This window comes from Cornus florida, unplaced genomic scaffold (assembly GCF_030987335.1).
Source record: "Cornus florida cultivar Cherokee Brave unplaced genomic scaffold, ASM3098733v1 CherokeeBrave_3.0.0_Hap2_Chr01, whole genome shotgun sequence".
In the NCBI taxonomy this organism is placed as follows: domain Eukaryota; kingdom Viridiplantae; phylum Streptophyta; class Magnoliopsida; order Cornales; family Cornaceae; genus Cornus; species Cornus florida.
In genome coordinates this window covers 57,852,619-57,996,797 of record NW_026775571.1, presented here as the reverse complement: position 1 = coordinate 57,996,797, position 144,179 = coordinate 57,852,619, and the positions used below count along the sequence as shown (strand labels likewise).

The 144,179-nt window shown below is 36.1% G+C and overlaps 3 protein-coding genes, 1 long non-coding RNA gene and 2 pseudogenes across 5 annotated transcripts; 2 read left to right on the top strand and 4 right to left on the bottom strand.

Annotated features, from left to right (window-relative positions):
* Nucleotides 1-25,788: 25,788 nt before the first annotated feature.
* Nucleotides 25,789-26,439, top strand: LOC132272915 (F-box protein At3g07870-like). Its single transcript, XM_059773982.1, has one exon. It carries the CDS (start codon nucleotides 25,789-25,791, stop codon nucleotides 26,437-26,439), a length of 651 nt encoding a protein of 216 aa, XP_059629965.1.
* A 10,136-nt stretch (nucleotides 26,440-36,575) lies between these two features.
* Nucleotides 36,576-54,406, bottom strand: LOC132272907 (uncharacterized; annotated as a pseudogene).
* A 12,125-nt stretch (nucleotides 54,407-66,531) lies between these two features.
* LOC132298054 (F-box/kelch-repeat protein At3g23880-like) lies at nucleotides 66,532-73,162 on the bottom strand. Of its 2 annotated transcripts, XM_059794952.1 has the most exons (4): nucleotides 71,587-73,162; nucleotides 71,357-71,389; nucleotides 70,276-70,320; nucleotides 66,532-67,995 (listed from the first exon to the last, which is right to left on the bottom strand). In XM_059794952.1, the coding sequence occupies exons 1-3, from the start codon at nucleotides 72,736-72,738 to the stop codon at nucleotides 70,309-70,311; spliced, it is 1,197 nt and encodes a 398-aa protein (XP_059650935.1). In that variant the 5' UTR covers nucleotides 72,739-73,162; the 3' UTR covers nucleotides 66,532-67,995; nucleotides 70,276-70,308. The 2 variants fall into 2 exon arrangements, with proteins under 2 accessions (XP_059650935.1, XP_059650934.1); XM_059794951.1 differs by lacking the exons at nucleotides 66,532-67,995; nucleotides 70,276-70,320 and having other exon boundaries at nucleotides 70,335-71,389.
* On the bottom strand, nucleotides 67,940-69,030 carry LOC132272901 (F-box/kelch-repeat protein At3g06240-like). Its single transcript, XM_059773970.1, has 2 exons — nucleotides 68,343-69,030; nucleotides 67,940-67,995 (listed from the first exon to the last, which is right to left on the bottom strand). The coding sequence occupies exons 1-2, from the start codon at nucleotides 69,028-69,030 to the stop codon at nucleotides 67,940-67,942; spliced, it is 744 nt and encodes a 247-aa protein (XP_059629953.1).
* Nucleotides 73,163-79,734: 6,572 nt separating the features above from the next.
* Nucleotides 79,735-127,649, bottom strand: LOC132272895 (uncharacterized; annotated as a pseudogene).
* Nucleotides 127,650-133,654: 6,005 nt separating this feature from the next.
* LOC132298043 (uncharacterized) lies at nucleotides 133,655-135,927 on the top strand. Its single transcript, XR_009479501.1, has 2 exons — nucleotides 133,655-134,306; nucleotides 134,751-135,927. It is a non-coding gene; the product is annotated as an uncharacterized LOC132298043 (long non-coding RNA).
* The last annotated feature ends 8,252 nt before the right edge of the window (nucleotides 135,928-144,179 follow it).

The window sequence follows — 144,179 nt, the reverse complement described above, 5'->3', positions numbered from 1 at the left end:
GGTCCGGAAAAGTGAAATTTGAGCAGACGCACTCAAACGGTAAAACTCCATGAATAAAAAAGATTCAAAATGAGAAAATATAAATAACGGAAGAAACAGCATTGAAAATTATGTCCCGAGTAGAGAGATATGCCCCGAACAAGTTCGGCAGTAATTGGGGTCAGAAACTCAGAAACTGGAGAAAAACAACCAGAAGAAAATTCTAAGAGTATACGACTCAAAGAAATATGAAAATGAATCTCGTACGAGGCTCAAAACGAGGTATTTTGCAATAACTTTCGTTAATTGCATAATGGCCCCTCCAAAAAGGGTTAACTGCACAAATGACCCAAAATGAAAATATCTTCCAAAAATATTTTCTTAAAAACCCACTGAAATAAAATATCTTCAAAAGATATTTATGAAAAACACCCTAAGAAAAGAAAAAGATTTTGAAGAACTGTGCATTCATGCCCCTATGGACACCGGGAGTAACCAGAATACTTTCTTACAAAAGTAAAGATACGTATTTCGTGGAAACCACTAAGGATGAAGGCACGTGAAGTAAAAAATCATATCCGAGCGCGAAAAGTGAGGTTGTGCCAAAAAGTAACAAACGGGAAAAAGATGAAATAGGGAAAAGGACGAAAAGTGAATAGTGTCGAAAAAATGAAAATATGGAAACGACTCGGTCCTTAAAGGAAGTTGTCAATCCGAACGAAAGAGTCTCAGAAATCATTTCTGAGCACTCAAGATGACACTATGAGATGAGAAACTGAACTCAGAAAAGAAAATTAAACGAAAAAAATTTATCCGTAAAATTTCAGAAAAAAGAAAAAGAAAGCAAATGACCTGGTCGTTACAGTTAATTACACAAATAACTCCAAAATGTAAAAATGTTTTTCAAAAAAATTATGCATTCATACCCCTACGGAAATGAAATTAAGCTAGCTTTCTTTTCTATGTAATTAAATCATGCATAGACATTAAAATAAAATAACGCGAGTGCATGCGATGCCGAAAAACGTTTCCGAACACAAAACCTTAAGGTAATAAATAAAGAAATGAACAAATAATTAATTAAATAAATAATAAAATAAATTAAAATAAATATCTCGAGAAAAGAAAATATGATATGGTCCTCGCAGGTTAGGAATTCACAAGCTGCCCTAGAAAAAACATTCATTCATACCTGATTGATTAAAACCTTATCTAATTTCCTTGAGATGTTGGCACACCCCAAATTACTATTTGTCCAAGTGAAGAAAATTCCAAAATACCTCATGTCCTCCAATTCATTTTTATGCATGCAATTCTTGAAGTCCTCCATCCCTTGTGTCCATCTAAGAGCTCCCCGCCCCAAAGGTCTCATTAACAAACAAAAGCACATTAAAATCACCCATAAATATCCATGGTACCCCAAGATCACCATGTATGTTTAAACTTCTCTATAAAGGTAATCTTTCTATAGTTGTATTAGCAACATAAATAAATGAGGCTAAACATCTAATATTCACATCAATAATCCTAATAAAACAGTTAATCAATTGACTATTTTGAAACACAACAAGAAGTGAGACTTTCAATGGATTTCAAAGGATCCAAACTATGCCCAATACAGAGAAAGAGTAGTTACATGTGATGTGCCAAGTTAGAGCAATAACCATATGAGTTATATCCACATTTGACTTTTTATCTCATTCCTCATGTCGATGCACTCGTCTGTAGTGTTACCATGGTCTCTACGAAACCTGCAGTACTTATCCCTTGCTTTCATTGTTGGATCTGATTTTAACTTGGAGGGCCACCTTATGGTGGGATTATCCTGGATTTGTAAAAAGATTTGATTGATTGGAGTGTTCAAGGGAGTAAAGTTGGTGTAGTTATCTTTCCCTATGTGCCTATCGCTGGTTGGTTTCTTGAACTTGGTGTCTCACTCATCTTTGGAGCTGACGGTCATCCTCTTCTTGTCTCCTTTCTTATCGTCATATTCTTTATTCTTCAAGGAATTCATGGTATCTTCAGCATTCACATGTTTTTGTTCCTTGATCAATAATTCTACCATAGTACCTAGTGGATCCTTTGACAGAAACAAGTTTTTGGAGGAATGTAGTCCTCCCATGAAGTCCATAAGGGCTATCTTGTCATCCACTCCATCAGCTTGCAACATCTCACAATAGCTCCCCTTTATCTTACTTAACATTCAACAGATAAGTTGGTGGTTTCTTGTGTCTCCTTCCTGGAATAAAATGCCTAATAAACTTCTTACTGAGCTCATCGAAATCATGGATAGATCTCAGTTTCATCTTATTAAACCAAACTTGGGCTTCCCCTTTTAGTGTGGTAGGGAAAGCCCTACACATGATCTCATCTGGGATGGTTTCCAAATTCATGAGTGACTTGAAAGTTTCCATGTGGTTAAGGGGATCTCAAGTTAAGTCGAAGCTATTGAGATGAGGCATCTTGAATTTCTTATGCAGTGGGAGAGCCATAATTTGAGGGGTGAAAGGCATGTTAGTCTTTAGTTCATCGACTACCACGGGCCCCTTTCCTTTTAAGGTTTGGGTTATCCCTTCCACTTTCAACTTCAGATCATGGATTTGTTGGTCCACATAAGTAGTCTCGGTGCACTCACCAACATTTGACACATCTTCTTGGTGTTGGGGAGTGGGAGTACGTGACTCCCTCCGTCGATCTCCTATTCGACTATGCACTGCTCTATCAGCATCCTCGTTGCCTTCAACACATACAACAAGGATTGCTAGGTGTTGTATAATAGCTGCATTTTGTTCGACCAGCTGATTCATGCCTTGACTAAGGTTATGAACATGTTGTTATAATATTGTGACATGTTCCCTGTCTTATGGAACACGCCTAGGCACATTCTCATGATGAGAAACATACACCAAACGATTCCCCCTGGTACGGGATTGGGACTAGGTACCGCGTGACCGGTTTCTCCCACGATGGGATTGGCTATAGCAACCCCCATCATGGTGTGAGTTGTAACCAGAGTCATTGTGATATTGGTGACCTACCATCTGACTAGTGATCTCCATTATGGTGAGATTGGTGACCACCGTCTGATGTGACTGGTGACCACTATGTAACTAGTGATCACCATCATAGTGGGGTTGAGGTTGACTTCTTACTTGAGTTCCGAATCGTAACTAAAAAACCATTGCAAAGGTTCCCATAGACGGTGGCAACTGTTAATGTAAGATTTTGTGGAGACCCGGAATGATGTTATACCTGAAAAAGAAAGAGAAAGGTGATCGAAAGGGCACCAGTGTGGTACTGGCCTAAAAGCCTCCGACGATCAAGTCAGTCCTAGATCAGAACGATAAAAGAAAGGTGAGAGAACTCACTTAGGGATTTGTCTCGTACCTTTTGAGTTACCCGATCTCTCATTTTATAGGAGAGTTAATGGTACTGTTCACCTAGGGAACTTGTTCCGTTGACTTTTTCATCACATAGTGAAAGGGTCATCTGAAAGAATAATTGTCTTAATCTTTGCCACTTATAGTTTATCCAATCTCTTGGACTCCCATGTTGTTTCTAACCGGTTGAATACTCCCTATCAGAACCTTAACTAGCTAATTTGCTCACAAAAGTTTGTTTTCAACAAAGTTGAGCTGGTTAGTAAAACGAAAACAAAAATAAATAATTAATAAATATAGGTTCTGAATTGTGAAGCAATAATTTCTAAAGCAAAGAAGAATCACTAAGAGGCTATTTGACATGTGTTTTGTTTTGTTGTAGGCTTGCTACAGTAGCCCATTTCAAGCCCAAAACACGTTTGGTTGAGTTTGTTATGTTTTAAACAATTGCAAAACAATTTCAGAAAAGGGCCCAAAATATGAAACACCATTTTGGTCTTTTTTGTTGTTTCGGTACTGTTTGGGCCAAATTTATTGTAACGACCCGGGTTTTTATTCAACTTGGTGGGTTAGTGATGAACCGAAGATTGACCCATTAATGGATCCAGATGCGGAAGCAAGAAATAAAACAATGGTGTCCTAAGGCCCTACGCGCCTCTAAGACACTTTGATGACCTTCCACGAGGTCAAGGAACTCAATGAGAACAGACGCGGAAGCAAAAGGTTAGAATTATGACAAGTAAACCCCCAGGGCAAAATAGTTATTTCAGAAACTATGGATTCAGGTGCCACCGAGCACACCACTAGAAAGGCAACGAAAAACTAATCAAAATAGACTCAAGAATCGCATGATTCGGAGTCCGTACGAAGGAGAAATGACAAGATGAAGAAGGACGAGCAAAACCCGTTAATCAAGGGCAAAATGGTCAATTTACAATTGAGAAGGGAGATTTGACTCTAAACAAGTCAGATGAGGTCCACACAACCTAAACTAATCATTTCAAAACATTCTAAGAGGTTCTAAGAACATTGGACAAGAATCCCACAAAATGGCCCTTTCCGGTTTAAGCAAAAACTGACACCCTCTCACTAAAACCTGAATAACATCCACTGCGATTTGAATCTGAGAATGGCGTTGATACCATTAGAAAGCTAACTCAAAATCCATTAATTTAGGCTCAAGAATCACCCTTTGGGTTAGAAATGAAGAAGTTATAACTGTTTAAAGTTAGAACTTTAGTGCTGAAGCATAACAGAGAGATTGTATGCAAGCAAGCTATTTCGGTCGACCAAAATAGAGTTTCGGTTGACCGAACTGGGCAGAAACTTTTCTAAAAACATGATTTTGAGTGTTGGTCGGTTCGGTAGACAGAATTATACCATCGGTCGACCTAAATAAGCCATCAGTCGACCGAAATGGCCCTGTATGGCGATTTTGGCTACGGGAATAAGTGTTTTTGATGTTCAAACAAATACCAAAACCCATCGGTCGATCGAAATGGAGTTTCGGTCGACTGAAACAGCTCGAAAAGCTACTGTAATGCTAGGAAAAAGGTCCTCGGTCCAATCCTAAGGTTGTGCAAGCATCCCATATGATCCGAACATGCTTAAAAACATTCCTTAGCCTCAAAAGAGCATCCCTAACATGCTAAAACAAAAGGGAGCTTAAAACTTACTCCAATGCATGAACTTTTTTTATAAAAGTTCATAATTTATCCATAATTAGTTCAAAAGTCAAAACTTAAGAGTTTTGTGAGATGTGAGCATGCGCGCAAACGTAAAATGATGTAGTAGACGCACTACAATGGCTTACGGCCTCATTACATTCCATTTACAAAATTTGACATGCCAAACCCCTAAAGTTAAAAAAGTTACATTTCAAAGGCAAAACTTGAAGTTTAAATGCATACACTTGGACTTTAAGGTTTGTAGCCCTTGGCCTCATGTCATACATATCAAATAGGTCCCGAATAGTGTATCCATGTACACTTTACACATCATAAGGAAAAAAAGATATAATTGAACCTAACTACGTATTACAACTTTAAAAGTTAAAATTAAACATGCTAACACTTGTATGTGAACAAGAATGCATTAAAAGAACTTTAAATCCCCAAACCACCCAAGGCAAGTGCAAATCTCCAAATCTTAAATCCTGTACCTGAACAAATCCCCCAGTAACTTCGGGGTGAGTAAACAAGTTTACTCGTAGAGAATGAGCATGCATCGACTCGATTTCTTTCAGATTTTTAGACTAGCATGAAACAATTCAAAACGGTCATGCCACCTAACGTCTATGTCAAAGGTTCGACTCAGGGAGCATCCTAAGCTACCATAGAGCAATGTCAACATGAATCACGATATACATACATATATGAAACGAATCAAGTTTGGGATAATCCAAAGAACGCGATAGGAAAGATACTTGAATATAGATCAACATGAATTGCATTATCAATACAATTAAGTAAGATTTGGAACTATTCATACAACACGACAAGAAGATACTAGGATACAAGAATCACATTATCAATGCAATTTACATGATTGGGACATTAACACGATATGAGTTATACAAGAAATCAAGAACAAGGCATAATATCTATGCAAGTAAACAAGATTGGAGCATTTCAAATAACACAAGAGGTTCTTAAGTCTTCAAGGAATGGACACTTGAAACTTAAGGAGTGAAATCCATGATAAAGCATAATGTCTATGCAATTAAACGAGATTGGAACATTTCAATTAACACGATAAGAAGAACACTTAAAATCAAGGACAAGACATAATATCTATGCAGTGAAACAAGGATAAAACATTCCATGAAACGCAAGAAGAGTTATACATGAAATCAAGAACAAGGCATAATATCTATGCAAGTAAACAAGTCTGGAACACTCCGATTAACACGAAAAGGTTATATATGGAATCACGAATGAAGTATAAAATCTATGCAATGAAACAAGATTGGAGTATTTCACAAACACGATAAGTTTAAATCTTCAAGGAATAGCAACTTGAAACTTAAAGAGTGAAATCAACCAATGTGGAAAACTCGGATATCGTCCGGATTAAAACCGTACTCTTGAGATCACTTTAGGGCTACTAACCCATGGGTACCTTTTCCCTAGTGCGCATTATAGTTGTAGAGGGACAATCCCCCGTACTAGAACCATGTCCTAGCCATGTCAATTCTTGATTGATATCCCAAGTTCCAAAATCAACATGTAACGACCCGGTCATTTGCCTTCCTTTCATTTTTCCTGAAATTTTACGAATGAATTTTTTTCGTTTAATTTTCTTTTTTGAGCTCTATTTCATGTAGCTTAGTGTCATCTCAAGTGCTCGGAATTGGTTCCTAAAACTCTTTTTCGTGGATTGACAACTTTTTTTGAGGACCGAGTCATTTTCCCATTTTTCATTTTTCGACACTATGCGTTATTTCGTCCTTTTCCCTATTCTGTCTTATCTCCGTTTGTTAGTTTTTGGCACAACCTCACTTCTCATGCTCGGAGTTGGTTTTTGACTTCATGTACCTTCATCTTGAGTGGTTTCCACGAAATACGTATCTTTACTTTTGCAAGAAAGTACTCTGGTTGCTCCCGGTGTCCATATGGGCATGGATGCAAAGTTCTTTAAAATTATTTCCTTTTCATGGGGTGTTTTTCGTAAATATCTTTTGAAGATATTTTATTTCAGGGGTTTTTAAGAAAATATTTTTGGAAGATATTTTTATTCTGGGCCATAAGTGCAGTTTTCACTTTTTAGAGGGGCCATTGTGTAATTAATGAAAGTTATTGCAAAATGTCTTGTTTTGAACCTGGATCCTCGTACAGGATTCATTTTTACATTTCATTGAGTTGTGTACTCTTGGAATTTCCTCTTAGTCGATGTTTTCCAGTTTCAGGGTTTCTGGCCCTAATTTTTGCCAAATTTGTTTTGGGCATAACTTTCTGCTCGGGACTCGGTTTTTGATTCTGTTTCTTCCATTTTTCATATTTTATTATTTTGAATCTTTTTCGTTCACAAAGTTTTGCCATTTGAGCGCGTCTGCTTAAATTTTACTTTTTCGGACCTGGCGGGGCCCGTTCAGGGCACTTTTTGAGATTTCTATAAAAGGGGGGTGAGATATTTCATTTTTTCATCTTCTCCCCTCTTCATGCATGACCTGGAGCTCCCATGGCAGCCCAAGGGGTGCTGCCATCTTCTCTCTCCTCTTTTGGTTCACTTTTCCTTGATGGAAAGTCTTCGGCCTTAACGTTTGTTGTTCCCCTCGCCGTGCTCTACCTTTCCCCCTTATTAGAATTCAGTTTTGACCATTTCTTGAGTTTGGTTTTGAGGTCAAGTTATGATTTTGATGGGGCTTTCATGGGAGTTATGTTCACGGCGTTGTCCCCGACAAAACCTAGTAGTTTCGTCGGATTCGGAGCCGTTCCATTTTGATGGCTTTTGAGATTTTCATCTCAAATTGAGGTAGGGGATGTTCTAGGTTTAAATTCTTGTTATATAGCATGCTTGTGATGCTTATACTACTTATTTGCATGATTAAATATAAAATCTAGAGATTTTATTATTTATATTTCTTGTACGGGATCTAATTTTTCCGGTTGCTCATGACTTGGTTTAAACATGTAGCATGATTTTATATTGCCTCTTGATATGCTCATTGTCGTGTATTAAAATTGGAACATTTGAATAAGTATTAAAGATTTTATTTAATATTTATCTTAGGTGAAAGATTAATTCACATGGCCTTAACTAGCTTGAAATTAATATGTGTTAGCATATTAAATTAGGCCTTAGCATGCTCTCCAATATAGTTGAATTTGAAAGTAATTGGAGGTGTTTTGAAAATTAGTAATTATTAATTAATTTGCTCCGAGTGCACTATTCACTCTATTAGAATTCCGACTTGATATTCTTGATTTACATGCTATATAGCTTCACATATATTTGATTTAGAATATTCGGTTAGGTTTTGAAAGCTTTTATTTAATTAAATTTCATATTTAAGATTTAATCGTCATGGTGATATACAACTTGGAATTGTATTGTGGCATGCTAAAAAATTAAGTTTAGGTATAGTTGTTCGCATATATTAAATTGGGATTAATTGCATGGGAATTGCAACTTTTAATTTATATTTAGATTTAGTGAAATGTTAAGTCACATGGTCTTAAATTGAATGAAATAAACTTGTAATGTGATATTACATTAGTTCTTGGCATGTTCTCTGAGATATGTTAAATTGAGAGTATTTGGTTAAGTTTGAAAATCTAGAAATTTTAATTAAAAGAATTAATTAAAATCTATTTTGTGGTCCCATTAGCTTAATTAAGGTTTTAACTTGATGTTTGTATTGGCCATGACTTGTTTACTAGTACGTATTAATTTGGGACTATTTGAAATTGTTTTAAAACCTTGAGATTTAAATTAGCATGATTTAATCAAAGTTCTACCTTGTTGTTCTAACAACCTAATTGAGTTTTAGAATGGATATAGGCGATGACCTTGCCATGTCCTTTAACATGTGTTAAATTGAGATTAATTGGAATTGAATCGGAATCTATATAATTTAATTGTGTTTATCTATTTAAATTCTATCAATTTGCTCCATGATCTAGTTGTGTTTTAGAAGTGGTTTCTATATTCAAATCATGGACTTAGACTTGTTGTATATTCATTTGGTTATGTTTTGAATATTGGATAACATAGTTGCTATGTTTGTATTCATGAGAATATGTTTTCCTTATTGAATATATTGTTACCTTGTGTAATGATTTGCACATTTCGTATTTAACATCATTCATGCATAGCGTGTAACGAATCGCACACTGAAGATTCGACATTCATCATATCATATTAGTTGTGGATTTAGAGCATGTATTGTATTGGTTTCCAAATTTGGTTGTACTTAGTAGATAGTTGATTATCTTGCATATTCCTGTTGATATATGCGTTGTTGCACAACTTGTTGATTTTGGAAACTTGGGGATGTCGTTGTTTGATTATGGCTAGGACGTAGTTCTAGTATGGGGGATAGTCCCTTTATATGGTCTAGTGCGCACATAGGGAGGTTACCCATAGGCTAGTAACCCTAAAGTAACTATGTTGTCGGTCTGATCCGGCGTGACGTCCGAGTATCCACTTTATTTGATTTCGCATTTCATTTTCAAGTTGATAACTAGATGATGTTGTAACTTGTTGTTTCTTAATTGTCATTCCATTTTAAGTTATAGGATGTTAACTTTGCGAAATTGTGCTTTATGCGTTGTATTGAAAGTTCCAATGTTGGTTAAATTGCATCGATATTGAAAATCGTGTTTTAATGTTCTAACTCTGAAACTGGAGAAAAATGACCAAAAGGATATTCTAAGGGTACATAATTCGACAAAATGTGAAAATGAATCCCGTACGAGGATCCAGGCTCTAGACGAGGTATTTTTGTAATAACTTTCGTTAATTGCACAATTACCCCTCCAAAAAGGATTAATTGCACTAATGACCCAGAATGAAAATATCTTCCAAAAATATTTTCTTAAAAACCCCTGTAATAAAATATCTTCAAAAGATATTTATGAACTGTGCATTCATGCCCCTATGGACACCGGGAGCAACCAGAGTGTTTTCTTACAAAAGTAAAGATATGTATTTCGTGAAAACCACTTAGGATGAAGGCACATGAAGTCAAAAACTAACTCTGAGCTTAAAAAGTGAGGTTGTGCCAAAAATTGACAAATGGAGATAAGACGAAATAGGGAAAATGACGAAATAGTGAATAGTGTCCGAAAAGTGAAAATACGGAAATGACTCGGTCCTCAAAGGAAGTTGTCAATCCAAACAAAAGAGTCTCAAAAACCATTTCCGAGCACTCGAGATGACACTCAGTGACGAGAAATAGAGCTCAGAAAAGAAAATTAAACAGAAAAAATTTATCCGTAAAATTTCAGGAAAAAGGAAAAGAAGGAAAATGACCGGGTCATTACAACCTACCCTATTTAAAGGAATTTTGTCTCCAAAATTCAGAACATACCGAAGAAAGAACTGAGCAAGGACAGAACAAAAGGTCAAAACAAAGGACAGCTCATAAAGCACTGAAGGACAACTCCAGAAGTCTCAAGATCAACTGAAGGAACACGAAACTATGAACTGAGACAACACCTCAAACGAATCTGCACGTTAACTCAACATCAACTACCGAGAGAATCCCAAGACAATGAAACGTCGAAACACGATAAAAGAAGAGAGTGACAAGGCAGTACGAACAGCGACCAGATTCTGCCCACACTTATTCGTCAGTAAGGTAGCATGACAGTATAAGGCACTAGTTTATAACATGCCCCAACTAGGTCAACTCAGAAAACCTATCGATACGGATGACATCAATGTCGAAAATGATCATTACCAAAAGCACTACAGGAACCAGGCATCTGCGAGAATTGGGGTAGCTAATCCCAAAACTTTGACAACAATGTCTCTGGCACCATTACGCTTAAGGCCTTAGATCTAGAAGCCACGAATGAAAAGGAAATGAAACGGTGCCTCTCTGGCACACGTCTCACTCTACTAGACAAGGATTGCAATTCTACGCTCACATGAGCGTTTCTTGCATCAACCGACAACACAGACAAGAAGGTTCCCTACATGGGTCCTTACAGAATGAATTTCTCCTATCCAAGGAAGAAACTCATAAAACAAGAATGCATCCAATGGATACGACAGATCCTATGAGACAATGTCAAAACCAGATAAAAAGGAGACAGCTAGCATGCAACATAGCGACGGATTATCTACTCACACACATTGTAAAAATCACGTAAGACATGTCAGTGTAAACAGGAGAAGAACTATGGCATAATGATATACTGCATATAATCATGTCAAGATGAACAAGTATACACAATGTACTCAGACAGACGAGCATATACTATATGCTAAAACAACAAGTAGGTAAAATGTGCTAAGGTAAACAGGCATATATCACATGCTAAGATAGTCAAGGTAAGCTTCTAAACAAGTTGCCACATAAGCAAACAGACATGTTATCAAATTAAAACATGTTATCAAGAAGCACGTAAGTACATGGTACGACAATACACGTGAATGAAAAGTGTAAGGCATGCCGACATACATCGTGTACGGTCATGCTAACATAAACACGCAGACATGATATCACACTAGGACATGGTGGCAACTCAGACATGTTATCAAGAATGATATATACACATAAAACATGCTTAATAAATAATAGATGTCTCAAAAGACCTGAACACGTAAACATGTTATCACACAAGACATGTTATCAAACAAAACATGTTTTCAAGAAGCATTTAAACACGTAGAGCATGGCAACACAAGCATGACATGCACCAAAAACCCGTCGTCTAAGGTATTCGAACCCGGACACCCTGATACCACTTGCATTACTCGGCTTTTTATTCAACCCGGTGGGTCAGTGATAAACTGAAGATTAACCCATTAATAGATCCAGATGCGGAAGCAAAAAATAAAACAATGGTCTCCCAAGGCACTACACGCCTCTAAGACACTTTGATGACCTTCCATGAGGTCAGGGAACTCAATGAGAATAAACGCGGAAGCAAAAGGTCGGAATTATAACAAGTAAGCCCCTAGGGCAAAATAGTTATTTCAGAAACTATGGATTCAGGTGCCACTGAGCACACTGATAGAAAGACAATGAAAAGCTAATCAAGATAGACTCAAGAATCGCATGATTCGGAGTCCGGACGAAGGAGAAATGATAAAATGAAGAAGGACGAGCAAAACCCGTTAATCAAGGGCAAAATGGTCAATTTACAATTGAGAAGGGAGATTTGAATCTAAACAAGTTAGATGAGGTCCACACAACCTAAACTAATCATTTCATAACATTCCAAGAGGTTCCAAGAACATTGGACAAGAATCCCACAAAATGGCCTTTTCCGGTTTAAGCAAAAATTGACACCCTCTCACTAAAACCTGAATAACATCCACCGCGATTTGAATCTGAGAATGGTATTGGTACCATTAGAAAGCTAACGCAAAATCCATGAATTTAGGCTTAAGAATCACCTCATTTGGGTTAGAAATGAAGAAGTTATAACCGTTTGAAGTTAGAACTTCAGTGCTGAAGCATAACAGAGAGACTGTATACAAGCAAGCAATTTGGTTCGACTGAAATAGAGTTTCGATCGACCAAACTGGGCAGAAACTTTTCTAAAAACATGATTTTGAGTGTTGGTTGGTTCAGTAGACCGAATTAAACCATCGGTCGACCGAAATAAGCCGTCGGTCGACCGAAATAGCCCTGTATGGCGATTTGGCTACTAGAATGAGTGTTTTTGATGTTTAAACAAATACCAAAAGCCATCGGTTGACCAAAATGGAGAAACACCTCGAAAAGCTGCTGTAATGCTAGGAAAAAGGTCCTCGGTCCAATCCTAAGGCTGTGCATGCATCCCATATGATCCAAACATACTTAAAAACATTCCTTAGCCTCAAAAGAGCATCCTTAACATGCTAAAACAAAAGGGAGTTTAAAACTTACTCCAATGCATGAACTTTTTTTTTATTTTATTAAAGTTCATAATTTATCCTTAATTAGTTCAAAAGTCAAAACTTAAGAGTTTTGTGAAATGTGAGCATGTACGCGAACGTAAAATGATGTAGTAGACGCGCTACAATGACCTACAGCCTTATTACATTCCATTTACAAAATTTGACATGCCAAACCTCTAAAGTTAGAAAAGTTACATTTCAAAGGCAAAACTTGAAGTTTAAATATATACACTTGGACTTTAAGGTTTGTGGCCCTTGGCCTCATGTCATACATATCAAATAGGTCCCGAATAGTGTATCCATGTACACTTTGCACATCATAAGGCAAAAATGACATAATTGAACCTAACTAAGTATTACGACTTTAAAAGTTAAACTTAAACATGCTAACACTTGTATGTGAACAAGAATGCATTAAAAGAACTTCAAATCTCCAAACCACCCAAGGCAAGTGCAAATCTCCAAATCTTAAATCCTGTACCTGAACAAATCCCCCAGTAACTTTGGGGTGAGTAAACAAGTTTACTCGTAGAGAATGAGCATGTATCGACTCGATTTCTTTCAGATTTTTAGACTAGTATGAAACGATTCAAAATGGTCATACCACCTAACGTCTATGTCAAAGGTTCGACTCAGGGAGCATCCTAAGCTACCATAGAGCAATGTCAACAAGAATCACGATATACATACATATATGAAACGAATCAAGTTTGGGATAATCCAAAGAACACAATGGGAAAGATACTTGAATATAGATCAACATGAATTGCATTATCAATATAATTAAGCAAGATTTGGAAATATTCATACAACACGACAAGAAGATACTAGGATACAAGAATCACATTATCAATGCAATTTACATAATTGGTACATTAACACGATAGGAGTTATACAAGAAATCAAGAATAAGGCATAATATCTATGCAAGTAAACAAGATTGGAGCATTTCAAATAACACAAGAGGTTCTTAAGTCTTCAAGGAATGGACACTTGAAACTTAAGGAGTGAAATCCATGATAAAGCATAATGTCTATGCAATTAAACGAGATTAGAACATTCCAATTAACACGATAAGAAGAACACTTGAAATCAAGGAAAAGACATAATATCTATGCAATGAAACAAGGATAAAACATTCCATGAAACGCAAGAAGAGTTATACATGAAATCAAGAACAAGACATAATATCTATGCAAGTAAACAAGTTTGGAACACTCTGATTAACACGAAAAGGTTATACATGAAATCATGAATGAAGCATAAAATCTATGCAATGAAACAAAATTGGAGTATTTCACATACAAGACAAGTTTAAATCTTCAAGGAATAGCAACTTGAAATTTAAAGAGTGAAATCAACCAATGTGGAAAACTCGAATATCGCCCGGATTAAAATCGTACTCTTGAGATCACTTTAGGGTTATTAACCCATGGGTACCTTTCCCCTAGTGCGCACTATAGATGTAGAGGGACAATCCCCCATACTAGAACCAAGTCCTAGCCTTGTCAATTCTTGATTGATATCCCAAGTTCCAAAATCAACAAGTTGTGCAAACCAAAATAGTATCAAGATACAAGAAATGCATTAAGCCACGTTCCATGCACAACCAAGATTTTGGAACACACAAGTCATGCCCTAAGTTTCAACTATAATGGCATGTGAAATGTCAAGAAATCATAATGTGCAACTATATAGATTAGAACCAAGATATATAGCACATGGAATTCATTGAAGTAAATATACCACAAGTATAAGATTAATGATTTAATCATTTGTTTAACAACTCTTGAACAATTAAGTCATTCCAATGTAAGGGTGCAAGTTCATTAACTACATTAATGGAATTAAGTTGCAACAAGTCATGATACATGACAAATAGGCAAAAGCCATATGAAATAGATGTCCAAATCAATAGAACACTAAGTAGAAATTAATTAACCTAATTAATTAATTTCTCTAAAAATCAAAGTTGGCCAAAAATTCTCAAAATAATATATGTGAATGTCCATTCCATGGTGATTGCAAATATCACATCAATTTCACAAAATGAGCAAGATATAATCATGTATGATTTAATTAATTTGAAATTAATTAAGTCTCTAGATTTCAAAGGTTATTCAAATGATCTCAAATTAATATATATCAAGGATTAAGTCATGGCCATGCTATATATCAAGTTAGAAATGGAAAACAAGCATGGTACAAGTAAATAGAATTTAAATCAAATTTAAATAAATTTCTAGATCTTGAATAAAAGCAAGCATACATATTGTATAAGCATCAATAGCATGCAATACATCAAGAATATAAACTATAACACCCCCTACCTCAATTTGAGATGAAAATCTCAAATCCCCACCGAAATGAAAGTGCTCTGAATCCGACGATACTCCTAGGTTATGTCATGGACAACACGATGAACAAGAATCTCAAGGAATCCCCATGAAAATCACAACTTGACTTCAAACCCGAACTCAAGAAATTGTCAGAAATGGATTCTAATAAGGGGGAAATGTAGTACACGTCGAGGCGAACAATAAACGTTAAGGCCGAAGACTTTTCACCAAGAAAAAGTGGATCAAAGGAGGAGAAAGATGGTGGCAGCCATGAGATCCGGCCAAGAGAGGGGAGGAAGATGGTCAAATCTCATTTTTTTGACTTTAAGTCCCCTATTTATAGAAAAACCCTAAAAATGCCCGAAAGGGTCCCGCCGGGTCCGGAAAAGTGGAACTTGAGCAGACACGCTCAAACGGCAAAAATCCATGAACGTAAAAGATTCAAAATGAGAAAATATGAACAACGGAAGAAACAGCGTCAAAAACTGAGTCCTGAGCAGAGAGATATGCCACAAACAAGCTCGGCGGCAATTGGGATTAGAAACTCTGAAACTAGAAAAAAATGACCAGAAGGATATTCTAAGGGTACACAACTCGACGAAATGTGAAAATGAATCCCGTACGAGGATCCAGGCTCTAGACGAGGTATTTTAGTAATAACTTTCGTTAATTGCACAATGACCTCTCCAAAAAGGGTTAACTGCACTAATGACCCAGAATGAAAATATCTTCCAAAAATATTTTCTTAAAAACCCCTAAAATAAAATATCTTCAAAAGATATTTATGAAAAACACCCCAAGAAAATAAAAAGATTCCAAAGAACTGTGCATCCATGCCTCTATGGACACCGGGAGCAACTAGAGTATTTTCTTACAAAAGTAAAGATACGTATTTCGTGAAAATCACTTAGGATGAAGGCACGTGAAGTCAAAAACTAACTCCGAGCATGAAAAGTGAGGTTGTGCCAAAAACTGACAAATGGAGATAAGACAAAATAGGGAAAATGACGAAATAGTGAATAGTGTCCAAAAAGTGAAAATGCGGAAATGACTCGGTCCTCAAAGGAAGTTGTCAATTCAAACGAAAGAGTCTCAGAAACCATTTTCGAGCACTCGAGACGACACTTAATGACGAGAAACAGAGCTCAGAAAAGAAAATTAAATGGAAAAAATTTATCCGTAAAATTTCAGGAAAAAGGAAAGGGAGGAAAATGACTGGGTCATTACATTTATACTGTAGCGGAGGAAACAAGGGCCATCATTTTAATGTAGTGGAGGCAACAACTGAAGGACGTATAAAAGGAAAATGTTGCATTTTCTACGGTTCGCGTTTGCTCTCTCCTCTCTGGCGATTCTTGTAAATCCAAGGTTCCACTAATGTTTTCAGCCGAAACCTTCAACGATCTACATTCCTTTGCTATTATATTCGACGATCTTGATAGGTTTGACGACTTTGTTTGAATATCTACAAATTCTCGGTCTTTTTTTTTTTTTTTGCGATTGCAAATTTACACATGGAGTTCTAATTTAGAGTTTGATTGCAATTTTGAAGTTTTTGAAACCCCCAATCGCTGTTACCCTCTGCTTTCTTCAACTTTTGTGTTTCGAAATTGACATTTGGAGTTTCATTTGCTGTTTTTTTTTTTTTTTTTTTTTTTTTTTTTTTTTTTTTTTTTTTTTTGCGGTTACTGAAGCAAATTTTAGTATTGATTTGGGCATTCTTTAAACTGAAATCCATTAAATTTTAGTATTGATCATACTGAAATCCATTAAATTATGAAAAAAATCAACTCTATCTATGTTCAGATGTTTATATGGTCAACAAAGGCAATTGTTTGTATTGTACAAGGCGATATATGCAAACTTATTAGGACCAATTAAGGTTTGATTTATTCATTTACTTATGATGCATATGTATAATTATGTAGTGAACATTTAAACATGTTTCTTCGGTTATGGAAGCTGCTTCTAAAATTTTGGACGGGCATGGAAGTTAAATGTCAATAAAACTTGTTCTAACTTATGCTCAAACCCCTAATTTGTTCTATTTGATGTGCTGGAATAGATGCAAGTTATTTCGACACCTGCAAAGTCTTTTTAGCTGTCTTTTTTTAGTCTTAAAAAAACTAATTTAATATTTAGTTTAATATTTGTGCCTATTATTAAACCCTCCAATAGTTTCAATCTAGGTTCAACTTCTATATATCTAGTGTTGTTTTTATCATGTATATGCTACATCCTCAGCTATAAGGTTTTGCATGCAAATTTGTGACATATGGGTTCTTACTTAGATGCCCAGTCCTTTACTTTTTTTGTGAGAATGCCTTAGTACCAGATGTAAATTCTGCTGAAGATTGCTTGCATGAATCTATTGTTTAAATCTTTGTTTTTTCACAATGATGAGGCAATTGAATCTTATAGTAGTTTATTAAGACTGGCTTTTTCATTGGGGTGAACATAGTGGTTGTAATTCAATCCATGTTTAATTTAGAACATTAATGTTTAAATGGGTTGTCTAAGTGAATGTTTGAACATTAATAGGTTAGTCTATATGTACGTTCTAGTCAATATATATCTTATTTTTGTTGTTATTAATTATAGTGTTGTTATTAATCTGTTAGATGGATATGAATGTTGAGAATGTGGTGATTATCTCACAATTGAAGGAGAATGAGTGGCTGGAGTTACGAAGGATGAAAAATTGTTATGGAATGACTCACTTATTGAAAAATTCGTGAATATTATAGAGGAAGAAGTTAAGGCTGGTAATCATACTGGCACAACATATAATAGAATGGTTGGAATAATATGGTAAAAGAAATGAAGGTCGAAACAGGGAGAAAATTTGGTTTAACCCAACTTCGGAATAAGTTTAACCAATTGAGAAAAATTTATTTCCAGTTTAAGAAATTGTTATCGGAGACTAGCGTGGGATATGACCATGAGACGAGCATGGTTATAGTTGAGGATGGGAGATGGGACAGGTTGAGCAAGGTTAGTAATTTAATTATTAGTCCTAAATAAATAATAAGCTTCGCAGGCATGGATATAAGCATTTTGACAAGATGTCGACTATATTTGGAGACATATTTGCAACAGGGATGCACGCCCACCCGTCCACTATACCACCCCCCGCAATCATTTTGCCCACTCCCAATGATGACAATGATGAGGAAGAGGGTTGTCAAGTTAGTCCCCCACCTTTACATAAAGGTAAGAAAGCCAAAAGAGTTGGTTTATCTCCCAGTATGGCTGCACTCTTGTCAAACATGAATGAGAATTCTGCGAGGAGAACTTAGAGAATTGAAGCTGCAATAGAGAAAACAATTAAAGCATATTATACTTCTACTCATGTATCTTCATGTGAGAAAGGAGATGATGAAGTTCTCTCTCCTTTTAAAAAGGATAGAGATGATGAAATATTTGACGCCTGCATGCTCCTTTTACAAAAAATACCTGGAATTGAGATGGCCTAATTTGCTAAGGTATCGAAGTTGTTACATGATTCTGAGAAGTGGCAGAAATTTTTTCTTACGCTACATGAGGAGATGAGAATTGGTTGGGCACTGAATGTTTGAGTCTTTCTTTTGGATGATTGTGTTTTGTGTCATCGTTTAGCTTATTACTATCTCACATTTGGATGACTGTAATAACTTAATTACTTTTATTTCTTGGATGCTTGGTACTACTCAAATGCTTTGTTTATTAGTTAAATGTTTTGTTTATTTTTTAATTGATTTGCTTATTAACTTAAATGATTTGCTTGTATTAAATCTTTAAATAGGGAAATGGATATCTGGAACAATATAAGAAGAATAATTCAATTATATGACGATTAGGAGGACAATGAAAGTGTCTTAATATTTGATACTCTTTTAGAATAGTAGTTTTTCTATCAAAAGAGCCGTTGTAAGGATTCCATTTTATAAAGGGAAGCGTATGTTATGTTATGGAGATTCTAAACGGCCATAGAGAAAGATGTTATAAAAATTTTAGGATGTACCTTGAAGTTTTCAAAACATTGCGTAGTACCTTGAAAGGTATAGGGTTGAAGGATTCTAAATTTTTAACTATTTATGAACAAGTGGTAATCTTTTTGCTCACTTTATCTTATAATCAAAGGAATCATGTTGTAGTAGAGAGATTTCAGCACTCTACTGAAACCATTTCTAGACACTTCCATGCTATGTTGCATGCAGTATGTCAGTTGGGCACCCATATCCTTGCCCCTTCTGATTTTTCTGTGATTCCGAATAAGATTAGAGGGTCTTATAGGTTTTACCCTTACTTCAAGAATTGCGTGGGAGCTATAGATGGAACCCACATTCCTGCAACTCTACCAGTAGGTATACAACTTCCATTTCGTGGTATAAAGGGTTTTACCACACAAAATGTAATGGTTGTATGTGACTTTGACATGAGATTCACATATGTGCTAGCTGGGTGGGAAGGCTTCGCTAATGATTCGAGAATCCTAAAGGAGTGTATTCAGAATGTGTCAATAAACTTTCCATCTCCACCACCAGGTAATATTATCTTACAAATTCACTTAAAGTATGGTTAGTTTATCATAATGTATATATCTTTATGTATTCTAAACATGGCATGTAAGTATTATTTGGTGGACTCAGGGTATGCCAATAAGCTTGGTTATTTGGCCTCATTTCGAGGTCATACTTACCACTTTCAGGAATTCCTTAGGAGTAGACCACCCTATGGTCGGGAGGAAGTGTTCAATCATAGGCATTTATCTTTGAGAAATATAATTGAGCGATGCTTTGGGTTGTTAAAGATGAGATTCGCTATTTTGAGGGCAATGCCTCCTTATAAGTTTTCAACACAAGTATTGATTGTAATGGCTTGTTGCACATTACATAACTTTATTATAAATTAGCATTAGCCTAATGATTTATTTGATGGTGACGATTCTCCTCAAAGTGATGGTGAAAACGATGAGATTGTTGAGCATGTGCGTCCAGCTCAGTTTCGAGAAATGGATCAGTTGCGTAATACTATTGCTAATTGAATCTGGAATTCTTTTGGGCACTCTTGATCTTCTGAAAATGATGGTATGTTTTTTCTTTTATATGTAATATATTTGTTGTTATTGTGGGTTTGTAATATATATATATATATAATATATATCATTTTTGTTGTTACTATTATTGCCTGCTATTTTGCTTTTACTATTACTGGCTGATATTATTATTAATATATTTCAACTTAAATGCTACCATTACAGATATGAAGTGTGTTGATGTTCTTTTGAAGGTGATGTGTGCTGTTATGAAGATGATGTGTCTTACAATTGAAGCTTGTTCCATGAAAGTGAAATTTGTGTTTGAAGTATGTCTCTTGTAAGATCTTCTGAGTTTTTCTGATACCTTCCTAACGGTTAAGGAAAACATAAGGAAATATCTTTTTATTTGTTAAGCATCTTTTCTTCGTTTTTTGAATCCTATTGTTGAAATTTGTAAACATTGAAGTTAATTGTGTTTGAACTTTAAATTATATCTTCTGTGCGATAAACTTTGAGCTTTTGATGCTTTAAAAGGTGAGGGAGACACAAGGAAACCTCTTTTTCCTTGGTTTCATGTCACCTACTACTGTTTAATTTGTTCTCAGTTTCTTTGTCATTTTCCTAATACAGAAAATTGAGTATGATTTGAGAAGCTTCCTTGCCAGCTTTAATTCTAGCAGGGTGCTTTCTTTTTATTTATTTATTTATTATTATTATTATTTTTTTATGTTTGACTCCTTGATGGATGTTTTGTAGCTGGAAGTTTGATTCCAAATAGATGGATAAGAAATGAAAAAGGTGATCATAATATCTAGATCATAAGAACACAGTAAAAAGATGGAACTCTGCATGTCATCAAGACTCGAGTTGATGCCAAAACATTGGTCTCGGGATGGAAAAAAATAGGAATTTTGTAGTGCAATTGATGGGAACTGCTCTTTAGTGGCAAAAAAGATCCCTTTTTTTTGTTCCTTTCTTTTATTCAAGATTTTGCACAAATGAAGGCTTTCTTCATTCATTTATGTCTCTTCCTCTTCTTTTTTTTTTTTTTTTTTTTTTTTTTTAGCAAAAAAGATGTGTTTGTAATTTGGTGGGGGTTTACATTTCCTTACAGAAGAGAAGGCAAAGAGTTGTATTTTGGAGTTGAATTCCCACCAGTACAGACTTACAAGAGCCGAAAATTCTTATCAGAGCTGTGTAGTATTTTTTTTTTTTTTTTTTTTTTTTTTCTTTCACTAATGCGCAAAATGAGCAAAATGAAAGAAAACACAATCCTATGAACAATCATCACCAAAGAAACAAACTATACCAGGAAATTTCAAATAACTTAAAATGTAGTTTCAGATCAAGATAATATGCAACATGGTTCAAATTATTAGTTCAATTACTAGAACTAACATTCTACATTTTTCACTGAACCAATTGCTTCTGTAATTACACTTTGGTTATATATATATATATATCTATTAAAAATATGATGACTATTTATATAGAAATAAATTTATAAATATATTTTAATTTTATAAAAATAAATTAAAAACAATGATAACCAAACATGTTTTTTTATTTTTGTTTTTTTATTTTTATTTTTTTTATTTTTGACAACAGTTGGAGTGACCAAACATATTTTGTTTTCAAAATTTTTGAAACGCATGACCTACTAAACATGTTTTGCATATTTCTGTTTTCGACATTTATACAGCAAAACGTCATTCCAAAACGTGATTCCGATTTTTGCCAAAACACTCGTACAGCAAAAATACTGTTTCTGTTTTAGCCTAAAACAAAACGCATGCCAAACGAGCTCTAATAGATTAACAAATTAAACACATCTATCTACCCTAAGATAAACCGTGTTTGAACAAGAGACATACCTACCAATATGCATAGATTAAAATTTTATAGAAATTACAAATCAATGTTAGAAGTACTCGATCACAACAACTAATTCACAAGCATTTGAAGAAAATATCAAATTTCTTAAATTAAAAAAAAAAAAAAAAAAAAAGAAGCAATTTCCAGCAGCCCAGGCAGATCTAGCAACCTCTGAACCGAAACTATTGCTAATTAGATTCCTTTTTATAATTGGTTGACCTAACCATTTTGCTCCACAACAATAGAGCATCCAAATAGAACCTTAACTAGCTAATTTGCCCAAGCAGAGATTTTTTTTTTTTTTTTTTGTTTCCGGCCCAAGCAAAGTTGAGGTGGTTAGTAAAATGACTACAAAAATAAATATATAAATAAATAAATCAATTAATAAAGCCTCTAAATTCTGAAGCAACAAATTGTAAAGCAAAGCAGCAGAAATTAAACACATCTATCCACCTCCAAGATAAACCGTGTTTGGGCAAGAGACATACCTGCTAGTATGTGTAAAATAAATTTTATATAAAAGAAACATGTCTGTAGTAAGTACTCAATCATAATAACTATTTCACAAGCATTTTTGGACTATATCAAATTTCTAAAGAAAGACAATTTCATGCAACAGAGTTGTTAGGAATTGGGGCTCATAATTCCCATTAATATTAATTTCTATGTTAAAGTTATTATCTTATTGTATGTCTTGAACTATAAGAAATTGTAATCCTTATCCCCCATGGAATTTGGTATGGGACTATAAAAATAGACACTTATGGTAGTATTGAGAGGTATGAGTAGAGAGATATGTAACCCGTAAGGGCAGCCTCGCGAGGGTGTGTAACAAAAGTGAGTGAAGTTTTTGTGAGATATAATTGAGGGATAATTGTGTAAGAATTGTGAGTGCCTAATTGTTGAGTTGATGGGTAGAGAGTATTAGGTTTGGTAGAATAAAAATAGAAGACAAGAGGGTGTCTCGTAACAAGAAGGCGGCTCGCAGTACACAATGTAAGGCTCGGGGTTTTGGACCTCTACCTAGGCATCCAGTTACACAAGGAAAATCTTTAGGTGAGAGTGTGTGTACAAGTCGTTCCGGTGTTGGTAATTCTCTACAAATTGTAATATCTCCTCATCATTATAGTGGAATCTCTTCATCTATGGACGTAGCCTTGTTTGGGTGAACCATGTAAATCTTTTGTTATGGTTAATTTGTTGTTGCCTCATTGCTTTGGTTTCATCTTCATATGTTCTTGTTGTTTGTGGATTACATTCTGACAAAGTTGAACTAGTTGTAGATTGACAAAAATGTTACAGCGATGATTTTGAGAAGTGGAAAGTTCCACTTATTTAGACCAACTACACTTGCCTATTCGGGTTTTTTTTTTTATTGTTGTCGGTTCTTCGATTTCCGCTTCTGTTGCGCCCCAACAAGTGGTATTAGAGCCGATGATTTGTGTTACGCTCAAAGACCATAGGGCACGATTAGTGAGGTGAAAATGAAAAATGGAACAACAAATCTAAGCTAGAAGAAAATCTGCGCAGCAATTAATAAAAAATTCTTATAAAATTCAATTAACCAAGTTGCAAATTCACTTAGCAAGTAATCACATAAGCCGCAGAGCAAGTTCATGTGTCACATGGCATATTTGAATCCAATTTAGGTTAAATCTCATAGCATGTTATCTCAAAAGTAAAATACCCCTTAGGAACTACAACCTAAGCTCTGATACCAAAAATTGTCGCGCCTCAATTCTATAGGGCGTGATTAGTGAGGTTTAAACGGAGAATGGAAAAGCAATCCTCATCTAGAAGAAAATATGCACAGTTTATAATAAAAAATTTATTTTAATCAAAATGTGGCAAACTAAAATTCTTTAAAAATTAGACTCAAAGAGTAACGTGACCAAGTCACTCCCAATAGCTGAGGCTTGGCCAACGAAATTAGTTTTTAGATTAAAATATGACCATATTGGTTGAGCAAAAACTGACATTGTGACGAACTTTGGTCTTAAAAAAAAAATTGAGAAGAATTTTAGAAAGTAAACTCATGAGAGTCTAAAGCTGGAAATTTTGATTGCCTTCCCGACATCGGAGTGGCCTAGCGAGGGTGAGAACTTTAGCCCTAGTGCCTCATGAAGCATCAGATCTCAAGTTCGAGCCTTTGGGTAAACAATTTTCGGAAAGAGGGTGTGTGAGTATCAACTAGGAATAAATAAATAAATTCATTTCAGAAAAAAAAAAAAAAATGATACATTACTAGAAAAAAGTTCTACAAAAAATTATGCAAAAAATTAATTTGAAAAAAAAGTTTTACAAATAATTATTTCACCTAAGGTGTCAAATTATATTGAGTCGTCCCTAAGTGTGTGTTTCTTACCAATGAAAAAAAAATTCTCATAATTGAGTTTATTTTTGTTTAGTAATTTCGTAAAGACTATAAATTATTGGAAAAAAATTCTACAAAACCTATGCAAAAGATTTATTTGAAAAAAAGTGTTACAAAGAATTATTTAGCCTAAGGTCTCAAATTATATTGAGCGGTCCCTAGGTGTTTGTGAGAGTGGTGTGTGTTTCTTGTCAATGAAAAAAAATATTCTCATAATTGAGTTTATTTTTGTTTAGTAATTTCGTAAAGAGTATAACTACTAAATTTGTCAATAATGATATCAACTCAAAATTCATAAATAGGTTTATTAGTCATATTAATATTATCTTATAAAAATCACTTAAAATTATTAAAAATTCATTTTTATTGAATTATGATGTAAAAAATCGGGCATCAATATCTTTAAGCAATATGTGCGTAGCTAAAAAAATATTTCTCAACTTTGTTATACTAATGAGGCAAATTTGGTTAGGGTTAGGGTTAGGGGTGCAAGTTGAGCGACCTCAACCTAGCCTAGTCCCAACCCGAACTCAACCTGAAGTTGGGTTGAGTCGGCCCGATGTCAGCTCAAGGGTCTCATTTTATTTTAAAATTAAATATAAAAAATTCCTTTTGTTTGTTATTGAATAAACTTTTATTTCCAAATTATTCTAGAAGGAACCCTAAAACAACTTATATAGGAAGCCCTAACGCAAGCCCCAAGACGAAACTAAAATATTTTGAACAAAAAATAAGAAAGGGAGAGAGAAAAGGCAGTCAACTGAACACGAGACCAACCCGAATACGGCTGGGTTATTCAACCTGATTTAAGCACAATTTGTAAATTTAGAAGTTAAAGTCCCAAAAATTATAGGCTGGGTTTGGGTTGGGCCGGATTGGCCCGCCAAAGTTGGGTTGGTTGTTCAGCAAAACCCTACTGCGGATTAAAGTACGGAGAGAGCTTTCGCGACGCTTTAACAAAGTTAGGATTTTTGTTTGTTGATTTTTTTTTTTTCTCTCTTTCAAGCGAGGAATTGAAAAAAAAAAATGTCAGAATTCCTACCTAATGATGTGTTGATCGATGTCCTAGCGAGACTACCGGTAAAAACACTCGTTCGGTGCGCTTGTGTCTGCAAATCATGGTACTCTTTGGTCACAAACCCTAGTTTCATCACCACACACCTCAATCGATCATCTGCTGCCAACAACAACCATCTTCTAATTCAAATACGCACTAGCTATCGCACTTTAAGCCATTACTCACTTCTACGTTGCGAAAACGAAATGCTTTGTGATTATGCAGAGCTCGAGTTTCCACTGGATGTCAATATAGACCCTTATCTAAGTACAATCCATGGCTGCAATGGGATCGTGTGCATTATTTCCTATGATTGGGCCAGTCAACAGGAGATACAGGACATCTATCTCTGGAATCCATCAATTCATAAGGTGATTTCCCTTCCCCCTGTCATCGATGCTTGTATGTGTAACATTGGGTTCGGCTTCGATTCCGAGACTGAGGACTACAAGGTTGTCAGGATTGAATATTTCAACGGACCTAATTTTGATCAAAATCCTCCCGAGGTTGAGATTTTCAATCTGAGCACAGGCACATGGCAGAACATCAGCCATTTGAATCTTCCATATACCATTTGCAAGGATGCTGCCCAGGCTTATGTGAAAGGGGCTACACATTGGCTTGCCAGGGATATGAGAAGTACTAGGAGTAGGAGCAATCTGTTCGTCTTGATCGTGTCATTCCACTTGGTTGATGAGGTATTTGGCGAGATCATGCTGCCCAATAGTGATGACTGGTTGAATAATGCTCGTGGTGCCAATTTTCAAGAATCACTCTCTAATTTGTGTCGATGTTGGTATCGGAGGATGTTGGTATTGGAGGCACTAGGGGTAGCAATTCATATTCGCGGGTCGTAATATCGTGTCAACTTAAGGGCATTATACTAAACAGCTCAACCCGAATATGACTTATTTAATAATCGTGTCAGGAACTCTTAACACTAACATGACCTATTTATTAAACGGGTTACGTGTCAGGAACTCTTAACATCAACATGACCGGTTTATTAAACAGGTTACATGTGTAACCCGTTAAATGACCTATTTACAAAAAAATATACATATATATATCTTATTTAAATTATTAATAATTCTCAATAAAATAATAAATATTAAAAAAATATAAGTTTTAATCAACCAAATTACTAAATAGTTTTTTTTTTTTTTCTTGAAAGGTTACTAAATAGTTTATAGTTTACAAAAAATTAAATTATAAGACACAAGTTTGTATAGTAATTTTAGAATTTAAACAAAAATTTATTTACCACATATATAGTTAAACGTGTATAAACTACTTACGCGGGTTGAACCCTTCAACCCAAACACGACACGATTAACTAGACGGGTTAATCGTGTCAACCCATTTATGATCCGAACCCGTTTAAGGTCAACCCAAACCCATTTAACTCGTGTCGTGTTGGCAGGTTGTGTCAACTTTTACCACCCCTAGGAAACATACATACTTATATGTAAGGGTAGCAAATGGGCGGGTTGGGTCGGGTTTGAGTTGGGTTGAAAATGGTTGGGTCAATACCCATATTCAACTCGTTCAGAACGGGTTGAAAATGGGCAGGATCAACCAGTTATGACCCGTGGACCCATTAATTATTTTTTTATTTATTTTATAATTATTTTAAATTTTTTTATTTTTTAATTTTTTAAATTATTTTTAAAATTTTACTTTTTAGTATTGTTTTCTTGTTTTGTTGTCTTCCATGTATTGCCATGGATGTCTCATATTACAATAGATCACTGATGGGGAAGGGAAAACCCCATATTCATTACCCTCATAGTACTGCTGAAGTTGGTGTCAAGATAGTTAATTTTTTTTTTCTTTCTTTCTTTGGCTTCTTCTAAAGAAAACCCACGTTTGAGAAAGATGTCACAAACCCAAAGAAAAACCTTCGTTTATTTAAATATAATATTCTAATTTATATTTTTAATAAAATAATTATACTATTTATATGCGATCTACAAGTGAAATATATTTAGATCTGCTCTGAAAATAAAGTATAAAGTGTGTCGAATTAATTTGAATTATACATATTATGTACTAAATACGAACACATATTCCACACGTACAACCAAAGGCGGACTTAGGGGTAGGCGAAGGTGGGCTTCAGCCTACCCCAAAAAGATTTTTTTTTTTACCATACTTCTGTAAGCTCAGCCAAAAAATATATATATACATATATTATTAATGGTAGCCCACCCCAAATTAGCCTAATCCAAAGTTAGCCTACCCCATTCAAAAATACTGGATCCACCAACTCAAGTGACGGACCCACTGTCTATTTGGACCTGCCCCCGTTAGAAGAAATTTACTAGTCATGCATGTCTCAGTTGTTATCCAAAAAAAAGGCACAATGACTTCAATCCAGGCTACATAGGTTGACGACGCCCCATGACAACTATTATCAGCAGAAGTCTCAAAATAATTGTACAGTGCAATCATTATTTTGATTCTATATTACCCTGTGTCTTTGGTAGAGTGTACCAAAAAAAAAAAAAAAAACCTATGAAATGTGTAAAATTATAATATCATATTCAATTATTTATATTTTTAGTGACACCGAAAGAAAGATTGAGGTAATGAATAACGTAAGAATAAGAGTGCGGAGGAGTAGGAGGAAGGTGGGAATGGGGCCACCCAACACTATAATAGTAATTTTTTTTATTTTTTATTAAAAAAAAATTAATTTTTTTTTAAAATTTTTAATTATTTTTTATTTTTAAATTATTATTTTTGAATGGTTTTAAAATTTTTTATTTTAAAATTTTTAAAATTATTTTTTAATTATTTATTTTTTTTTAGAAGAAATTTTTAGAGAGAGAAACTTAGAGTGAGGGGATTGATAATAGAAAAATTTAGAGAAAGAAGATTGTCAGAGAGAGAATTTTAGAGAGAGAAATGAGTTGAGTGCAATATAGAATGGATTTGTGTTATATGTTTATTATGTGATGGGTAAAATATAGGTTGAATATGGTTAATCATATTCAACCCATCTTGACCCTTAAATTAAGTGAACTCATATTAAGTAGTTAAAAATTATCCAACTCATCTTGACCCTCAAATTAAATATGAGTTATCCATAACCATTAACGGACGAATATGGACTGGTTAATAATTCCTGACCCATTTTGACACCCCTACCTATATGTGTTGCATATGGGTGATGAATATGGCATATCCAAAGTCTTGGACTAAACAATACAATATCGATATGTACGGAGGACTCAGTAAAAACATTGGTATAAGTTTTTTTTCAGAGTCGGCTATACAAAAAACGGCTAAGTTCTATTTTGGACATCGTTTGGGTGTTTGGTAGCTTATGATCCCGAAATGGAACGACATTTATTTAGCCCACAAATTGGTGAATGTACAAACCCAGAGTATGTGGACTTATTTTATGGGGATGCTTACACAGAGAGCCTAGTTTTATTTGGAGCAAAATGTCGTGATTCAATCACTAGTATGAAGTCACCTGTTTTGCAAGGAGAAGGTAGTGGAAGTAAGAAATCCAGGAAAAGAAGAGTAAAACCAAAAAAGAAAGGAAAAAAGAGGCAAGATGCATGATTTTACTTACTCTGTCTTATATTTGCTATTGCTCTGTTTTGTTGATCTTGATATATATTTTTGTGCCTACTGTGCAATGAATGTTCTTTCAGGGTGGAAAATCAAAATGAGAAAGCCAGAGGCAGCGGAGAACGCTCGGAAGAGTTTAAGTGGCACAGTGAACTCTTTTCTTTTTATTTTTTAATTTTTAATTTTTATTTTCTATTTTTGTGACTTTTACTTGGCCTATGATACCTATATTGACCATGCTCTGGATATATGAGCATTTGGGCTTGTGCCATATTTTCCTCTCAAATTCTCTTCCTTTAACTTGAAGGGATGAGACTGCGGCACAATGTGTGGCCTTCGTGCCACTTATTACCATGTTTAAGTTTCAACCATTTCTTTTTGTCTTATCTAATTGGTGCTCTACTTTTTACATTACTCTTATACCATATTGTATGGTTGACTGTTTTTTGTTTCTTTTTCTTTGCCTGTGGTACATAAATTGTATATTGATGTTGTTATAAACTGCCTTTGGCCTAGATTTAACTCCCTTGTAATCCTTTTGAACTCTTTCAACATTTGGGGTTGATATGAACTTTCTTTGGGAAAAAGTTTTCACTCAAGATGCTTTTGAATTCTTGGACCATTTGGGTTTTGATAAGGCTTTAGATGTTAAGGTGAAAGTATAGATTATCCATTATTGTTATCTTTTGATGCCATTGTATCTTCTAAATTTTGTTTTGGAGTACGATCGACATTAGATTATATGAATTATCAAAAGTAGCTTCTTTAGGTCAAGTTGCTGGATGTCATGCTAAGAATTTAGAAGTCACTAGTTAGTGATAATTTGTAGGAATCGTAGCTAGTTTTCCTTTTGGCTCGGATAATGCTAGCCAAGGTTAAGATTGGCTTGCTTGCCTCACCAAACTCACGAGTACTCATATGAGAATACTCATTAAGACTAGTGAACTCACTTATTGAGCTCAAGTTTGAACTTGAGATTGGCTAGAATCAACCTTCGCAATAGCACGAATCATTGTAAAACAGGGCTATTGGTCGGGTAAGTCGAACCACTGGGACTGTGCTAATCTATGGCAACCTAAGTGTCTAGAGTCTTTTTAGAATGATAGGGGTGTTCATAGAGGATTTGTTGGTTATCACTTAAGCTATGAAATTAAGGTGCATAAATTAAAAGTTTGCAAGAGTTTAAGGGAAATGAAATACAAGTAAAGAGGATTAGGGAAAGGAATCTGCCTCCATCCCTATACACATGCTAGATTAGAGCTAAATTGGGGGAAAAACAATATATATTATGGTCATGATACATAGCAACACTTGGTTGCTATAATATCCTCAAGAAGTTCATTAAATCTGAAGCAAGCATAATCCATCAAAGGTTAACATGTTTAGACTACCTAACTAAGGTGTAGCTTAACCACATTTACTTGAATGAAAGACTATCAAGCCCTAGATAAAATGATGAAGCACATGAAGGTAAGAAATAAGCATAAATCATCAAAGGTTTCACCTAAGCAATGATCTATCAAAGTCCTCCAACTCCATGTCATTAAAACAATTCCATGATCTCACTACCATTGTCACCATGAGAGTGCAAGCAACATGATTAAAAAAATAAACCATCAAAGATAGATAATTGACTCAACATTAATCATTTAAATACATGAAGATCCATTACAAAAGGAAAATGCTCTAGACCATGAAAAGACCAAAGAATATACATTGTAATCCCCAAAATATAGCCTAAATTAGAACATGCTTACAAGGGAGGGGCCTCATCACCTCCCTAGATGGAGGTTTAGTTACCCATGGAAGCTTTAGAAGAATGAAGAAGCTTGGTTGCAACCTCCATTTTCGAGCTCCCTTTCCTTGGCTTCAAGAACTCTATCTTTTTCCTCCCCTTTCTCTCTCCACAAATCTTGCAAAGATGAGATATGATGTTATGTGTGGTCCTCTTCCTTTTGTAGACATTCCTCTCCACCAAACAAGGCTCAAAACCCCACCAAAAGACATCTCCAACCAACCCATAAAGATGGAAATCAGAGATGAGGGAAACAAGGTACAAGTGGGCTGAAGTGATGGTTCCCGGAGAGTAGTCTGCCCATAGTTCGAGCGTTCGAACTAAGCACTTCGAGCGCTCGAAGTTAGACCAGTATATTCCTTCCTCTTGACCTACTTTGCACTACTTTGGTAAAATAGCCATAACTTTCTGTTCCGAACTCCAAATGATGAACCGTTTGAAGATTTGGAAAGTTAATTCAAAGCTCTAAATATGTCATGTTTTAATGGAAGTCCAATTCTCGAGTTTGATTGGTCAAAAATGGCAAGAAAAGTCAGATTCCACTGCTGCCAGAACTTAGCCTTGAGCACATTGCTATTCAAAGATTGAATAAAACACCATTTTTGCTCCTTTTTGGCCAATGAACCTGAAAATATATAAAAACGTGCAAATAAAGATAATTTATAAAGAATAATCAAATAATGGATTTAACTAATGCAGCTAAAGGCGCTTGAATATGCAATATTCGGCGCTTATCACACCCCCAAACTTACATTTTGCTAGTCCCTTAGCAAAACTAAAATGAAAAACTCAATGAAATGACAACAATGGGAATGCTACCATGTAATACCCCTAGTTTTAAAAAGGATAAAATTGGAATTTCAGGTATTTTTATTTCATTTTTATGTGACTAGTTGTTTAAGTGTGTAATTGTTTAACTTTGTTATTTGATTTAATTGTGGTTTAATTGTTTAATTATGGAGGTATACTTGCATTAATTGTTTTCTGGTGTTTTTGAATTGTTTTATTGTATTTAAATGTGTTTGGTATTTTTTTCATTAGTTGAAGAATTTAGTAATTTTAATTTTAATATAATAAGTTAATTAATTTTTGTTGGATTACGTTAATAATTATTTAGGTTTTCTATTAAGAGGTCCAGTAGTTGGAAGCAGACAAGGGTTATAACGTGGGTTTTATCCTATGGCCGATTAGGGTTTAATCTAGGTTTTCTGTATTAGATTATCATTAGAATTAGGTTTTATCTATACCTATATATATACGGTTATAATCTGAAGGAAGGGTTGGAGAACCCTATTCACGTATCAAAACACAGAGAGATACAGAGTGAGGTTTTGAGAGAACTGAGCAAGTTTGTGAGCTTTTCGACTGAAGCTTCAAGGTCAGACCTAGGAAAAGGGAAGAACAGAAGTAATAGTAGGCTAAGTAGTATTTCAGTGTGGCCAGAACAGAGGAAAGCAGACCAACAATTACAGAGGCAAGTTCTGATCTTCCTCCTTCCCTCTGGCTTGTGTTCTGTGCACCTAGGTAGCCTCTAGGATTTAACAAATCATTAACTGGAACTTCATATTATTGTATGCTATATTAATGGTATGTTTGTGTGGAAATTAAAACTGATATAATTTTTGCAAGACTGTTTCCAGTTCCGTTCTTTAAAGCATGATAGTTCTATTGTATTTGGTGTACTGTACTTGTTTTTGTTTACTGTAAACAAACTATGGGGATGTTAATGGGATGTTATAGGACTCCTAAGTTCAGGGGTAATGAAGGACAGAGGGGATGGATTAGAACTGATCCTACCAATTAGTTTTAGTATTGTAATTTAATCATCTTAGTTTAATGGCTTAGTTTAAATCTCTGCAATTGATTTCAAATATTGTAACAAACTAATGGGATGCTACTGGATGTTAATTAAACTCCCAAGATCAGATTTAAATACCAATTGAGTGTTAGGAATAGACCAGAGGTGAAGAGAACGGATTGAAACAGAGCAGGAACAGATTGAAGCTTGTAGAGGGGGAAAGAGACGGCTTCACGGAGGAGAGAGACGTCTCCCACCAACCATAGAGCTGGCTCCAAGGATCCATGGAGCCGGCTCCATGCATAAAAAAGGCTTTAAGAGCCTACTCCTTAGAAACTTTGAGCAGGCTCTTTTCTGAAATTCATTTTTGATTTATTTTTAAGGCGTAAAAACTTTACTGTTGGAGCACTTGAGTTCATGAACAGTTTTGAAACATTAATGGGGGTTTTCAATAATTATTCTAAGATGTAATTAAGGTCGTTGAATGGCATAAAATACCCTCTTTATATTAATGGAATTAATAGTGTGCTATTTCACCCCTACGCGTTGGTTAACGGCTGGAAGGAAATTAATTGTCTAGTTTTAATTTGACAATTTAAGGTGTTATATAATGATTCTAAATTAAGTTTAAAAGCACAGTTAAGTCTTTTAAATTAATAGATTGGACTTAGGGCATAGTGCATGGCTCTGGCTAAACGATAAAATAGAATATAAGTATACAACTTAGTACCCTGTTGTCGGATGGAAGGAATTAAATTGCTTAAATTAATTTAGTAATTTATTGGACTATAATATGATTATAGAATTTATTCTAAATGCATGATAGAGTCATTGGTATATTAGAGGTGATCTATGCATTCTCTGGATGTTAGTTGCTGAATTATTAATTGCTTCTTGCAACTATATGGTTTAATGTTTGGATTTAAATTGCTGAAACATTTAAAAATCTTCTGTAATTAATTGGATATTGGTTTTGGATTTTAAATTGTTGTACTCTCATTCATAGTCTGTAATTTACATGGTTTTGGTTTTAAGTTGTTGAAATACTAAATACTATTCTGCAACGATATGGATGGTTGGTTTTGGACTATAAATTACGCGCTTATTATCTATGCCTTGTAATTTACCTGGATATGGAGGATTGTATGCACCGGTATGGGACGGTGGCATACTAGGTATGGTTTAGCTTAAAATGGTAATTCTTGCCTTATGGATTTTAAATTGGTGAACAGTTTTACATGTTCTATCAGTTATATGGATTTTGTGGATTGTATGCACCGGTATGGTACGGTGGCATACTGGGGACAGACTGATTCAAAATACTCAGTCCTACCTATTTTGGGAAGAAGGGTACGAATTATAAAAACATAATTCTCCTTATATTTAAGTCTGTGCAGTTGAATAAACTGAACGACTTATTGGATCCTTTATATAAGTCTGTGCAGCTGAATAAGCTGAACGATTTATTGGAGTTCCTATGGATGGATTTGAATTGACTTTAAATATATGGTTATGGTACCACGAGATGAGCTTGAGTCTCAGACTCGTTGGTTAGGACGCGTATATGCAGTGGATGCGTAGCTAGCTATAGTAGGTTGAGGTGTACCCTGTTAGGTCTAGGTACTCATGCCCACCTTTGGGTGCATTTTCGCATGTTACCTTCTATTCAGGTTGAGACCCCTATTGTAGTTCAGTGAATGTCCCATAGTGTGGATATATATATATGTATGGACTAGATAGATATTATGAGGTATCTACGGTGTATCTGCGTATCAGGTCACTGTATGGATTGCAGCTAGATTAGAACTTGCTCGTGGGCCTGACCCACTCTTCTATTATTCTTTACAGGTGTTCGTTAGTTCCAGGCTGCAGAGCTTGATCGTGCTGAGCAGATACAGTTGTTCACTCCACCGATGACATAGGAGTATATTTTGTGTGTAGACTTGGGTTTTGTTTCCCATCTTTTGAGTTCAGTGGGTTATTTTAGGGGTCTACTAGATGGATTCCCGAGTTGTATTGGAGAACGATATGTGTTCGTGGTGAATCAGTTGTATCTGAAATATCTTATTTATCAATGGAGTTATTTTTCTAAGGTTTTCAAATATTGGATTACTCTTTTACTTTCCATTTCAGCAAATTTTATTTATCTCTTTTGATATAATTGTTCTGTGTTCGATTATTGCTAATTGTTTTGATATCCTCGGGTAATCGGGCGTGGGCCTGGCCAACCCGCATCCGGAAATCTGGGGGTATTACATACCACAAAATCAACTATGACAAAATGAAATATATACATAGCTCAAATATAACTCGAAACAGACACAGGACTGGAGACGGGGTCATTGAGTAGACTACCATGCATATATGAAACATTGATACAAAAATTGGTTAAACACATTTCAATATACATGCATCAACATCCTAGTCTATATAAATAAGTCAATTGTCATCTCTTGACTGGAAATCAACTCTAGCTTCAGTGAAAGTGGATTGGATTCACAACATGCGGCTTTTACTTTCTTTTTCCAATTTCAAGACACAAGTTTTCAAATCATTGAATTCTATTTTAAATGAAGTCCCTAAGGCATGAATTAATTTACAAACAACTTTGTTGCTTGTTGACAATATATTTTAACTCAAAAATGATACATAAAATAGTTGTGCAATGTTGAAATCCTTTAAGCTTTCTAACCAACCCATATAGCAAGCATTAGGCCAACAACTCCCAAACCAGATGACTTTAGGGTGCTGAGTGTAGAGACACTCCTAGGGCTTAATAGCTCGAATTGGCAAGGCTACGAACTCCAACGAACCATGTTCATTACAATAAAAATATTTTTGAATGACCGTGCAATGTCTAAGTCTTTTAAGCTTTCTAACCAACCCATATAGCAAGCGTTAGGCCAATAACTCCCAAACCAGATGGCTTTAGGGTGCTGAGTGTAGAGACACTCCTAGGGCTTAATAACTCAAGTTGGAAAGGCTACAAACTCAAACTGGTCATTATTTTCTTCTTCTTTTTTCTTTTTTTTTTTTTTTTTTTTTTTCACACCAAAGGTATCTATCTATTAGGTTCATCAATTCAGATTAACTAGGTCAAGATCACGGTTAATCAAGTTACATGCCTCACGATTAATTTTCCAATGTGCATCTGTGCATTGTGAAGCATAAAAGAGTGTAAAATCCAGCGAGAATCTAATTGAGACATTTATACAGACTAATTTGAATCCACATGATCACTTTAAATTCACATTTTTCTTTATTTTTAAAAATTCACAATTGCTTCTATATACACGGTATTAAACATATGCTTTATCTCCGACAAGTTTCAAATTATACTGTCATTGCTTAGCAAAAATATGGAACCAACAATGCAACTTGCACCCCCAAACTGGAAGTACACATTGTCCTCAATGTGGGAGACAAAGATGGATAAATAAAGGGCATAGGGGATAAAAGGAACAAAAATACCAAGTAGAGCGACGAAGGCAAAGGTTTCCAGCTATATAAAAGCGCAAAATGCTTCCCCCAAACTTGAAATGTGCCACCTGTAATGGGACACGAAGAAAAGGCAGAACAATGACAAAAATAGTAACAAACAGTAAAATATGGACGGAAAATTGCTGAAAAGAAGATAACAGAAGTGCTAAAGGATTTTCATTCATAATAACATGATTACAAAAGGAACTGAAAGTCAATCATGTTGAACCAGAGCAATTTGTGCATAGCACAATCCTAAAGTTGAAAAGTAAAACAAAAACAGAAAGGAAACATACACAAATACGAAACAAAATGATAAAGTCCAATACTGGCAACTATCTACGGGGCCGGGGGAAATGGGCGAAGATGGCATTGAGGACAGATTGAGTCTCACGCCGGTCCTCCTGTGCCACGCGACAGTCCTCCGCCGCAACACGGCGGTCGTCTGCAGCAAGACGACGGTCTTCTTCGGCACGGAAGTAGTCCTCACGCACAGTCTGAGTGTAGTCGGCCAAAGAAATCTCAAAACGATCCATCCGTTCATGAATACGAGCAAGACTAGCCTGGATGAAGGCCTGGTCTGGCGGAAGATTAACAGGAGGCTCGTCCCTTTCAACGTCCTCCGCTATGGGGTCATCCTCAGAAAAAGGAGGAGATGCAGAGTGGGGCAAAGGAGGAGGATCGAGTCGAGGGTTCCGAGAATGGCTTAGAACATTGGTCCACCGGCGGAGAGTAAAAGCTTGAATCTTTTTGCCCCTTGGTTCATGAGGAGGAACAATGAAGCCTTTGTGCTTCAAGAGCTTGATAACAAAGAATGGTAATGGCAAAGGCCGATTTTTAAGACGCTGCTACCATGCGTTGATACACTCGTCCCAAAACCACATAAATGTGTCCCAAATGAGTTCCGGGACAGAGAACCATTTGCCTTGGTCCATGGCATACAAGGCTTGCAACATCAGGCCTCGGCACTCGGTGCTGTGCGCCAAGGGGTAAACATTATGCTTGAGAACAGAGTCAAGGAACCAAACTCGCTCCGGAAGGGTGGATTTGAGGGTAAAGCTCCGAGGTCGATGAGGGTCATCCACGTTACAAATGGCAGCGACAACCTGCTCCACAGTTAAAGTATCCGGCTCCTCATATAAAGGGAGATTCTCACGATTGACAATGTCATCGGGGCACTCCAGAGGACAGCCAGAGACCGTCACCATGTCAGCAAGAGTGAAGGAAAAAGGGATGCCATCAATGGATGTGGTGAGAGAGACCGGCGGCTCTTCAGGGCAATTAAGATTCTGGAAGAAGAGCCGCACCACACGGGGGTAGGTGACCTTTGCAACGGGTTGGCAAATGTGTTGAAGGCACTGGTTAACTAGTTCCGCGGCAGCCTATGAAGTGGTGGGAAGAGTGTCAAAGACACCCGTGAGCGGGAAGAGAAGCTCATAATTGAGCTTTTTGTCGAGCCAAGGGGCTCGGGGCTGTTCATAAGGAACGATGGGAACATCCTCAGAGGGTCTAGGACGACGGGAAGGGCCAGCACGAGACATTTGGAGAGGTGGACTTGGTTGGGGAATTTCAGTGAGCACCTGGTATGCATAAAGAAAGAGAGGATGTGAGAAGGAGAGGAATTGATGAAAAAACCCAAAAATTTTCAGACACAATGCTCTTTATGGTAGAGCATAGCAACAAGCACAACTAAACTCCAAGGATTTGATGCCCATACTCCTCAAATGTAACATAAATGGAACACAAAGATTGAAGAGAAAGAGGGAAGAGACATACCTTGAAAGAGGAGTGGAGAGAAGCACGGATGGAATGAGGGGGAAAAGTGGGGGTGATGGTTATATATAAAGGGATGGATGAAGAAGAAGGAGGGGAAGTTGGAAGGTTGGAGGTCGTGGGTTGTTGGTAAATGAAGGAGAGAAGTGGGATGGGTTAGGAGTTAATGGAGGAAGAGAGGAATGTGGAAAGGTTGAGGGTGTGGGTTGATGGAGGGAGTGGGGGGGGGTGGAAGGGAAGTAATGGGAGAGAGGAAGTTGGAAATGGAGGAAGGAGTTCGTGGGTTGATGGAGGAAGTGGGTTGAGGACCTGGAAAGACGCGGGAGAGAGAGAGAGTTCAGATTTAAAAAGTGGGGAAGGAGGGTTCAAGCACTCGAAGTTAGGCCTTCGAGCGCTCGAACTTGAGGCAGTGAGTTTCGAGCGCTCGAAGTGAATACTTCGAGCCCTCGAACTTGAGGCAGTAGGCTCTTGAATGAAAAATGGAAGTTTCGAGTGCTCAAAGCTTAGACTTCGAGTGCTCAAAGCTTGGACTTCAAGTGCTCGAAATTTTACCAGTGAGCAAAAGCCTGGGTAAAATGACTGAAATTGCCAATTTGTCAACATCTGTTCAATGCATGGATGGAATTTGGAGAAAATTTTTGAACTTTGCAACATCACTCCAATACATGGATGGAATTTGGGGAACCATGATCCAACAATGCATTAAAAATGAGAGGTTACACACATGTGCAGCATTCTAAAGATCCGATGAAATTGCTGGAAAGAGATGGAAACATCCGGGAATGAAAACAAGGGTTGAGAAGGTCTAAGAAAACCAGCCTGAATTGCGGGAACACAATTTAAAATAGTTCTAGATAAGGTTAAAGTTTTGGCTTTTCTTAACCATTTACCAGAAAATTTCAAGGCTCAGGCAATTGGAAATGTAGAGAAGCCTGGAAATAGAAAGAATTGCTTCCCTTGCTTTGCTAAATTTAAAGTCGATAGCTAGACGAAGCTAGAGCAAGCATCAATCCTCATAAATTGGGTCCGTCAAGAGGACTTTCTCAATTTTTCGGGTTGCGACTATGCCGTCAATGCAAGGCTTAAGCCGTTGGCCATTAACTTTAAAGAGCGATCCCTTTGCCGGATCTTGGAGTTTGATTGCTCCATGAGGGAAGACAGTAGTGACGAGGTATGGACCATCCCATCTTGACCGGAGTTTACCGGGAAAGAGTTTCAAGCGGGAATTGAAAAGCCAAACCTTTTGTCCTGGGGTGAAAGACTTGCTAACAATGTGCTTGTCATGAAAAGCTTTAGACTTTGCCTTATAGATTTTGGCCTTTTCATATGCATCATTTTGGATTTCCTCAAGTTCATTTAGTTGCAAAGCACAATTAAAGCCGGCCTGTTTGAGATCAAAATTTAGCCTTTTTATGGCCCAAAAAGCACGGTGCTCTAATTCTACTGGAAGATGACACGCTTTGCCAAAGATAAGTTGATATGGCGACATGCCAATGGGTGTCTTATAAGCCGTCCAGTAAGTCCAAAGTGCATCGTCTAGTCTTAGTGACCAATCTTTGCAGTCCGGTCGAACCGTTTTTTCCAAAATGTGCTTTATCTGCCAGTTAGAAACCTCTACTTGACCACTCGTTTGAGGATGGTAAGGTGTAGCAACCTTATGGATGACGGAATACTTAGAAAGGACGAATTTAAGATAACGATTTCTAAAATGTGATCTGCCATCGCTGATGATTGCTCGGGGCATACCAAAACGACTAAAGATGTTAGATTGAATGAACTCGATCACAACTTTATGATCACTGGTTTTGGTGGCCGCGGCTTCCACCCATTTGGAAATGTAGTCCACCGCTACAAGGATGTACTCGTAGCCATAAGAAGGTGGAAATGGTCCCATGAAGTCGATTCCCCACACATCAAAAATTTCAATTATTAATATGGAATTAAGGGGCATCAAGTCTCTTTGGGACATGGATCCGAGCCTTTGGCATCTTTCACATGATTTACAGAAATTGTATGTATCTCGAAACAAAGAGGGCCAATAGAATCCGCTTTGAAGAACTTTGTGAGCGGTCTTTTTGGCATTGAAATGGCATCCACAAGCAAGAGTATGAGAGAAATTGAGGATGCTTGTGGTCTCAGTTTCGGGAATACATTGCCGGATGATTTGGTCCGAGCAGTATTTGAATAGCTCCGGATCTTCCCAAAAGAAATGCTTGACTTGGGAAAAGAACCGGTCCTTCTCTTGTTTGGACCAATGAGTTGGAATTTTACCTACCGCAAGGTAATTAACAATATCCGCAAACCATGGAAGATTTGCATGGGAAATCTGGAAGAGTTGCTCATCCAGAAAAGAATCACGGACAACAGCGAAATCGGAAGATTTTTCAATGAGTAAGCGAGAGAGATGATCGGCGACAACATTGTCTGCCCCTTTTTTATCCCGGATTTCAATGTCGAACTCTTGAAGTAAGAGTATCCATCGAATCAAGCGGGGTTTGGTCTCTTTTTTTGATAGCAAATGTCGAACGGTGGCATGATCTGAGAAAACTATGACCTTGGAACCTAGAAGATAGGAGCGAAATTTGTCCAAGGCATAAACTACAGCTAACAACTCTTTTTCAGTAGTTGTGTAATTTAATTGAGCATCAGAAAGAGTTCGACTAGCGTAATAAATGACGTATAGGAGCTTGTCCACATGTTGGCCCAAAACCGCGCCTAATGCATAGTCGGATGCATCACACATGATCTCAAAAGGAAGAGACCAATTAGGCAGTTTCATTATTGGGGCAGATGAGAGGAGAGTGCGAAGTTTAATGAAAGCTTCCATACAAGCTTCATCAAAATCGAATGGAACATCCTTGGCTAAGAGAATACACAAGGGCCGTGAGACTTTGCTAAAGTCTTTGATGAAGCGACGATAGAATCCGGCATGGCTAAGAAAAGAACGGATTTGACGGACGGAATGCGGAGGAGAAAGATTAGAAATTAACTTAACTTTGGCCTTGTCTACCTTGATTCCCCGTTTAGAGATGACATGTCGTAGAACAATGCCTTCTTGGACCATGAAATGGCTTTTCTCCCAGCTTCGAATTAGATTTGTCTCCTTACATCTTTGGAGTACAAGAGATAAATTGTTGAGACAAGAATCAAAGAAGGAGCTAAAGATAAAAAAAATCGTCCATGAAAACTTCCAAGAATTTTTCAACCATATCAGAAAATATGGACATCATACACCTTTGAAACGTTGCAGGAGCATTGCATAGCCCAAAAGGCATGCGTCGATATGCAAAAGTTCCAAAGGGACATGTGAATGTTTTTTTCTCTTGATCTTGAGGGGCGATTGCCACTTGGTTATAGCCGGAATAACCGTCAAGAAAACAATAGTGGAAAGCTTCTTTGTACATACAAATGGAGGGGTCAATTCCCTTCAAGTCAGCTACTGCCCAACCAATAGCTTCTTTGTGCTCTAGTAGCACCGCTAAAAGGTTGGTTTCTTGGTCCTTTAGAAGATCCGATGCAATGATGACCGGGAGAGTTTGATTTGAACCAAGGAATACATACTTGAGATGGGCCGGGAGCGACTTAAGCTCAAGTAGTGGTGGAGATTTCAGAGACGGAACCGAAGGAGTAGTGGAAAGCTGAGGAAGTGGCTCTCTTGGAATTTTCCAAGGGGGAATATCCATGATAGCGTCGATATTAAGCAAAGAATTAACTTCTTGGATGGATTGGTCAATATCAAAGTTTAAGAAGTCGAAATGAGACATGCAAGTTTCAAGGGGGTCCTTGCTTAAAATGAAGGGGAGAGATTCTTCAACCACTTCATCAATGACATCAACAAGAAAACAATCATCCTCATTGGAAGGATGTTGAGTTGCATGAAAGATATGGAGTTTGACTTGCATGTTTCCAAAAGCAATGTCCATTACCCCGGTTCGGCAATTAATTGATGCATTAGCCGTAGCTAAGAATGGCCTACCAAGGATCACTGGAATATACTTTTTTGGATCGTGGACCGGTTCCGTGTTAAGAAACACAAAGTCTACCGGGAAGTAGAATTTGTCCACTTGGATGATAACATCCTCAAGAATGCCTCGTGGATGCTTGACCGATCTATCGGCAAGTTGCAAAACCACGGAAGTCAGCTTCAAATCTCCCAGGCCAAGCTGTAAGTAAATTAAGTATGGAATTAAATTCACACAAGCTCCTAAGTCAAGGAGGGCCCTCTCGATTTTGTTGTCACCAATGACACAAGAGATTGTGGGGGCACCCGGATTCTTACACTTTAGAGGAGTGCTGTGCTGAATGACAGCACTAACATTTTCAGTTAACCTCACTTTCTTTGGCAAATGACTTTTAGAAGTGCGCTTTTGAGTGCACAAGTCTTTGAGAAATTTCGCATAGGAAGGGATTTGCTTGATAGCATCCAAGAGGGGCAAGTTGATCTTCACTTGCTTGAAAACTTCCCACATGTCTTGAATTTTACAATTCTTGTTCCCAATATGTGTTGACTCTTGAAGACGTTGCGGAAACGGAGCTTTTGGCTCATAAGTAGTTTCCACATTTGGGTTAACATGTGTGGGATTTCCGTGAATGGTATTTGGACGAGAAGAGCTTGGAATTTGATTGGAAGAGCTTGAATTTGGATTTCTCAAAGGGGGTTCTTTTCCATTTTTGTCTCCATCAACCTTGTTGTCAACCACTCTACCACTCCTAAGGGTGGTGATTGCTTGAACATGCTCATGACTCGGCTCACTCGATGGAGGGGTTTCATCAATCGCATGCATCCCTCTAGGATTTTCAAATGGTTGAGCGAGAAGCTTACCCTTATCCTTTTGAAGCAATTGGTTCACAGAGTTAGCTATTTGGCCCACTTGATTTTTGAGCTTAGCTATGGATTGAGTATGAGAGTGAACCATTTGAAGAGTAGCTGCAAAGATGTCAAGAGTTGCTTGTTGGAGTCCATGATTTGCTTGTTTAATGACTCCATCATTTGCTTGTTTGCAGCCACAATTTCATCAGTTGGGTACACCGGAGGTTGATTAGAGACATTTGGATTATACAGAGGACGGTAGCTTGAGGAGGCTAGAAATTGTCTATTTTGAAATTGAGGAGGGGGCTGATTTTGATGCCCTTGATTTTGGAATTGGGAATTTTATGGGGCTTGTTGCCGCCACGAAAAATTAGGGTGATCTCGCCATCCCGGATTGTAGGTATTGGAATAGGGATTATTCCCGGATCTTGAGAACATGGCATTAGCTTGCTCTTCATTTGGATTGGAATATTGCTCCGGTGTGGGGCAATCTTCCGTGAGATGGAATGGACTAGTACATGATGAGCATACCGAACTTGCCGAATTTTGAGATAATGAAGGAGAAAGATATGGTGCCATCAATTGATAGAATTTATGAGCTATGGCATCTGATCGATTGATCAACTATACATCAACTTTCGCAATAGCACGAATCATTGTAAAATAGGGCTATTGGTCGGGTAAGTCGAACCACTGGGACTGCGCTAATCTATGGCAACCTAAGTGTCTAGAGTCATTTTAGAGTGATAAGGGGTGTTCATAGAGGGTTTGTTTTGTTTGTCACTAAACTAGGAATTCAAATGTGCATAAAACAATAGTGCTAGTAAATGAGAGTTAGAGATAATAAAAGGGGAAACTAGGGAAGTGAATCCACCTACGCCCTAAATACATGCTAAATCAAGACTAAATTGGGGATAAACACTATATAAGCAATGATCAAGAATTATGTAGCAACACATAGTTGTTTCATAACCAATAAAAAGTTCATGAGATTAAAACAAGAATGGTCTATCAAAAGACAACACATTTGGACTACCTAGACTAGGGTGTAGTATCAAATACATTAACTTAAGCAAAAGACCATCAAGCATTCAATCAAATGATGAAGCACATGAAGGTAAGAATCAAGCATAGTCCATCAAAGGAGGTACCTAAGCAATGGAATATCAAGTTTCAAAATCAACATGCCTTGAAAACCATTCATAGTTAATATCTTCATTCTCACTATGAAAATAAAAGCAATAAGACTAATGTAAGAATCATCAAGACAAGCTAAATAACTCACATCAATCATTTAAACATGAATATTCATTACAAGAAGTAATAAGCTCTTAAACTATGAAAAGACCAAAGTTTATACATTATAATCCCCAAAATAGAACCTAATCTAGAACATGAACAAAATGGGAGGCTTCATCACCTCCCTAGAAGAGGTTTAGTTACCCATAGGAGCAATGGAAGAAGGAAGAAGCTTGAAGACCTCCTCCATCTCCAATTTTCGAGCTTCCCTTTGTTAGCTTGAAGAACTCCCTTTTCTTGCTCTCTTCTCTCTCTTCTATCTTGTAGAAAATGTAGGATCGCCAATGTGTGGCCTTTGGTAGCTTTTTATTTTCCAACAAAAACCCTCTCTCTCCTCCAAGGAGCACCTCCAACCACTTCATAAAGAAGGAAGATGGCATTGAGGAAACCAATGTGCAAGTGGCTGAAATTGAGCCATTTCCGAGTGCAATCTACCTGATTTTCGAGCACTCGAAAAGTGGTCTCGAGCACTTTAAATTAGTGCAATGTGCAACATGCTCTTCTTGCTCAGCACTGACCCACTTTGGTAAAACTGCTATAACTTTGTGCCCTAAACTCCGAATGATGATCTGTTTGAAGATTTGGAGAGCTGATTCAGTGCTTTTAAAACTTCATGTTTTGATGAAGACCCAATTCTCAAGTCTGATTGGTCGAAAATGGGGAGAAAGGCAGTACTTCAGTGCTGCCAGGCAGTTCTGCGTACCTCTGTTACGAAGATCATAACTCTCTGCTCTGAACTCCGAATGATGAACCACTTGAAGATTTGGAAAGCTGATTCAGAGATCTAAATCTTTCATGTTATGATAGAAGTCTAGTTCTTGAGTTTTCTAGGTCAAAAATGGTGACAAAAGTCAAGATCACTGCTGCCAGAAATTCAGAAATGGCATCCTTTTTGTTCAAAATTCCACAAGGCATCATTTTTGCTTCCTTTTTGCACTTTAACCTGAAAATGCATAAAAACATGCAAATGGAGTTAATCTACATAAAATAATTAATAACTGGACTTTGTTAATGTAATTTAGGGCGCTTGAATATACAATATTCGGCGCTTAGCACACCCCCAAACTTACATTTTGCTAGTCCCTTAGCAAAACTACAATGAAAAACATAATGAAAAGAAAACCATGGGCATGCTACTACAAAAATATCATCCATGGTAAAATGAGATAGATACATAGCTCAAATACAACTTGAAATAGACAAAAACTGGAGATGAGGTCATTGGGAAAACTACCTTGCATATATGAAGCATTGATACAAAAAATGGGAAAAACCATTTCAACATGCATGCATCAACATCATAGTCCATATAAATAATTCAATTGTCATCTCTTAAATGGAAATAACTCAAACTCCAGTGAAAGTGAATTGGATTCTTAACATGCGGCTTTTACTTTCTTTTCCAATTCCAAAGCACAAGTTTTCAAATCATTGAATTCCCCTTTAAATGAGGTCCCTAAGGCATGATTTTATTTACAAGACAACCTTTGTTGCTTGTTAACAATTTATTTCAACTTATAAGCGAAACATAGAATGGTTGTGCAATGCTAAAGTCCCTTAAGCTTTCTAACCAACCTATGTAGCAAGCGTTAGGCCAACAACTCCCAAACCAGACGGCTTTAGGGTGTTAAGTGTAGAGACACTCCAAAGGACTTAATAGCTCAAGTTGGAAAGGCTACGAACTCTAGCTAACCATGTTTATTACAATTTTTTTTTGAATGACCGTGCAATGTTTAAGTCCTTTAAGCTTTCTAACCAACCCTTGTAGCAAGCGCTAGGCCAACAACTCACAAACCAGACGGCTTTAGGGTGTTAAGTGTAGAGACACTCCAAAGGGCTTAATAGCTCGAGTTGGAAAGGCTACGAACGTCAACTGGTCATTTTTCATTTTTTTTTTTTTTTTTTTTTAACTTAAATCATGCCAAAGATATTCATCTATCAGGTTCATCAAATCAGATTAACTAGGCCAAGGTCAAGGTTGATCAAGCTGCATGCCTCACAGTTAAGTTTCCAATGTGCATCTGTGCATTGTGAAGCTTATAAGAGTGTAAATCCAGCAAGAATCTAATTGAAACATTTATACAGACTAATTTGAATCTACATGATCATTTCAACTCAAATTTTTCTTTATTTTCAAAAATTTCAATTGCTTCTATACACAAGGTATTAAACATATGTTTCATCTCCGACAAGTGTCAAGTTATACTATCATTGCTTAGCAAAAATTATGAAACCAAAAATATGCCAAGAATGCTTTGATGCACCCCCAAACTTAAACTACACAGTGTCCTCAATGTGGGACATGGATGCAAGTTAGAGACAAAAATGACAAAGAGTATAAAAAGGAACAACAATACCCGGGGGGAAGAAATGGCATTTTGATACAAAAACCCCCAAACTTGAATTGGACTGCGCAACCTGGAGAGCAACATGAAGAACAAAAAGAAACAACCACAAACAGCATTAATAGCACAAGCATAAATACAGAAAAAGAATGTAGCGAAAGTTAACAGAACAGAAAGAATTTGCATTGCAAAAAGAGTTTACATGATGACAAAAAGAGCTGTACAGGGATCATGTCGACTAGAGCAACCTATACATAGCAAATTCTTACAGTTCAAAAGGAAAACAAAAGATACAAGAGAAATAGTTACATATGAAACAAAAAGATAAGGTCCACACTCGCAACAAGCTACTGTCCAGAAGGTAAACGGGCGAGGATGGAATGGAGGAGAGATTGAGTCTTACGCCGTTCAGCGGAAGCCAAACGATGTTCCTCAGCAGCGACACGGCGGTCTTCAGCAGCAAAACGACGATCTTCTTCAGCACGTGAAGAAGTCTCACACATAGTCTGAGTGCATGCGGACAAAGAATTCTCAAAACGATCTAGTCACTCATGAATACCGGCAATGGAAGCCCGGATGAAAGCCTGGTCCTGGTGAGAGTCGACCGGAGGCTCTACCCTTGCAGCGGCTGCGGTGGTGGAAGCAGCCTCAGAAGGAGGAGGAGGTGGAGCGTGGATGAACAGGGGGGCAGGAGGCTGAGGGGTACTAGAATGGCTCAGAACATTGATCCACCGGCGCTTGGTAAAAATTTTAATTTTTTCGCCTTTTGGTTCATGGGGAGGAACAACGAAACCCTTGTGCTGAAGGAGCCGAGTGATGAAAAAAAGCAAAGGCAATTTCTAATTTTCAACTCGCGGAACCCGTGCATTATGAGCATCATGCCAAAACTTCATAAATATGGTCCAAATGAGCTCTGGGATGGAGAACCATTGGCCTTGGTCCATGGCATATAAGGCTTGCAGAAGGAGGCCCCGACGCTCGGTGCTATGCACCAAAGGGCAGACATTGTGCTTGAAGACAGTGTCAATGAACCATAGGCGTTCCGGAAGATTGGTTTTGCGGATAAAAGACCGGGGCCTAGTAGGATCGTCAATAGTGCAAATGGCAGCGGCAATCTGCTCCACAGTTAATGTATCCGGCTCCTCATATAAAGGGAGATTTTCACGATTGACAATGTCATCGGGGCACTCAATGGGGCAACCAGAAACCTGAATGATGTCAGTCATAGTGAAAGCATAGGTGGTGCCATCAATAGATGTAGTGAGAGAAATGGGTGGCTCTTCAGGGCATTGGAGATTCTGGTAGAAGAGGCGCACTACACGGGGGTAGGCAACCCTGGCAAGGGGTGCGCAGATGTGTTGCAGACGCCGGTTAGTCAATTCGGCTACAGCCCACGAAGTTGTGGGTAGAATGTCAAAGGCATCCGTGAGCGGAAATGAGAGTTCGTAGTTGAGTTGTTTGCGATCCCAAGGATCACGTGGTCGCTCACGAGTGACAGCACGGGCACCCGATGAGGGTCTAGGAGGGCGAGAAGGACCGGAATGAGACATTTAGAGAGGTGGACTTGGTTGAGAAATTTCAGCGAACACCTGGCGTGCACCACAAAAAGGAGAAGGTGAAAATGGGTGGGGTGGAGGATGAAACCCAAAAATTTTTGGCCCTGCAATTGTAATAACGACTCCCAAACAATCACAAATCTCCATTGCATGCAAGCCCATCCTCCATTGATACCAAAAATGTGAAAGAAAAAGAGAAGGAAAAAACTTACCCCACAATGGAGAACCAAAGGCCCTTTGTGCGTGGGATAAGTGGTGGGGATGGGTGGGAGGTGGGTGATGGTGCTTGGGTTAGAGGAGAGTGGGGAAAAAGGTGGAGGAGGTGAAGTTGGGTTTGCATGGGGTGGTGAGGTTTGAGGGTGGTTTGGTTATGGAGTTGGTGCGAGAGAGAGGAAGGTTTAAGGTCGAGGGAATGATGGTTTGGGAAGGGGGTGGGTTGATGAGAGAGAGACCGAGAGGGTGTGAGAAGTTGGTGAAGCTTGAGGAAGGGTGTTGGGGTGTTGCAGCAGGTTAGGTTGATGGTGGAGGAGAGGGAGTTGGCAGCCGAGGAGGGGAGTTGAGGTTGAGTGAGATTGGTGGGGCTTCGGGGTTTTTAAAAGAGAGGGGGTAAGCTTGGTTCGAGCACTCGAAGTTGGACTTCGAGTGCTCGAAAGATGGGCAGAGAGTTGGGAGCCGAGGGGTAAGAGGACTCAAGTAGTTGCGAGCACTCGAAGCTTGGCTTCGAGTGCTCGAAAATTTGGTAAAGAGGGTTTGGTTTGGGTTGGTGTGGTGGGTTAGGGTGGTGAGCTTGATGGGGTGAGGTGGTGTTTTGGTTTTGGAGTTGGTGTGGGTTGGGGTTGAGAGGGGGTTCGAGCAAGGGAGGGTGGAAGTGGGTATGAGGGTTGGATGCCGGAGGAAGAAAGGTGGTGCATGCATGCATGGGGCATGCATGCATGCATGGGGCATGCATGCATGCACGCATGCACCTCCATGGTGGCTGAGAGGTGAGGTGGCGAGGTTGGTAGTTGGTTTGTGGTGACACCTGCATGGTCGCATGCATGCATGGTGTGTGGTTAGGGTGCTTGGGTTAGTGAGTTGTGTGGTTGGATGTGGGTGCATGGAGGGATGGAGGTTGGGGATAACCGAGAGTTGGGAGGGAGAGAGTTGGTAGGGAGAGAGTGGAGAGTGGTTTGCATGCATGCATGCATGGAGCTTGCATGTATGCAAGGATGCCTTGGGTGGTGAAGTTTGAGGGTGGTTTGGATGGTTGGATGATGGTGTGAGGTGATGGAGCATGCATGGTTTGCATGCTGGGGTGGGGAGGTGTGGGAAGGGGGTGTGAGGTTGGTTGGTGTGTAAGGGGCATGGTGTTGAGGTTGGTTTGGGATTTCGAGCACTCGAATGGTGGCTTCGAGTGCTCCAAAAACAAGCAGAAGTCTCAGAATTGTGTTGTGGAAGTTTCGAGCATGCTGAAATTTTTGGTTGGAGGCTCGAGCACTCGAAATGGGAATTCGAGTGCTCGAGATGAGGACAATAGCTTGGGATGAGGTTGAGAGGGGGGTTCAAGCACTCGGAATGGGTTTGAGAGAGCTCGAAAATTGCAGCCAAATTAAAGTGAAGCTTGAAAACTAAAGCACTGGGCATGGAGCTTGAATGTTGTTGCATGGCCATGCATGAGCTTGCATGGATGGTTCAAGGAATGAGAGTATTAATACATGGAAGCATAAAGACTTGGAGCAGTGGGCTCGGATAGGAAAGAATGCATGCATCAGAGAAATGCATGCAACCATGCATGAAATATAGAAATGCATGAAATGCATGCAAGCAAGGAACTTTGCGAATCATGATAAATTTTTTGAGGAGCATGAAATTCCTATGCATGCAATGTTGATGGATTCAAGCCAATGTATGGGAAAAATTTAAACGTTGCAACATCCTCTCATTCAAATGGATGGAAAATTTGAAAAGAACTCTCTCTGTATTTTTTTTTTTTTTTTTTTTTTTTTTTTTTTTTTTTTTTTTTTTTTTTTTTTTTTTACTTTTCAAACTTTGCAATTTCTAAGGCATGGAAAAATTGCCAACTTTCAGAACATCACACAAAGCATGGGTGGATGTAAGAAAATTTTCAAACCTTTGCAACATCACACAATGCATGAATGAAATTTAGGGAGAAAATTTTAAACTTGCAAATTCATTCCATTCCAATGCATGGGAAATTTTGAAAGTTTTGTTTTGAAACCTTGCAATTTTTTTCAACCTTTTAATCATCTCAAATGCATGAACAATTTTGAGAAAATTTTCAGACTTTTCATTAAAAATGATAAAAGATGCACATGAGTCGCATTTGAAAAATCTAATGAAATTGCTAGAAAGCGATGGAGACTTCCGGGAGTGAAAATTAGAGTTGAGAAGGTCTAAGAAGCCAGTCTAAAAAATGTGGAACACAAGTTAAGATAATTCCAGAGAAAGTTAAATTTTGGCATTTCTACACCGTTTCCCAGGAAATTTGCAAGGCACGAGCAATTTCAAAGAAAAGGAAGCTTGGGAATTGAAAGAATTTCTTCCCTTGAGTTGCTAAATTTAATGTCGATAGCTAGACAAAGCTAGAGCAGGCACTAATCCTCATAAATTGGATCCGTCAAGAGGACTTCCTCAACTTTTCGGGTTAGAATTGTGCCGTCAATGCAAGGCTTAAGCCTTTGGCCATTTACCTTGAAGAGTGATCCACTTGCAGGATCATGAAGTTCGATTGCTCCATGAGGAAAGACGGTAGTGACAATGTATGGACCATCCCATCTTGACCGGAGTTTACCGGGAAAGAGTTTCAAGCGGGAATTGAAAAGCCAGACCTTTTGTCCCGGGGCAAAAGACTTTTTGACGATATGTTTGTCATGAAAAGCTTTAGTCTTTGCCTTGTAAATTTTTGCGCTTTCATACGCGTCATTACGCAATTCCTCAAGTTCATTTAATTGCAACGCACGATTAGAGCTGGCTTGTTTGAGATCAAAATTGAACCTTTTTATGGCCCAATAAGCACGGTGCTCTAATTCTACCGGGAGATGACATGCTTTGCCAAAGACAAGTCGATATGGTGACATGCCAATGGGTGTCTTATAAGCTGTCCGGTAAGCCCAAAGCGCATCGTTTAGCCTTACTGACCAATCTTTGTGGTCCGGTCTAACCGTTTTTTCCAAAATGTGCTTAATCTCCCGGTTAGAAATCTCTACTTGACCACTCGTTTGAGGGTGGTAAGGTGTAGCAACCTTATGAATGACGGAATACTTAGCAAGGACGGATTTTAGATAACGATTTCGGAAATGAGATCCGCCATCACTAATGATTGCTCGGGGCGTACCAAAACGACTAAAGATGTGAGACTGAATGAAATGGATCACGACTTTATGATCATCGGTTTTGGTAGCCTCGGCTTCAACCCATTTAGACACATAATCCACCGCTACAAGGATGTACTCATAGCCATAAGAAGATGGAAATGGTTCCATGAAGTCAATCCCCCACACATCAAAAATTTCAACAATTAAAATGTTGGTGAGGGGCATCATGTCTCTTCGGGACATGGATCCAAGTTTTTGACATCGTTCACACGATTTGCAAAAATTGTATGCATCCCGGAACAAGGTAGGCCAAAAGAATCCGCTTTGAAGGACTTTGTTAGCGGTCTTTTTGGCACTGAAATGGCCTCCACAAGCAAGAGTATGGCAAAAATTTAAAATGCTTGTAGCCTCGGTTTCAGGAATACATCGCCGGATGATTTGGTCCGGGCAATACTTGAATAGTTCCGGATCTTCCCAAAAGAAATGCTTGACTTGGGAGAAAAACCGGTCCCTCTCTTGTTTGGACCAATGGGCTGGAATTTTGCCAACCGCAAGATAATTGACAATATCCGCAAACCATGGAAGAGTAGAATGTGAAACTTGAAGAAGTTGCTTATCCGGAAAGGAATCACGGATGGCTGCGAATTCTGAAGATTGCTCAATAAGTAAGCGAGAGAGATGATCGGCGACAATATTGTCGGTCCCTTTTTTATCCCGGATGTCAATGTCAAACTCTTGAAGTAAGAGGATCCATTGAATTAAACGGGGTTTTGTCTCTTTTTTCGCTAACAAATGCCTAAGAGCGGCATGATTTGAAAAGACGATGACCTTGGAGCCAAGAAGATAAGAGCGAAATTTATCCAAGGCGTACACCACAGCTAGCAATTCTTTTTCAGTGGTGGTGTAGTTCAATTGGGCATCGCAGAGAGTTTTGCTAGCATAATAAATGACATGCGGAAGTTTATCCACACGTTGGCCCAAAACCGCCCCTAATGCATAGTCGGATGCATCACACATGATCTCAAAGGGAAGAGACCAATTAGGGGGTTTCATGATTGGGGCGGAGGAGAGGAGAATGCGAAGTTTGATGAAAGCTTCCATGCAAGCGTCATCAAAATTGAACGGAACATCCTTGGCTAAGAGATTACACAAGGGCCGTGAGATTTTGCTAAAATCTTTGATGAAGCGACGATAGAATCCGGCATGGCCAAGAAAAGAACGGATTTGACGGACGGAATGCGGAGGAGGAAGATTAGAGATTAACTCAACTTTTGCCTTGTCTACCTCGATTCCCCGCTTAGAAATGACATGTCCTAAAACAATGCCTTCTTGGACCATGAAGTGGCTTTTCTCCCAACTTAAAATGAGATTCGTCTCTTTGCATCTTTGGAGCACAAGAGATAAATTTTTGAGACACGAGTCAAAGGAGGAGCCAAATACAGAAAAATCGTCCATGAAAACTTCCAAGAACCTTTCAACCATATCAGAGAATATGGACATCATGCACCTTTGGAACGTTGCCGGTGCATTGCATAGACCAAAAGGCATGCGTCGATAGGCAAAAGTACCAAAGGGACATGTGAATGTTGTTTTCTCTTGATCTTGGGTGGCGATTGCCACTTGGTTATAGCCGGAATAACCATCAAGAAAACAATAGAAGCTTTGGCCGGCTAACCTTTCTAGGATTTGATCAATAAATGGGAGTGGGAAATGATCCTTCCTAGTTGATGAATTGAGTTTACGATAGTCAATGCACACACGCCACCCGGTGGTGGTTCGTTGTGGCACGAGCTCACCCGCTGAATTTTCAACAACGGTGAGCCCGAATTTCTTGGGGACAACTTGTGTGGGGCTCACCCACTTGCTATCAGAGATAGGATAGATGATTCCCGTATCTAGCAATTTGATCACCTCTTTCATGACCACTTCCTTCATGTTTGGATTTAACCGGCGCTGGACCTCTCTAGTAGGCTTTGCGTCATCCTCCATATGAATGCGATGCATACAAATGGAGGGGTCAATTCCTTTCAAATCTGCCACTGTCCAACCAATAGCTTCTTTATGCTCTTGGAGCACCGCTAAAAGGTTGGTCTCTTGGTCTTTTTGAAGGTCCGAGGCAATAATGACCGGAAGGGTTTGCTTTGGACCAAGGAACACATACTTGAGATGGGCCGGGAGCAGCTTAAGCTCAAGTTGTGGCGGAGATAACAATGATGGGACCGGAGGAGTGGTGGAAAGTTGGGGAAGTGGTTCTTTTGGAATTTTCCAAGGAGGTACATCCATGATAGCATTAATATCAAGCAAGGAATTGACTTCTTGAATGGCTTGATCAACATCAAAGTTTGAGAAGTCAAAATGGGACATGCAAGTTTCAAGAGGATCTTTGCTTAGAATGAAGGGGAGAGATTCTTCGACCACTTCATCAATGACATCCACAAGAAAACAATCATCCTCATTGGAGGGATGTTGAGTTGCATGAAAGATGTGGAGTTTGACTTGCATGTTTCCAAAAGCAATGTCCATCACCCCGGTTCGGCAATTAATTGATGCATTAGCCGTGGCTAAAAATGGCCTACCAAGGATCACGGGAATGTGCTTTTTTGGGTCATGGACCGGTTCCGTATCAAGAACCACAAAATCTACCGGGAAGTAGAATTTGTCCACTTTGATGATAACGTCCTCGAGAATACCCCGTGGATGCTTGACCGATTTATCGGCAAGTTACAAAACCATGGAAGTCGGCTTAAGATCTCCCAAACCAAGTTGTAGGTAGACTGAATATGGAATTAAATTCACACTAGCTCCTAAGTCAAGGAGGGCCCTCTCGATTTTGCGGTCACCAATGACGCAAGAGATTGTGGGGGCACCCGGATCTTTATACTTCGGAGGAGTGCTGTGCTGAATGATAGCACTAACATTTTCAGTCAACCTCACTTTTTTTGGCAAATGATTTTTAGAAGTGCGCTTTTGAGTGCACAAATCTTTGAGAAATTTCGCATAGGGAGGGATTTGCTTGATAGCATCCAAGAGGGGCAAGTTAATCTTCACTTGCTTGAAAACTTCCCACATGTCTTGAATTTTACAATTCTTGTTCCCAAATGTGTCGACTCTTGAAGACGTTGAGGAAACGGAGCTTTTGGCTCATAAATAGTTTCCACATTTGGGGTGACATGTGTGGGATTTCCGTGAATGGTATTTGGACAAGAATTTGGATTAGAAGAGCTTGAATTTGGATTTTTCAAAGGAGAAACTTCCTCACTTTTGTCTCCATCGACCTTGTTGTCAACCACTCTACCACTCCGAAGGGTGGTGATAGCTTGAACTTGTTCATGAGTCGGCCCACTCGGAAGAGGGGTTTCGTCAATCACATGCATTCCTCTAGGATTTTCAAAAGGTTGAGAGGGAAGCTTGCCCTTGTCCTTTTGAAGCAATTGATTCACCGAGTTAGCTATTTGGCCCACTTGATTTTCGAGATTAGCTATGGATTGAGTATGAGAGTGAACCATTTGGAGAATAGGCTGCAAGGATGTCAAGAGTTGCTTGTTGGCATCCATTATTTGCTTATTTAATGATTCCATCATTTGCTTGTTTGCAGCTACTATCTCGTCAGTTGGACACACAGGAGGTTGATTGGAGACATTTGGATTGTAAGGAGGACGGTAGCTTGAAGAGGCTTGGAAAGGTCTACCTTGAAATTGAGAAGAGGGCTGATTTTGCCGCCCTTGGTTTTGGAATTGGGAATTTTGTGGGGCTTGTTGCCGCCACGAGAAATTCGGATGATCTCGCCAACCCGGATTATAGGTGTTGGAATATGGATTGTTCCCGGGCCGCGAGAACATGGCATTAGCTTGCTCTTGGTTGGGATTGGGAAATTGCTCCAGTGTGGGGCAATCTTCCGAGAGATGGAATGGACTAGTGCATGAAGCACAAACTGAACTTGCCGAATTTTGAGACAATGAAGGAGGAAGATGTGGTGCCATCAATTGGTAGAATTTATGAGCGATGGCATCCACTTGAGATGATTCCTCCCTTATTGACTTTGGTTGACAAGGGTTGGTGTTGTTTGGAGTGGTTGCGGTCGGAGCCCTACGAGAATTGTGTTGAAGTGAATTTTCACTCAAATTCTCAAGTAAGGTCCAAGCCTCATCCACATTCTTGGACATGAACATCCCACCACAAGAAGAATCAACCATGAATCTATGGGTTTCGGTCAAGCCAGCATAGAAAGCTTGCACTAATTGCCATTTTGGGATCAAATGATGAGGGCATTTTCGAAGAAGATCTTGTAGCCTTTCCCAAGTCTCGTGGAGTTGTTCTCCATCAACTTGAGAAAAACTTAGAATGGAACGCCTCATCTGGTTGGTTTTACTCACCGGATAATACTTCTTAAGAAATTCTTGTTGCAATTGAGCCCAAGAAGTAATAGACTTGGGAGCGAGGGAGTTCAACCAATATTTTGCCCTATCCTTTAGGGAGAATGGGAAAAGATGGAGATGAAGTGCATTGTCCGGAAAACCTCTCAACCGGATGGTCGAACAGATTTCAAGGAACTCATCAAGATGCTTATATGGATCTTCATTATCAAAGCCATGAAATGATGGAAGCATTTGAATGGTACTAGACTTGATCTCATATTGAGCTGCATCGATGTTTGGCATCACTATACAAGAAGGAGAAGCATAGGTGGTAGGAATGAAATGATCTCTAAGAGTCATTGGTTCTACATTAGGAATTTCAGCCCTTTCATTCCCCGGATTTCCTACGTTATCCCCCATTATATTGAATTCAGTTTCAGAGTCCCTTGTAAGAGTGGGTTCCCTAAGGTTCCGTCTAAGAGTTCTTTCAAGTGAATTTATATCAATAGGCGAGTCAAGTGTGGGAAGAGAGAGTGACCTACGGCCAAACATCAACAATTCACAACAACATCATCACAACAAATCTTTATCATCAACTCCACATACGATGTTCCCTTTCTCCTCAATTATCAAGACAGAAAATAAATGGCCACGACAAGGACCGATGCTTGGAATTGAAAATACACAATTGAAATGGCCTCGACAAGGGCTTGCAATTTATCTACTTCTAAGCTTAACACATGCACGATATTCACAATTCGAAACTAGAAGTCACGAGACTTACCTGGGGTCCTCTAGACTTACAATTTGCTAGCAATCCCACGGCGAGCTTTGAGTCCCTAGAATCTTACAACATGAAGATGATCAAAACACACAAGGAATATTCACAAGACACAATATGCACAATCAAACTAAATTTAACCCTAAACTTTGGTTGCTAAACTGTTTGCAAGTCCCCGGCAACGGCGCCAAAAATTGATCGATTGATCAACTATACATCAACCTTCGCAATAGCACGAATCATTGTAAAATAGGGCTATTAGTCGGGTAAGTCGAACCACTGGGACTGCGCTAATCTATGGCAACCTAAGTGTCTAGAGTCATTTTAGAGTGATAAGGGGTGTTCATAGAGGGTTTGTTTTGTTTGTCACTAAACTAGGAATTCAAATGTGCATAAAACAATAGTGCTAGTAAATGAGAGTTAGAGATAATAAAAGGGGAAACTAGGGAAGTGAATCCACCTACGCCCTAAATACATGCTAAATCAAGACTAAATTGGGGATAAACACTATATAAGCAATGATCAAGAATTATGTAGCAACACATAGTTGTTTCATAACCAATAAAAAGTTCATGAGATTAAAACAAGAATGGTCTATCAAAAGACAACACATTTGGGCTACCTAGACTAGGGTGTAGTATCAAATACATTAACTTAAGCAAAAGACCATCAAGCATTCAATCAAATGATGAAGCACATAAAGGTAAGAATCAAGCATAGTCCATCAAAAGAGGTACCTAAGCAATGGAATATCAAGTTTCAAAATCAACATGCCTTGAAAACCATTCATAGTTAATATCTTCATTCTCACTATGAAAATAAAAGCAATAAGACTAATGTAAGAATCATCAAGACAAGCTAAATAACTCACATCAATCATTTAAACATGAATATTCATTACAAGAAGTAATAAGCTCTTAAACTATGAAAAGACCAAAGTTTATACATTATAATCCCCAAAATAGAACCTAATCTAGAACATGAACAAAATGGGAGGCTTCATCACCTCCCTAGAAGAGGTTTAGTTACCCATAGGAGCAATGGAAGAAGGAAGAAGCTTGAAGACCTCCTCCATCTCCAATTTTCGAGCTTCCCTTTGTTAGCTTGAAGAACTCCTTTTTCTTGCTCTCTTCTCTCTCCTCTATCTTGTAGAAAATGTAGGATCGCCAATGTGTGGCCTTTGGTAGCTTTTTATTTTCCAACAAAAACCCTCTCTCTCCTCCAAGGAACACCTCCAACCACTTCATAAAGAAGGAAGATGGCATTGAGGAAACCAATGTGCAAGTGGCTGAAATTGAGCCATTTCCGAGTGCAATCTGCCTAATTTTCGAGCACTCGAAAAGTGGTCTCGAGCACTCTAAATTAGTGCAATGTGCAACATGCTCTTCTTGCTCAGCGCTGACCCACTTTGGTAAAACTACTATAACTTTGTGCCCCGAACTCCGAATGATGATCTGTTTGAAGATTTGGAGAGCTGATTCAGTGGTTTAAAAACTTCATGTTTTGATGAAGACCCAATTCTCAAGTCTGGTTGGTTGAAAATGGGGAGAAAGGCAGTACTTCAGTGCTGCCAGGCAGTTCTGCGCACCTCTGTTACGAAGATCATAACTCTCTGCTCTGAACTCCGAATGATGAACCACTTGAAGATTTGGAAATCTGATTCAGAGATCTAAATCTTTCATGTTATGATGGAAGTCTAGTTCTTGAGTTTGCTAGGTCGAAAATGGCGACAAAAGTCAGGATCACTGCTACCAGAAATTCAGAAATGGCATCCTTTTTGTTCAAAATTCCACAAGGCATCATTTTTGCTTCCTTTTTGCACTTTAACCTGAAAATGCATAAAAACATGCAAATGGAGTTAATCTACATAAAATAATTAATAACTGGACTTTGTTAATGTAATTTAGGGCGCTTGAATATACAATATTTGGCGCTTATCAGCATCCACTTAGGATGATTCCTCCCTTATTGATTTTGGTTGACACGGGTTGGTGTTCTTTGCATTGGTTGAGGTTGGAGCCCTATGAGAATTATGTTGAAGTGAATTTTTGCTTAAATTCTCTAGTAGGGTCCAAGCCTCATCTGCATTCTTGGTCATGAACATCCCACCACAAGAAGAGTCAACCATGAATCTATGGGGTTTGGTCAAGCCAGCATAGAAAGCTTGCACTAATTGCCATTTTGGAATCAAATGATGCGGACATTTTCTAAGAAGCTCTTGTAGCCTTTCCCAAGTCTCGTAGAGTTGTTCTCTATCCGTTTGAGAAAAGCTAAGAATGGAACGCCTCATTTGGTTGGTTTTACTCATCGGATAATACTTCTTAAGGAATTATTGCTGTAATTGAGCCCAAGAAGTGATGGAATTCGGAGTGAGTGAGTTTAACCAATACTTTGCCCTATCTTTTAAAGAAAATGGGAAAAGATGCAGATGGAGTGCATTCTCAGGAAAACCTCTCAACCGGATGGTCGAACAGATTTCAAGGAATTCATCAAGATGCTTATACGGATCTTCATTATCAAGGCCATGGAAAGATGGAAGCATTTGAATGGTACTTGATTTGATCTCATATTGAGCCGCATCAATGTTTGGCATCACTATACATGAAGGTGAAGCATATGTAGTAGGGATGAAATGGTCCCTGAGAGTCATTGGCTCTTCATTTGGAATTTCGGCCCTAATTCCCTCATTTCTAACATCTCCTACATTTTCAGCCATTGTGTTAAATTCAGTTTCAAGCTCTCTTACGCTAGAAGATTCCCTAAGGTTTCGTCTAAGAGTTCTTTCAAGTGAATTTATGTCAACGGGCAAGTCAAGAGTTGGTAGGGAGAGCGATCTACGGCCAAACATCAACAATACATAATGCTATCAATGCTACTATTCATCATTCACAACTCTACATACGATGTTCCCATTCTCCTCAATTATCAAGATAGAATTTAAATGGCCACGACAAGGACCGATGCTTATACACGAAATTTAAACAAGATAATAGCCTCAACCAGGGCTTTAAAACTAAATTATCATTAAGGTTAACACATGCACAATATATTACAAATTCGAAACTAGAAGGTCAAGAAACTTACCTGGAGTCCTCTAGACTTACAAATTTGCTAGCGTTCCCTCAGTGAGCCCCGAGTTCCTAGAATCTCACACAACTTACAACAACAGAATTGTCAAAACCACACAAGAAATATTCACAAATCATAATATTAACAATTAAACTAAAGTTAAACCTAGAAATTCGGTTGCTAAACCATTTGCAGTCCCCGGCAACGGCGCCAAAAATTGATCGGTTGAGTCGATTACAATTATAAATCAACCTTCGCAATAGCACGAATCATTGTAAAATAGGGCTATTAGTCGGGTAAGTCGAACCACTGGGACTGCGCTAATCTATGGCAACCTAAGTGTCTAGAGTCTTTTTAGAATGATAGGGGTGTTCATAGAGGATTTGTTGGTTGTCACTTAAGTTATGAAATTAAGGTATATAAATTAAAAGTTTGTAAGAGTTTAAGGGAGATGAAATACAAGTAAAGAGGACTAGGGAAGTGAATCCGCCTCCATCCTATACACATGCTAGATTAGAGCTAAATTGGGGGAAAAACAATATATATTATGGTCATGATACATAGCAACACTTGGTTGCTATAATATCCTCAAGAAGTTCATTAAATCTGAAGCAAGCATAATCCATCAAAGGTTAACATGTTTAGACTACCTAACTAAGGTGTAGCTTAACCACATTTACTTGAATGAAAGACTATCAAGCCCTAGATAAAGTGATGAAGCACATGAAGGTAAGAAATAAGCATAAATCATCAAAGGTTTCACCTAAGCAATGATCTATCAAAGTCCTTCAACTCCATGCCATTAAAACAATTCTATGATCTCACTACCATTGTCACCATGAGAGTGCAAGCAACGTGATTAAAAGAATAAACCATCAAAGATAGATAATTGACTCAACATTAATCATTTAAATACATGAAGATCCATTACAAAAGGCAAAATGCTCTAAACCATGAAAAGACCAAAGAATATACATTGTAATCCCCAAAATATAGCCTAAATTAGAACATGATTACAAGGGAGGGGCCTCATCACCTCCCTAGATGGAGGTTTAGTTACCCATGGAAGCTTTAGAAGAAGGAAGAAGCTTGGATGCAACCTCCATTTTTGAGCTCCATTTCCTTGGCTTCAAGAACTCTATCTTTTTCCTCCCCTTTCTCTCTCCACAAATCTTGCAAAGATGAGATATGATGTTATGTGTGGTCCTCTTCCTTTTGTAGACATTCATCTCCACCAAACAAGGCTCAAAACCCCACCAAAAGACATCTCCAACCAACCCATAAAGATGGAAATCAGAGATGAGGGAAACAAGGTGCAAGTGGGCTGAAGTGATGGTTCCCGGAGAGTAGTCTGCCCATAGTTCAAGCGCTCGAACTAAGCACTTCGAGCGCTCGAAGTTAGACCAGTATACTCCTTCCTCTTGACCTGCTTTGTACTACTTTGGTAGAACAACCATAACTTTCTGCTCCAAACTCCAAATGATGAACCGTTTGAAGATTTGGAAAGGTAATTCAAAGCTCTAAATATGTCATGTTTTAATGGAAGTCTAGTTCTCAAGTTTGATCTGTCAAAAATGGCGAGCAAAGTCAGATTCCACTGTTGCCAGAACTTAGCCTTGAGCACATTGCTATTCAAAGATTGAATAAAACACCATTTTTGCTCCTTTTTGGCCTATGAACCTGAAAATATATAAAAACGTGCAAATAAAGATAATTTATAAAGAATAATCAAATAATGGATTTAACTAATGCAGCTAAAGGCGCTTGAATATGCAATATTTGACGCTTATCAACTAGTCCAATGTGAGATCCTTGAAGTAACTTTGTCAACAAGTAGTCTACAATCATTGGCTCTGAGTATAGTGGAGACAAGAGGTACCCCAAGGTACCTCACAGGTATAGATCCTTTCTCAAACCCCATGAGGTTGATGATAGACTCTTCAAGCTGATTGCTAACACCTGATAAAAAAAATGAGGCTTTTGTTTTGATTAATTTGCAAACCATAGAGTGTAGAGAAGGTTGTGATTGCATTTTTGAGGGTTTGTAGTGAAGTTAGGTCAGCATATGAGAATAACATAAAGTCATCTGCAAATATGAGGTATGTCAATGAGAGTTTTTTGCATCTCCAATGGTATTTAAAAGGTTGGTCCTTAGTGAGCTTGTTAGTGATAGATGAAAAAACTTGCATAACAATGACAAATAAGAAGGGTGAGAGAGGATCCCCTTGTCTTAGAACTTTAATTCCCTTGAAAAACCCATGGAACTCACCATTCAAGGAGATGGTGTAGGTGGGAGTGGCGACACAAGTGTGAAGCCAATTCAAATAGGTATTAGGAAAGCCCAGCAGAGTTAGAAAGTCAAAAAGAAACTCCCAAGACACTGAATTAAAAACCTTTTTGAGATCAATTTTCAGAGCACACCTTGGTGAGGGTGAGTGCCTATGGTAGCCATTGAGAAGCTCTTGGGCAAGCAGGATGCTATCATCAATTTGCCTATCTTGGATAAATGCAGACTGAGATGGGCCAATGATGTGAGGTAAGATGGGTTTGAGCTTGTTTGCCAAGAGTTTTGAAATACATTTGTAAATTGTGGAGGAGCAAGAGATGGGTCTATAATCATTGATGGAAGTTGGGTTGGGTTTTTTTGGCACAAGGGATAGGTAAGTTGAATTCACTTCCTTAAGTAATTTTCTTGAGGTGAAGAACTCTTTGACTGCCAAAGTGACATCTTTGCCAATGATAGGCCATGTTTTCTTAAAGAAGAAAGAATTATACCCATCAGGCTTAGGAGCCTTGTCAGTGTTGCTGGAAAACATGCTCATTTGAATCTCCTCATCAGAAGGTATAGAGCAAAGTGATTCATGAAAAGACAGTGGCACAGTTGGTTGAATGAAGGGGGATAAGTGAGATATACCTGGGTACGGGTGTGGGTTCATCCCAAGTGTGGATTGAAAATGAGAAACAACCTCTCTTTTGATGGCTTCAGCAGTGTCAAGGACTTCACCATTAGCTGCAGTGATGAATAAAATTTTGTTCCTGCTGATTCTTGAGGATATGGAATTAAAGAAGAAAGATGTGTTGGAGTCTCCATCCTTTAGCCATTTAATCCTTGATTTTTGACGGTAAGATTGCGCTTCATCAGATTTAAGCTTGTTATAGGATGACAAGAGCTGTTTCTCAAGATTCCTCAATGGAATATCATGTGGAGCAGCATCAAGTTTGATTTAACAGTCTGAGGGAAGGTTTTTAGTAGCTTGAATCTCCTTCTTGATGGCACTAAAGTTTTTAGAGAATTTCAACTTGAGAGGTTACTTAAAGTTTTTGAGTTTGGCTACAACTTAAAACATGGTGAATCCTTGAACATCAATCTTCCAGTGCTCGGTGATCAGAGGTAAGAAATCATCATTAGAGCTCCAACAATTAAAGAACCTGAAAAGGACCTTCCTTGAAGGCCTCGGATTACCAAGCTTGATGATCATTGGTGAATGATCTGAAATTCCAAGTAGGAGGAAAACACAATGGGAAAGGGGAAATGATTGGCTCCAAGATTCATTAATGAGAACTATGTCCAACTTCTTGGATATGTTGCAGACTCCAGGGCTTTTGTTTGACCATGAATGGAAGATTCCTGAGTAGTTCAAGTCCTCAAGATTGGAGTGGTGAAAGCAGGTCTTGAAATCAAGCATTGCTTTGGAAGTTTTCTTTGAGCCACCGTGGTTTTCTGAAACAACTTTGATTGTATTAAATCTCCTCCAAGGATCCATGGGAGAGACGAGAGGGTTGAAGAGTGCCTTTCAATATCTGTCCAAAGGCTGATTCTCTTAAAGGGATCATTTGCTGCATAGATGAATGAGATGTAGAAAGTTGTTCTGCAGCTCAGAATGGTTACACGACGGTGAATTGCTTGCCTTGATTTCTGTAACACCTGAATATTGATTGAGGATGGATTCCAAAGGATCCAAATTCTGCCAAGGTCAAAAAATTGGTAATTATGGGTGATGTCCCAAGAACCAGCAATGAATTTGTGAATTCTGTCAATATTGATTAAATTGACTTTGGTCTCAATGATGGAAGCAATGTCTACCCCATTTTGTGAAATAAGTTGCTTTACTTCAGCTTGTTTTAAGGGACAATTGAGGCCCCTTATATTCCAAATGACTATTGATACCATTTGATTATGTTGAAAAAACTGCCCCTTGGGAGAAGATTTCTCTTCTGTGCTACTGTGCATTTCCTAGAAAGCTTTCTCTTGATCTTGCTTGATTCTTTGGTTTTAGGTTTAGATAGGTCAGCAAGTAAGCTTGTTATTGAATTGGACTCAGAAAGGTTTGAAGATTCAGGTTCAGTAACTTGGAGTGATGATGATGGTTTATGTGGTGGATTTGGTGGAAGTTCAAGTGGTTGGGTGACAATAGTGCACTGTAACTTGGAAGTGGATAGTTCAGTAGGTGTTTCAGGGACCATTTGGGTGGGTTTGTAAGGGCTGAGATCAATGGTGAAGTCTTCATTGTTGTTGAAGTAATGGGTGATGATGTTCTGTCCTGAGTGATGTGAGATTGGATTTGGTGAGGATGTGGAGGAAGAAAGCTAGTATGGAGGGGATTGGGTGCAATTGTTGAGGTTAGGTGCTTGTTTTCCAGAAGGGACGATTTGCCATTCATGGTTGGGCTGTGGTGTCCTTTTTGAGGGTAAGGAATGATAACATGTTTTCTTGGTGTGACCAAAAACTTTGCAATGAGAGCAAATGGCTGGACAGTTTTGGTACTCTACTAGGACATTGGCAACTTTACCATTGCTAAGATGGATCTTGAGCTGCGAGGGGAAAATCGGATGTAGCATTTGATGTCAACACAGACTTTTGCATATCTTATTTTTTCCATGTTTTTTGTTATGGAGTCTGCGAAAAGTGGCTGTCCAAGGATGCTAGAGATGTACCCTAGTCCACTATCAATCCAGAAATTAAATGGTAAGCCAAAAAGCTTGATCCACATAGGAATGGTAGAGTGAAGCTTTTTCTGGAAGGCAGGTTCCCAGTGGCTAAGGATTAATGGTTTATTGGCTAGGAACCAAGGTCCATCAGCAAGAACGGCATTGCATTGATCAGCTGAAGAGAAATGGAATTTGAATAATCCTTTCTCTGAGCTAGTGACTTCTAGTAGTCCTTTATCAGCCCATAGTTCAGTAGATAAGTCTCTAACCATACCAAATAGGAGGCACTTGTGGACAAAGTAACCAAGGAGTTTTGTTTTCATAAGGGATAGACCTGCATTTTCAATTTCAGCGGGTGGACAAATGGTTTGGCTCATAGGTTTAGAGACTTGGACAGGAGGTAATGCATGCCTAGTTGTGTGTGATTTGACGACAGAGGCCCAAGTTGATGTGGAACCAATCTGGTTGGGTTTTGTAACTGGGTGAGAGGATTTGGGTTTGTGAGATTCAAGTGTAGGGACAATGGTACGAGGGGGTTGTGGTGTGGATGTGACAATTGGGGCTGTGTCAGTGGTAGGGTTGGTATTAGTGTGAGGGGTAACTGTGGAAAAGGGATGCTGGACATTACCTGGTGGACCAAAGGATGGTCTTGAATTCAAATTCAAACTGGGTTCAGCAGCATCCTCGAGACTGATGTGATGATTCTGGTGGCTGGTGGTGGTGGCTTGACTGAGCTTTGCTAGTGGTTGATGGTGGTCACTCCGTGGAAGCTATGCTGGGATAACCTCTTGGTGATCAGGAGAATCAGTATCATTACTGTCATGGTGATCAGGAGATCATTTTCGCAGGGGCAGGGTTGCGTGGTTTGAGGCGATGATTTGGTCAGAGAGTGCTATGATCTTGGCTCTCATTTTGGCTTGAGCTGCAAGGCCATCCCCAATGAGGCCACGTAACCACTCCACTTCCTTAAGGAGGTGATTGTAGATGTAGTTGCATTTGTACTCATTCAGCTCAACCCTTAGCCAAAATTTCATCAATCAAGGCTTGTGTGTTCCGAGGATCAATGTCAGCCATGATGTTGTTGTGGTCATCCACAAACTTGGTGGTTTGCTTGATAGTTGGTTCTTTGTGGGGATGGTCAGAAAATGACACCTTTTTTTGTAGCAAGAGTAGTTTTGTTGGTGGGGATGCTGTGCTTTGTGCTTCGTTTTGCTGGGGAATCATGGTGGGAAGAGGGTGGTTGATGGGCTGGATTCTTAAGAATGGAGATTGGCTGTGGCTTATGGGTTAAGATGGGTCTTGAAATTGCAGATGGTTTGGGTGCATGATTTTGGGTCTGTGCTGATGAAAAAGGTGCAATGTAGTGAGAAGTTTGTGTAGTAAAGGGTGGTTTGAGATGGTTTGGTTGTGGGTTCTTGATGGAGGGTCTGAAGCTTTTGGAAGTTCTCATGGAGAAGATTATTTGACCCCTATTATGGGTCATGTGCCACTACATAGAAGGATTAGCACCACTAATTGGTGAAAAGACTATCCTCAAGTTTAATAAAGTGATGATTTGCTTAATAACCTCTGTTGGCTTCATAAAAGTTTGTTCGTAATATTATTCAACCATCTCATTTTTCACAAATAAATACTCCGTATCAGTAAGTTTCCATGTCTGTGGATGCCCATTTCTAGAACTGCTCGTACCTTTGTGCTCTTAATCTTCTAATTTGAGCTAAAAAAATGTGACGCATTTAATGAAAAAAAAAAATGAGCCATGTTTAGTAGTCTGAATGAGTCTGCTGGTGATTATCTATCCGTTTATAAACATGTTTGTGAGTTTAACTAGTCAAGCAAGGTTTATTCAAGTTTGGCTTGCTTATTAAATGAGGTCAAAAATGTTAATTAAATTATGATGGTGTACTGTGCTAATTAAAGCCGTTAGAGCTTATGTAGTTGAACCTGAACTGTGCATGAATTGATCGTCAACGCTAGCACCTAGAATTATTGAAAAGACTATTGTCTAGATATCTGACATGATAGAAAATTAATTAACTTGAATGCTATTCCAAGTGCAGTCATGTTCATGTCATTGTTATGTACGTTTTTTCTTTGACTCGTGGGATGAGACTACATTTTCATGCCCCTTATTACCATGCTTAAGTTTCAACCATTGGGCTCAAAATGTGATGCATTTTGATGAAATCAATAACTAATCAGCTAATATATTCATTGAAAGATGCAATGCAAGTACTGGTGTTGTTTGTTTTTCTTTTTCTTTTTTCATGCTTCCTTTTTTTTATTTTTTCCTTTTATAATAACCTCTAAATAATTTTCTACCACGTTCAGAAATATTCGACCGGTCCATTTTGGCCGGTCACAATTTCCAGCGACTACCCAATTCCCTGCTATTCCCAAACATCAAATTCATGATACAAAACCACAAAGAACATATACAACAGCCTCAGAAAGTCCATAAATGATCAAAATACACGCAAATGCAAAATCCTCATATTATATCAAATTACTCAAAAATTACATCATACAAACATTTAATCAAACAGTTAATGTACAAGAGCAGAAATGTCTCCAAATAAGTGAAACTAGGCAATTCCAATTCTCCAATTGATCATGGCACCTGCAAAATGGTAGGTTGAGACACAAGGTCCCAGTAGGAAGAACAATAACATATGAACCAACCGAAAAGAGCAAAATACTAGGCTTAGGAACATGTGTATCAACATATAAGGAGCAAAAATTGATATTTTGTATATATATCACGATTCTTGTTCATGTATATATAAAACACACACATAAATATAATAGACTGAAGGGTTGTGAAGTGTCAAGAAACTGATCGGGAAAACAGAGATTATATTCATTTACATATATTATTAGTTAATTTATTACAATATTAACTGCATTGAATTCATTATTTTAGAAGTTTTCAATATCATGTTGCACTAAAGAAACTATAAGAATTGGACCAACTTATTGGAGAATACTTAAAGGGGAAACAAAAAAAGATTTAGTACTCGTCAAGACTAGTGAACATCGCTCATTTATTGAGCTCACGTTTGAACTTGAGATTGGCTATCAAGCGAAACAAGCCAAACTTAACCTTGGCTAGCATAATCTGAGCAAAAAGAAAAACTCTATGATTTCCTACAAAATATCACCGCTAGTGACTTCTGAATGCTTGGCACAACATCCAACGACAGAAGCTATTTTTGACAACTTAATTCATATAATATAATGTGGTTCATACCCAAAACAAAATTTAGAAGATAAAGTGGCACCAAAAGATGAGGAATAATGGATAACAAATACTTTCTGCAGAACATCTAAAGCCATATCAAGCCCAAATGCTCTAAAAGTTCAAAAGCATCATGGGTGAGTTAAATACCAATTCCACCCTTTCAACAGTTCTCCGCCATTAAAAGTAAAAGTAACAGAAAAAACAGGGAAAGAGTTCACTATGCCACTTCAGTCTTTCAACAGTTCTTCACCTTCAATGGCTTCCTCAATTTGATTTTCCACCCCTGAAAGAATTCTTTGCACATCAGGCACAAAAAGATATCAACATCAACAATAATTGTAACTCCTCAAAAGATGAATATCAAACAGTAATTGTAAATTAAGCAATAACAGAACTTAGCAATAGCAATAGCAATAGCAAATATAAGAGGTAAAAGTAAGTAAAAACATGCATCTTGCCTGTTCTTTCCATTTCTTGTTTGGTTTTGCTCCTATTTTCATTTTTTTTTCTCTAATGCCAAATCATTTATGTTTCTTTCCCTTTCTTGTTTGATTTTGCTTATCTTTTCATTCTTTTCTCTTACTTTTTTTACCGCGTATTGTTTTATGTCTCTCATTTTTTCAAACAAACCAGGTGACTCCTTACAAGTGACTAAAACTAGGCTCTCGGTATAAACATCAGCATAAAATGAATCCCTAACCCATGAGTCTGTTGATCCACGAAAATGAATATGCGTTGGCGTTACTTTTTTGGCTTCGGGATCATAAGCTAAGACATGCCCAGATTTTCTTCCAAATAGAACTTCGCCATTCCTTGTAAAGCCAGCTACGCGATTGCCTAATACTCCACTTAAATTAAAATTAAATAGTTGAGTCCAAGACTCTGGCATGCCATACTCCTTCGTCACCCATATACAACAAATAAATTTGTCACCAGTATCCAGGATATGGATCAGAGAAAGCGATTCTCCTAGCAGCCAGTCGACATTGACTATGCAATCGGGCACCTTAATTTCGCCAAATACCTCATCACCCATGTGGAATGACACGATCAAGTGGCTCTTTTCTGTCCCATTGTCAGCAAGCCAATGTGCAGCCCCATTCAGAAAAGCCTGGGGAGCCATCCGCAGGATGATATGTTTAAGACCTAAATGGCTGATGTTCTGCCATCTGCCTGTGCTCAGACTGAAAATTTCAACCTTCGGATAATCGTCCGGCATATACACAATCCTGACAACCTTGTAGTCATCAGTCCGGGAATCGAAGCCAAATCCGATGCTATGCATACGAGCACTGGTACGAGGGCGCGGAAGGGCCATTGTCTTTTGAATGGACGGGTTCCATAGGTAAATATTGTTACCGTAAAAGAACTTATCATTGGAAAGGCATACCACCCCATTGCAGCTACCGACTATCCTAAAATATTTGTTTGATGCCTATCTTCTGAGTCATAACTTCTAGTTTCAACTAGGACATGGTGAACAAGCTTGACCTCCCACTCTCCCAGATTGCTAGATTGCGAAGGCATTCCAGCAGTGTAGAAAACCAGATGCATGGCTTACCATATAGAAATTCATGGGAACTACTGAGATGCATGAGTTGTGGCTCAGGTTGGATAAGATAGATTGAGAAAAGAATTCATAGTTTTTTGTTTTGGTGTATTTTTACTAACCACCTCTAACTTTGCTTAAAATGTATTTTTCAGGGCAAATTAGGTAGTTAAGGTTCTTTTTGGGTGCTCTATTGTTGTGGAGCTAAATGGTGATATCAACCAAGCAGAAAATGAAATATAATTAGCATTATTTTTTCTGTTAAGAGGCTGTTGGATCTGCTCATGCTGCATGAAATTGTTTGTCCTCAGAAATTTGATAATTAGCATTGGTTGGTGTATTTTGTTGGAAATCATAGCTAGTTTCTTTCACTTTCTAACCAATCTCTAGTTGAAACATTGAGCTCAATAAATGAGTCATGTTTACTAGTCTTAATGAGTCTGCTCATGATTATCCATCCGTCTATAAATTTGATTGTGAGTTTAACGAGTCAAGCAAGGTTTATTCAAGTTTGGCTTGCTTATTAAATGAGATCGAAAATGTTAATTAAATTATGATGGTGTACTATGCTAATTAAAGCCGTCAAAGCTCATGTAGTTGAGCCTGAGCTGTGCATAAATTGATCGTCAATGCTAGCACCTCGGATTGTTGTCTAGATATCCGACATGATAGGAAATTAACTAACTTGCTATTCCAAGTGCACTCATGTTCACATGTACAACCGTAACTAATCAGCTACTATATAGTATATTCATTGAAAGATGCAACGTAAGTGGTGTTATTTTTTTTTTCATGCTTCCTTTTTTTTCTTTTTTTCCTTTCAGTGTGTCATAGACATTTTTTGTCTTGTTATTTGAGTTAATAATATCATTAATATGACCTGTTTCTTGATAATACTAGCAAGTCTATACAAATATCATCAAACTTAAAATAAAAATGCCAGCATCCTAAAAAAACAGATCACAGAATAACCTCAAATTAATTTTCTACCACATTCAGAAATATTCGACGTACCGGTCCATTTTGGCCAGTCACAATTTCCAGCAACTACCCAATTCCCTGTATTCCCAAACATCAAATTCATGATACAAAACCACAAAGAACATATACAACAGCCTCAAAAAGTCCATAAATGATCAAAATACAACATAAGCAAATCCAAAATCCTCATATTATATCAAATTCCTCAAAAATTAGATCATACAAACATTTAATCAAACAGTTAATGTACATGAGCATCAATGTCTCCAAATAAGTGAAACAATAACATATGAACCAACCCAAAAGAGCAAAATACTACGATTAGGAACATGTATATCAACATATAAGGAGCAAAAATTTGATATTTTGTATGTATATCACTATTCTTGTTCATGTATATATAAAACACACACACATAAATATAATAGAGTGAAGGGTTGTGAGATGTCAAGAAACTGATCAGAAAAACAGAGATTATATTCATTTACATATATTATTAGTTAATTTATTACAATATTAACTGCATTGAATTCATTATTTTAGAAGTTTTTAATATCATGTTGCACTAAAGAAACTATAAGAATTGGACCTACTTATTGGAGAATATTTAAAGGGGAAAGAAAAAAAGATTTATTACTCGTTAAGACTAGTGAACATCGCTCATTTATTGAGCTCAAGTTTGAACTTGAGATTGGCTATCAAGCGAAACGAGCCAACCTTAACCTTGGCTAGAATAATCCGAGCAAAAAAAGAAAACTCTATGATTTCCTACAAAATATCACCGGCTAGTGACTTCTAAATGCTTGGCACAACATCCAGCCACTCTACCTAAAGAAGCTGCTTTTGACAACTTAATTCATATAATATAATGTGGTCCATACCCAAAACAAAATTTAGAAGATAAAGTGGCACCAAAAGATAAGGAATAATGGATAACAAATACTTTATGCAGAACATCTAAAGCCGTATCTTCAAAAGCTCTAACTACATAAATATGCCAATTCCACTCTTTCAACAGTTCTACAACATTATGTACCACTCGCGAAGTAAAAGTAACAGAAAAAACAGGGAAAGAGTTCACTATGCCACTTCCAGTCTTTCAACAGTTCTTCACCTTCAATGGCTTCCTCAATTTGATTTTCCACCCCTGAAAGAATTCTTTGCACGTCAGGCACAAAAAGATATCAACATCAACAATAACTGTAACTCCTCAAAAGATGAATATCAAACAGTAATTGTAAGTTAAGTAACAACAGAACTTAGCAATAGCAAATATAAGAGGTAAAGACTTCCCCCAAAAAAAAATATATAAGAGGTAAAAGTAGGTAAAAACATGCATCTTGCCTGTTCTTTCCCTTTCTTGTTTGGTTTTGACTCCTTACAAGTGACTAAAACTAGGCTCTCGGTATAAACATCAGCATAAAATGAATCCATAACCCATGAGCCTGTTGATCCACGAAAATGAATATGCGTTACTTTTTTGGCTTCGGGATCATAAGCTAAGAGATGCCCAGATTTTCTTCCAAATAGAACTTCGCCATTCCTTGTAAAGCCAACTACGCGATTGCCTAATACTCCACTTAAATTAATATTAAATAGTCGAGTCCAAGACTCTGGCATGCCATACTCCTTCATCACCCATATGCAACAAATAAATTTGTCACCAGTATCCACGATATGGATCAGAGAAAGCGATTCTTGATACTTATCAACACGGTCTCCTAGCAGCCGGTTGGCATTATCTACACCATCGGGCACCTTAATTTCGCCAAACACCTCATCACCCATGTGGAATGACACGATCACGTAGCTCTTTTCTGTCCCATTGTTAGCAAGCCAATGTGCAGCCCCATTCAGAAAAGCCTGGGGAGCCATCCACAGGATGATATGTTTAAGACCTAAATGGCTGATGTTCCGCCATCTGCCTGTGCTCAGACTGAAAATGACAACCTCCGGAGGAGGAGTTTGATGACCATAGCGGTCCAGCGCATACACAATCCTGACAACCTTGTCATCATCAGTGCGGGAATCGAAGCCAAATCCTATGTTCTGCATAAAAGCAACGGCTGATCGAGATGTGATACGAGGGCGCGGAAGGGTCATTGCCTTTTGAATGGACGGGTTCCATAGGTAAATATCGTTACTGTAATAGGGCAAATCATTGTAACGGCATACCAACCCATTGCAGCTACCGACTATCCTAAAATATTTGTTTAGAAAGCCATAAACTGGGATCTCAAACTCTGCATAATCACATAAGATTTTGTTTTCACAACGTAGTACCGAGTAGTGCTCTTTGACAAGGGCTTTAATAGAGCACCTTCGAATTAGTAGAAGGTTGTTTTTGTTGTTTGTGTTGAGGTGTTTGGTGATAAAACTAGGGTTTGTGACCAAATAATACCATGATTTGCAGACACAAGAACATCGGATGAGGGTTTTGACCGGTAGTCTAGTGAGGATGTCCATCACCATATCAAGAGGTAAGAAATCTGACATTTTCTTGCAATTCGTCGCTTGAACAAACAAAACCCTAAATTCTTCCGAGAACGAACTACGGCCGACTAGTAAGATTTTACGGTTTTCTAGAGAGAGAAGAGTAGACAGAGACGGTAGAAACCCTAGATGGTGGCGTGGGTTTTTGTTTGAGGGTGAGAGCAAGAATAAAAGACGGGTTTAAGAAACTGGGTGGGTCCGATCAAACTCGACCCAATCCTAACGGAAAACCTGAACTTGAATTTTTTTTTTTTTTTTTGGTTAAGTGTAAAAAAATATTATTTCCTCCGTCTCAATTTAAGTGTAGCTTACGAGGAGTGTAATTTTTAAGGGGACATGTGATAGCTATATATTGTCTGTCTCAAAAATTACTAAATTATCTTTTTAAGTTAGGGATGGCAATTTCCTCCAACCCGCTGGGTTTCTGTCCCGCTCTACTTCAAAATGAGACGGATTTGGTAGCTCCATAAATGGGTTTGGGACGGATGTAGTAAAAGAATTGAAAACTCTAAGCAGGTTTGGGGCGGGGGCGGATTTAGTAATGCCCCCAACCCACCCCCGCCCCGACCCCGATTATATATATATATATATATATATATATATATAAGTTAAGTGTCCATTAATATATTTTGACTAAATATTCACTAGAATCACTACTTACTAAAATTTCATAATTGTACACATGATTCAATCTTCAAGAATCAATTAAGGATTCAAGATCTTAGTATTTTATCCTAAGTCTAGGAATTAATTCAACAGTTTCAACTCTATCGCAATTAAACGGAGTATGTGGGACGGAGTCGGTATTTTGTTTACCGGAGTTGAGACGGGGATTGTATACCAATTATAAACTCGTCCCGGAGTTGGAACGGAGTTGGTATGACTAATTTTTTAAAGGGGCAGAGTAGGGTTTAGCCAACTCCACCTCAACTCCGCCCCGTTGCCATCCCTATTTTAAGTTTTGAATATTCACGTTTAAAATTTTAAACTCAAAGGATATATATGGAAAAAAAAAAAAAAATAAATGTAAAATATATTGTTTGAAAAAAGAAAGTGAACTATTCTTTTGGGACAGACAAAAAAGGAAAGCGACACTTATTTTTAATCATCAATTTTGACCAATTTTTTTTTATTTATTAAAACCCTAAAATTGCCCTTGTTGCTGATGTAAGAAAAAACAAAATAGGAAAGAAAATCTCTCTTTTCCTTCCTCTCTCAGCTCTCTTTCTCTCTCAACAACATTGAAGTCACCATACATTTTCATCGCATCTATTTTGGCTTCAGCAACAACCAATTCACTATCGTCGAAATATCACTACTCTGATAATAAAATAAAATAAAATAAATAAAACTATGTATTATTGTCGAAAAATTACTACTTTGGTAAAAAATTATATTTAGGAAATTTATAAAGCAAATTGCTTTTAAAAATATATACAATCTCAAGATTATATATATATATATATATATATATATATATATATAACATGAAACTAACAGCACAAATATTTAATTGGTCAAGATATGGAGAGGACAAACAATGAACGTATTTATTTTGTAAAAGTTGAAATATAAAGATTATTGATATTCCCTAAAAATGAGTATTTTTAATATGTCCTAAGTCTATATACAGACTTTTACAATAAGATAAATATTGTGTTGGTTTTGACATCATCTCAATTTGCTTCAGTTTAAGTTAGGGATGACACAACCTGCCAACACGATTCGAACATGCCACGAGTTAGGTAGGTTTGGGTTGATCTTAAATGTAATGACCCAGTCATTTTCCTTCCTTTATTTTCCTCCATTTTTTCAGAATATTTTTTTTCCGTTAAAGTTTCTTTGTAAAGTTCGGGTTTTAACCCTTCATGTCATTTTGAGTGCTCGGGAATGATCTCAACACTCTTCCTTGTGAGGGCCGTGTCATCTCCTCACCTTTTTCCACACTTTGTTTTTTTATTATTATTATTATTTTATTTTTTTATTTAATTATTTCTTTTCCGGTTAGCATTTTCTTTCGCGTAAGCTCACCTTTTGTGTTCGGTTTTGCTTCCACTTTTGCATGCACTCATGATACATGATTTCATTGATATGTATTTTTTACTTTCTTGAAAATGCATGCCATCAGTATATTTTCTTCCTTAGGGGTGTGGATGTACACTTCTTTGAAATTTTTATTTTTTTTTGGGGGTTTTTCTGTATTTACTTAAAGTAATTATTTATGTCTTAATGACCATTTTGCAATTAAGTTTGCAAGATATTTAGAGGAAGGACCTACTTACAAATATTTTTAGGCCACTTTGGGATTTTTACATTAAAGAGGGGTTTTAATGTAATTGTCGATTCTTGTATGTGTTGACTTTGGTGTAAGACCACATAGTGAGTAAATGATTTTTATTTCCTTCACTCACATTTTATCACACCTTATTTCCTTTGTATTCCTTCACCAAAAACCCTAGCCTCCATTAGAGCACCTTGAAGCCTAGGCTAAAGCCTTGATTTTTGGAGCCTTCCACTCATTTCTAGCCTTACCTTGGGGAATACTTTTGATTCCCCTCATTCTCCTCTACATAACCCTTAAAGGGTAGATCATTTGGAGCTTGCTAGCCTTGGATTCTAAAGACACTTTTTTCTAGTAAGGTAGGGAATGTATTATGTTTATTATCTAAGTGGCTTAATCACTTTTGTAGTAATAAGTTATATGCATGTTTATTTATTAGTTTGAAAAATTAATGATATATTCTAACTTGCATGTAACTTACTTTTGATATGAAATATATGATGATTTCTGTATAACCCTTGCTATATAATATTTTGGAAATTTTTTAGCAACTTCTGAAAATTTATAATTTAATTAGTTTATATTAATTAAATTCCACATGTTTATATTTTGCTCACTTTGTGAAATTAATGTGATATTTGCAATCACCATAGAATGGACATTCACATATATTATTTTGAGAATTTTTGGACAACTTTGATTTTTAGAGAAATTAATTAATTAGGTTAATTAATTTCTACTTAGTGGTCCAATGGATTGGACTTGTATTTTATGGGGCTTTTGCCTTTTTATCATGCATCATGACTTGTTGTATCTTGGTTTCACTAATGTTGTTAATGAACTTGCACAATTGTCTTAAAGTAATTTAATTATTCATGTATGGCTAGAAAAATAATTAAATCATGTGTCTTATACTAGTGGTATATTTACATCAATGGATTCTATGTGCTATATATCCTAGTTTGTAATCTATATAGATGCATACTATGATTTCTTGACATTTCACATGCCATTATAGTTGAAAACTTAGGTCATGACTTGTGTGTTCCAAAATCTTGGTTGTGTATGGAATGTGGTTTAATACATTACTTGTATCTTGATACTATCTGGACATGCACAACTTGTTGATAATGGAAACTCGGCGATATTAATCAAGACTTGACATGGTTAGGAATTGGTTCTAATATGGGAGATAGAGAGCTCCCTACAATAGAGTGCGCACTAAGGGAAGGTACCCATGGGTTAGTAGCCCTAAAGGGATCCTAAGAGTACGGTTCTAATCCAGGCGATATCCGAGTATCCACATTGTTTGATTTAAACCCTTAGATTTCAAGTGTTTTCCTTGAAGATCTAAGAACCTTGTCGTGTTATTTGGAATGTTCCAACCTTGTTTAATTGCATAGACATTATGATTTATTCTTGATTTCATGCTTATCCTTATTGTGTGAATTGAATTCTTTCAATCTTATTAATTTCCTTAGATATCTTGTTTCATGTTCTTCTATACTTCACGACTTAGGAATGATCCAATACAAGCAACTTGACTTAGATTCTAGATGGTATGGTCCACATGTAATGAGTTATATCAACATGCAAAATTTTTAAACCTTTAGGTCATACGCATATTCATTTCCTACGAGTAATCATGAATTACTCCCCCTGTGGTTTGGGGCTATTGGAAATATTGAAAAAATGACAAGTTATAGTTTCACCATGGTTGCATCGGGTGTGGGATTCCCATTTTTATTCTTTCATAGGGTCTCATTAGTCATGTATGAAGTGTGGCCAAGGGCCAAACGGTAATTTGAAACTATTTCATATTTTCGGATTTCAAAATTTTGATTCCAAGTCCATTTTAGCCATTTTTTGCCGTCGGGGGGTTGGATTTTGAATCGGGTTTTCTCGGGAACCGCGAACCTTTCCCACGCGCTTGAAATAATTTATTACGCTTGCGTACACATTTGTTTCAACCTAGAAATGTATTTAGGGTCAAATGCATACTTGGTGCAAAGTTGCATTTTCTGAGTTTTTTCCTTTTTTTTATTTAGGGGCATTCTGGGTATTTCACAGTATGTTTTTTTTGTTTTCTTCCGTGTAGCAGGGCAGAAAACTCAATTTCCGCGTGGGGAGGGGGGGTTCTTCTTCGTGTTTTCCAGAAAATGTCGTTAAAGGCCCCGTTTTTGCTCTCTGTTTTGGAAGATTCCAAAAAAGTCCATGTAGCAGCTTTTTGACCCTCTTGACCTATTCTGATCTAGGGGCATTTTGGAGATTTCAAAGAGTGTTTTTTTCGTTTTCTTCCATGATGTTGGGTAGAAAACTCTATTTTAGGGGGGCTTTCTTCTTCGTGTTTTTCCAGAAAAATTCGTTTCGGATCTCGTTTCGACTCTTAGTTCTGGCAGAAAATTAATTTTTGCACAGCAGCCCAAAGGGCTGCCCCAGCAACTTTTTACGCGCGCACGTGCTTGTGGGGCTGCCTTGGCCCATTGCCGCTTCATCAACCGAACTTCATTCGCTCGTTTCTCCCTCGTCCGGACTCCGATTTGGATGAATTGTTTTTTGAACTCAATTATTTTTTCATCAACTATCCAACGGTGTGCTCGGTTGCACCCAGATCTTCCTGGATAATTACCAATTTACCCTTTTGCCGTATTTACTCATTTTTCCTTGTTTTGTCGTTTCTCTTTCGTCCGGATTTCGAATCATGTGATCCTTGAGTCCATCCTGATTAGTTTTTCGTTGTCTTTCTAGTCGTGTGCTCGATAGCAGCCGATTCTTTATTTTCAAAAAATTACCATTTTGTCTTTAGGGCTAAATTTGTCCGGTTTTCATTTCATTTGCTTCTGCTACTTTCTTTTGAGTTCCGTGACTTCATGGGAAGTCACGGATGAGTCTTGGGAATGATATACAATCCTAGGGACATTGTTTCCATGTGAAAAGACTATTTTGCCCCTGGGGCCTTATTTGATCTTTTTCTAATCTTTTTCTTCCACGTTAGTTCTCATTGAGTTCCATGACTTCATGGAATGTCACCTTAGTGCCTTATAGGTGTGTTGTGCCTTGGGAGACCATTATCTTATTTCTTATTTCCGCATCAGTATCCGTTATCGAGTCAATCTTCGGCTAATCACAGGATGCACTGGCTTGAAAAAGTAGGGCCGTCACATTAAACAGGTTCAAGTCGTAAATGGGTCGACACGATTAACCCGTTTAGTTAATCGTGTCGTGTTTGGGTTGAGTAGTTCAACACGTATAACCCATTTAATAAACGAGAGATTATTTAGTAATTTGGTTGGATTCAAACTTATATTTTCTAGTACTTATTGTTTGATTGAGTATTATTAATAATTTAAATAGTATAATATTTTGTTTTAGTAAATAAGTCATTAAACGAATTACACGTGTAACTCGGCCGTTTAATAAATAGGTTGGGTTAATGTTGAAGGTTCCTAACACGATTATTAAATGGTCGTGTTTGGGTTGAAATGTTTAGTAGAATGCCCTTAAGTTGATACGATACGATTATGACCCGCGAACACTAGTTGCCACCCCTAATTTTAGTATATAACGATGGAGCTTGAGATACACAAGTTCAATTGTCCCTTCTTGATCGTTCATTAGTGCCTATAATTGGATGTTATCAGCTTGATTGAGCCACAATATCATTTTGATACTTCATACGCTTATAGCAGCATTTACATTCCAAAAAAAAAAAAAAATTATATGAACATTGTTATATATACCCTTGCAACCACGCTTATTCCCATTTGTTAGAGAGAAAGATAAAGAGTGTGCTTCTAAAACTAGAGTTATTATGGTTGATTAAAGATTTTGCTGGAGTTGATCTGCACAATCAACCGGATCCTCCAATTGTTGTGACGGAAACGAAAAATAAACAACAATGTTCGAGAAATAATTAAGCAATCACGAAGAATAAAAAAAAAAAAAAAAAAAATCACACACAAGAACACAAGACATATATGGTTCACCTAAATATTAGGGCTACGTCCATGGAGCGTATCGAACAACTACTATGAAAAAATAAAGAATTACAGTGGAGAATTTTCTCTCAATCTCTCCAAATTGTTCTCTCTTGTGTTGGCACAAATTAATCAATCATACAACACATATGATGATCATCTTCTTCTTTTTTTCTCAGTTTTCTTTACACCCTAAAATCTGATTTGAGTTGATATATATATATATACCCAAAAAAAACTTGTCATACCATAAATTGCCTTTTGTAGAGTCTAAAACTAATAAGGAAGTTAAAATAGATCAGGAAATTGAAGTTTCCATATAATTAAACCTTCCTAAAAATCTTTCACATAATCAAACTCCATAAAACCACAACAATCTCCCACTTGGAGGCTGAAGCACTTGTAAACTCATTCAATCTTCTTCTCATGCATGTCCCATGCATGTCGGTGTGCTTATCTTTGTCTTCAAGCTAGAAGACCGACTGAAGCTGCACACAGTTTCAGTTTCTCCATGGTCATTGTCTTATTCAACATGTCATCTGGATTCTTAGTGCCAAGTATATTCTCAAGTGTCAACACCCCATCTTCTAACAAATATCTGATGAAGTGATACCGAAGTCCTATATGCTTGGTCCTTGAATGAAATGCAGAATTCTTTACCAGTTGTATCGCACTCTGACTATCACTGTGCAAAACAATCTTCACCTATTCGAATCCTAACTCTGTCAACAAACCTTGTAATCAAATCATCTCCTTGCTGGCCTCTGTCATCGCCACATACTCTGCCTCTATAGTATATAACGCTACAATCTTTTGTATTTGCGAAACCCAACTAACTGCGGTTGTACCCACCGTGAACACATACCCGGTAATACTGCTTCTGTAGTCTACCTCACTAGCAAATTCTGAATCTACATAACCATGTAGCTTCACCTCGCCCCTTTTGAAACACAGGCATCTGTCTGTGGTACCCCGTAGATATCTCAATATCCACTTCACTGCTTCCTAGTGTAACTTGCCCAGATCTTTTATGAACCTGCATACTGCTCCCACTACATATGCAATGTTTGGTCTTGTGCACACCATAGAATACATCAAACTTACAATGGTTGAGGCATATGGAATTTTAGCCATGAAGTTTTTCTCATCCTTTGTCTTCGGACACTGATCTTGAGATAATCGAAAGTGACTATCTAAAGGAGTACTCACCACATTAGCATTATTCATGTTAAACCTCTTTAGAACATGTTTAACATACTCAGCCTGAGATAATTACAAAGTACCTTTCTGCTTTTCTCTGCTAATCCTCATCCTAAGAATTTATTTCGCTACACTAAGATCCTTTATCTCGAATTCACTAGACAACTGCTTGGTCAATTTGCTGATTTCTTCAAAATTAGAACCTGCTACTAATATGTCATCAACATAAAGTAAAAGGATAATGAAACTTGGCTTAAACCTCTTAAAGTAGCAGCAATGGTCAGTATTGCACTTGTTGTAGCCATGTCGCTTCATCAAACCATCAAACTTCTTGTACCACTACCTCAGGGTTTGTTTCAAACCATACAAGTTTTTCTTCAACTTGTATACTAGTTTCTCTTTCTCTTTGACTGGGAAACCCTCTTATTGTTGCATGTAAATCTCCTCCTTTAGGTCACCACGGAGAATAAGTAGTTTTGACATCTAACTGCTCAAGATGCAACCCATCTGTTGTAACAAATCTAAAAACTAAGCGAATGGTACTTAGTTTCACAACCAGGGAAAAAATATTGTATAGTCAATGCTTTGCTTTTGTTTAAAGCATTTGACCACCAATCTCGCCCTGGTTGTGGACACATGTAATCGATCTTCTCTCTATTCAATTTGTTACGAACGCTTTTATGGAAAAGACAGTATTTTGATCTCCCATAGCTAGCCAAGTAACTCTTGATTTTTGTTTGAAAAGCTCTCTTCAATTTTAATCAGACTAGAGTAGGTCAATGTGAGAGCTTTTTCTGTTCTCTCAAAATAGGATGGTTGAGATCACTATCAAGCTAATTTTGACATTGGGAAAGGTTAGACTTTGCTTGGTTAACCCTATTGGTGATGGTATGGTTGAGACCATCCATAAATGAAGTGTTAGTCGTTTCAAAATTAATATATTGTGATATATATATCTTTTAAGTGTGTGATTTCAAAACTAAATTTATTTGAATTTTTTTTAAAAAAAAAACTAATTTGTTTAAATTTTCAATTTTAATTTACTCTACCATTACATTAACCTCTGCTCAATATTTTCGCAAGTTATCATTGAGTTTTTAATTATGTGTGTTTGAGCAAACAGGAAAACTTTAACACCAGATGGACATATATATTGGAATATATGTACATGTTTATGTATTAGCAGTATAAGAAAGCGCACTTTTGAATATATTGTTGGAAATTTTTATATATAATTAATAAAAATTATTTTATGATTCTATGCACTACGTTTTCTAAAATAGGATTGCAATGTGATTATCGATACTTGATGAATTGGGTTGTACTTTCCAATTTGGTGGTCGAATTCAGAGTATGGTTTATACTGTTAGATTATGGTTTTCCAACTTATTTGGTATGATTTAATTCTAACCATTTATATCTAAGTTTCCATTATAGGAAGGGAAATTTAGGTATGTTTATTTGTAGAGAAGTCGTCCCCCCTGTTGTTGTTATATATAAGGGTTTTAAACCCTTATTCAGCCCTATCAAAGGACAACTCTCAGAAAGGGGGTAAAACACTCTAATGTTTTGCAGGATCACAAAGAATTCTAAGACAATCCTCCAAAATCTAAAGGTATATGTGCGTTAATCATCAATCAGGAATGAGACTAAATTATCTCTTTAATGAATTGTAGTATTCTTGATTTCTACATGCAAATTATTTGATTAAAATTGGTATTAGAGCCACGGTTAAAGCTAGAATTTTTCTTATACAAATCAAGATGAAAGGAATTAAAAGTATATCATATATTATTTAAATTTATAGGCATGAGAATTTCTGGATTCGATTCACTATTTTTCTAATTGATCGTGCCTATTGATTTATTATCGTGGTTGCGTACATGGCCACTTGACTAGTGATTTATATATATATATATATATATATATATATATTTTTGTTTTGTTCCTCCATCTGTTTGATTATATAGTCAGTAGAATACAGTTTAAGAATGGTAGAATATGAAGAAATCAATTAGTATCTCTTTGAAAAGCGTGCCAATTGACTTGTCGTGTAATACCTCAATATTTTAAAGGTATTATTTATTGAGATTAATGATTTTTTTATTTTTTTATTTAAAATAATTTGTTTGATTTAATTAGGTTTAATTGATTTTATTGTGTTTTTAAATGAATTATTTTTATTTAATTGAGTGCTTAGATTAATTGTCTTATTTTAATAAAATTATATTTTGTGATTATGTTTGATAAATTGGTGTGTTGGTTTGCCTTATGAGAATGTCATGATTGTATTGTTTTAAGTTACTTATTTGACTACGTGTAATTTTTATGCTAGTGTGATTTTATTGTGAATTAATTATAATTATTAGACTTAATTGGATTATTTTATTTATTTAAGTTAATGGGTTTGAACTTAAGAGGAATGGAACCAATGGATATGGTCTTGGACTTGGATAAAGCCTTGTTGGGTTAATTAATAAAGGCCCATGATTATGTGATTATTTAAATAATCATTTTTGGATAATAATATATATATTTATATATATACATATTTATTGATATATATAGTTATATACGATTTAATTAATTAATGATTAATTATGGAAGGTATATATAATATAATATAATATAATATATGTGACGACCCTAGATTTTTTAACTCAGTGTATCCTGTGATGACCCGAACTGGATCCAAGATGCAGAAGCTAGAAATAAGACAATGGTCTCCCAAGGCACAACACACCTCTAAGACCCTAAGATGACCTTCTATGAGGTCATAGAACCCAAAGGGATAAGTGCGGAAGCAGGAGATCGGAAAGATAACAATTAAGCCCTAGGGGCAAAACGATCATTTTCAAACTGAAATGAGTACCCCCATATACACCATTGGATAGACAATGAAAAACTAACAAAGATAGACTCAAGAATCACATGATTCGGAGTCCGGATGGCAAAGATTTCAAGTTCTGAAGTCGAAGGAAGGAAACCCTATCCCAGTTCGAACTAAAAACAGACACTACTTTACTAAAATTTGAATATCTTGAGTTACAAATGGAATCTAAAGCTCTAATTGGTACCATTGGAAATCTTATTTTGACGTGGTTAGTTTAGACTCAAGAACGGACCAATTCAGAGTTGAAACAAGTGAGATATGACGATCCGAAGTTGGAGGTGCAGGGTCCTGAAGCACGGCGGGCGCCCTCCCAGAATCCGCGGGTGCCCGCCAAATGGGCAGAACCATGGGAAAGGTGCTGGGCAGCCCAGAAGCAATGCGGGCGCCCACCCAAATGGGCAAACCCATGGGAAAATTGCAAAAATAGTAAAAAAATGCAGAAAAATGGATTTGCAACGCAATTTACGAGGTCAACATGACATTTTTTGGGAAAACACGAAAAAGAAACTTCCCCTAAAATCACATTTTCTATGTGACGGAGTCAAGAATGAAATTTATTTCTCAAAGGAAATTCCCAAAATTCCCTTAAGCTATAATTTTCAACAAAAAGGTGAAATGAGTCCATAGGAGGCTCAAAACACAAACGAAAGGGTTTTTCCCAGAAACGATCATGCACACAGATGTAACTTACCTATTAGGACGCGCTACAATGGTCCATGGCTTAAAAATACCACCGATGCAAAATCCGACCCCCCCAACGGCCAAAGAGACAAAAATGAACTAGAAATGAGAAATTTAAAAAACTAAAATTAACAAATGATTTCAAATTACCGTTTGGCCCTTGGTCACACTTCATACATGATTAATGAGACCATATGAAAGAATAAAAATGGAATTCCCACACCCGATACAACCATGGTGAGACAATGACTTGTGATTTTTCAATATTTTCATAATATTTCGTGAAGTCAAGAATTACATAAAATGCAATCTAAATGTCATTGGCCTCCGGCTTCATCTCATACATGTCAAATGCATTGAAAAAAGTGTATGTACACTTTATATATATGGAATCAAAGAATACAAGTTTTGACATATGAGCTACTAATAGCATTTCATGCTAACATTTTCATGAAAATGATACTTCAAGTCTACGAAACTTCCATAGTATAGTGTGCATCCCAAATCAAGGTCCCTATACCTGAAAAATGTCCCCACTACGTGGGTGAGTAACATAAAACTACTTGTAGGAGATAAGCATGCATCGACCTATCATTTTACAATTTTATCACCTTAAGGTGAAGAATGTTAAAGGGGATCATGCCACCTAACGTCTATGTCGAAATGAGACTCAGGGATCATCCTAAGCTACTCATGCAATTTAAAGTGAACAATAGCGCCATACGAGTATACATGCTCAAGTATACTAAGTAATGTTGAAACATGTTATACAACATACAAGCATACATTTCTAAGTATACTAAACCATATTAAGACAAGTCACACAATGTCTAATCATATTACCCAAGTATACATTTTATATGGAAATCTCGTAAATCAAGTATACGAACACAAGTATACTAAGCTAAACAAAATGCACATAAAACAAGTATACATAGCACAAGTATACTAAATGAAAGTTAAACTCACAGAGCAAGTATACAAGTTCAAGTATACTAAATAGGATTCAAATATCCAAAGTAAGCATCAATTCTCAAGTTACAAGTAATCTATGATTAACAACTTGAAATTAAATGCGAAATCAAATAGTGAAAAAACTAGGACATGTGGTCGCTAGACCAATCAGGTATTTTCGGGTAATTACGACCCACAAGGTACCACCTAGTGCGCACTTATGACTTAGAGGACACTTGTCCACGTACTAGAGTCAAACCCTAGCCATCACATAAATTATATCCTCACAAGCTTTCCAAAATCAATAAGTTCAAAACTTATACAAAATCAAATACAAATTACCACATTCCATGCACAAATAAGGTTGAATCCACATAATTCATGTCCTACAATTCAAGTCTAAATAGCAAATGACATGTCATGTCCTCAATATGCAATTTATACACAAAACATATTTTACAACAATTAAGCCACATTACCCTCCTAAGCCACAAGTACTAAATAGGCTACAATTTAGTATCAAGCTTTCAAGGTAAACAATTGTAATATTCTAACAAGTTATATACCTACACAAGATATATTTAAACAAGCTATTCAAGACAATGATATCACCTATCATACTAAGTCAAATTACCATTTTTAGAGATTACGAGTACTAATTCTACAACAAGTTAGTAGCATGCTCACAAGGTAATTAAACATATTCCATTTTAAAGGATTATCAACCTAATCATGAAAAGTCTCTAGATTTCAAGTCAATTCCAACTAGGCTCAAATTAATATATGTTAAAAGTCATAATATGGTCTTCACATACATTATACCTAAAAGCAATTTAAGCGACTACAACACTTAAAAACAAAATTAATTAAGCTAATTAATTAATTTCTCTCTAAAATTTTCAAACATATCCAAATATCCTCAATTTAATATATGTTAAAGAATTCACCAAGGCCTACTTTAATATCATATTATAAGTTGATTTCATGCTTGATATAACTATGTAAATTAATCTTTCACAAAAGATAAATATTAAATAAATTTTGCAATTTTTATTCAAATGCCCCAAATATAATATATGTTAACAAACATACCAAGGCCTAATTTACTAGCATGCCACAATTTAATTCTAAGCAACATACATTCATGTGAATTAAATCTTAATCATAGAAAATAATTAAATTAAATTATAAAACTTGAACAAAGGCATGCTTACAAGTTGTATATGCTTATATAACAATCAATACAACATTAATATAAACCTAAGACATCCCCTACCTCATTTTAAGATGAAATCTCAAATTCCCACTGAATTGAAACGGCTCCAAATCCGATAAAACTCTTAAGTTACGTCGGGGACAACACAGTGAACGTAACCCCCAAGGAAGCCCCATCAAAATCACAACTTGACTTCAAACTCAAACTCGAAAAATGGCTAAAATGGAATTCCAATCGGTTAGAATTGAAGGCCTCGTCAAGGAGAACAATAAAGCTTAAGGCATCACCACTTTTTAACAAAGAAAAAGAGTCCAAAAGAGGAGCGAGAAGATGGCAGCCATGGGAGGGAGCTTGACCGGCCATGGGAGAGAGAGAAGAAAGCTTGACTTTTTATTTCTAGCACCCCCTATTTATAGAATTTCAAAAAGTGCCCCGAACGGGTCCCGCCGGGTCTGGAAAAGTGGAATTTGAGCAGACACGCTCAAACGGCAAAATTTCGTGAATGAAAAAGAACCGAAATGAGAAAAAATGAACAACGGAAGAAATAGAATAAAAAACCGAGTCTCGAGTAGAGAGATATGCCCCAAACAAGTTTGGCAGCAATTAGGGCCGAAAACCCGAAAACTGTAGGGTTCGACCGCAAGACAATTCTAAGAGTACACGACTCAATGAAATGTGAAAATGACTCCCGTACGAGGATTCAAGCCCCAAGGAGACACTTAGCAATTAACTTTCATTAATTGCAGGCCCCTACACAAAAGAATAACTACGCAACTAGCCCGGAATGAAAATATCTTCCAAAAGATGTTTTCTTAAAAACCCCTGAAATAAAGTATCTCCAAAAGATATTTACAAAAAACACCCCAAGAAATAAAAATATTTCTGAAGAACTTTGCATCTATGCCTCTATGGACACCGGGAGCAACCAGAGTACTTTTCTGCAAAAGTAAAGATATGTATTTTGTGGAAACCACTAAGGATGAAGATACGTGAAGTCAAAAACCAACCTCGAACACAAGGAGTGAGGTTATGCCAACAAAGTGACAAACGGGGAAAAGACAAAATAGGAAAAAGGACAAAATAGGGAAAAGGACGAAAAATGAATAGTGTCAAAAAACGAAAAATGTGAAAATGACTCAGTCCTCAAAGGAAGTTGTCAATATAAAGGAAAGAGTCTCAGAAACCATTTCTGAGCATTTGAGATAACACTAAGCGACGAGAAACTGAACTCAGAAAATAAATTTCAACGAAAAAAATTCATCTGTAAAATTCTGAGGAAAAAAGGAAAGGAACGAAATGACCGGGTCATTACAATATATGTTTATATATATATATATATATATATATATATATATATATATTATTTAAAGATAATTATTATTATTTTATTCGGTAATCCGTGTAGGAATAGGATTAGGGTAATTAATGTGTATAAATATACACATAAGGCTTTAGGGTTAAAAATTTTACACGTTAGAAAAATAAGAGAGACAGAGAGAGGAAGAAGAAGGGCTGACAAAGAGTAGGTCGGATCCGAGAAAGAGGATGCCAGAATTGGAAAACACAATCAAAGATTGAAGCATCGGTTTTATTTCAAAATCTTCAAACAAGTTCTTTTCTAACTTTCTTCTTAGGACCCATAAATTTATCACCTTGAGTATCAGACTAAATTTATTAATTAAATCATAGTTAAATTGCAATAATTAAATACATAAATTATTATATTTGATTTGTGAATTTATCGGATTTTAATCATGTATATAGGTGTTGTATATATTTAAAATCAAGTTATAGGTTTGATGTATGACCCAAGAGGGTTAATTATGATTTCTGGATTTTTTTTAGAATTTCTAGAATTTTTCTAGGTTTGTTTTATATTTTTCCAATTTTTTTTAGAATTTTATATACAATTATTTATGTGTATAAATATATTATTTATACTGTGTACATAAGAAGCTTCAGTAAATCGGCGCCTCAATGGTGAATTAATTCAGTGTGGGTATGTGCATATGAAGATTGTGCATACGCAATCTGGATCATTAGATTAGTATAAGTTTAGTAGAATGATTTGGTGTTTCGCGGCGTATGAAGTTATGGTGCGCATGGGAATCAGAACCATGGATGGGGTCTGGTCATAGTTGGGTTGATTCAGTGCAGCGCACCCATAGGAACGCGATGTAATCGACCAATGGGAGCGCGTCGCGTCACCAAGAGGACGAGCCAGTGCGAGTACGTGCACGTCCCAGCACGTGTGTGTGTGTGTGCTAACTCCCCATCTAGTTTAGGGGCGCGTGGGAGCGCTTGCGACCGTGGAAAAGGTTGTGGAGGCGTGTGCAGGGAGGTGTTTGGAGTCCCGAAAAGGTCATGTAAAGTCCCGGGATGTCTTAGAATAAGTTTCAAGCTTGTTAGGGTTGAAATCAACCCTTAGAGGAAGTGGTCTTGGTTTTCTAAGATCTATAGAGTGTTACTAAGATATTTAGTAGCCTTAATTTGCGTAAATATAATAAATTAATGTCTTATTACGGAAGGAAATTGGTATATATATATTTAATTATATATGTATATATATATATAATTATATATGTGTATATATGGTTTATTTAACTTAGTATGGAAGGAAGTACCTATATATATATATACATATATATATGTATATATATACTATGGAAGGTATTATACACATATATATTATACAATATATGTGTATGTATATAAATCATTTAAGATGATTAATATTAATTATTCTTATTTGGTGTATCTGGGTAGGCTGGTTAGTAAATTAATATTATGCATATGATATGAATGGGATGTCTATGTGTGATTTAGTTTATCGTTAAGTTAAAAATTGGTACATGGTTAAATTGTAAGCATAGATGAGTTGTCAAAGGTTTAAATATAATTGGTATGAATAAAATACATACATAGGAGGCATGGTTGAGTTGTCAATATATAAATAAATATATTTATAATGGCATGGTTGATTTGCCAAAAGTATAAATAAATATACTTAAGGAGGCATGGTTGAGTTGCCAATATATAAACAAATATATTCATAATGGCATGGTTGAATTGCTAAAGCATAATTAAATTACTATGTGTATTAGATGATTAAAATTCATCTATGAATACTGTATGTATAAGTTGGATTAGAATAATCTAGCAGTGACATGTTAGTGTATTATTTTATATATATTAATAAAATAATATTGGTAGAGACATGGATGATTTGTCAAAGCCTAGGTATTGACTATATGGTTTAAATAATTAAATTCATTATTAACTTTTGGATTTAATATAATTTTTCTTGAATTATATTTTATTATTTTAAATGATTAAATAATTATTTAAAATGGAGTTAAGGTTAAGGGGGTTTTTCTTTAAAAGATAATGAGTTTTGAATTGGTTTATGTATGATTATGTTTTAATCATGGTTTAATGGTTTTGAAAATTAATGAAACTATTAAGGGATGTGAAGGTTATACTGTATATAACTATTTATACATATGCGTATCATTGTTTATTAAATTTAAAACTTTACTAGGTTTAGTTTTGATCAGAGATGATCTACTTATTGGTTTTCAGAGGTCTGGTAGAAAGAACTTGCTCATAGGGTTTAACCCACGATTTATTTTTCAGGTTATTAGAGGTTCCAGTCTCGAGATTGAGGATCCGCAGTTGGGAGATTGTCATTCATCTATTCATCTTGTGTACTTTTAAGTAGTATTGGATTATTGGATAATGTTTTAAGGGGTACTTGAGTTATGGAATTCCCGAGTTGTAATTGTTGGAGAATCATTAATTAATATTTATTTATTAGTTTTCTTTAGCGGTTTATTTATTCTTATTATTCATCTTTGTATTCTGTGCTTGTTTAAATATTTTAATTGTTTTGATATTCCCCTGATTTTGTGCGTGGATTTGATCAACCCATGTTTCGAAATTAGGGGGTATTACAGTTGGTATCAGAGTATTCTAGGTTCAAGTGTCCCTAGGGTGTCTTTCGTTGTGTGACTTCCGCGTTATGTACTCTTTTACTTAGAGCTTAAGTTTAGAATTCATTGTATTCTGTATTCGATCCGTTAGTGTATCCTAAAGTTAAATCGTTTAGTCTTATCAGCAAATGGTCGGACACCGGTTTGGAAAGTATTGGAGGGGCAAGAGTATAAGTGCCAGGATCGTATGCTAAATCTGTCTATAGGGAGACAATATTTATTGTGGAAACTAATTGAATGGCATAGACTACGACGGTCGATAGTTTACGTTCACATAGTAAACGTAATTGCGAGATAGAGTGGATAATTGAATTGTGAGAAGTTATTACTTTCTACACTCAATATTGTTCAGGGAGGATGAAAGTAGTTGCAGATATTCTCACACGTTAACACGATACAAAATGGTTAGTCTGTTGAGAAGTTAGCTGGTTTAGGTATAGTAGGAAAGTTAGTACACCTGCTATTACTCACAAGGAAACTATTGATTAACTTGGAAATAAAGAGTTGACTTTCGAATGAATTGTTTTTACTCAGTAGAATCCGACAGGATATGGCTTATAAGGAATGACTAATAGGTCTTCATGATAATTTTAAGGAAAGTAGTGTTAACTGAGGAACTTAATTCTCAGTTCTCGAATATTTAGGAAGGCAAGAGAAAATCATAGAGTTAATGTAACCACTTCATATACCAAAGTGGATATAAGAGGGTACTTTTATGCAATAGAGTATGGGAGTACCGACGTTGTGATGAGATTTTTATTTCCATATGGGTCATAAATGATAGTTTCACCAAGATTGGTTGAGAGCATTAAATCAAGCTTTCGGAATTGACTATTGGTATGGTATTGCTTGAGGATTTGTATGGACGATCTTTTAAGATTTTGCATTTGTGCATTGTTAGTTAATCGAGTTGAATTATGAGCCCTACTTTAATTAAGAACATATTTATGGAGATTATTAGCATTTTTTTTTTAGATCTTATGTGCACTACCAAAAAGGGCGAAATCGTTAAAATATCGTAAACTCGTATATTAGAGTTCGAATATGGGAAGCGGGTTAATATCTAAAGCATTGTTCCGTGAATGGTCTAATGTGGTTTAGCAATAAAGAGGAGGTTATTAGCTCATTATGTGGGTTATTCCTATTTTGGTTTGATTAGGCCATTACTTGTTGTTGGCGATGTTATATCTTTCGCGTCATGTGTGTAAAGGAGTTTTTATGTGTTTTGCTGCAAGAATATATAGTAATGTGGATAATTCCCCATACATATAAGTTAGGGATATTATGTTGCAAATAAATGCAACAAATATGGATTAGTTTAGCATAGTCTTAATAAATTACGAGTTATGTCTGCTAATTATGAGTAGGTGTGGATGGGTTATTTCCACATGGATAAAGGAAGAATGAAAATTTGTATTAAATAACCAGAGTTTCATATCATGAATTCGTGAATTCCGAGGACGAAATTCCTTTTGTTAGGGGGGAAGAATGTAATACTTCAATATTTTAAAGGTATTATTTATTGAGATTAATGATTTTTTTTTATTTATTAAAATAATTTGTTTGATTTAATTAGGTTTAATTAATTTTATTGTATTTTTAAATGAATTATTTTTATTTAATTGAGTACTTAGATTAATTGTCTTATTTTAATTAAATTATATTTTGTGATTATATTTGATGAATTAGTGTGCTGGTTTACTTTATGAGAATGTCACGATTGTATTGTTTTAAGTTGCTTATTTGACTACATGTGATTTATTGTGATGACCTTGTGGGCGGGTGTGCCATGGGCGGGTGCGAGAGACACTGTCAGGCTACCACACTGGCGAGCTACGGTTGCACAGTCCCACATCGCCTGGGTAGAGGAAAGGTGAAGTGCTTATATGTAAGTGTGTCATCTCCAATTGGTATGAGGCCTTTTGGGGTGAAGTCCAAGAGCAAAACCGTGCAGGCTCAGGCCCAAAGCGGATAATATCATATCATGTGGTGGCGTGGGTCATTACAAATGGTATCAGAGCCTGACCTAGCTGGAAGTGTACCAACGGGGACATCGAGCCTACAAGGGGGGTGGATTGTGATGACCTTATGGGCGGGTGTGCCGTGGGCTGGTGCGAGAGATACTGTCAGGCTACCACACTGCGAGCTACCGGTGCACAGTCCCACATCGCCTGGGTAGAGGAAAGGTGAAGTGCTTATATGTAAGTGTGTCATCTCCAATTGGTATGAGGCCTTTTGGGGTGAAGCCCAAGAGCAAAACCGTGCGGGTTCAGGCTCAAAGCGGATAATATCATACCATGTGGTGGAGTGGGTCGTTACATGTCGGCACTAATTTGTTTTCATGGTTGATATGGATGTTGGATGAATAGATAGATAAACTGATTAATTGAAACTAGCCCAAGGCCGTAATGTGGTTTGTTATTTCGGTGTCAGTATGATGTTTTGAATTAAAGCTCCATTGTTTTTTTTCATATTTTGAAACATGTTTAGCATATACAAAGGTAGTCAGTTATTGAATTAGATTCTTTGGAACCAATTACAAATTCATTGGACGATTGCACTCGATTTCGGTGATAATTGAATAAATCAATGAATTGATTTCGTTTTGCAGCATATATGTATGCATATAACCTTATATACGAGTGTATAATGTACATGAATTGGCTTCTTAAAATTCTGTCCTAAAGTTGATTAGGAAGATCAGTTTAATATTCACATGGGCATGCTACCATATAGTCATATACACAAGATCTGGGGAGCTTAATTGTTAATAACTGACATGTTTATACAGATGTCAATGGAATATAAGATAATATTATATTTATTATCTATTGGGTCACAAAAAATAATTGACTAGATTTCATGTGAATTTTCAAGGAATGATACATTTATTCTTTAATTAATAGAATGATGTTTAATGGTTGATTTTATGTGAATCATATATTAGCATACGTGAAGTTAAAAGTTTATCCATGTATATGAGTTAATGTGTGCATGAAAAGGAAATTGCCAAGTTTTTGCCTTTTCTTCAAAACTAATCGAAAAGATTGGTTTTATATTACTGAGTTTAATAAGAAGTAAGATTGGCGTGAAACTGGAACATGTATATAGTTATCTCAGTGGACATGGTTGTTGAAGAATGCAAATTCCTACGTTTTGCTAATTACTTCTAAAAAAATTTCAAGTTTAATTGTTTAATTTTAGGTTGAAAAATCTATGGGACTTACGTGCCATAATCAAGCGGTATTAACTTAATTGAGTTAAAGATTCAAGTACTTTTGGATATATAATATACATGCATCAAGTTTTTGTTATTTTATTTTAATTAAAGTATATATAGAATTGAGATTTTAAATCTTGATTGATTTACATGTTATTATTATATTGTTCACTGTAATTTCTTAAGATGTATGAGGTGGCTTTATTTTATTTGTGTTAAAGTCATTTATATTACAGTAAAATTAAGTATTCCATAATATTTGTGTTTAGTCTATGTGCATTATAAAGAAATTGTTGAACTTAAATAAATATAAATTTTGCAGTTTAATTTCTTCCTCGGAATTTAGGAAGACCGGTAAAGTGACCATTTCAAAGGTGGTAACCAAAGTGGGTAATGCCTGCCAAAAGGTGACACGCTCACGGAGGTTATTATTTTTTGAAATTTTAAGGCATTGGTCTAATTGATCGAGGTCTCACAGTGCACTTACCTACATGAAAGCATTAGTTCTGCCAAAAGATGATCAATGTCTTAGTGTGGGATAAGTGAGTAGAATATTTAAGAGTGCTTGTATTATAACTAAATAACCCTTTTGCCAAAAGGTAGTGAAAGTGTTTAACAATAATTCAAGTATAATCAAATAGGTTTATGTGCGATTTTATCGCAAGTTTGGAGGTAAAGTAAAATCTTAATTTCTGCCAAAAGGTGATTTTTTTATGGCATTTTATCAGTTCCTGCAGGGTGGATGGTTTTTGCAAATAGTAAAACACTTTGAAAAATTTGGCTTAAAAACCCAAGCACGAATTAAAGTAATAATCCCTAAAGTTATGACATATTATTTTATATGTTGTTTATGTGGTGTTATTCAATATAACATTTATTCAGGTTACAGACATTCCGTAATTTAAAGATAGCTCGTAAGGATTGAACCGTTGAATGGTAAAAGTTATATAACCTAGAAGACAGGTTTTGATATTATATTGGGTTTCTTGGACTACGAGTTTGTGTTTTTTTAGAAAGAAACCCATATGCCTAGTGCAGAGTCTTCTTAGGTAGAAAAGTTGTTACATTTTTATGTGGACTAAAGGTACTACTATGCCATTAGGTTAATTTATGCTTCTATTGGTGATACTATTCAGGATGGTATTCTGATTTTTGATATTACCAAAGAGCTTCTTGATTTTATCAAGAAAGAGTTAATGGGTATTAAGAAACAACTACAATACTATTATCTAACATGGTTTATGTAAGTTAGATATGATGGCAATAGTTCTGACGAGGCCGCTTGTATACGTCAAAATAATGTAGTGAATGTGCGGTTCAAGAAAAGCCTTTAAGGTCAAATTTGAATTTATAAAAACCACTACCAACACTACTACTAACGTAGCAAGAGTGAATAGGGATCGTCCCAAGGGATTATTCGTGTTGGAATTTAACTTTAACTCTAATGTACCAAATGATTGCAAAGAGAGATTGATTGTTTGATTACACTAAAATTCAATTAGTTAAAATGCAATTAAAATAAACTAATGAGAGATAGGGATTTAAGAGATGAAAAGAGAAGACTTAGGGTGTTGGAATCACCACTAAGCTCGTGTAATTAACCACTTGCTTTCCATTAATGGGGAATACATTGTTATGAACAAAATGCGACTACCAATTGTAATATTAAGTATGGACCATCTAATTTAAGCATGAATTGTCTTACCTAAACTAATTGTAGCACAACCCATCTAGTTTAAACATGACCCATCTAAGTAGCAATAATTGTAGCACATATTAATATAGAGAATCATGGAATTTGCAATAATAAGCCATGGAATATCTAAGTAATCATAGATTGTCTACCTACTTACAAGCATGAATTAAATTGTAGAAAAACCCATCAAGTATAAGTATAAACCATCTAATTAATTGACAAACCCATTCAATGAAAACCCATGCTTAGCCATCACTAGATTTTCAATCAACCACACATAGACATGCAATTAATATAGAAAAACTAGTGTAGAGATTAATTCCCAAATAATCACACATAAGACAACATGTAATCAAATAGAGAATCAATACAAAGAATTAATCCATATGAATCATGTAAGAAATAATTCATAATTTAATCACACGTAGATATGTAAATAAACTAGAGAATTAATAGAAAGAATTAAACCATAGAAATCATAAAAATATACCAAGATTCATAAAATTCACAAGGCTAGAGCACTAATCACAACAATATATATAAATTCCCAAAAATATAAATACAAGGGTTTAGATTACACAAGACATAGGGCTCATCCAAGCCCTAAGTGTAGATCTAGCCAATCATGGAGGAGGTGGATGTAGTCATGGAATCAAGCTCCAAATATGACTCAATCTTCTTCTTCTTCTTTGAAGCTCTAGAGATGGAGAGAGAAAGTGGTCTAGAGATGGATCTTGAGATGTGCCTCTACTTCCCTCTTTTCTTCTAACCCTAATATCTAACTTTGCTAGAGAGAGAAATAAAAAATACAATAAATAAAAAGATAAAAACTTATTTACAAATGGGTCTCTTCCCTTTATATAGAAGGTCATTTTCTTACTCACTAAGTTAGGAATATAGCCCCAAAAATATCTAATCCCGTACAATGTGATAGGTGGACTTTTGGGCGTGCACGGAATAAGACAGCTCGCTGCCAGCAATGTTCGATCGATTAGAAAAAAAGTTGGATCGATCAGAGAAGTTGGATTGATCAGAGAAAAAGTTGGATCGATCAGAGAAAAAGTTGGATCGATCCAACTTGGCAGTTTTTCAGTATTGGCCTCCTTTTGCTCCAAATTAGCCTCTTTTTGTTCCGGATCATCACTAAGACTTAGTTTGACTCCAAAAAGGTCTTAAGAATCCATTTTTAACCCATTTTAACATTATTGACCTGAAATAGACAAAAACACAAATAAGTACTAAAACGGGTAAATAAGATGGATAAAGGTCCTAAAATACTCAAGTTTAAGGGGTTTAAAAGTGTACTTTTCAGTGCTCATCACACCCCCAAACTTAAATATTGCTAGTCCCTAGCAATGAACTACGAAGTAACGAAATGAAATGAACAACTAAACAACTATAATTAGAAAGCAATGAAATGATAGCACCACTTTCGTAGGGACACGATTGCACTTAGCACATGCAACAAGCCTTTTAAACCCCTAGGTTACCCCTAGTGGACTAGTGAAGTCTCGTGAGGGTTTCCAGAAATGATACCCACAAACATTAAGCTCATTATTTCAAAAGAGGCGCCAATATTGCAAACAAGCATTGGGAGAAAACTACCTCAAGTATGCAATTTTTCAACCCTTTCCAAGCAATCTCCCAAAATCTCAACATTAAGCAAGCAAATATGGCCCTCTACACATCAAGAAAATGATCATGCAAATTAAAACAACTCTAGAATCTTTTTGAGTGGACCGGCATCAAATGTGTTGCTATCTTAGACAACTAGAGAAATGATCACATCCTTACTCTCAAACTTGCACACAAATCTAGTAACGATCATCAAGACAAAAAGTGGACCTTTTATTAAAGCTTATTGTTCTAGGTGCGCTTATTCTTTTCACTCGATTTTTTTTTTTCATAGGAGCAAAGATAGAAACATGGTGCAATGTGTTGATCTATTAAGCTTTTTAGTGATTCATGAGGTCGAGCGTTAGGTCAATGACTCCCAAACCAGACGGTTTTAGGGCACTAGGTGTTAAGACACCCCTACGGACTTACAAGCTCAAATCAACTAGGTTACAAATCAAGACAACCTCCATCTAATCATTTCCCACTTCTCACCTTTTGGGAGAAGTCCTCACTTTTTTATTACTTTTGCAACTTTTTTTTTTTTTTGTAAGCAAGTTCAATTATTAACCTAGAGTTTGAGCCTTCCACCTTTCGGCTCGAGAAGTTCAATGCTTGATGAGGCTAGAATCCCGGCTACTTGGTGAAAAGGGGTTGTTATCTACCTTTATCAAGAATGAAAGTTTTCAATGCACTACTAGCTCAATTGGGATATAACTAATTCAATAATTAACAAAGCATGTACCCCACAAATGAATGCTAGTGTGCGCCTGTGCTAGTGTAGAATCCTAGAATGAATCTCAAAACAATCACAAAATCAAGATGATGTGGACCACAAGTGCAAGCAAGATATCAATCTTTCGAAAAATTTACCCCTAAATGGCATCCACAAGGCATACAAGAAGTATTGGACTCTCAAGTCAAGCAATTTTTAAATTTTAAGCAATATAATCCTCAAAAAATCAAAATCATCGCTAACACGGATCTCAAATCTTAATCACGCATTTAAAGTTCAACTTTAACTAGAATGCAACGAAAACACCTTACCCCCAAACTTAAACTGCACATTGTCCTCAATGTGCAATGAGAACAATGGAAAAGATGGAAAGAATATACCGTGGTGGCAAAGACATGAAGCTCGGCAATGATCCAATTCAAAAGTCATCTCCCCCAAACTTAGAATCAACAACCTACTTGATTAACCACACTAGCAATTCACATCAAATATCATATGGGATAAGAATAATCAAGCATTCTAAGGCAATATAGCACAAGGTAAAAGAGAGATATGAGATCAAACCCAATATAAATCATAAGGTATGCATTACTACTTATAAGGGCACAATGGTGAATCAAATTTTTGTATTTTTCATTTTATGAAAGCAAGTATATACAAAATGCAAGAAAATCAAAGAATAAAATGCAAAAAGAAAAATAAAGAAGACAAAATACAATGAAAGAATATATACAGCGCAAGAAATGAAAAACAATATGTATAATGCAAGTATATACAAAATTTTCTTACTTTTTTTTTTTTTTTAATCATAACAAGTATGTATACACACACAATAAAATGCAAAGAAATAAAAATGCAATAAATGAAAATGCAAGGAAATAAAGAATGCAACATTTATATATATATATATATATATATATATATATATATATATATTTATTTATTTATATTTTATAAAAGTATGTACAATGAAACATGCAAGAAAAAGAAAAAAAAAATAAAAATGCAAATGAACATGAACTATACAAGAGATAAAAGACACAATGTGTCATGTGGGTACTAAGCTTAACGTCTCTAGTAAGACAGAATGCCACTTTGAAAAACCGTCTTTTTTTTTTTTTTTTTTTTTGAAAATTAAAAATGAAAAATTAAAAATATTTTTGAATTTTTGAAAGATAAAACAAAATAAAGAAAATAAAATATTTTTTGAGTTTTTTTTTTTTTTTTGAATTATAAAATAAAATAAAATAACTAAAATAAACTAAATAAAATAAAAGAAATATTTTTGGGATTTTTGAAATATAAACAAAAATAAAAATAGAAGTAAAAGTAAAAATAAATTTTCAAAACCTGTAGATATGTTCGATCGATCAGAGAAACTTTTCGATCGATCTGACAGAGAGTGATTTGGATGCAGGTTTTTGGGGTTCGAAAATTTTCTAAGTGCTGGAACTCAAAATCGATCCAATAATGAAGTTGGATCGATCGAAGAATTTAGATTAATCAAGGAATATGTTCGATCGATCTGACAGAGAGCAAAAATATACAGGTTGATGCAGGCTCAAAATTTTTCTAAGTGTCAAAACTCAAGATCGATCGAACTTGGAAATTAGATCGATCGAAGGCTTTAGATCGATCTAGGAATGAATTTTGATCGATTGGACAGAGAGGTGATTTGGATGCAGGTGGATGCAGGTTGAAAATTTTTCTAAGTGTTGAGTGCAATCCACAGTTCGATCGATCGAACTTGTGCCAAATGCTCAATTATGACATGAAAGTGCATGCAATCCTTATTACAGTTCCTTAAAATGCATATAAACCCAAAACAAATATCTAGGCTTCGCAAGAAATGAAATTTAAAATAGAAATAAGGGAGGAATAGAGTTGTGAAACTCTACGAATACTAATGTTTAACGTCTCTAGCAAGACGTTGAGTCAACTCACTAATCAAAAGAATCAAAAACCTGATATGAAACATCCTTATTGATCCTTATTTCACTTTTCTCATTTAATGTCCCACTTACAATAATGAAATCATCCTCCAAAGAATGACTTGAAAAGAAATGAAAGAGATGATATTGTTCATTTCATCCACCGTCTTGAAAACAAAATCAATCATGGTTAGCCTTGCCTCATTTTTGCGCTCTTGAAACACATTAAAATGATCATTCACTTTGATAATTGGTGAAGCATTGTCTTTCAAAGACTCATTTGGAATATCAAGAAACACCTTCTCTTCATCCCTCTTCTCTTCCTCAAAAATCACCATCTCCTCACCTTCCAAGTTAGCTAAGGAATCCATTAGAGAGTTCACTTCATTTTTGGAGCTTTCAAAGTCAAAACTACAATTTTTATATATTTCAAAAAGGCATTCCTTAAGAGGGTCATTAGAGATAATGGAAGGAAGGCCCTCTTCTACAAGTTCCTCCTCCTTCTCTCCTACCTCAAGTGTGGTCAACATCTCCTCACTCTCTAGAGTAGCAAGGTCATAGATAAAATCATAATCAAAAGAAGGAAAATCCTCATTAATCATGTTATGCTCGATTAGATTAGCCACTAACTCACTTACCACTTCATCCTCTATACAAGATAGAGTACTAGGCATTAGCTCACTTGTCTCATCTTCCTCACTCTCATCATCCTCATCTATATACATTGAAGTTCTTGCCATTTTTCATTTGCCTCTTCCTCTTGACGAGAAAGAGTACTTGCAATTTGCTCAACTTGAGCTTCAAGCTTGGCTAAAGTTTGAGAATGAGAATTAATAAATGGAGTTTGTGAAATATGTACATCAAGTAAAGCTAATACTTTTTCTTCAAATCCGGGTGAGTTCCTAGAAGGTGGTGGAGTTGGTTCTTCATAAAATGGTGGGGGAGGGTAATAGTCATAAGAAGGATTAAATGAGTGATCAAGTTTATAATAAGATGATGCATAAAATGAATTGGACTCAATCTCATAAGAATTAAAATATGGTGGAGGAGCATAAGGTGAAGGGATATAATTTCCCCCTAAACTTGGATCAAACAATTCATCCATTCACAATTAAAACCCAAATACAACAAATAAAGGCATCAACAAGGGTCTATGCTTGAACAAAAATTTAAGCAATAAAATGAGCCTCAACAAGGGCTATCACAAGCATGCAAAGAAGTGAAATAATTAAAATACAAGAGTTCCAAGAATTGCTCACAACGGTCCTTTAGCACTTCAACTCCAAATTTAGCTTTAACCTCCAATGATTGCTTCATGTTCCAAAGTTCGCCTTCCTTGCAGTCAAGTACCTAATTGAACAAATAATAATGAGAACAAGAGAAAAGAATATACAATGAAAAATAAAATAAAAATAGAAGCAATCAAATGAACACTATTGTCTAGTTTAATTCCAACAAAACCGTTAATCCCCGGCAATGGCGCCAAAATTTGACGAGGCCGCTTGTATACGTCAAAATAATGTAGTGAATGTTCGGTTTAAGAAAAGCCTTTAAGGTCAAATTTGAATTTATAAAAACCACTACCAACACTACTATTAACGTAGCAAGAGTGAGTAGGGATCGTCCCAAGGGATTATTCGTGTTGGAATTTAACTTCAACTCTAATGTACCAAATGATTGCAAAGAGAGATTGATTGTTTGATTACACTAAAATTCAATTAGTTAAAATGCAATTAAAATAAACTAATGAGAGATAGGAATTTAAGAGATGAAAAGAGAGGACTTAGGGTGTTGGAATCACCACTAAGCTCGTGTAATTAACCACTTGCTTTCCATTAATGGGGAATACATTGTTATGAACAAAATCGACTACCAATTGTAATATTAAGCATGGATCATCTAATTTAAGCATGATTTGTCCTACCTAAACTAATTGTAGCACAACCCATCTAGTTTAAGCATGACCCATCTAAGTAGCAATAATTGTAGCACACATTAATATAGAGAATCATGGAATTTGTAATAATAAGCCATGGAATATCTAAGTAATCATAGATTGTCTACCTACCTACAAGCATGAATTAAATTGTAGAACAACCCATCAAGCATAAGTATAAACCATCTAATTAATTGACAAACCCATTCAATGAAAACCCATGCTTAGCCATCACTAGATTTTCAATCAACCACACATAGACATGCAATTAGTATAGAAAAACTAGTGTAGAGATTAATTCCCAAATAATCCCACATAAGACAACATGTAATCAAATAGAGAATTAATATAAAGAATTAATCAATATGAATCATATAAGAAATAATTCCTAATTTAATCACACATAGACATGTAAATAAACTAGAGAATTAATAGGAAGAATTAAACCATAAAAATCATAGAAATATACCAAGATTCATGAAATTCACAAGACTAGAGCACTAATCACAACAATATATATAAATCCCCAAAAATAGAAATACAAGGGTTTAGATTACACAAGACTTAGGGCTCATCCAAGCCCTAAGTGTAGATCTAGCCAATCATGGAGGAGGTGGATGTAGTCATGGAATCAAGCTCCAAATATGGCTCCATCTTCTTCTTCCTCTTCTTTGAAGCTCTAGAGATAGAGAGAGAGTGTGGTCTAAAGATGGATCTTAAGATGTGCCTCCACTTCCCTCTTTTCTTCTAACCCTAATATCTAACTTTGCTAGAGAGAGAAATAAAAAATACAATATAAAAATAAAAAGATAAAAGCTTATTTACAAATGGGTCTCTTCCCTTTATATAGAAGGTCCTTTTCTTAGTCATTAAGTTAGGAATATAGCCCCAAAAATATCTAATCCCGTACTATGTGATAGGTGGACTTTTGGGCACGTACGGAAAAAGACAGCTCGCTGCCAGCAATGTTCGATCGATCAGAGAAAAAGTTGGATCGATCAGAGAAAAAGTTGGATCGATCAGAGAAGTTGGATCGATCAGAGAAAAAGTTGGATCGATCCAACTTGGCAGTTTTTCAGCATTGGTCTCATTTTGCTCCAAATCAGCCTCTTTTTGCTCCGGATCATCACTAAGACTTAGTTTGACTCCAAAAATGCCTTAAGAATCCATTTTTAGCCCATTTTAACATTATTGATCTGAAATAGACCAAAAAACAAATAAGTACTAAAACGGGTAAATAAGATAAATAAAGGTCCTAAAATACTCAAATTTAATGGGTTTAAAAGTATACTTTTCAGCGCTCATCAAGTTCAGTGAGGGAGTACATCTATATGATGTGCAAGCTGACTAGTTAATGATTTGAGATAGTAGGGAATCATATTTGATGATAAGTTATTAGCCCACATGGTGATCTATTCTCTGCTTAGGTTTTTTCATTTTTTTTCAAGGTGAATTATAATTCATAAAAAGTTAAATGTAGTATTAACCAGCTATTAGCACTTTATATGATTAAAGGGGAGTGACTCAAAGGTGTTAAAATTGAGTCAGCTCATCTTATCGTGAGAGAAAGAATAGTTTCAAGAAGAAAGTATGCAGCAAGAAAGTGTATAAGGCTAAACAAAATAAAGAAAGACAGAACAATACATCAAAAAAGACATTGAGAATAGAATGATAAATGTTGGTTCTGTAGAAATTAAAGGATATAAAAAATAATAATAATAATAAGTTGTTGTGGTGAAAAAGAAAAACAAAGCATGAAAGAAAATTTTCCTGTTAATATTTGAGCCTAACTTGGTAAAAGTATAGATATTGACATGGTGATGGATTCGGGTGTGATCTTACATGTTTCTTGTTTTTCTATAGACTCGATACCTTCCGAATAAAATTGTACTTTGGTTAGAGAGGATTCATCTATGCTATGCATAGGATATTGGGGAATGTCTCTCAAAAGAGACTTGAACACTTAGTCAAGGATGAGATTATTGGCCACAAATTTTATGAGTTGGTTGTGTCAAAGGACAGATACTAAGAAACACAATTTTGAGGCTAGTCGGTCATTTAGTCTTTTAGACTATATTTATACCGACATTTGTGATCCATTTCTTATTGTAGCTCGTTTGCAGCAAACGTACTTCATTGTCTTTATTGATGTGTTCTCAAGGTATGATTGTGTACTTAATCCACCAGAAGTCAGAAACACTTGATATATGTAAAATCTACTAAACTAAAGTTGAAAGTAGTCGGTATAAAGATTATGATTTTAAGATCGGATTAAGGTGATGAGTTTTGATTGGAGAATGGTAAGGATGGTGTAAATCGTAATACTTTCAATACATACTTAAAGAGCAAGGTATTGTGCCATAGTACACCACTCTTAGTTTTTCCTGAACAGAATAAAGTTGTAAAAAATAGAAAGTGTGAGGATGTCTTATAGAGACAAATTTATATAATGTAGATATCAAGGAGGTTGATACTCACACTATCAATGATTATTTTTTTGGGCATCGTGAAAGATTAAAGGATTGAATATTTTTACTGTCCAATATACCTATGGAGATTATTGATACATATCATACAAATTTGTACAGAGTGGCGAATCCAGTGGAAGTTTAGAATACTGTAGTTTCTTTTTACAGAGAAATAACTTTCAGTATCTATTCTATTTATTTCAGACTTCATTCCACTTTCTTTAGTGGTTTTATATATAGTTCCTATTCTCACTCTTTTAGCTATTCCTACTCATTTAGTTATTTCTCATTTGCAGTCTCTTCTTTCAGTTTCTAATCTAGTTCCTAAGCCTGTTTAGCTTAGGAGATCATCTTGAGCTTGGAAGTCTGATGTAATTGGTGATTTTGAGGTGTATGATGTATATAAGACAAAATTGATGGTCAAGTGCTTAAGCAAAAGTTAAGTGTTGATTTATTTGAGATTTTTCTCTAGTTTCATTGAAGGACTTTTTAAGAGTAATTCATTCATTATCGCTCATTTACGGGTTAAGTAAGTTTTACAGCAGTGGTATTCGAATTTTGATACAGTGATTACTAATTATAGGTTCAAAGTGCATGTTATGGATAAATGCATATACCTCAAGTTCAATGGGAGTCCTTTTATTTTCCTTGTCGTATATGTCAATGATATTTTGCAATGTAGCAATGATATTCATTTGATACATGATATTGATAATTTTATGTAAAGTTTTTTTTTTAACATAAAGGACGTGGGTATACAGAGTATGTACTTGGCATTAGGATCCGTAGAGATCACTCTACCGGAATACTTGGACTTTCTTTAAAGACTTCTATTAATTAAGAGTGACTAAGTGTAGTAAGCATATAGACATAAAGTACCTTTTCGTGTGTGAGAAGGTTAAGGAAGGTGCTAGTTCCCAGATAGAGTAGAAAATTTGATTGTAGATTCTCTCACTAAAGATCTCCAATTGAAGATAATAAAGTATTAATAAAGCACATGATTCGGATAGGTCTTCGAGAGTCATTATGTTATGATGTCTGGTATTTTTTTTAGATATTGTGGAGACAATTTTTTTCCCTCCAGTTTACACCTTATGGTGACAGTTATTTGCATAAAAAAAATAAAGTTATGATGCATCATTATTATTATCTTGATATATATGGTTTATGCACGTGCTATTATGTTTGCCTGGGAGTGGTATTTCACTCATAAGATTGTTTGGGCTAGATGTGATATTGGCACCACATCGTTAAATCCAAAATAATTATTAAAGTTTGTTTGGGAGTGATATTTCACTCATGCGGTTGTTTGGACTAGATATGAGATTGGCACCATATTGTTAAATCCAAACATAAGATTTGTCTGGGAATGGTATTTCACTCATATGGTTGTTTGAAATAGATATGAGATTAACACCACATTGGTAAATCCAAACATAAATATTAAAGTTTGCCTATTGGAGTATTTCACACTCCATGAGGATAGCTTGGGCTAGATATGGGATTGACTCTATATCAGTAAATCCTCACACTGAACAGAAGGTTGGAGATTTGTTGTAATATGTTCAGGTGACATACCGCGATGGTATGAAGCAGGACAGATATTAAGGTATGCGTTTAGACCACATGCAGTTTGCACATCTCATGAAATACAATAAAAATCACTATATTTGCTTGAATTCTAAATGGAATTGATTTTGAGATCACAGAACTGTTTAGACTAATATATTACTTGTCTATGCATTCATGATCCACTGTTGAGGAAGTCTATAAAGGAGATTGTTCTAAAGTATAAATCCATCTATTTCGATAATTGTTTTTTTTATAAAACAAAATGAGTGACCACTTAACTTTTCTAAAGTGTGTTGCAATTCATGATGTCATTTTTATAAAACTTGGAGCGCATGGACCGAGTGGAAGATTGTGATACCCCTCGATTCTAGAGCCACGGGTGATCAAGTCCGAACACAGATCCGAGGGATATCAGACAATTAATATGTAACCAAGCAAGAATAAAACTGAATTAAGAATAAAATAATAATGCGCTGGAAGAAACTAAAATGAAAATCCTCGAACCTTAAATAATAAATTAATATAATTTAAATCCGTACAACTCGGGAATCCACCTAGTGGACCCCTAATTCCAAAACTTTAAATAAATTTACAGAATTAAAATCCAAAACCAAAATAGAAAGGAAATCATATGTAACCGGAAGAGTGAGTGTCTGTATCTGCATCAACACAATCAAACTCTAAGCCTGGTACTGGCGAATACCTGAAAAATAGAAGTGGGTCAGGCCCACATGCAAGTTCCAATCTACTACGATCCGTACATAAACCCGATACGCAGATACATCCTTGATAGCTCGGCAATATCTACACTAGTCCATATATATATATATACACACTATAGGATGCTCACTAGCCTATAACATAGTTCAGCCTGAGTAGAAGGTGACATATAAAACACGTTTTTCAGCGGCCAAGTACCTAGACCTACCAGGGAACATTAGCTATATCTAGCTACCCAACCTTTGCAATATATGCACCCTAACCGTGATCATGAGACTCAAGCTCGTATCACGGTACCATAAATATATATATAAATTCCTTCCTAGTGCAGAAAGATAAAACAAATATCCATTATGTCGTTCAACTGTTTTAGTTGACAGGACATGCATCCATGTAGGATTTAACTGTTTTAGTTAATCTATTCCTTATGTATGAAAGGGTAGGACTTAGCTTTTTGATCTAATCCATCCCTAATATGTCACCGTCCCATACCGGTACATATAATGCAAATGATCCTTGAATGATGCAACATTTTCAACAGTTCATCAAATCATACCCACGTAATCCAAATAGTTGATATACAGAGTTTAAACAGTTCATCAACTTGCAATCCAGAATCCATCCATGTAATTAACGAGACAAAGTTTAATAATTCATCAAGTTAAGATCCAGTATCCATCGATGTCATTGACAATTTAATTCATTTAATTAAATTTCAACTAACCCATAGTATAGTCCAGCAGTTGACAATATTAACAATAGTAAAAGTCAATTATAAAGCTGAGAATGCCAAACTATAACTCAGAAAAATCCACAGTACTAACCAATAGTTGCTGAAACATAAAGAACAGTTTAACCATTAAAATAACAATCTCTATTTAATTAATGGAACCTAATTTATTAGTTCCTTAATTAAAATCCAGCCTATGCACAAATAAGGTCTAATAAATACATGACCCTATTCTATATCTAACATAGATTTTAGAACCATCCTCCAGTTATCTAAGTTGCTAAATTAAGTTTACACAACTCGATACTTTATAATCACCAACAATGTGCGTCATTACTTAAAACTCACACACTGTGAAAACCTTTAGCATATTAGAATAAATTATGCATTATGAGTCCTAATATAGCATAATATCCTATTAGACACCATGCAACAGTCCGTTAAATTTTTAAAACAAGACTTAGCGAATTAGTCCTTCCTATCCGTTAGCAGTGTACAAAGTCGTATATTTTTACCTTGTACTGTTGTATACTTCCCTACAGTTAATTCCATGAGTACTAAGACATTAATTTATTACAAGTGGCTCTAATATAGCATGGTGAAATGTTTGGAATCCATGTTCCAACTCTTTTAATTGCTAGACACATTTTAAGCAATTAAACCTTTACAATCCGTTATGTCCGTAAACAGTCTGCGACTTGTCTTAGATTTTCCCACCATTTAATACATTAGCATATAAATAAATTAATGCATCCTAGGGCTCTAATATTTCACAAATTAATATATAACTTCATCTGCCTAGCCTAAACATAGCTCAGAAAAATCACCAACGAGCCAAACAACGCACAAACCACTCCAGTAAGTACATAGAATCACAGAGCCTGCTCTTAGAAACGTAGAGCAGGCTCTAACCTGCATAGAGCCGGCTCCCATAACCCTTGGAGCCAGCTCTAATAGAGGGGGAGCCGGCTCTTTGCTTCCTAGAGCCGGCTCTCTCTCTTTGAGAGCCTCCTCTACTTCAATTGCTTCGTTCTACTTCGTCCGGTTGTCGTCTGTGATTCCGGCGAAGTCCAGTGTCCTATTCCAAACCTTTTTAAGATTATTAGGGTTCCATTAAAGCTGTTAAACCCCTAGAGACTCCTCCTATTCCAGTGTGAACCAATTGACAAGAAAACTTAAACTACACACAACAGCTTATGCAAGAATAAGTTTGAACGTTAAAAAAACACAGAACAGATTACCGAAATCATCTAGCATGCATAAAGTCCATTTCTAAACATTTAATTAAGTTCCTGGAGTCTATAAAAGATGCACAGAACACAAGTTTACAGAAGAGGAATAGACTGAAACTTGCCTTTAGATTTCGGTGTGAAACCTTAAGCGTCGCCTCTAAATTTAAGTTTCAGAATTCTCTAAGTCTGTTTCCCCTCTGCTCTGCTCACAGTTCCCTTCCTCTATTACTTCTTGGTTCCATCCAGAAGCAGCCCCTCTGTTCTTCCTCCAGTCTTCCTCCTTTAGCCTCACAGATTATATTCCGAGACTCTCTCTGTTTTCCTCTAAAAGAAACTATTTCGTGAATAGGGTTTTTTTTTTTTCCTAACAGACGTAAAAGAACATAAATATATATGGCTGTCTATAAAATCCTAACCCTAATTCCAATCCTAACATGTGACGGCTAAAACTCACAAAAGAAAACCCTAAATTTACACTATATATAAAACCAAATAAAACAAATAATCCATTTAAACCATAAATTAATCAAATAATTAAATTAACTCATAAATAAAACAATTACAGTAAAACCACAAACTAATCAAATAATTTAAATTAAAACAATTTCAATTCAACAATTAAATTAAACACATAAATTATAATTAAGCAATTAAGCAAATACACATAAAATAATTTCACCAATTAAAACAATTAATTTAAACAACTAAGTCATATAATTAAATACAAATGAAATCAAAATCAAAATCTAAAATTTAAATTCCCATTTTATCCTTTTGAAAACTAGGGATATTACATTCTTCCCCCCTAACAAAAGGAATTCCGTCCTCGGAATTCACGAAAAGTCTGAATTAATGACTTTGCAAAATTCATTTCCGTTTTCGCGTGGTACAACCATTTATATGAGCTCCACCAAATTCCCAACATAACCAACAACACACTAAGTTTCTATGGAAAAGAAAAAATAGCATAAATATACATCTCCTAAGTTGTATCTATCAACGATCCAATCATACCCATATTTAGCGAAGGGTAACAATCCCTATTCCTTCCAGTTCCATTGAACACACACATAAAATTCCGATGCATCCAGTGCTTAACAAGTTGGTAAAGCTATAATATAAACAACTGCCTAACTTGATTAACAAAATCCGTGAAAAGGCAGTGTAATACAGAAAATTGACCTTCCTCCAAAACAACCATTTCCTGATAGAGAACTCCTATATACGAGTTCAACTATCCACAAAATCCGATTGTCGCCTCCAAACTGTGCGCACTCATTACCAAAAGAGGGTATGTTTCTCCGATGTATCCTTACATGAAGTCAAGGTCTTATCAGATAACCTCGCTTCCATACCAGACCAACTAGTGAGAGATCGGCACAACCTACTATCCAAAATCCCAAACATTGTTGCACGAACCTCCTTGTGCCAACAATAGCACAGATAATATCGAAAAAGCTAAATAATGCTTTTAATTACCCATGCCCACCTAGGAGGTATATCCTAAGCATATTTGCCATGATCAAATATAATATCGTGATCCAATTTCCCGTCTAGAGATGCGAAGCATAGTTGTTGCTCCAACACCTTCAGAAAGCTCCTTTAACATAGCACCGGTTATCTTCCATATTGAATAACCACATGCTATAACTCCGTTATCAGCGCAATGTACAACTGATAAGAAACGCCAAAGTAAACTCCACTAAAGTGTAGTCCATAAGCGAACTTGCTCTATCCACTACTCTTAAACCATATGGAATTAAAATTCCAACAAATGTCAGTAATTTCTACCAACCATCCCCTCCTGATTAGTTCTACTCCCATTTCGATATAAGAAAGGACTAAAACCTCTAGTGATATCCAAGTATCAATTTTCCACCTTACTAACAGATGATACTCTTGGAGACAGTTATGTACATGTCCCTATCCGTACCGCACCAAAACTAACATTGTATGTCGGGATGCAAACCATAACCAGTTGACTGCACCGTAAAATTTATGAATTTTACAGCTCAGTCACTCCGACCTTCCTAGAAGCAGAAAGATAACTACCAATCTTCCTTCAGTACCTTAAACTCATCTGAGTAAGGTACTACCTCCTGTGGGGTCAGCTCAAATATTCTAAGTTGACCACTTTTATTTCCCTGGTAATAGCAAGTGGTATTATTTCCACATGCTAAACCACAACGGATTGCGCAATAACCACCGAAGGTTCAATTACCATACCGGTTGATAAGATCATCCTCTTCCCTATTACTTCCACCAGACGTAGCTTAACACAAAGTGTGAGTCACCATATTTATCCATCTAAGCCGTCTCGTGATCCGCGCTATTCGTAGGAACTGATATCTTACTAGTTCCCAAAATAGACAAAATGAAACTGATTTAATTTTATCAGTCAACGATCTCCCAACCAGAATCCTGACCCTTGTGTAGAATCAGTAATCTCTCATCTAGATCCGTGGAAACTACTCTGTCAGTCCCGCTTTAGCATGAGAAGTGGCCGCAAGGATCTAATGATCTCTGACGGTCCATCTAGATTATTTACCAAACATCAAACTTTGAGACAGATAGTAGATGTTCGGTCTCATCTTCAAGTCTTTGACATCTTACTTTTCAAACACAAGTAAGTGTCTATTAGACATCCCGTTTAACTGCAACCGCATATGGAAATCTTTTCATCCTCCAAATAGTCAAAAAAATTTCGAGCAACAACTCCTTGTTGCGAACGGTAACCAAAAAAAATTTCCATATTATTTGTGCAAATGAGTAACTCTGCCTTCTCCTTGATATGCATCGCCAGCACCTCCTCCTAATGACACCCCCTGATGAGAATAAAATTCTTGATTAAGAATTGACTGATGACTAGTAAATTCGTCTATTATCGTCAGTCGGTGTCATTCCAACAAGTACTTAAACCAGTACCAAAATCCTCTTACTGACTTAGGAACACCTGTCTAAAATTTTCCTAGAAGATATTCAGCCAAGCCAGTTCTTTCGATAAACCAGCATGACGTTACAGCTTATCCAATGAATCTATATCATTTGACTCAAAACTGCTGGTTTTTCTTATCCCATCCTGAACACATACTATAACTACGCATATTTAAGTTCACTAAATTGGCTAAGGGTAGGTATACTACCAAATCCTTGGACCCCATGCCCGAAATCCTAGTATAGTTATCGCTATTCCTCCAAAATGATAGTTGATTGATCACATACTCGTGTCCCCAACTAAACCACATTCCCCCTCCTGAACATTTAACAAAAAGAAACACATAATGCACACACAATAAAACACAATAAAATCTACGTAAAACATCGTTCCTCCTTGCAAAGAAAATCTCCTTTAGAAATCAACTGTGCCTGATTGGTTCATAATCTCCTTTTCCAGTTTCGGAGGTAATCAACCAACCTCAAAACATAAGCTCCAACCATAGCTCCAAACTAAATCCATTTGCCTCAGCAAATTCCAAAGGCTTAACCTTCATCCTCCTTATACGCGGAATATAAACCGTCTAATGTAGCTTTATAAGGCAACTTAGAACGTCTCAACCTACTTTCTATACTTCCCGGAACGTGATATCAAATCACTGCTTCGTTCTGAGAAGAACTCCATCCTATCCTAAACTCCTGAAGAATTCTCTTTTATCTACTTCTTTTAAAGGTAAAACAAAAGTCTAACTATATGTAGGTCAATCCATACCAACTCTATAAGTATCGTTCACTATACTATTAGCGAACAAGATCACTTTCACGTGATCCTTGATTTTCAACATTTAATACCCTTTTTCTTGGGTTTATTGAAATTTCCTCCACTAGAATCCTCTTTGGACTCCTATTCCTCGGTTGTCTCCTTTATGAGAATAACTAAAATCGTGTTAGTCCCTTTATACGGGGACCTAAAACACACTCCTATATCCCTCATTGGCTTATACTTCGAAAAGTAGTGCCAACCGGAACTAAACCTTAAATCTCAAGTTCTGCTTCTGATAGAGAACTCGATAACGTACTCCTCTACTCCTTCGGTCTGATTTTTTGTCGCCGCAGACCCCATCCTCCTTCTAGTGTCAACCATTCCATAATTATGGAATATAATTGACATCAGGAGCTCCTCCTAATGAACCGTAAAAGAGTACAACGAATCCTAATATGACTCTAAGTTTTTAAGAGACGCAACACGGAAGACTTCTAACAAAAGACACTCCTAAGGACACTAAAACCTGGAGTGCTCTGATACCAACTGTGATACCCCTCGATTCTAGAGCCACGGGTGATCAAGTCCGAGCACAGATCCGAGGGATATCAGACAATTAATATGTAACCAAGCAAGAATAAAACTGAATTAAGAATAAAATAATAATGCGCTGGAAGAAACTAAAATGAAAATCCTCGAACCTTAAATAATAAATTAATATAATTTAAATCCGTACAACTCGGGAATCCACCTAGTGGACCCCTAATTCCAAAACGTTAAATAAATTTACAGAATTAAAATCCAAAACCAAAATAGAGAGGAAATCATATGTAACCGGAAGAGTGAGTGTCTGTATCTGCATCAACATGATCAAACTCTAAGCCTGGTACTGGCGAATACCTGAAAAATAAAAGTGGGTCAGGCCCACATGCAAGTTCCAATCTACTACGATCCGTACATAAACCCGATACGCAGATACATCCTTGATAGCTCGGCAATATCTACAATAGTCCATATATATATATATACACACTATAGGATGCTTACTAGCCTATAACATAGTTCAGCCTGAGTAGAAGGTGACATATAAAACACGTTTTTCAGCAGCCAAGTACCTAGACCTACCAGGGAACATTAACTATATCTAGCTACCCAACCTTTGCAATATACGCACCCTAACCGTGATCAGGAGACTCAAGTTCGTATCACGGTACCATAAATATATATATATTTTCCTTCCTAGTGCAGAAAGATAAAACAAATATCCATTATGTCGTTCAACTGTTTTAGTTGACAGGACATGCATCCATGTAGGATTTAACTGTTTTAGTTAATCTATTCCTTATGTATGAAGGGGTAGGACTTAACTTTTTGATCTAATCCATCCCTGATATGTCACCGTCCCATACCGGTACATATAATGCAAATGATCCTTGAATGATGCAACATTTTCAATAGTTCATCAAATCATACCCACGTAATCCAAATAGTTGATATACAGAGTTTAAACAGTTCATCAACTTGTAATCCAGAATCCATCCATGTAATTAACGAGACAAAGTTTAATAATTCATCAAGTTAAGATCCAGTATCCATCGATGTCATTGACAATTTAATTCATTTAATTAAATTTCAACTAACCCATAGTACAGTCCAGCAGTTGACAATATTAACAATAGTAAGAGTCAATTATAAAGCTGAGAATGCCAAACTATAACTCAGAAAAATCCACAGTACTAACCAATAGTTGCTGAAACATAAAGAACAGTTTAACCATTAAAATAACAATCTCCATTTAATTAATGTAACCTAATTTATTAGTTCCTTAATTAAAATCCAACCTATGCACAAATAAGGTCTAATAAATACATGACCCTATTCTGTATCTAACATAGATTTTAGAACTATCCTCCAGTCATCTAAGTTGCTAAATTAAGTTTACACAACTAGATACTTTATAATCACCAACAATGTGCGTCATTACTTAAAACTCCCACACTATGAAAACCTTTAGCATATTAGAATAAATTATGCATTGTGAGTCCTAATATAGCATAATATCCTGTTAGACACCATGCAACAGTCCGTTGAAATTTTAAAACAAGACTTAGCAAATTAGTCCTTCCTATCCGTTAGCAGCGTACAAAGTCGTATATTTTTACCTTGTACTGTTGTATACTTCCCTACAGTTAATTCCATGAGTACTAAGACATTAATTTATTAGAAGTGGCTCTAATATAGCATGGTGAAATGTTTGGAATCCATGTTCCAACTCTTTTAATTGCTAGACACAGTTTAAGCAATTAAACCTTTACAATCCGTTATGTCCGTAAACAGTCTGCGACTTATCTTAGATTTTCCCACCGTTTAATACATTAGCATATAAATAAATTAATGCATCTTAGGGCTCTAATATTTCACGAATTAATATATAACTTCATCTGCCTAGCCCAAACACAGCTCAGAAAAATCACCAACAAGCCAAACAACGCACAAACCACTCCAGTAAGTACATAGAATCACAGAGCCTGCTCTTAGAAACGTAGAGCTGGCTCCCATAACCCTTGGAGCCGGCTCTAATAGAGGGGGAGCCGGCTCTTTGCTTCCTAGAGCCGGCTCTCTCTCTTTGAGAGCCTCCTCTGCTTCAACTGCTTCGTTCTGCTTCGTCCGGTTGTCGTCTGTAATTCCGGTGAAGTCCAGTGTCCTATTCCAGACCTTTTTAAGATTATTAAGGTTTCATTAAAGCTCTTAAACCCCTAGAGACTCCTCCTATTCTAGTGTGAACCAATTGACAAAAAAACTTAAACTACACACAACAGCTTATGTAAGAATAAGTTTGAACGTTAAAAAAACACAGAACAGATTACCGAAATCATTTAGCATGCATAAAGTCCATTTTTAAACGTTTAATTAAGTTCCTGGAGTCTATAAAAGATGCACAGAACACAAGTTTACAGGAGAGGAATAGACTGAAACTTGCCTTTAGATTTCGGTGTGAAACCTTAAGTGTCATCTCTAAATTTAAGTTTCAGAATTCTCTAAGTCTGTTTCCCCTCTGCTCTGCTCACAGTTCCCTTCCTCTATTGCTTCTTGGTTCCATCCAGAAGTAGCCCCTCTGTTCTTCCTCCAGTCTTCCTCCTTTAGCCTCACAGATTATATTCCGAGACTCTCTCTGTTTTCCTCTAAAAGAAACTATTTCGTGAATAGGGTTTTTTTTCCTAACAGACGTAAAAGAACATAAATATATATAGCCGTCTATAAAATCCTAACCCTAATTCCAATCCTAACATGTGACCACTAAAACTCACAAAAGAAAACCCTAAATTTACACTATATATAAAACCAAATAAAACAAATAATCCATTTAAACCATAAATTAATCAAATAATTAAATTAACTCATAAATAAAACAATTACAGTAAAACCACAAACTAATCAGATAATTTAAATTAAAACAATTTCAATTCAACAATTAAATTAAACACATAAATTATAATTAAGCAATTAAGCAAATACACATAAAATAATTTCATCAATTAAAACAATTAATTTAAACAACTAAGTCATATAATTAAATACAAATGAAATCAAAATCAAAATCTAAAATTTAAATTCCCATTTTATCCTTTTGAAAATTAGAGTTATTACAGAGATTGTTGAAAATTTTTATATATAAATAATAAAAATTATTTTATGGTCCTATGCACTACATTTTCTAAAATAGGATTGCAATGTGATTATCTATACTTGATGGATTGGGTTGTACTTTCTAATTTGGTGATCTAATTAGGAGTTTGGTTTTATACCGTTGGATTGTGGCTTTTCAACTTATTTGGTATGATTTAATTATAACCATTTATATCTAAGTTTCCATGATAGGAAGGGAGACTTAGGTATGTTTATTTGTAGAGAAGTCGTCCCCCCTGTTGTTGTTATATGTAAGGGTTTTAAACCCATATTCAGCCCTATCGAAAGACAACTCTCAGAAGGGGGTAAAACACTCTAATATTTTGCAAGATCACAAAGAATTCTAAGGCTATCCTTCAAAATCTAAAGGTATATGTGCGTTAATCATTAATCCGATATGAGATTAAATTATCTCTTTAATTAATTATAGTATTCTTGATTTCTATATGTAAATTATTTGATTAAAACTCAATATATACCACTAGGCTTCTGTTTTAGAAAAAGATAAGACCAATAAACAAAATGTGGGATCTCAACATCCACAAATTTTCACTACTCAGTCTTATAATGAAGAAATTTTTTTTTTCCTAAATATTATAGTGAAGAAATTACCATCCTTATATACATAAACATATATATATTACTATATACATATGGAAGTCCAACTTTAATATTTTCAAAAAAGGTATCCAACTCTTAGTCCATTATTTGAATATTTAATTTTCCTTGTCAAATTTGATAACTAATATGCTTTTGATCAAGACGGTTATATAATCGAATGGTAGTTGTATTAGTTGAAGAAAAAAAGAAAACCCTTTTGGTGAGCCAAGTGAGGAACCTTTATCATGACTCATGATAGGTTCCAAAGGATTAAGTCTCTTAATTATTATTATTTTTTTTTTCAAAAAAAAGGAAAAGAAACATGATGCTCCACACGCAGATAATATTATATTTAAACATTGTAATGATTTTCGGATTAAAATTAGTTAAATACACACAGATAAATAGTTTTGCTGTACACGATTATTATTTAATTGCCTATAATGACTTCGGATTACATCCTTACATATTAATACTAAAATTATCAAAAAATAATAATTTTTTTTTTTCATGGATGACAGATCAGCATAGTACTTTGTTATCCATCCTTTAATGATCTCCATTTCTCTCTTTCGTTGCTTAACCAACCAATATGGATCAGTTCTTCTGTTTGATTCCAATAAGTCTAACCAATGAGATCCTGCAAATTAAAATCTCTTAAAACATTAATGCTATTTTAATTTAAGAGAATTTTGTAAATATTCATGCGCACATATATATATATACACACATCTATTTTAGGGTTAACTGCAAACCTCCTCCCCTATTAACATTCATGACTTCATAAGGATACTTCAGTCCTGCCTCGTCAAGATATATTATGTCATGCACACTAACGTGTCCTAATAAGAGGTTGACACTTCTTATAAACTTAAAAAAATACAAAACATGGGTTATACCCATTTTTTTGGGTAAACCTGATAGATTTATTTTTTTCATCTCTTTGCTCCCATCTGTGTATCTTCATCTGCATCTTTCTTTTTCCTTAGCTGCAAATCATTCCAAACCTATATCACTTTTTTTATATTGATAAAAAATTTATGCACTCACTTTGTTTATGACAAATCACCGGACTGCATTTTGTGGCAAATTTCTTATGTTAGTCCAGTGTAATTACTCAAATTTTTATTAATTTGAGTATATACATTGTACAAATAAGGTAGAAATCGTAGAATTGAGTGGAGAAAGAAATAACTTTCATATATAGCATGTATAAAAAACAGTTGACGTAGATTTTAAAAAGGGGGAAATAGAAATGGTTAGTTCAATTTTTTTAAGGATACTTTTATATCTTAAGAAAATTAAAAATAACAGAAAAATGTAGGAAAGACAAATTTCCATGAGTTAATTAAAAATAACATTCAAAGTTGAGTAAGGAAAAAAATAAATCTATCGGGTTTAACCATAAAAAATGGGTATAATCCATATTTTGTATTTTTTTAAGTTTAAAAGAGATGTCAACTTCCTATTGGGACACGTTAGTGTACATGACACAATCTGTTGTAATGAAAAAGGACTGAAATATTGTCCACTTAATAATATGCCTGCAACTAACCCCTTAACTACTTTAAAGTTGCAATCTTACTTACCACTTTACCTCTCGAGAAATAGAAAATAAAATAACAATAGTTGTAAAATTAATTACAACAGAACCGTTTATGAAAGACAAAAAAATAATAATAATAAAAAATAAAAAAATAGGTTTGTGTATATTTATAACACAAAATATGATAATTCATTTACTTTATGTGGCGTTATGGATTTAAAAATGATCCTAGTCATTTTGATCAATAAAGCAAGGTATTATAATTTTTTAAAGTTAAGAAATGCAAATTTTCTGTCCTGATTGAAATGGTTGCACATGGCACGAGGCTATTGACATATTTTGGAAGTACTAAAAAAAAAAAAAAAAAACTTTTATAAGGAGTGCAAAAAAAATGGTGAAAGTTAGCACGTTTTGTTTTGTTTTTTTGTTTTTTTGTTTTTTTTTTCAACCGGAAGATTTTCGAGTAGTTGTTTAACTTATCAATGTCACATATTATCCGACATCAACTATATTTAAAAGAATTTTTTATATAATAGTTTAGGTTTCCCAAATTATTATATAAATATATATATACACACACGTAAATGTATACCATCTTGTGTCTTGATTTTGTATCATGCATTGTAAGCTAAGCTACTAGGTATATAAATTGTTTGGCCGGATCGACCTTTAACTATATTGACTGCAACAATTGTGTTTGATATGTGTAAGATTATTTATTAATTGTATGGCACAAATGATTTAGATATATGATATATTCATTAATTAGTGGTTAAGTAAATAGATATTAGATTAATATTATATTATTTGGTCAACTTATAAATTACTTTTTTGGTAATTAATTATTGGAGAAGTATTTTCTTAATTATTCCTTACTTTGATGGAAAGTGAAATTAAAGTTACTAAAAGGAAAATTGGTCATCTCTCTACCTTTATAAAAGTGCATATATTCCATCAATTATGTACGCTAATGAAATAACACATATAATGTTTTTATGTGTGCAAAAAGTTAAAAGAGAGAAATCAGTTTCCACATTTTGTTTATTGTTCAGAGTTGCGGCTTAGTTCGTTGATAAAGGATCTCGACATTGGACTTGATCTCAATAAGATTTGCTATCATGGATCGATGTATTTATATCTAACTATATTTATTTATAAATTATAGGTATGTGCGAATAATGAAGTTCTAAGATTTGGGATTTATCTGTATTTGTGATTAATGATTTGCAAGAATAATTAAAGTTTATATGTGGTATCAGAACTTCTGATTTAAGAACTTATTATTTTCCTCTATATAAATAATGTGTAAATATAAAGTAAAATTAAATTATATAAATATTTAATTTATATAAAAAATATTTAATGTGTAATTTTCCTATGGAATCTATATATATATATAGTGTTTGTTTTTGATCAATCTCATAAGACTATTTACGAATTACCAAATATATGGATTTGCAATTTGGATCAATTATCGAATATAAGGGAATTCACGAATTACCGTAGTAATAGTATGCAAAGCCTGGTAACACCCCTTCTGGTATAGATTGAAACTGCTAACAGGTTGAGGTTGCCTTATAATTATTGCTTTAGAATTCATATTTTTTACATGGCTGGCATATAGACAAACAAGATACATGTATTAGTTTCTTGGTCTTTGTGCACAATTGGAGTAACATATGAACGTGGAAGGTTCTTAAATAGCTTCAGTATGTTATTGTCTTAAGAAACTTATTATTATATTAAAGGATGTTTAATGATTTCAAATATTCTATTTTAGTTATTTAAAAGTTAATAAATTATTAAATACACAAAGTATGTGCATTTATTTATTTTATTATCTGAATTTTTAGAATAAACAGCGAATCTATAAATTTGATCTTATTGGACTTACAAATAAATTATCCTTTTTGTACCCATACATGCATACATGATGGAGAGTTAATTTTAGATTGATTCAATTATGGCCTCTAAGTCCAGAAATAAATAATAATAATAATTTTTTATTATATATATAAAATAAAATAATATTTTTATTGAATTTTTGGACTATTAAGTTTCTGAGATTGAAGTTACTTAAACTTCAATCAACAAGTATAAGTATGTGTGTATAATGTTAAAATTGGTAAATTAATGATTAATTAGTTACTAGCTAATTTAATATTCATATTATGTGAGGGTTAGTAGCTACCAAAGTGGCCTAACCATAATGGTTGATGAATATTAATTTTAGTAATAAATATAATTAAAGATGAATTAGTCACTAGCTAATTTAACATTCATATTATGTAAAGATTGGTAACTACCAAGGTGGCTTAACCATAATGGTTGATGGATATTAATTTTAGTGGTAGACATAATTGCAATATTTCATAAATTATGATGCTTATCATTTTTTATGGTATTCATGAATATTAAGTTTATTTAATTATGAGAAATAATTCTCCAAAGGAAATTGATTTTCAAGTGATTAAATAAAAATTAAGGGATTGTATGTATTTTTTAATTAGGTAGATATAGGATATCCAAAGGTAATTTATCTGTTTAATTAAATAATGAATCACCAATGAAGGTATACAAATAAATACAAATAAGCATCATTATTAGCATTTTATAGTTGCCACCCAAAGGGGTACTATAGTTATATATTGTATTTATATTTTAAGTTATATATACGTGTTGTTAACTAAAAATATTATTGTTGTGAGCATTTTATCTTATTATATTTGTTTTATTATATCCCTTAATACGCATGCTACATCTGTTCTGGTTCTCAATAGGACTAACTTCTCATAATGGAATGAATAAGTTAGGTTCAAAATTTAGGTGTGCTAAATCTTGATTTAACATTTTAAATTGAGAAACCTAGTGATAAAGTCGGTGAGGAAGAAAAAATTCTCCATAAAGTTTGGGAGAGATCGGACAGATTAAACATTATGGTTATGCGAATAATTGTTCCCCATAGTGATAGTGCTAAGGAATATTTGATTATAAAAATGTTTTCGTATTGTAGAAAAATATCTAAAACGAAAATTATTAATTGATATAATTACTATACATTTTTTGTTGGTACTCGTACCATGTAAGAACATAATTTTGAGATGATTAATGTTGCTACAAAATTAAGAATCTTAAGTATGGGTCATTTCGTATTAACACTATTAAGATAAGTGGAAAGTGAATTAATTGACCATTATGTTAATTTAGGAGGAGACACGACTTAAGTAGTAAGGTAATCATTATGTTCATTTGATGACTCAAGAAGTTAAAAAGAAATTTGGGAATAAGCCTGAAAATACATTAAGTGAGTAACACCCAAAATTAATATATTTAGGTCAATCTACTAAAAGAAAGGAATGTAATAATGCAAAAGTGTCATTTATGTATTGAACATTTTTATAAAAATTACACGAAATATACAAAATGATTCGAAAGAGAATGATTAGTCTTTTGACTTTTGTATATTTTGAATCACTTATTGATATTCCTTCTAATACATGATAGGATGACTTAAGTTTTACTGTTTATGTTTCTAATAGATGCAAGGATTTTGACCTTGCATCATAAAGTTAGAATTAAGCATAGCTCAATTAATAAAAAATTATTTATCTTGTGGCATAAAAGACTAGACAATATTCAATGAAAGGTTAAGAAAATTAGTAAATGATGTGATTCTTTTGAATCTAGACTTTACTGATTTTGTTGTGTTTATGGATTGTATTAAGGGTAAACAAACCAAACACATAAAGTAATAAGCCACAAAAGTACAAAGCTTCTTGTAATTATTACACAGACATTTATGGACCTTCTGATGTTCCATCTTTTGGTGGAGAAAAATATTTTATCGCCTTTATAGTTAATTTTTCATGTAATGGATATATCTATTTATTGAATGAAAAATCTCAAGCAGTGGGTACTCTTGAAGTATACATAAATGAGGTTAAAAAACAACTAGATAGAAAAGTGAAAATCATAAGGCCATATAGAGGTTGTGAATATTATGGAAAGTATGATGAAATGGGTTAAAACTCTAACCGTTTGCTAAACTCCTTGAAATGTATGGCATTTGTGCTCAATACACTTTGTTATATATGCCACAACAGAAGCGTTTAGCTGAAAGGTGTAATCGTACTCTTATGGATATGGTTAGGAGTATGTTAAGTAATTTCTTGTTACCTATAATTTAAAGGGTACAAGTTTTACTATCCTAAACATAGTACGAGAATTGTTGAAACTGGAATGTCAGATTCATTGAGAATGGTGAAGTCAGTGGGAGTGATAAAAATAAGAATATGATCATTCATGAAGTTAGGGTATAAATTTCTTTATCTATAACTTCTAAGAAAATAATTGTTCCTTCAGTTGGTGAACCGTATAACAATAAAGAACAATTGAATGATTAATAACTCCATATTGAGATTGTCACCAATGAATAGATTGTAGAAGAATAAGGAATAACATTAAGACGATCTCAAAGAGAAAGGAGATCTGCTATTCCGAATGAATATGTGATATATCTGCAAAAATCTGATTTTGATATATAGTGAGATACATACGGATCCGGTTACATATTCACAAGCCATTAACAGTAATGATTTTACTAAATGGATTAGTGCCATGAATGAAGAGATTATAAAGAAACATTACTCCAGTATCTAAGAAAGAATCTTTTAAAATATCATGTCATTAGTAGCTTATTATGATTTAGAGTTACACTAAATGGATGTGAATACAACTTTTATGAATGAGAGTTTATAAGAGGAAGTCCATATGGAACAACCCGAAGGTTTCAAATTAGAGGGTAAAGAATTCATGGTCTGTAAACTTAAGATGTCAATATATGGATTTAAACAAGCTTCCTAATAATGGTATGTTAAGTTTAATGATACCATTATTTCTTTTGCTTTTAAGGAAAACACTGTTGATCAGTGTATATACTAGAAGGTTAGTAGGAGTAAGTTTATATTTCTGATTCTATATATTGATGATATTTTGTTTACTAGTAGTGATCTTATTTTATTATATGAAACTAAAAGTTATTTTTAAGAAATTTGAAATGAAAGATATGGATGAGTCATCCTATATAATAGGAATAGAAATATTCCATGTGGATTTTTAGAATTGTCTCAGAAAGCATATATTGAAAGAGTTTTAGAAAGATTTGGTATGGAATATTATTCAACCAGTATTGTTCCATACATAAAAGGGGATAAATTCAGCCTAATACGATCCCAAAGAATGAGTTAGTTAGAAGGTAAAAAAAACGAAAAATATTCCTTATGCATATATTATGGAGTTTGATGTATGTACAAGTGGGTAATGAATAAAAGATTATATGCTCACACTTAGGAAGACATTTTTTATGAATATGTGGATAATAATTAATTCCCAATTAGTTATTTATTCCTTTTGGTTGGAGGAACAATATTATAAAAAAGTGTAAAGTAATTTATTATTACTTTTTCTATAAGCAATTTTTAATTTATAACTTGCTTTGAGGTTATAATTTATGGTTGCAGAATTTATTTCAGAACTTGGAGTTATGGGTACCATTTTCAGATTGCTGAAAATTTATGCTGCAATTGTTGATCTTCTTGTATGAAAAATGATAGATATTCTAAAGTTGAAATACTTTATCATTAAAGAAGATGTTTAGAAACAACGAATGTCTATTGAATATATAAGCACACAACTTATGATTGCAATCCATTAACGAATGGACTACCACCCAAGACATTTATGGAACATGTTGAAAGAATGGGTCTTAAATGTAGTCAATGATGATTGTTTTTTAATTGTGAATTACTTAACAGTGCTTATATATTTGACATTTTGCGGTCATTAAATGTATTTATAATATTTCCTATTAATTAATGTACATATACGTATTGCTTTAATAAGTGGTAATATGAATAGTCTTGGAAAAGACATTATTGTTAGATCATTATTGATACTTCTCATTTATAAACTATGTTGAATAGGTTACTAGTGTTGTGGTACATGGAAGGGACTGTGTCATTTAATGATATATAACCGCCATAACTCACATTAGTATTTTATTTACCATGGTATTTATGATGACCATCTTAATGAGTTAATTTAATTTATGGTGCACACTAATGACTATTTTACTAAACCACTACAGAAGTTATTTATATGGGCCAAGTGGGAGAATCTAAGATTCTTTATTAATTATGGCGCACATGATTTGGACATATGATATATTTCATTAATTAGTGGTTAAGGAAATAGATATCAGATTAATATTATATTATTTGGTCAACTTATAAATTACCTTTTTGGTAATTAATTATTGGAGAAGTATTTTCTTAATTATTCCTTACTTTGATGGAAAGTGGAATTAAAGTTACTAAAGGAAAATTGGTCATTTCTCTACCTTTATAAAAGTGCATATATCCTATCAATTATGTACGCTAATGAAATAACACGTATAATGTTTTTATGTGTGCAAAAGGTTAAGAGAGAGAAATCAGTTTCCACGTTTTGCTTATTGTTCAAAGTCGCTGCTTAGTTCGTTGATAAATGATCTCGACATTGAACTTGATCCAACAAGGTTTGCTATCATGGATCGAGGTATTTATATCAAACTATAATTATTTATGCATTATAGGTATATGAGAATAATGAAGTTCTAAGATTTGGGATTCATATTTATTTGTGATTAATGATTTGCACGAATAATTAAAGTTTACAATATGTCCTTCAATACCCTATGATCAGAGAAGAAAACAAACATATTATATTAATTAGACGAAGACAACATAATTTATTTTATGTATTTACAAAAGAATTAAAAAAGAAAAATATATTTTCAGATCGATATATACCCGGTATCACTGTAAGGATCTTGCATTCCATAAGATGTTGCTACCAAACCTTTTGAGAACCAATCTTATATCCTACAATGAGCCATTGAAAAGCACTTTATAACTTCTAAAAGTTATTAATTACTACGTAACTAAAATGAATATAATAATTATTGGAAGCACTTAGAAAAACACGGGAAAAAAAAAAGTGAAGAGTACGTACATGGCCTTCGAAATAGGTTGTAGCCCAATAAGGTCTTGGTGGGACGCCTAAACTGTCTATGCAATCCTTGGTGAGGTTACTTAAATTGTAATTATCCACTCTTGGCAGCATATTGTCATCATTCTCACGATTATCAATGGGCATCAAGATATCATTGCATGACTAATAAATCCACCACAAATAATTCAAATGAAGAAAATTTTTAAGACTTGTTTGGTTTAATTTTTTTTTGAAATTATAATAAATTATGTGGGTGAAGGATGACATTAGCACCTTACTCACATAATATTAATCAGATATGTTCACGATTGGACTTCCCGTGATTATTCAAATATTATTATAAGACGATTTTGGGCGGGTGTAGTCTTCTCCGACCCAACAACCATTTAGAAACCCCCGCCCCGTCCCCGTCCAAAACCACTTAAACGGGGGACCTTTCCACCCCATCCCCGCCCCATTTAACCTTTTTACCCCCACGGCACCCGCCTCGCCCCGTTTAGTTTTATAATTTCTCCTCTTTTTTTAATTTTTTTTTCCTCAAATACAATTATATAACTATTGAAAAAAATCATAAAAAATGGGCAATCAATAATTTAACATAAAGTTCAAAGGTATGAGCATTCTTAGTTCGCAGGGCTCTACCGCTCACTAAAACAGTTGAGAAAGTAAGTGAATGTGACTTAAGTTTTTTTAGAACTAACTATATATACTAATAAAATAAGGGTAATTTAGTAATTTACCTGCCTAAATTGGCAGAGTGGGGTGGGGTGACCTCCCCCAGTCTTCGCCCCGAACTTGTGTCGGTTTTCATCAATAAAAACCACCCCTGCCCAAATAAAATAAACGGTCTCCCAAAATCGCTAAAAATGGAACGAGGTGGGGCGGGTACCCATCATCGCGAGGCAAATTGCCATCCCTACATATGACATTAGTCCTTACTCATATAAAATTAGTTGTGTGTGTGTATATATATATGAGCAATGATGGGAGCCTGACATACATAAGGATATTAAGGATATCATGATGATATCTCCCACTCACATAAAATTGTGGACTTTCACTATCTTAATCATCATCAATATATTACTCCTTCCGTCCCAAAAAGAGTATCATGATGATGACATGACATTCTTTTTGGAATGGAGGCAGCAATATTATATTGAACCAAAAAATATGTATATTATGATCATATATATAAATATGCGCAAACTTACTTGCCATTACCACCCATCCGGTTGACTAGGATCCGGTGTGGTCATATTAATATAGCATGATTTTTTGCCTTCATAGGCAACGAGACCAGCAAAAATCTGGCCAAGAATATCGGTTCCTTTAGGTGCTCCATCAATGGCCCGACAGGTCTTAGTAACAGGATAGGCTGGTGGATTATTATATTGAGCTGCATTATTATACTTTCCTTCCAAAAAGCCCTTCAGCAATTGTAAATCGTTTAAGGGCCTGATCGAACCAATTACTTCATTTCAGAATCATTCATTTTTTATTTGTCAAGAAAATTAAATTATAAAAGTAACATATATAATTAATTTATTACTTGCAAGTCTTGAATCTCTGGCTAAGAATTGAAAGACCATTCGGCTGAGAAGTAACTTTATCAATTTCAGACCATGAATTCTTTATAGTCTGGTAACAACTCTTACTAGCATCCTGCAATGTTAACAATACTTCATTATACCACCCATGCATGCCGCTTGAATGACTCAAATTAAGGAAAAACAATTAATAGTTAAATTAAATAAATTATTTGTACCTTGAAATCCTTTGTGACCATGGAAAAATACCGGCCTTGTGGATTGATGCTATAGAAGGAAAGGATAGGTGCCGATGAGGCTAGAGCTCCGACGGCAATGTGGGGATACTTTAGCCGAAACCATGTTGCAAGCACTGAAAATTTTCAAGTATAGAATGCATGGGAATTAATTAAGACAAAAAATTAAATGATATATATAATATATATAATTGGATAATTAATAATGGTTAATCAATATTATATATAGTTGCTTGCTTACTTCTTCCTTAGGATCCTCCAAAGACAATAACAAGAAAGTACTGAGTAGAAAATTTCTTCTTGAGGTATACGATTACCTCTGCAAAATCTGCTAATGCTTGAGCTGAATTGAAATAACCGTGAATAGTTGCATTCTTCATCGCATTTTCCAATGATCCGAATGGAATTGATTTTCCATAAAACCGATGCTGATATATGATCAAACAATCATGTTCAACGTAAATACTCTAAAACAATGAAAATATATAAAGCTAGCTAGAGGTCTTGGATTTAGAACTCTACCTCTATATAGATTAAGAGAGCTTTAAAACGAGGGGCATTCTCGATCAATTAGAAGCCCACTATTTTCCAGGGTGTCAATAGTCAATGGCCCCTCCTCACCAAGATAAACGAAGATTGGCGCGTTTTTCTTCGCACCACCCCAATATTTGAAATTTATCATGTATTGTTGTTTGAAAGTGGTGTAGCTCTCGGGCAAGTAATTGAAGTGATCAAGTGTTTGAAAGTGTTTGGGGGTAGAAAAAGGTTTTAAAGTCTTTTGGCAATTTTGCTTCTGCTTGTGTTCGTACTTCTTTTCCACGTACTCCTTTGAAAAGCAGGTCGAGCCTTGGTCGTCTATCTAAATTTGCAGACACAATATTGGTTGAGGTGATTAGAGAAAGCAAAGAAAACCACTGAAACAAAAGTGTAAGAGAGGTAGACATGACTGCATACGGAATGGGTTGAGATAGTTATGAGGAATATGTCTCTCTTAACTCTGATTTGAAGCCCAAAAGTACCTTCTGTTATATATATATATATATATATATGCATTTTACACCACTGGACCTTTTCGGTTTACTAGGAAAATTGTCATTAGATTATTTTGACCAAGTCATTTGAATACTTGCATATGGATAGAATTAGCTTATTCTATTGGATTTGTTTTTAAAATCTTGGGATTAGATTTGTTTTTCAGACTTCCCTTTTGTCACCTTCCTTTTATGACTGCTTTTTATAGATAGACATATAGTGTTTGATCCTTTTTTTTTTTTCTTTATTTTATTTTATATATAGTTGTGGCTTAATTTGTAGCCTATCTTTGAAATATGTTTTTGAGCCTTCGGGTTGTGATTGGCTATATTTGCTGTTATCCAGGTGGTTTATATATTATGTATAGTTCTTTCAATAATAGTCTATTAATTTACCCGCAATATGTTGTAATAAAGATTTCCCAACAAAGAGAACCCACGCTCTCTCCATCTCTCGCTCTTGCCCATAAGTTCTAGAATACTTCATTAAGTGAGTCCCACGTCTAATTGTTGGATCATCCATTAAGTGAGTACCATATCTTATTCAACGGCTGATAGACTCCGGTGTATGGTACCAAGGGGATATTCTAGAATTTTTGGATCTTACCCGCCAGCTTGCACGAATTTCATATAAAATGAATAGTTGGCTCTCTCTGATTCACTCTCTCATATCAGAATTTGCGCGCTCTCTCTCTCAATTCTGTCGGAAGCCATGGCTGAAATGCATCCATCCACTATAACAAAAATGATTATTTATCACATTTTATTTACTTCAATTAAGCTTTAAACCTTATAAAAAAATTCTTTTTTAAAACTAAATTTTATATTTAAAACTAAATATTAGTGTCAAATAATTTTTTAAAAGAAAACTTCATATTTACCACACTTTCTTTCTTATTTACTGTATTTAATTAACGTGTTTAAGTAATGTTTAATTTTCTAATTTAAATTAAATTAATAAAGCACTAAACAATGAAGATAAAACTATGATATCTTATGCTTGATCTTAGCTTTACTGAGAAGATCACATAAAAATTACAGCTTCAATTTTTTTACAAATTTATTATAGCAAGTCATACAATAGGAAAGTATTGTTTATATTATATGTAGCAAATGAAAAGTTTATTGCTACCATTCTATTATAACTATAAATGATCCTAGCTGGTAACTGTAGAACTTGCTTTGGCTCCTTCAATTTTCACTCTGAAAGGGGAATACTTTCAGACCAATGTACCCATGTAGCATCCAAACAAAAATGCCCTAAGGTTCACATTACTTCCAAATTTTCTACATGTTCATCATTTAGCATTGCCCTGCGACATTGTGATATGAACTAGATAATTAATGTCCTTTTTTTGAAAGAAAAAAAAAAATTGTTTTATCTTTTTCTTATATTTAGCCTTTGAATGTGTTTTCGTCATCTCCTCTTGAGTTATTTATTACTCTTTGATTTGTTTGGGTAAGGAGTTAATACTTTTTGCTTTACTGGAATATTGCTTCTAGTTACATTAAGATTTCAAGGTTTAGATGTACCCACTTTACAAGATTTTTTTTTTGATAACTCAGAACTCTCTGAAGCAGGGCCCTTTGGACCCACCCCCAAGGCACCAAATTGGGAGTACTGTAGCCAACCCCACAACTACAGCACCAGGTTAGTCGACGAAACTAGAAAGCATGGTAGAGAACTCGAACACTGGCCTCGTGTGTGCCAGGCCCAAGCCCCACCATCACTGCTAGCCCGCCGGGGGCACTTTTACAAGATTTTTGTTCATTAAATAGAAATATAAGGTGTTAATAGAGTTGTATAATAAATCATTTTAACTTGTTTGTGAATCATTTCACAGGGAGATGAAGAGGATGAGAAGACTCTGGAAGAAGGCAGAGCATGGAGAATAGAGGCTTCAAGAACTATATTTGTAAAGACAAGAAATAGATAATGCACTCTCTATGTGATTAGTAATGTCTTGAATTGCAAATAAAATGGCCTTTTGTTGGGGATATAAGACCTTAGTTAAGTTTTTTTTGGAACTACAGGAGTTGGTTTTATGTTTCCTAATTGATATTATTCTTTTGTTGTGCATTATATTAATAAAAAATGAATGTCATATATTCTTTTAGTCCAGGGATCATGTGTTTGTGGCTGTGATTATGTAATGTTTAGGTTAGGATGCAATATTTGGTTTCTTTTCTTCTTTTAGCGGTGTAAAAAACATGGTAAAATCTTTTTACAAAAAGTAAAAATGATATTTACCGGGTGTTTAATGGTTATTTACAAGGATTTTTTAATCCAGTAAATAAAGACTATTATTTACCGCATGCAATTTAACCTTGTAAAAAGTATTTAAAAGATTTTTTACACCTTGTAAATATACATTTTTCTTGTAATGATCCTCTCTCTATCCCTACCTCCATTTTGTTTCTGCAACTAGGGTAAAAAACAAAAAAAAAAGTATTTTAAAACTGGGCGATGAATAATCTTTTTAAACGGGGCGAATACCTTTTATTATCCATATTTCCATTCTGCTTCTCGACAACATTGTAAACTGAGGGAATAATTAGTGACCAATATATGAATAATATCCAACACGAGTGTCTAGTACGAATTTCTTTTTGAATAGAGCTTGGGTCCTGCTTTGGAAGGATGGACTTTATCCTCCCACCTAACGTGGTCTAATACAATTTAGGCATTTGTTTAAATTTACATTTTAAAAAAGAAGGTATTCCTATATTTTCACAGGTTAAACCAAAATTACTCAAAGTGTTAAATATGAACAAAATATGAAGGCTAAGGTTTCACTAAATAGTGGAGCAAAGGCGGCATTGGTTGAACAATGGAAAATGAAACTAGGGTTTCGCTTTGAATTTGAACTAAAATATGAAGACAAGGATTTCATTAAATAATGGAGCAATACAAGAAGGCAGTGGCAAACAGTGGAGGATGAAGGCAGCAGTGGGGAGAGGGAGAGGGAGAGGGAGGAAGAAAGTCACGTGAGGTTAGGGGGACGACCGTGATTCTTTTGAAAAAAAAAAAAACACTGAGTTTCGATTTAACCTGTAAGTAGATGGGTAACGCCCATTTTTTTATTTACTTTTAGACAGATGTTTACATTATATACGACCACATCAGCTATGAGAATGAACTTCATCATTCAGGACAAGACCAAGTATTGTATTTTGTTTTTTCCCAGTAAAAATGTTTATTAGAATTTGATCGATATAGTATTATATATTAAGGTATTAAAGACTATTAAATCTGTAGTGTGTGTGTGTGTGTAAAATTTTAATGTATAATAATTGGGCTAGGGTACCTATATAATAAGGTTGGATCAAATCCATTGCATATGAGCAATTAAATTTTAAATAAATTAAATCTCGACTCACATCATTTAGACATTTCAATTAATTTATAGCCTAGCCTCATATATAGGGCTGCAAATGAGTCAAGCTATTTATGAACAGTTCGGGCTCGTTCGTTTAGTAAATGAGCCGAGCCCAAGTCCAATTTCTAAGCTCGTTTAGTAAAAAAAATTTTGATAAGTCGCCAAAGTGTATTGCCGAAGAAAAAAATCTGCTTGCTTCTAATAGGGAGCAAATACAAGAATGATAAATAAAAAAAATGAAATAGGGAGTAAATAATAATTTATTGATTTATGAAAATTCGAGTACAATCTTGAGAGGTATTCTTTACAAAAGAAAAAAAGTATCCTCCAATTCGATCTCCTTTGTTTGTTGGATTCAAGAGCTGTTGGAGCTTAATTTTGAATCGGGTTGTTGACAATCTTCTTCAAGTATTTGTAATTGAGTAAAATCGCTGATGATTTCTGATTGAGGGCTGAAGAAACTTAATCTCGAACAGTATTGTTTAGTGATTTTTCAAACTTGTTGAATCGCAAAAAAAGAACGGTACGATTTTGATATGCTTGCTGTTCTTTGTTGAATTTGAGGAAGAACAGCACGACTTTGGATGTGCTTATTGTTCTTCGTCTTCAGAGAATTTGTTGAAGAATGGCAAGACTTTGATTGTGCTTGTTGTTGTTATTCTTCAAAGTTTAGGCTTGGGTGTTGGGGATGAATGTTGGTAAAGTTTCTGTATTTTATTATGGAATTTTGGACTTCTGAGTCTCTGAATTTCTGCACCCTCTGGATTTCTAAGTTTTTCAATTTATGGACCCTCTCTCTCCTTCATCGATGCCTCTATGAGACTCCTTGGATGAATAGTATGATGACATGTGTCCGTTCTTGATAAAGAGACAATTATAACTGGGTTGGGCGGTTATATTATGATAATTATCCATTAAATTAATTAACTCCAAAGATATTTAATTGAAAATAATTATCTTTTTACTTAATTAACTGGGCTAAACTAATTAAGTAATTTAAGTTGACTAAGTTTGAGTCAAATAAATAATTTAATTAACATGAGACCAATATTTGATAAACCAATTTGTCAAGACAAAAGCCCATGAAATTTTAGTGTCTACAGTATCATCTCTACCGAATAAAAGAAATTCATTCATTCATTTCCATTTTCTCTCCACACCTCTTCCTTCTTACCCACCGAACACAGCACTAGTGACAACGGCGGATGCAGGGGGGCTCTAGTGGACTTGAGCCTCCCAAAAAAGAAAAAGAAAAATTAGTAGTACTAATCCAACCCAGAATATATTAGCCCAACCCAAAATATATTTTAGGGTCAATCCTTGATTAGTGAGCTAATATTTGCGCTCCAAAATAGTCTTCAGCGCTCCAATCATGTAGTTAATTATTTAAATGACAGCAATAACCTTTAACAGTCCCATTTAACATAAATGACTTACCACCTCTCTTTCATCTCCCTCCTCTCTGCCTGTGTTTTGGTCATGGAGGAAACCTCTTTAATGGTTCCACCTTGCAGCAAAGAGGTGGCATCTCCAACCTTTATCTTCGACCCTTTATCATTTTTATTACTCTTAAGTCCTGACTTATGCGAATGACATAGAAACATATTTGTGTGTGTATATATAAATTCTTAATACTCTCTTCCCTACTTCTTCCAAAGATCTTTATTGAAAAAAATAGTATTATTGTCGAAAGTTGAACCTTGCTAACTTAAACAGTCCAACTTGCCATTCTTATTAGGTATGGATCTAGAAATTCATATGTCGAGAGAATTTATATAGAGGGTTTTTTTATAATTTCAGTAGGGACAATTTCAAAATAAGGTTTTTTTATAATTTCAGTGGGGGCAATTTCAAAATTCTATAGGTATAAATGCAAACAAATACAAATTTAAAAATATAAAATGCAATAATAAAAAATTTTAGTGGGGACGGATGTCCCCACTGAGCCCACATTCTTATATGTGAAGATTATTTCGTTTTGTGTCTCTTCCTGCCAATACGTATCTTATCAAAACTAATCTTGCGAAAATAATTAACCAAATTTATCTGATATGAAATAAGCAGAAAAATTATTTCTTTTATTTTAACAAATAAAAGTTCACTCCACCCAACCGAGAAAGTTGTGTGAGAAAAAATATGGAAGCACAGTTTTTAAAATTTGAGTGATCTTGAATAATTTAGACGTTTTTCTGATTTACAGTGAAACTATATCGTTCAAGTTCATAAAGTATTCATCCAACTAAATATGAATTTCTTATCAAAATAGATGGCTGGTTGCAATAATCATTTTATGAACAGATACATTATAATTTGGGAAGAATACCATATACTCCAAATTCCCAAATTATAATGTACAGGCTTTAAGTTTTGAGATGGGTAAAATTGAGTAGGTCTTAGAATAGCTCCAATGTAGTATTTTAAGCGATCCTGGGCCGGATTTGGCAACCCAATCCACTCCAATAGAGTCTCCTAATTCTGGCCACATTTTTGGCAATAAGAAATGGGTCAACCCAAAAATGGCTACCCATATTGCAACCACGGGCTGGCTTCCATTATTTATTTATTTATTTTAAAACAGGCTCAGAGCATTTCAAAAGGGCCCGTTTTTATTTATTTATTTTTTTCTTTTTCTTTTCTCCGCCACATTGAGAATGGAGCCATTAAAATACTATTTGACTGACACAAATACTATTTTAATGATTCTATTGTCTCAAAAAAGGTATTCAAAAACGGGTACATTTGTTCAGAGACCTAAACACTCTACCGACTACCACTGAATAATGACCAAGATGAGTGTCTTTTGCTAATAAGATATTATTTTCCAAACTTTTTTAATTAAGCCTACAAAGTTTAAGTCCCATTAAACAAACAAACTCCCTCTTCAAAAGGGAGGATGAGTCTTCAAGTCTTTGTGATGGCAAATTATGAGCGTGTATGTTTTTCCATTTAAAATAAAAAATTATATATATATAAAATTTTCTCTACAAATAAAAATAAATTAACCTGATGAAATTTGAGAATTCTTGTAATTACATTTACATGTGTTGGATTCTTGTATATATATATATATATTCTTTTTCTTTTGAAATGAAAAAGTGGATCACCAATAATTCAACCAAGGACCATTTCAACAAACATTCCAGGCCAATAATTGAATCAGGACCACTTGCTTTTTCAACCAATACTTTCCCTGCCAACCAAGGGTGGATCTAACTATCGGCGGAAAAAAACAGCAAAGAAAAAGAAAAAAAGGGTTGATCATCCATTAAAAGTAGAAAAAGAATAATTGCATCTCATCAGTGGAAGCTCAAGATCTGCATAGCAAGTGAGTAATTCACTCCTTTGCCATCATCACCGGAGAGGCTTCGAATATAGTAGAATTAAGATCATTGTTCGCAGGAGATGATCGATTGAGGTGTGTAGTGATTCTAGCGAACTAGTGATGAAACTAGGGTTTGTGATCAAGAACCACCATGATTTGCCGACACAAGCGCACCAGCCGAGTGTTTTGATCGGTAGTCGAGTGAGGACGTCGATGAACACATTGCTTGTGTCTGCAAACCCTAGTTCATCACCACACAACTCAATCGATCATCTCTTGCCAACAACAACAACAACAACAACCCTAGTTCATTTCGTGATACAGTCACTTGTAAGGAGTTACATGTTTTCTGTTATTGCTACATGTGAATGTAAAAGCTCAACCTAGCATTTAAGTAAATACCTCTATTTCATCATTGCCCTAGTAAGTAGCCTAAACTTCAAACTTTTATTTTTTATTTGTCAATTACTGTTTGATATTCATCTTTAAGGAGTTACAATTAAAACATCTTAATTAATCTGTTATATATATGGCATCACTTTGAGAAAACTGATTTTCAATTATTTTTGTTGAAGAAGGGGGCAGACAAAAATTAATTTATCCTCTGCCTTTTTTCATTGTTATGACATGTATTCATTTTCATCTTTCATAGTTCTTTTGAAATTGTTTTACTTATTTCAACTAAAATTCATAATAGATCTCTTTGCTATATTTTGAGTGTACGTGTCCACAAGTCCCTACCAACCATACACCACAGATAAACAACATAACTGCTTTCTTGCTTTCTGTTTCAATCCTTTTGAATTCTGACGATTGTCTAAACTTTGCCCTTTTCTTCATCTTTTGTCTCTGATGTCAACTTCTCAGATTTCAGTAATTTACACCAAAAGTAAAAAACCCATCTGGTTCTATGCATGGAGATTGCCTCTGTTACCGAATCTATTAGAGAGGGAAATGTCGATTATGCAAACCGTAATCATGAGGTGCATTTGGAGGTGGAAATCTTAAACAAATTGATATCAATTGGCGTTAAACTGTTTTGTTTTTTTTGGGTTAAAGGGTAAGCTTGTATTTAACAAGGAAGAATATACATGGAGCTGGGGGAAATACAACAAAAACCAATGGCAACCAATGGCAGCCAAATACAGCATATACAAAAAGCAAACAAATGCACACTACTGCAGTAAACCAGAAAACCAGTGGCTGCAAAGTACCATGCATGATTTACAATTGGAATCAACCATCAAGTGCTACTCAAACTTAGTACTAGGTGGACCAAACCTTAAGATACTAGCCAAGAGGGAATACAAGATGTGGAACAAGCCTGCACAAACATTGTATGAAGGTCTTGTTCAGTTGTGATTAGCCTCAGGTCCTCTTCTTTAGTTTGATTGTTGCAAGCCTTGTTCTGATGCAGGTTTTAATTTGAGAGATAATATGGTGAGGTGGAGTAGAGATGTTCCTGAAAGCTCTTCCATTTCTCTCTTGCCATATGAAGTAAATGGCAGCTGATAGAGTAGCTTGTGAGTTATGAATTCTGATGCAGTCCAATGTTTTGAACACCACTGAATCAAGTCCTTCCAACAACTTGGCAAGATGTAGAACCCTGCAATCTCTTGTATGAATCTCCAAATCTGTGAGCTGTAACTACATTTGAAGAACAAGTGGTCCATAGACTCATTCTCAGCAAGACATAAGTAGCATCTATTGACATAATGCTTGTGGAGCATTGGTTTGGAGTCCAAGGTGAAAAGCCTACCCCTAACTGCTAACCAAGCTATGCAGCTGTGTTTTGGTAGGTGGTTGGAGTTGAACCGTTGTTAATTGACAATGCTTACTTTTATCTCACTAGCCATCCCGATCCGATAAGGCAAGAAAGAATATTTTTTAGAAAATGATGTATGGTTCAACAGGACATTAATTCAGGATCTGCTGTATTTCGTTTAGTTATGGACTATGTATAGGTTATAGGTTCATTTCTTGAGAAACACTTTATGATATACTCTAGGAATGTTATGTATCAAATTTCCTTCTTTTTGTGAAATTTTTGTCAGGAAAAGTTATGTATTGGAACCTTTACAATGCTTGGTTATGGATTCTAGCTCATGATCCCTTTCAAAAATAAAATGAAAATAATAATAAATCTGGCAGGTGATGCGTATGTAGCAGGTGATTTTTCCCTTGATTGTTACTCCTTATTTTCTATCTCTGACATAGTCTAATTTGGCCTATGCTATGAGATGTTTCACCATTATTTTTTGAAATCGCGTTCCCTTAATATATATATACTCATTTGGATAAAAGGTATAGCTATGATATCAAGTGTAACGGGTTGGGTGTTTTGCGGTTCAACTAAAAAAACTTAAGCTATTGGTTAGAAAAAACACTCAATTCATATATATCTATTTTCCTTCTCATTCAAATCCTTTTTCTTTTTTTATTACTTTTATATGTGGGACACCTCTAATAGATTAGTAATGAGGAAGATTCTTTTTTCTTACTTTTATATAGAAAAATTGTGGTCTTTAAATTTAGGTTGATATCTTCCAACTGTCTTGATTTTTTTCTTCATTGGCTTGAAGCGCACACACCATCACTCACATATCCAATTCGCTGATTTGAGAATTTCAACCCTAACCATACACTAGACTACAAGACTTAGAACATTCCTAGTATGTTTTTGTTTTGAATTTGGGAGAAAATTGATTTGGATAGTTGAATGGCGGCCTGGCTGGGCTTTACGATAGTCAGGGCTAAGTTTTGATTGCTGTTGTTTTTGTTTGGGCCTAACTTCCTGTTGGGTATCTCTCGCAATTCTTCTTCTTCCATACAGTATATTGCTTTAACTTTGAAAAAAAACACGATTGATAATGAAAAAGGAAAATTTAATACAATATAAATGTGCAGAATATATATATATATTCTGCACATTTATATATATATATATATAATCTCACTAGGGATACCTCATAGTAGCTACTCTATAAGCCCGCTTGTGATTGATGTTGAATAAAAAAACGCTTTTATGCGGTCAAAAAAATTACTGTCGGTAAGTTTGGTGACGCAATATAAAAAGTGCTTTCCATAATTAAATTATTTTTTAATTTATTTGGTAACAGTTTTTTTTAAGAGACTTCTATTACTAATTTTACAATAATATCTTTTAATATGATATTATCATAGTTGATAATAGTAATTTTATTTAAAAAAGGGTATAATTGTCTTTATAAAAAATAAAAAAGACAAAATTGTCTAATAAAAAAGAGTTACCTAAAATATACAATATCTACTCAGAACGCAGTTTTATTCTAATTTTAAAAGTTCTAAATTCTAACTTAACTCAAACGTTTTACTAAACTAAATTTGGTAACCATTAAAAGCGCCTATAATGATTACTAAACACATCTAAACGCAATTTTTCAAAATAAAAATAATTTTAATAAGTAGAGAAGCAATCCCAAATGAGCTCTATACGTAATCAATGAAAATATACTAATTTTTTTTTCTTATATTTCTTTTAATAATCATTCATTTAGCATTTTTTTTTTACACTCCGGATTGAAATCCTCCGCCCCTGTTGCCAAACCGGTCCAAAGTCCATTAAAGTAAGTATTTGTATTAAGATGTAAGAGAATATGAATGAGTAGGGATAGCAATTTGACCCGCCCCACCCCGCCCCGTTTTTGGCGGTTTTGGGGGACCGTTTTGCTTATTTGGGCGGGGATGGTTTGATGTAATTAAAACCCGCACGTGTTTGGCGCGGGGGTGGGGGGAGGTCACCCCGCACCGCCCCGCCTTGTTTAGATAGGCAAACTACTTAAATACCCTTATTTCATTAGTTTATATATTTCCCACTATATATTAAGTACTTTATATAACAATATTAAAGTAACAAATGAATTTGATTAAAATGAAAATTGTAATGGTGAAGAATTGAAGATGAGGGGGAAAAAAAAAAAAAAAAAAAGAGCAAATCTATTTAAACAATAAATAAATTATGGTCTTAAACGGGGCGGGGCGGGGCGGGGCGGGTATCCGCGGGAGTAAAAATGTTAAACGGTTATGGGGATGGGGTGGAAAGTTCCCCCGTTTTTGCGGTTTTGGGCGGGGATGGGGGTGGACTTTTTAAACGGTTATGGGGGCGGGGGAGGGTACACCAGCCCAAACCCGCCCCCGTTGCCATCCCTATGCATGAGGTCCAAGTAGGACAATAGCAAATGCCATAGGCAGGAAGCAAGCCCCGAGGCTCAATACAAGCAAGCTCAAAACAGTAGCATTGAACACAATACTGATAGAGAAATAAGGATTAGCGAAGTAGTCCCTTAAGCTGTGATAAGTATTGTAACATCAACACTTAGTCATAGGCAAGAGAATGAGCATTGGCAAAGCAGTAACCCTCAATGAACAGCTTCTGTAAGTCTTCAACTTTATCAATTTTCCTCAGGTCATTTATTCTTCTAAGGCTGATTGAAGCAAGCCTTTCTCTAATACACTTTTTGATCGATCAAATTAATGATAAAGGGAGTAGAAGATGAAGTGTTTTTGAAAGCTCTATTGTTTCTTTCCATCCGGATGAAGTAAAGTGCAGCAGAGAGTAGCAGCCTATGCAAAAGAAAACCTTTTGATCTCTAGTTAGCTGAGCACCACAAGATCAAATCAGTCCAGTTTGATGGTTAAATGTTGTGAGTGTCACTTATCAGACGCTGATGTGGCACATTGACAAGTCAATATAACCCTAGCTAAATCCTCCGTGGCAAGTTGAAAAGTCAAAAGCCTCAAAAGATCGAGCACTTTAAGCCCTGGCATCGCTCTAGGCCCTCAAGCCTCGAAAAATCAAATCTCGAGCACTCTAAGCCCTGGCATCGCTCCAGGCCCCCAAGCCCCGAAAGATCAAATCTCAAGCACCCTAAGCCCTAGCATCGCTCCAGGCCCCCAAGCCTCGAAAGATCAAATCTCGAGCACCCTAAGCCCTGGCATCGCTCCAGGCCCTCAAGCCTCGAAAGATCAAATCTCGAGCACCCTAAGCCCTAGTATCGCGCCAGGCCCCCAAGCCTCGAAAGATCAAATCTCGACCACCCTAAGCCCTGGCATCGCGTCAGGCCCCCAAGCCTCGAAAGATCAAATCTCAACCACCCTAAGCCCTAGCATCGCGCCAGGCCCCCAAGCCTCGAAAGATCAAATCTTGAGCACTCTAATCCCTGGCATTGCTCCAGGCCCTTAAGCCTCGAAAGATCAAATCTCGAGCACTTTAAGCCCTAGCATCGCCCCAGGCCCAGTAAGCCTCGAGAGGCTGATCTTCGAGCATTCCGAATCTTGGTGTTACGCCAGGCAATACCGTCCCGAGAGATCGGAGCTCCTTAGCACTAGATGAGGTAGGATCTCTGTGTTACAGGAGTCCATATTTGGGAAACTTAGGAGGATCTTGGATTGGTGGATGAGAAGTCAAGAAGTGCCTTCGCTCTTAGTAAGACCCAATTAACAAGATGATGGGATTATACACGTTATGACAGCAAACCTTAAAATCACTGTGTCAGGCTTGACCAACCGACGGCCAAACAACATTTAATGCCCCTGATTAAGGGAGAAGTGACATGGCAACATGGGACAAGGCTCGAGGAAGGGATAAATAGCACTATCCTATGAAGAAAGAAACAACTTTCCCGAACTAAAGAAAAGCTGTCACATTATATATTCACCTCTGGATCTAATTAATTGGTCTTCTTCTCCTCCTCCTACACTAAACATCTCCTCTGTTTTCCTTCGTATTTGTATTACTGATATCTCTTTTTATTACCATTCTATTACTTAGCAAAAAAAGAACCCCTACATTTTAGTGACTTCACTGGGGATATCAGTGCAAGCAGATGGAATCACAGGATATGCCGACTCATCATTCAGAGCCCTCTGTTGGGGGTGGTGGTGGCGTTCCTTTTCAATCCCAGGCACCGTCACATGCTTCCAATGCCCGTGCACCACATGTCACGATGCCGGAAAGTTCAGCAGCCCCCTCTATTCATGAGGAGCTGTTGTAGTCCAACCGTGATCTTAACGACCGCCTTGATAGGTTGGAAGCCTTGATCATGCAGAGTGCACGAGCCAGAACTGCTTCTCCCACTAGAGTGGCCTTTCCTGAGCATGACCAGCCAGGCAGTTCGTCTACTCACGTGCCACCGCTATAGTATCCGCCGACGCAAGCCCAAGCAGCCCCAAAACCTGCTCCAGTTCAACCAGTTCCACCAGCAAACCCCTCTCCAGAATATGTCACTGAATCCATGCTACGTGATTTTTTCATGAAGCATACCCCATCGACTGCACGTGCGTTAGTTTTGCGTCCAGAGCCTCCATACCCAAAAAGCCTGGCTCAGACACCGTACCCACAGGGGCACATCATCCCAAAGTTTCCCAAGTATGATGGCGTCAAAGGGGATGCCGACGAGCACTTGCAAAGATTCGTGGAATCTCTAGGCCAGCATAGCCATGACGACATCTTATGCTTACGAGAATTCTCCAAGTCTCTCACCAAGATTGCGTACAGATGGTTTCGTAGTCTCGAGCTAAACTCGGTCACCACTTGGCAACAACTTTCCCAGAAGTTTCACGACAAGTTTGGTCAAGCCATCGAGAGGGTCACCACTCTCTCTCTCACCAAAGAAATGCAAGAATCTCACGAGGAGACCCTCAAGTTCATTTCTCGTTTCCAGACCCGTGCGAAGGAATGCTTCGAGGGCAGCAGTGAAAGGGATCTAGTTGATATTTGCATACAAGGCATGACTAAGACCTACAGGATACACTTAGTCAATCTGGGTCTCAACAGCTTCAGTGATCTCACCACAGCCATGCAGAACATTTGTAAAGATCTCGCACTTCCCAAGGTAGAAGTCGCTGGACAGGTCACTCGCAAGGACACGCCGGTTACTCCTCGCAATGACAGGGCCAAAAAGCGGCGCGAGACAGATGTTAGGGCCAAAGGATCTCAAACTGAATGAACAAATGAGCCTCCCCCATTCTCGGTATGTATGGAGGAAGTTGCCAGTACTCTCGAACAATGGGTCAAGCACGGTGTGGTTGTGCTACCCATCCTTCACAAAGAGCCGACCGCGCAGGATCGTGCGAGTCCAAATTTTTGTATCTTCCACCAAACCACTTCACATCCAACAAGTACATGCAGGACTTTCAGGTGAATTTTTCAACAACGTCTCAAGGGTGGTGATCTCGAGTTGACCACGCCAAAGGATGTGCGGCGCAATCCATACCCTCGTCATCGCGGTGTGGCTATGGTCACGTATTATGATGAGTTGGAAGAAACCAACCCCATTCAATCAAAGGTTCAAGCGCAATGAGACGAGGAAGAGTGCTATGCAGCCGCTTCATCAAGTCAACCCTCCTCTCGCCAGGCTCCGTTAACCATTTCTTTTTCTGAATCTGATAAAAGGGTCTCTAACCCTCAGAATCGTCCACTCTATGCCACTGCGCAACTCAATAGTAGGGAATTCCGGCGCGCTTTTCTCGATAACGGGTCTTCCATCAACATCATGCCATGGGCCACCTTTTAAAAAGCTGGTTTGCCCCAAGATCGCCTTGTCAAAGAAGCCATTGAGGTTTATGGTTTTGACAATGAATCCCACCAGACTCTCGGCTATGTAAACGTTGATCTCGCGGTTAGTAGATTTCGAGCTCCCACCAAATTCCACGTCATCAAGTCTGATACACCTATCATGTGCTCCTTGGGCGGGCGTGGATGCACCATTTTGGCATAGTAGCTTATACCTATCATCAATGTTTCAAAGGCATCTTGGGTAACAAGGTCGTCATGGTTCTGTGCTCTGATAAGCCTTTTACCAAGCATGAGGCGCACTTTACTGAGGCTCTTTTCTTCGATGAGTTGGATGATGAGGACGAGGAAGCAGAGGTGCATATAATCCGTATTTCGCTACCCAAGTGGGAAGAGGTACAGCAAGGCATTTTCTACCCTCCACAACCGTATGTTCCTCGTCGTGGTGCAGAAGCCGCTACCCCGAGAGAGTGCAAACGGGTAAGGCTACCGGATGGGAGATATGTCTATCGCGTATGATGGTGTGCGGGCTCTGCCTTGGCGAGCCCAGTTGATGAGCCTACGAATGTGAAAGAAGAGCCGCTGCAAATGCCGGATCTCGAGGAAGTCAATCTCGTCCCTGCAAGACGAGAACCATGGGTAACTTTCATCTCCTCGAAGTTAATCCTATCGTTGTGCGATGGCCTTATCTGCCTCTTGAAGGAATTCTTAGACGTCTTCGCATGGACCTATAGCAAGATGCCAGGACTTGACCCCCAGCTCATGACACATCATCTCAGCACCATCCCAGGCTCGCGCCCTGTTAAACAAGCACCTCGCGTCTATAGACCTGAGCTCGAGCTTCAGATTAAGACAGAGGTCGAAAATTTACTCCTTGCAAGATTCACTAGGCCAATCTTACATCCAACTTGGCTGGCAAATATTGTTCCCGTGAAGAAGAAGAACTAACAAATCTGGATCTGCATTGATTTTCGCGATCTCAACAAGGCGTGCCTAAAGGATGATTTTCCTCTTCCTATCATTGACACGCTGGTTGATGCAACGGCTGAGCATTCACTTTTTTCCTTCATGGATGGATACAGCGGCTATAATCAGATACGGATGGCCGAATGAGATGCCCACAAGACTGCGTTCTGGACACCGCTTTGCAATTTTCACTACACTGTCATGCCCTTTGGGTTAAAGAATGCTGGAGCCATATATCAAAGAGTCATGACTGCCATTTTTCATGATATGCTGCATCACACGGTGGAAGATTATGTTGATGACTTGGTCGTGAAATCCAAATGGCGAGAGGATCATCTCCACGATTTGAGTCGCGTCTTTGAGCGATGCCGTATGTACAATCTACTCATGAATACTCTTAAGTGCGCATTTGGGGTATGTTGCGGCAATTTTTTGGGCTTTTCGGTGCATTGCCAAGGAATTGACCTCGACCCTACTAAAGCTCGTGCAATCACAGATATGCCCCGCCCTTACTCCTTCAAACATTTTAAAAGCTTTTTGGGCAAAGTTTCGTATTTGCGTAGGTTCATACCAGCTCTCGCCGAAGTTTCTCATCCCTTTAGCACTTTGATCAAAGGCAATGTCAAATTCCTTTGGACAACGGCTCATCAAGCAGCCTTTGAGAAGATCAAGACCATTCTTGCCTCCTCGACCACCATGCACCCACCTGTTAGGGAGCAGCCTCTACTCCTCTATCTCACTTCAACTGACAAGTCTATTGGGGCCCTTCTCGCGCAAACAGTTGACTGGCAAGAACGGCCAGTCTATTATCTCAGTCGCCTTGTACGCGAGACTGAGGCTCGCTATTCAGCCATTGAGCGTCACTGCCTCGCCCTTGTTTTCATTGCACAAAAGTTCAGGCATTACTTCATGGCTCATCGCATCCATTTAATCACAGAGTACGATCCGTATCAGCACCTCCTCTCTAAGCCAATCATCTCAGGGAAGGCGTCGCGATGGCTTTTAGCTCTTTCAGAGTTTGACATTACCTATTATGCACCGTAAGGTATCAAGAGCCAAACTTTAGCAGATTTGCTCACGTAGTTCCCCGAGCAGAGGCATGAGCCCCTCGACGAGGCATTGCCCCTTGACGAGCTCCAGGTGGCTGCCATTGCAAATACTCACGGCGAATGGAAACTAGCTTTTGATGGGTCTTCCACTAGCACGGGTGGTGGGGCAGGCATTGTTTTCACCTCGCCAACTCAGCAAGTCACGGCGGCTTTCAAGTTGGCCTTTCGTTGTTCTAACAATGAAGCTGAGTACGAAGCACTCATTCTTGGCCTCATCGCAGCCCTTGACAAAGGTATTTCGCGCTTATGTGTATACGGAGATTCCAAGTTGGTTGTTAAATAGGTAACTGGTGAGTATGCTATACGAGAGCCTTCGCTCTCATCTTATTGTACCATTATCAAAAGCTCCTTACAAGATTCTTCTCTGTTCGTTTCTTGCATGTACCTCGTTCCAATAACAGGTACCCAGATGCCCTCGCCACGTTAGCCTCGAAGCTGACCATTACAGATGACATGACTGAGATCCGCATCACAAAACGCATTGGCCCAGCTATCATCGCTGAACTTTTCCCGGCCCAAACTGTTCCGGACAATGATTGGTGAGCCCCAATCATTAGTCAGCTCAAACAGCGGACAGGGTCGCTGCCTATCACACAATTGAAATCATTCTAGCTCTTACAGGGACTGCTTTACTTCCGTCTGCCATGCGGAACGTTGGCCAGATGTTTG

What these genes read in the sequence shown, in the direction of transcription:
- LOC132272915 (XM_059773982.1), top strand. Translation starts at nt 25,789, where the DNA reads ATGCTTTGTGATTATGCAGAGCTCGAGTTTCCACTGGATGTCAATATA.
- LOC132272901 (XM_059773970.1), bottom strand. Translation starts at nt 69,030, where the DNA reads ATGGCCCTTCCGCGCCCTCGTACCAGTGCTCGTATGCATAGCATCGGA. An exon ending in CACTTGTAAGGAGTCACCTG is followed by an intron (nt 67,996 to 68,342) that starts GTTTGTTTGAAA and finishes GAATTCTTTCAG; the next exon opens with GGGTGGAAAATCAAATTGAG.
- LOC132298054 (XM_059794951.1), bottom strand. Translation starts at nt 72,738, where the DNA reads ATGTCAGATTTCTTACCTCTTGATATGGTGATGGACATCCTCACTAGA. An exon ending in ACAAGAAAGGGAAAGAACAG is followed by an intron (nt 71,390 to 71,586) that starts GCAAGATGCATG and finishes GAATTCTTTCAG; the next exon opens with GGGTGGAAAATCAAATTGAG.